Genomic DNA, 143253 nt, shown 5'->3' with positions numbered 1-143253 from the left:
TACCTGGAGTATGCCCTTATTTTGATGATGTCCTGATAGCTGGAAGAAATGAAGAAATATTAGCAGAGCGTCTGGAACAGGTATTGGAAAGGTTTAGGAGGGCTGGATTGAAATTAAAAAAGGAAAAATGTTGCATTGGGGTTAAGTCCACTGAATTTTTAGGATTCAGGATAGACAAAAATGGGATTCATCCAACCCCTGATAAAATCAAGGCAATTAAATTGGCACCAGAACCAAAGAATAAGGCTGAATTGCAAGCCTTCCTTGGTTTAGTTAATTTTTACCACACATTTGTGCCACACAAAGCTGCCATAGCAGAACCTCTTCATAGACTTTTAGATAAAAAAAACCCGTGGCAGTGGCTTAACAAACACAGAGTTAGTTTCCAAACATTAAAAGACATTCTTTCTAGCCAATCAACAGTAACCCATTTTATTGAAAATAAACCAATTTATTTAGCTTGCGATGCTTCACCTTATGGTGTGGGGGCTGTTATCAGCCACTTGAACACTCATGGTGTTCAAAAGCCAATCGCATATTATTCCAGGACGCTTACCAAAGCAGAGCGGAATTATGCACAGATCGATAGGGAAGCATTGGCAATCGTGGCTGGAGTAAAAAAGTTCCATGATTACCTTTATGGTAGGAACTTTACTATACTCACTGACCACAAACCATTATTGGGACTGTTTACCACTGATAAACAGACACCCCAAATAATGTCGCCCAGAATGCTGAGGTGGTCAATTTTCCTCTCAGCATATTCATTCTCCCTCCAACACAGACCGGGCAAGGAAATGGGACATGCAGATGCTCTTAGCAGACTGCCATTAAATATCACTGAGGAAGACCCTGCCCCTGTGGGACAAATAATGTCTTTACAGGACATCCCTGAGTGGCCTTTAACCGCTAAAGACATAGCTGTGGCAACAAATAATGATCATATCCTAAAAAGAATTATGGCTTGGGTCCTTAGTGGGTGGCCAAGTACCAACCCGGATGCCAAGTACATTCCTTATTTTAGAAGAAAGGATGAACTGTCATCCCATTTGGGATGTGTTCTGTGGGGAAACCGTGTTGTCATTCCCAAAATCCACAGACCTACAATATTATTAGAACTACACGAGGGGCACCCTGGAATAGTACGTATGAAGGCATTGGCTAGGAATCACTTATGGTGGCCAGGACTTGACAAGGACATTGAAGAATGTGTTTCTAATTGCTATTTATGTCAACGTTCTAGGCCTGAGCCGCAACACACGCGTACTCACAAGTGGGAGTTAGCCAGGAATCCTTGGTCCAGGATTCATATTGATTTTGCTGGACCTTTCCAGGGGTTAACCTTTCTGGTAGTAGTGGACAGTTTCTCTAGATGGCTAGAGGTAGAGGTAGAGGTAGTACCCGTCAGTTCAATGACTTCAGGTAAAACAATACAAGTTTTAAGGGGCCTCTTTGCCACTCACGGGTTACCTGATGTAATTGTGTCAGATAATGGGCCCCAATTCACCTCTGTTGAATTCCAGGACTTCCTCAGGGCCAACTTGATTAAACACACGACATCAGCACCCTTCCACCCGTCCACCAACGGCTTGGCTGAACGAAATGTGAGGACCACTAAAGATGCATTAAAGAGAATCATCCATGGCGATTGGCACCAAAGACTGGCAGAATTCTTGCTGACCCAACATACGACCCCGTGCACGGCTACAGGAAAAAGCCCAGCAGAGATGAGGTGGGGAAAAAGATTAACCACCAAACTGGACAGGCTACATCCTGATAGACTACCATCAAGTGCAGAACTGGACATTCCAAACAGATCATTCAAAATTGGGGACCTAGTCTGGGCCAGGAATTATACACAAGGGGACAAATGGGTCCCAGGGGTGGTCACTGAGATATTGGGACCCTTGTCTTACACTATTGAGGGGGAAGGGAACAGGGTTAGCAAAAGACATATAGATCAGCTCAGGAAGAGAACTATTGGTTGTATGCCAGTTGAGGGGGATCAATGTATACAAGGGGGGAACTTTGCATCAGGGTCTATTGATAACAACCTGCCAGTTAGTGGGGAAGCAGAAATGCAAACCAGCCCGTCCACAGCTAACCAACAACAACACAGTCAATTTGACTGGGAGCTGCCCCCCTTGAGCAGGCCAGCAATAACTGAACAGCAAACACAACAACAACCACAACTTGTTAGCAGAGAAGCATCTGAGCCAATTAGCCAAGAGTCCAGGTCCACCAGAATAAGCCAGCCTAGCAGACAATCTGATAGAAATGATTTAGGTATCCAAAGCAATAGTTATCCTTCAAGGGTCCATAGGCCACCCAAATATTTAAGAGACTATGTCCATAAATAACAACAACTGGGGGGTAAGGGGTGTTGTGTCTGTAAATAGTTGCAAACTTGTAAATAGTAGGTTGCAAAAGTAGGTCCTTGAAGCGGGAGATCCTGGTGCAACCATTGGTTAAAGTAGCAAAGAAGCGGGAAAATAGCGATTGATGATTGGTTACAGTTTAAACAGTTCTACTATAAAAGCTTGAAACAGTTGACAGTTGACAGTTGACTTATGTGTATTGAATAAACTCTTTTCATTGTGAACCACTCTGAGTCCTTGTCTACCTGAACCAAACAACAATCACTTCAGAAGTGACTTGTCATTTCTAAAACTTATTTTTCCATGTATTTTTTAGAGCTGCAAAACGACTTTCTGACTGGTGCACAAAAATCATTTTGTGTTGTAAAATGTGGCTTTGCTTGATCTTTGTTGCAGTTTATCTCAAGACCACACTCCAGGAGCTTGCTAAATGCTTGACCAACAAATATTCAGTAATACTATGACAATTTTTTCAGCAGTGGATGACAATCACATGCATTTAACATTTATTTGATTCAAATCTCTCTCCTTTGTCTCACTCAGAACTCTTTTGTCATTCCTATTGCTTTCTTTGAATATTTATAGGGGAATTTTAGAAAAAACGGATTGATCTCAGATTGACTCTAGCTATACCTCCTAGCATGTATTATAGCCCATAACCAACATTTGACCTTCAGCAATTTAGAAGAATTTTAGTGTTTGTTTAGTCTGGAAATCTTAATTTTTGAAATATAATTGGGGGGAAAACTGTCATCATGTGCATGGTTAGAGAGGCTTTCTTTTATTTAAACTTTTTAAATATTTTAACCTTTTCTGGAACAAACACTGCATACTTTCAAGTAAGGTGCTTAGCATAAGAGCAGCATTCCTTAGAGTTCTGTCACTGGAGTGAATTTAAATTGTGAAAGAGAAAGTGTTTAGAACAGGGGTGTCAAACTCAATTTCATTGAGGGCCACATCAGCATCGCGGTTGCCCTTAGGGGGCCGGGTGCGTATGGCCAGGGTGGGCGTGGCCTACTGGGTGGGCGTGGCTAGAGTGCGTATGGCCTACTGGGTGAGCATGGCCAGCTCTACATTGTTCGCATCAAGGGTGCCTACGGGGGCCTGGGCAGGAGTGGGACAGATCTGAGGGTCTCTGGCAGAAGGAGGGTCTCTGGGCCAGGGCCAAGGCAGTGGGGGCCATTCCCTCACTGTTTCCAGGATGGCTTCGCGGGCCACATGAAACCATTTCGTGGGCCGGATCTGGCCCCCGGGCCTTGTGTTTGACATGTCTGGTTTCGAATATTTCCTTCCACAGACTAGCAAAGAGTTTATTCTCAGGAGCAGGGAAGAAATTGAAGTGCATGAATGGCAGAGAGGAATAAGAGACAAATGTTTGATTATGTATTGTGCAGAACATAAGACCATTCAGTCCAGATCATTCCAGATTCTCAAGTTACCTACATTAGCTCTACTACCATCTGCTATATTTCTATAGTGTTGGCTGGCTAGGTACAAGAACACAGTGTGAAGAAGCCAATGTCCACACAGGATCAAGGAAAGACAAAACTCTTTTATTTCTGTACAGAAGCAGAAGAGGACACTTCTGAGTTTCACACCCAGAAATTAGGCTCAATTATTTTTATACAATTTACCACTGGAAACTAAAGTAAGAGAATTGCCAACTGGTTACAAAGTTACTCGACAGTCACACACGTGCACAAAACAAAGTCATTCCACAATACCCTATTAATTAGTTAACCCTACTTCATTATCATATATACTGACTATGTTTTTTTATTGTACTAATGATAAACATTACACTTCTACGGATCCTTGTCCAGACATCTCTAACCATTGCTTAAGCTAAATTTCATGACACCTTCCTTGAATCCAGGAATGGGTTCATTTGCAAGGTGCTTAGCTAAGTGATAAATCTATAACCTGTTAGTCTATATAGCAGCCTATGGAGTGTTTATGGTTGATCTCTCTAGCTCTTGCTGACAGGTGTTAAAAAGTGTCTCTAGCAGGCAAAAGGATAACTAATAGCTGTGTCTAAAGTTAATTCATAGCTTACAAAAGCCTCTAATTATTTATTAATAAGCTAATAAAAGCTGGCAAATTTCCACTTGTCATGCAATAGGAGGCACAGGATATTTCCACCATCTACATCAGGGGTCTTTAAACTTGGCCCTTTTGTGACTTGTGGACTTCAACTCCCAGAATTCCTCAGCCAGGGATGCTGGCTGAGGAATTCTGGGAGTTGAAGTCCACAAAAGGTCCAAGTCATAAAAGGGCCAAGTTTGAAGACCCCTGGTCTACATTTTCTATGGCAACACCAGCAGCGATAGCCTCATTCAGCCTAATGCTAGGCTCTGCCATTAATCAGGAAGACATAAGATTGTGGAAAACTGAATCGTTATATAAGGTCTTCTGTTTAAATTCCCCCATTTGAGCAACATCACAGAATTTAAGTAATCCCTTTGGGGTATTAATCGTGAAAAGATGGAACTTGAGAGGACAGCATCTCTGGTTCAGATCAAAGTTCAAAAGAACTTCTCCCAGCTACAAAATCATGTATATGAAAACAATGAAGAGCTGCCATGTAAACTCATTATTGAGAATAAGAGAATAGAAGTAGTGCTAAAACAATATGAAACACACTATCCAGCTGCATATTTTGTTCCATATTTTGTTTTTTCTCAGAATATTGTGTTGAGGAAAATGTCTTTCTGGCTCAAAGATATGCCAATTTACAGGTTAAATTATTTTGGATATATTACAATTATTACTTGTGGATTCTATGGCAGCATTCATAGAAAACAAGGGACAAATTATGGAACATGTGGGAGGCTGAATTATTGCACTTTGTCTGTGACACATTAGGATTAAAATTATTTGTTAGAATTGATACAAATAGAGAGATTATAGAAAGATGTCCAAGGCAATTCTTTACTAACAGAACTGCCTGTCATTTACAAAGCACCTTCTACCAGCAGAGGGAACTATTAATTGATTTAACAGATATTCAGATATTCAGCCTGTTTGTTCTGAAGTTGCACTTGTGGCCAATTACAGCTAATTTAAAACAATTATAAAAAAAACCTTTCCTCACCTTTCTTATTATGTGGTTGAGGATGGACCATTAAATCCAAATTTCTCTTAAAACAAAATGCAAGTCATGTGATTAAAGTTAGGTCATTTGCGTAATAGTTTGATATAAATGGATCCATTTGCAGTAAAACCTCTGTTTAACAGACAAATCCTAAATGTAGTTTGATTATATGCAAAGTCTGTTCAATTGCGATCCATAAGCCAAGTTTTTATATCAATGCATGTAGAGTTCTTAATATATTGCTTAGAGAGCCAATGTACTAAACCACTATATTAAAATGAGAAAAATGATGCAAATTATGGGAAGGAAGGAAGTCCCATAACTTGGAGAAATGGCTTTTCAGACAAATAAACAGCTTTTTAAAAACAATGTTAATAGCATTCCCAAATCAGAGCAAAGAGTGATCTCTACAGTTTTTGATGTATCCCCATGGAAGATGCCAGGTTGCCCAGCCAGAGAACGTTTTCAGTCGCCTTTTCTTCTGGCAGGGAAGATTATTACAGGGTAGTCGAAGTGTTACCAGAGGAAGTTGAAAAGCTGGATCCCTTCCTATATTGAATCAGGATCTCTTTGCTGATGATACCTTGCGAGACCAAGATCTTGAGGAAGTTGTTCCGGAATTTCTGTCCTATAAAGGCGTATATGATGGGGTTGATACAACTGTGAGCAACTCCCAAAATCTCAGTACCTGACAGAGCACTGTCAATGCTTTCTTGAACTGAGCAGGTCTCTGTAATGACTCCACTCCTCAGCAAAGTATCAACAAGCAGGGTGATGTTGTAGGGTAGCCAACAGATCACAAAGACCAGCACTACAGCCAAGATTACTTTCATTGCCTTCTTCTTTTGCTTGTTCTTTGTCTGGTAGAGTCTGTGCACTGTTATTCCGTAGCAAATCATCATGATTGTCAAGGGGAGGAGGAAACCAAACACCTGTGGTAAAATTCTCAATACTACCCTCCATTTAGTTGTTTGATTCCCACCAATGTCCTCATAACAAACCGTGTGAGGGGAATTTGGGTCTGTAAAAGCTTCCCGGAAGAGGATCACTGGGAGCGAGAAGAGGAAGGCGAATAGCCAGATGCCAATGCAGACAAATTTGACCCAGTGCCTCTTCTGAGTGGCTGCCCGAGTAGCATAAACTATTGCCAAATAACGATCAAAACTGATAAAGGCCAATAGGAGGACACCACTGTAGAAGTTGACTTCTTTCAGAGCCGAGGTGATTTTGCACATGACAGTGCCAAAGATCCACTCATGAGCTCGATACACAGCCCAGATGGGCAAGGTGACTGCAAAGAGAAGGTCGGCAATAGCCAGGTTCAGGAGATAAACATCAGTAACAGAATGGTTTCCTTTGCTGAGGCTCACCACCAGAATCACCAAGGAGTTTCCCAGTAGGCTCAAAATGCAAACCAGCAGATAGATAAATGCTACAATATATTTTATTGCAACTGTTGTATGCTGTGATATGCAAGGTTCTGCATATACACCTAGGGAATCTAAAGTATAATTCATGTAATCAGTATAGTTATCTAGGAAGCCTGTAAGCAGAATATTGTCCCAATCAGCTAGGATTTCTTCCATCTTGGATATCTTGCTGTAGGCCTGTGTTGAACATGAAGCAAAGACAGGTCAATAACTTTTTTTCTAGGCACAAGGCAATATCCTAATCATAAAGTGATTCTACCAGAGTTGATAATTGTTAAAAAAAAAGATAAGCTAATAGACATTGAACATGGGCACTTGGCACACACAGTTCCATACAGTTGTTAATTTCCAGAATGCTCACCCTGATGCCATGTCACTGTAGCTTCCTTGCAGCTTCTAGGCATCCAGCATAAATATGTGCAGGAGGAATGCACATGTGTGGATGATGATTTCTATATGACCAAGACCCACAGACACATAGATACCAAGACCCAAGACACACAGATGATTACAGGAGGCCGAGCTCATTTATGCTATCATAAATGAAGGCAGGAGAGAAGCTGTGCAGTTTTTTCAGGTTTTATTCTATCCTCGTATGGTCAAAGTAAAAGATCACTCTAAAACATAAAGGTAGCTGACCTCTGAACAGAAGTATGGAGAAGCTGACTAAGGAAGGAGATTGAAGCAGGTTCCTTCCTATAGGAAAACATATACAACCTCTGCAGAAATTCAAATCTGCAAATGAAAAAAAACCCTTTATTTCCCCCCCCCCCCATCCAACCCCAATTTTGGATATCCTGTGGCTGAGGTAAAAATAAATCTGCTCAGTGGCTGAACAAACAAAACAACATGGGATCCCATAAGATCTGGGACTGATTTTAGAGTGGTGGTATCCACTAATAAGTGCTTTTAACATTAGGATAAAGGTAATTAAAAACTCCTTCTCTTTAACATCGTTACCTTTTAATGACATGTTGTGAAACACTACACGATCTTTATTTCATCAGTCGATTGTTTTAGTGACATGTTTAAACTGTGAAACATACACGATCGGAGACACTACTTAGAGAAGGACTGCAAATTTTATCTTTGTTCTGACATATAACAATTATAAATCATAGTTGTTAGTTTGTGTGTGTACTTTTGCCTTTTTCCCCCTAGCCTCTGATATCATCTGCCTATGACATTTATTGTTATATAATCACTATAAGTAGATTCATAGACAGCTGATGCATGGGGGGGGCATGCAAGAGGCATTCCATCAGTCAGAGAAGGCACTTAGGGGAATGGAAAAAGCCAGGGAGGGTGTGTAGGCATGCACAAGAGGTGCCCCATGGATTCAGGTAGTTAATACTACCAGGGAGGAAAAACATTTAAACTACATCCAGAAAAGTTCCATACAGTTTAAGAATGGAAATGTCTCAACAACCCTTTATATTTATATACTGAATGTTTAAATATTATGTGGGGGGGTTGGTTAGTTTTTTCTTATTGTATACCACCCAAGTGCACGTTGTTTGAGCTGAACAGCATTATAGATCTGGTAAATCAATAAATAATACACGAAAACAGCTACTGATTAACACGTCATGATGTGATTGTCTGCCCCAGCAATCTTTATTCTTAGTTATGAAAACACAAACTTGGATTTTCTAATTTCACAGAAAGAAAATATACTTTAATACAACCCAGAAAACGCTTTTTTCTGATTGCTTTACAACACAAAAATATCATTCTTCTCTGAACTTGTGTATTTTCTAATTTTAACGAGCTCCTCACTTTTGTTGAGATTGTTTCTGTGTATAACAATTTTAATTCATTACTCACACTTTTGAAGATCTAGGCAGGAGAAGTGTTTGATTTACAATCTCTCTCTTGATCATTCATACAAACAAAAGTAAAACAGAATTTACAGAGCTCTTGAGCAGCCAAGGGTAGTTTTGGAATCTCTGTATAAGGAAATTACTAGGCAGATATTGAATGCCACTTCAGAACATCTTCTGTATATAATTACAACTGTTGTGTATCACACAGTGAAAAAAATATTTCTGTACACCACCTTGATGACTTCCAGAGCTATTGGATTTTCCTTATGTCAAAAAACAAAAGAGGACAAGCATGACTGAACCACAATCTTACTATGAGCTCTGCAGAAACCTTACAGCTAAAAGTAGCTACTTCCAAGCAAGGAAACTCTTTTTTAATATGGATTGAAGTAATTTTGAAAACTTCACATTCCATGGGGATGTTCTTAGAGCCTTGCATATTCAGTGTTTAATATTTCTTTTCAGCATTAATGAAATAATGGAAATACTGATGAGAATATTGCAGCTCAGGGTTGAAATGAGGGGTCTTTGGTGCTTTCTTAGCTTGGTTGTTTTCTTGTTGATGTTTCATTGCACAAACTAGATAACATCATCCAAAGTGCTTTTTTTGTAAAAAAAAAAAAAAAGGTGCCGAAACTCACACATGTCATACAACCCGCCTTGCCTACCCTACAAGGTTCCATCCAAAAAAGGTGCCGGAACTCCGTTCTGAGCATTCTATGAGAAAAAAAGCCCTGATCATCCATAATGAAACATCTGCAAGAAAACAACCAAGCTCAGAGAGCACAAGGGACCCCTCATAATGGAAATAATCAAGCACTTATCCTGCTGAGATCCTTATTTTTAATTTAAAGTAAAGGTTGATTCTACAGAGATGTTCTCCATCTACTTAAAGATGCTTGATTTCAGATACACAACTTCCAACAATCAAAATATATTGTGCAGCTCTCCTACTTAATAAACTAGAAAGAAAAATGGTGTGAATAAAGGTGACAAGGCATTTTCACCAAAGAAGGTTGTTCTGGAACTCATCTGGAAGAATTCACCATTACCATTTACTGCTACATACAACTGCAAAGTCTTTTCCTATTCTGTAAAGGAAGCTTACTGAGTTCTGGTTTTATTAAATTTATGACGTTATTGTTTTGAATCCCATGTCTTTCATTGTCTTGCTTGCATTGGCAGTATCCTTGATGCATTATATCTTTGGGAAGGATTGAGATAGGATAAAGGGTCCTAGATTTTGCCTTAATGCATAACTTGCTATCTCTATAGCCCCGACCCCAACTTCTCAATGCGATGTGATGAGAGCTCTAGACAGTCTGCCTTCCTCAACCTAGTGAGTTCCAAGGTCCAGATTATAATTGCCATCCTTCTGGGCACATTCCATAAATAGAGAACATAAATAATCCAGAAGATAGTAGATAAGAATTGTTTAAATATTTGGCTTTCTCCAACCAGATATTGGAACCAGACAATATGGCCAATCACTGTAAATCATTGGATTTATAGATCAAGGCCTCCAAAAGAACACCCAAACGCTTTCTTAAATCTGGTGGCCCTAAAATGCTCCCAGTTGCCATCTGTCCCCAACTAGAGGAGAACAACTGCTTTCCTTCTCAATTTAATGAGACATTTTTTTAAAAAAAAGCTGAACAGAAAAACATGCATATTTTCAGCTTTGGTCATTACATTCATTAAAATATGAAATATTTTAATTACATATACACTACAGCAATAGTCTGTGTGTCCACTAACCAGTTTTTCATCAAAATGTTTCATCTTCTGCAACAGCCTTTTCCAATCTGATATCCTCCAAATGCATTGAACAAATGTCTCCCAGAATCCTGTGTGATCTAAATATTTTGACTGCAGATGATGAGACTTATCCAGCTCACCTGGAGGGCACTAGATTGGTGAAAGGTGCTCTAGCTTTGCAATAATTGCATTTGGAGGCATAAAGGGAGTACAGCTTGAGTTTTAATACCATTAGCATCCAAAACATACATTTTACCAAATAATTCCTACTCAACTCACTTCCACTCTTATGCACCCTAATTTCCTACTTAATTTTCATATCACTGTTGTGTAAAATGAGCAAGAGCATGTTCCTTACTTACCTGCCTGCTCTGGACAATCCTTTTATGAGCACACAAATTTGATTCTGAACATTCAACCTTCCCAGGAGGAACTGACCCTTGCAAAACTTCCCTTCACAGTGCTCAGAAAAGAACATTAGACCCTTCTAAGTATTTCTTCAGAGAATTGGTGAATAAAGCAACAGGAAGCTGTTCACACTGTTTAGCAGGTGGACTTCTCAGCTGCTCTAGTGCCTGTAGAATAATCTTTGCAAGGTTGATTCTTGAGATCTGCACCTCTCTGAATTTCCTAGCTAGCCATGCAGGTACAAGTTGGGAAGACTGCTGTAGAATTGGGGAAAGGGAAGGGAAGGGAAGGGAAGGGAAGGGAAGGGAAGGGAAGGGAAGGAAAGGAAAGGAAAGGAAAGGAAAGGAAAGGAAAGGAAAGGAAAGGAAAGGAAAGGAAAGGAAAGGAAAGGGAAGGGAAGGGAAGGGAAGGGAAGGGAAGGGAAGGGAAGGGAAGGGAAGGGAAGGGAAGGGAATGAATGAGACATCAGGTATTTATGTTGCAAAATGTGATTACTATTTTGGTCAAGAATTACAGAATGTAAACAATAAGCTTTGTGCCTTTCATATATTCTTATTCAAACTGGCACCTCTGAGCCTCAATGCTTCACTGACATCTCTAGATGGGAAGATGAGAAAAGGAGAGCTGAAATTTGGCAACAAACAGCAATATGAACTTGGAACTGTGGAAGAAGATCATACAAAGAAACAGGAGGGCTTTTAGATGAGCCTCTTATCTTGCAACGTTCCCGTGTTATTCATAGGGAAATTTACAATGCACTAATGCTGTTTTCTGTTTGTAACTTCCCTGTGCCTTGATCACACTTTTTTTTTCTTTTTACACAAAGGTATCTACCCTATCCATAGAATAGAAGCATGCAATATCTTTTTACCCCATAGCATTATATAAGGAAGTCACATAAAAGCATTCCAGTAGAAGATCGTCACAACAGGGAAATTAGCACACTGATGAAATAAGCAATAATAATTAGAGGAACAGCATTAAAGGCAGAGGCATTAAGACAGAGTAAAGGTGTGAAGCTAGAGATGGGGGTAGATATCTACTCAGCAGTTTTAGCTGTCCTGATTCATAAGATACATGTGACACTTTGAGAAAATGGTGGTCACAGCAAATACACAATACTCTTGGAAGTGGTTGTTCACATACTGAGTATGTAAAGTCTTGTGAATGTAATCAGTCCCCAAATGGTCTTGCATGCTTCTGGAGATGTTCATTTGGGAAGAAGCTCATACATGATCAATCACTGAGATGAAATTTCAGGGGCAGTATCTATCTGATTAATAGCTACTGAGAACAAGGGACAGGAAAACATTTCTTCCACCAAGGCCTACTTATCAAGAGCATGGACTGAAGGGGTTTTAGCTTTTTAAATATTGTTTTAATTGTTGGGCTTAATTAATTTAATTTATTTTAATTTTATATTATATTTTACATTGTATTTTATGCTGCCCTGTAAACCGCCCTGAGTCCTTCGGGAATAGGGCGGTATAGAAATCTAATTAAATAAATAAATAAATAAATTTGGGTGGCATGAATGCTGGAACAGAAGACCAACTTATCTTGAGAAGGTTGAATTTATTAGTACTAAGTCACAATCTCTTCAGAAGTGACTTCCCATTTGTAAAACTTATTTTTCCATGTATTTTTAAACCTGGAAAATCACTTTCTGACTGGTGCACAAAAATCATTTTGCTCTGTAAAATGTGGTTTCACTTGCTCTGTGGTTGTAGCTTGTCTCAAGACCATACTTCAGCAGCTTGCTAAATGCTTAACCAACAAATACTCAGGAACACTGTGGCAACATTTTCAGCAGTGGACAACAATTGATCACAGGCATTTAACATTTATTTGATTCAAAACTCTCTCCTTATGGAAACTTATCAAAGAGAGATCCAACCTACCGTAGAATTAAGGACAAATTTCTTGACGGTGAGAACAATTAATCAGTGGAATAGCTTGCCCTCAGAAGTTATGAGTGCTCCAATACTGGAGGCTTTTAAAGAAGAGATTGGACAGCTATTTGTCTGGAATTGTCTGGAATGGTATAGGACAGGGGTCGGCAACCTCGGCTCTTTTATGACTCGTGGACTTCAACTCCCAGAATTCCTGAGCCAGCTATGCTGGCTCAGGAATTCTGGGAGTTGAAGTCCACGAGTCATAAAAGAGCCGAGGTTGCCGACCCCTGGTATAGGATCTTCTGTTGGGCAAGAGGTTGGACTAGAAGACCTCCAAGATCCTTTCCAACTCTGTTGTTTTATCAAACCATGTCTGGGAAAAACAGTTCATATTTTCAAGTAAGGTGTTTAGCATAAGGGCAGCATTCTTTAGAGTCCTAACACTGGAGTGAATTTAACTTGTGAAACTGAAAATGTTTAGAACATTTCCTTCCCCTCTAGCAAACATTTCTTGGGTTTACTCTAAATTAGGTCAGGAATGGAAAAGTGGTTGGAATGGCAGAGTGCATGGAATGGCGGAGAGGAATAAGAGACGAATGTTTGATTATGTATTGTGGAGAACACAAGACCATTCAGTCCGGATCATTCCAGATTCTGAACTTAACTGTGTTAGCTGTACGACTATCTGCTGTTAGGAGGCATAGAATATTTCCATTGTCTACGTCTTCTACTGGCCAACACCAACCCAGTGTTAAAAAGTGTCCCTAGCAGGCAAAAGAACAACTAATAGCTGTGTCTAAAGTTAATTCATAGCTTACAAAAATCTCTAATTACTTATTAATAAGCTAATAAAAGGTAGGTAAATTTCCACTCGTCATGTGGTAGGAGGCACAAGATATTTCCACTGTCTACATCTTCTATGTCAGCACCAGCAGTGATACCCCATTCATACTAATGCTGAATAACTTTGTTGAAGGAAATGCCTTTCCACCTCAAAGGTATGCCAATTTGAAGCTTAAATTATTTCATATGTACATAGTTATTATTTGTAGATTATATTATTGATAGATTCTATGCCAGCATTCATAGAAAATGTGGGACAAATTGTGGAACATGTTGAAGTTTTCACTTTGCACTGCACTTTGTCCTGTGACATTTTAGGATTACAATTGTGTATCAGAATTATTCTCCTTACAGCACATGGGTATGAAGCTGTAACAGAGCCAGGAATAGAGAGATTATAGAAAGATGGCCAAGGCAATTCTTTCCCATCAGAACTGCCTGAGTTATTTACAAAGCACCTTCTACCAGCAGAGGGAACTGTTGGTTAATTTAACAGATACTCAGGATAACTAGTAAGAAATGTGATGGTTTTTGGCAGAATTGGAATATTGTACTAAATGACTGTCATAAAACAAAAGTTATCTTTTTTTTAAAAAAAGTAACAGTGATCCTCTGATTTTCATTATTTGTAATGTATCAAATGTTGGCAAACAGTAAATCAAATGAACCAGAAAAGTTAGCCAAATGGAGTTATTGTTCAGCCTGTGGATACTCTATGTATACATTTATATATAAATAAATAGAACTAATGTGATATGTATTGTATGTGTTATGCTATGACCTCTAATCCATGACTTGTTTATAAATCTGTTAATCTTTAGAGAGTTACAAGTCCCCTCATTTCAGTTACAAAAATGAAACATGTTCTTTTTAGTTTTAGCCAAGGTTAATGTAGATTTTAAAAATCATTAGACTAGAAATGTCATTTTGAGAATATGGAATAGATATAAATCCAGATTGTGCCTGAAAACACCTTTGTGGCCCTCAACACAAAAAGCATTTTAGGGTGGAGAAATAATAGGCACACAGAAATAGTTAACATACTGTGAGATACTAGAATTGCATCAAAGGGAAAATAAAATAAAATCAAGCGAACATCTAAAGATAGAGAGACATAGTTGTCAATGGTTTTTCTAATTAGTTATCAGAAAGATTCAAAGACAAAAGAATTTATGATATTGTATATTTTAAGACTGCTTTTTGAAACAGAATTGATACAAATGATGAACGTGATTGCTAAAATGTATAAACTTTTATTGACATTAAAAAAGAACTAGTAAAATATATGATAAAGTGGACTAATTTTTTGTTTATAATGTACAGTTGGAACAATGGGAAAATTGATGTAATTTATACTATGTTACAATCATAAAGAAAACTTTATAAAATGATGTACCATTGGTATATGACAGGGGTAGGCAACCTCGGCTCTTTTATGACTCATGGACTTCAACTCCCAGAATTCCTGAGTCAGCTGACTCAGGAATTCTGGGAGTTGAAGTCCATGAGTCATAAAAGAGCTGAGGTTGCCTACCCTTGGTATATGACACCAGAAAATTATCTGGAATGTATAAAGGTACATCAGCTCTATGTTAGAAGTGTGAAGAACAAGAAGGGCCATTATATCATGCTTGGTGGATATGCAAAACAGATAAAAGGTTTTGCATTCACATGCATACACTGATTCAAAGGATTTTAAAAATCAATATACAACTGAAGCCAACTGATTATTTTTCTTCCAGACTGATGGATAAACAGTTGAAAAAAAGTCAAGGAATCTTCTTTTTTAAAATCAGGGGTCCCAACCCCTGGGCCGTGAACCAGTACCGGGCTGGGGCATGCCAGCAAACAAGCAAAGCCTATCCACAAGATGCAGGCAGCACACAAAACCACACCCCCGTCTGGTCTGCAGAAAACCTCTCTTCATGGAACCAGTCACTGGTGCCCAAAAGGCTGGGGACCTCTGTTTAAAATGATAACTGCAGCCAGATTATTGTATACAGACAGAGATGGAAATATCCGGCAACACCTATAAAGGGGGAAAGGTGAAGATGATAGAACTTGATGAGATGGCCAAATTGACCTGTTTGATTAGGGAAAAGACAATATCTATGATTATTGTTGACTGGAAACGTCGACTTTTTGGATAAAAATAAAAAAAATGAATTTACAGCATGGTTATGACAGTTAGATAGGAGAGATTATAGAAAGAAGAGACTCACTGTGCCTACAATTGTACTTACAACTGCCATAAAGAAGATCAGAAGTGACCTTTTTATATCTTTTTTCTATCTTTTCTATTTTTCTTTTTTTCTTTTCTTTTTTAGCCTTCTCTTGTTTCTTCCTTTTTCTTTCTTCCTTCTTACTTTATTTTAGATTATATTTTATTTTTGTTTCTTAAAACTTTCAATATAATTATTATTATTTTTTTAAAAAAATAATAGTTTGATTTAGCCACTTTGCATGTTTACCATGGATCCCCAGGGCTGACAGAAGAACCATGTTTTCAAGACTTTCTGAAAGACTAACAGAGATGGAGCTAACCTCACCTCAGAGGGAATAATGTTCCAGGGAGCAGGAGCTAGAACAGAAAAAGTGTGTCTTTCGTGGGTGCCATCAGATGGAAATTCTTCTTAGATAGAACCTGGAGCATGCCTCTTCTGGCCCTTGATAGGATGGGTGGATATAACTAGGAAGAGACTCAAATAACCTGATCCCATATCATATAGGGCTTGTATATTCCAGTTCTGACCAAGCAGTTCTGAAAAAAACTTGCATCAAGAACCCATATTGAAGTCAAAGTCAAAGGAATGTATTTCTAAACATATAAAGCTATGTTCTAACATTCTCAAACTTTTATACTGTATGCATAACTTGGTTTTATAAGCACCACTGTTCTGAGTTACAAGAACAAGGAAGTGAAATTGTAGCCACTGAACCACTAAGAGCTTTTAAACCAGTGCCAAAAGGTATCAGATGGGAATGCAGCCAACCTCTTTTTCTCAAGAGAGCAAAAGCCAGGGTCAAAATGCTAAAGTTAAGAACAAGACAGACCTTTAGTTAATATACTGTATGTTATACTTTCCTACACATATTTTTTCACTCTTCCCTCAAGAAATTATATTATAGAATTAGAGACTAAATCAGAGTTATTGATTCCGAATTAAGGTGCTTCCCTTTGCACAGAAATGCAACTACTAATCAGAACGGAAGTATCTAGTAACATGCCTAAGAAAGAAAGCTACAAGTCAAAATATCCACAGGACAAATTTGTCCTCTGCCAAGGATTCTGTAAATGAGTTTCAGAAGTCACTTGTTATTCAGGGACCATCGAGCAGGAACTGAGACTTTACAAAAACAAGGTATTTTAATGACAAAACGTTTAAAATTATGGATTTTAGAGTGAATATGGACATCTAAAATGATGACCACTCAGGTCTCTGAGAAAGAGGTTGGATATTATTGAAGAACACCACAATGAAATATTTCAATGAGAAATGACAGTGAAGGAGAAATTAGCAATTGTTGGAAAAATAGATTGTAAATAGCATTGAGGGGACAGCAGTGATGAATCCTTGGGGGCCAGAACTTCACCAAACTTTGGATAAGAGAAATCATGTTTTGGAAAAGTAGAGGAGGAGTATTCATCCAAGTGCTTTAGCTTTGGGATTCAAAAGTTCAGCAGGGGAGGGGAAAATGTGGGCTGAAGAAGGAAGAGAAATGAAGTGGGGGGGAAATAAAGGGATCTGAAAATTCACCTTGTATATAAAAATAGAATAAATAAATCAGGAATCAGGTTGAGGAAGGCAGAATACCTTTCCAATGCAAGATCATGACTTGAGACTCGTGGTAAATAAGTTTGGGAAAGAGAGGGAAGGGAGATGGGGTCACTTATGGATAGCTCTGCACCAGTGTTTAGTTGGGCCAACTCACCTTGCTTCCTGAAATTCTGAAGACATTGATTTTTGGAGCGGGGAATTCAGGTCAGTTCAGAAGTGGGGCATTGGTGTACCTTGCCTTTGCCTGATTTGGATCGAGTAGGTCAGACCAAGTGGTCTGGCTCTTTCTGGCTGTTCTTCAGCAGTCAAAGGACACAATGTACCAGAAGTGCTAAATTGAGCTCCTGGTTCAGAAGCTGGTTGGTACTATAAGAGCAAGTCCATCTCAGTGGAGGATGCTGACAGGCTTCTGTCCACTTCATGGTCACCCTGATTAGATTCAGGTCCAGACCATGAAGGAAGAAGCCTCAAAGAGGTTTTTCCCCAGGATACACAGAGGCTTGCCAGAGGAAAGGGGAGAGAGCTTGGTGTGGGCTAGTCAAAGCCTGTAGTTTTCTTAACTGACTTCAGCTATTGGTGGAGAGATATTTTTTTTAAAAAAGTTGTATTTTTCTATGTCTACCCCATGTTGATATTTGGTGGAGGGGCGGTTCTGAGTTCCCTCCTTTGCCGGGGCAAATTTATGAAAGGCTTCCCGGCTCTGATTATCTTCAAGCTGATTGTTTTACCACTGACTTAAAATAACCTAGTCGTCCTGCATTTAAGATGATCACCGTCGATGAACTTTATAATCTAAACTTTCAACAAGATATCTATGCACGGATTTGCACCATCTCACAATCAAAGTTTTATTTTGATAGGCAGCACTGGCGTTAAGCCTGAGCAAAAGGTTACATTTGCAAACTGAGGAGAGTTGCTCCCCCCAAAACCGAAAAGCAACAGATTGCTTATTTCCAGTGTGGAAATTAACGTATGTGCTGAGAAGTCTCTCATTTCCCCACGAGCTCTGTCTCCCCCTTTCTGTGCCATGGTCAGGCAGTTTATTTATTTATTTTATTTATTTATTAATGGGACTTATATCCCGCCCTATCTCCCGAAGGACTCAGGGTGGCTAACAACAATAACATACAATAATAATACAGAAAATTAAGATAAAATTAAAATTAAAGGCCTCTGTGCAATAAATTAAAATTAAAATTAAAAATAAGTTAAAAATTGTAAACATAATTAAAATCCCTGTCAGTCCAGGTCAGCCAGGTGGAAAAGGAGTGTTTTGAGGCCGCGGCAAAAGGACTGGAGATCTTGGGCCATCTGAAGCTCAGGGGGGAGCTGGTTCCACAGGGCTGGCGCTCCCACAGAGAAGGCCCTTCCCCTGGGGGTCGCCAGCCGACATTGTCTAACCGACGGTACCCTGAGGAGGCCTTCTCTGTGTGAGCGTACTGGGTGATGGGAATTCATTCCCGGTAACAGATGGTCCTGGGCCTAAGCCATGTAGGGCTTTAAAGGTAAGTACCAGCACCTTAAATCTCACCCGGAGGGCAACCGGTAACCAATGCAGCTCATGGAGCAGAGGTGTTATATGGGAGTATCGGGGAGCTCCCATCACTACCCATGCAGCCACATTCTGCACCAGCTGAAGCCTCCGGGTGGTCTTCAAGGGCAGCCCCATGTAGAGAGCATTGCAGTAGTCTATACGGGAGGTAACGAGTGCGTGGGTGACTGTACGTAGGGCATCTCGGTCCAGAAAGGGGCACAATTGGTGTACCAGGTGAATCTGGGCAAATGCCCCCCTAGCCACGACTCCAATATGATCTTCAAAACTGAGTCGTGAATCCAGGAGGACGCCTAGATTGCGTGCTCTATCAATGGGAGGTAACATCTCTCCTTCTATAATCAAAGATGGAACCTCTTGGACTAAACGAGATGTCGGTACGTAAAGCCACTCAGTCTTGGCCGGGTTGAGCTGGAGCGTGTTCTTTCCCATCCAAATCTGTACCGCTTCCAGGCAACGGGACATCACATTGAGGGCATCACTGGGTTGGTTCGGGGTGGAGATGAAAAGCTGGGTATCATCAGCATATTGATGATACTTCACCCCGAAGCCACGGATGATCTCTCCCAGCGGCTTCATATAGATGTTGAACAGGAGGGGCGAGAGCACCGACCCCTGAGGCACCCCACAACTAAGGGGTTGACCTCTGCCCCCCTGCCAACACCGTCTGCGAACGGCCCGAGAGGTAGGAGGAGAACCACCGCAGAACAGTGCCTCCCACTCCCAACTCCTGAAGACGACGCAGCAAGATACCGTGGTCAATGGTATCAAAAGCCACTGAGAGATCTAATAGGATCAGGACAGAGGAATAACCCCTATTTCGGGCCCGCCAGAGATCATTCACCAGCGCGATCAATGCCGTCTCCGTGCTATACCCGGGCCTGAAACCCGATTGGTACGGATCCAGATATTCAGTTTCCTCCAGGACCAAAGGAAGCTGCCGTGCCACCACGCTCTCAACGACCTTCACAAGAAAGCACAGCTTTCTTAAAGTTTGCACAGCTTCTTAAAATAGAAATATGTAACAAAACGCTGGCTTGATGGATGTAGTAACAATCCTATAATTTTCATTTTCTTCAGCTTGTTGCTTTTTAAAAGTGTTGCTCCAAAGTTCATGTAGCCACTCAGGCTAAAAAATGACGGGATAGACCAACATATTTGGAAAGTATCAAGTTGGAAAGGACCACATTTAATGCATAATTAGATAAATAGAAAAACATGGTTGCATAGTTTTATAATGCAGTTTAGTGGTTACCTCTTCATTGTTAGGCAGTCACACTGAGGGTCTAAGGCAGGGGTTCTCAACCTTGGCAACTTTAAGACTTGTGAACTTCAACTCCCAAAGCTGGCTGAAGAATTCTGGGAGTTGAAGTCCACAAGTCTTAAAGTTGCCAAGGTTGAGGAGCCCTGGTCTAAGGGATTGTAGACGCATTGTTGGAAGCATATGAATCCTGATAAATGGCACAGCCATGAACAGTCATACAAACCCAACTGATGCCAGGCCAACATCTTTGGCACCTACCTAAAACAATTACTTAGAGCACCTACTTAGGCCCTGCAGACTGTTACTCATGCCTTAGTCATCTCACAAATCTACATGGGGCTGCCTTCCTAATCAGAAGCTGCACCAGGTTTTCTCATAAGGTGTCCAAAGTAGGATAATTTTAGCCTGGTTAGATTTAATAGTATACAATATATTAAAAGATTGAGCTGGTTCTACATTAACACTTTATGGATATATTAAATGGCAATTATTTAATTACTATGCTATCTATTATTTTCTGTGTATTGTCACTATTATCTTTTTTTAGATGTATTTCATTATTGTTATCATATCTGGGTCATCATGTCTGGGTCATCTATATCATGGTTGCTATATTGCACCAATTTTTTTTTTTAACTTAGCCTGGACATTTGTGCCTTGAGTGAAAACTCTTGACTTGACTTGTCCCATACATAACACAAACAAAGTATGTTATCTGCTTTAAGTTTATACATGGTTCTGTAATAAATATACTCCTAAAGGCAGTAATTATTTACATTAATTTTTCTCAACTTAAACTTTACAATATATTAGAGAGCAAACCCATTTCTAAAACTGTTATGCTTATAGGAATGGGAGTGATTGAATTACGTAGTTTGATCACACTCAGGATGCCGGGTTGAGAAAGGCTTTCCTGCATATTTGCTACTGGGACTGAACTCAGTGAAGGATTACTTTTGAGTAAGTTCGTATGAAGTCTGAACACACATAGTGGTGCTTCTAAATTCAGAGGAATACAGCAACATGAAGTATACCCAGGGCTAAGACTATTAAGGCCTTACAATATTTGATATACAGTATTTTTTGGGGGGGGGTTAAAACATTTTATTAAATTATAGAGTAAAATCCAAAATACAAAGCAAATAGTAGGACACAATGGGAAAGAGAAAGGGAAAAGAAAGTGAGGGAAAGAGGAGAAAAAGAAAGAGACATTGATTTCCGACTTCCTCTGTTGCAGTAGAATAAAGCATTAACGTCGAGCCACAGCTTTTTACTTTTTCACAATAGTATAAACTGGCCATTTCTGTAACAACAAATCAATCTTAGCGGTGAAACCAAAGTTTCTTTTTTTTCCATCTCAAGCACCAAGTCCAGAAGTGGTCTCCATGTAGAAACAAAAGTACTTGTATTCTTTTCTTTAATCAAAACAAACAATTTAGCCATCTCTGCCAGCTCCATCAACTTCTGTAGACATTCATCCATAGTGGGAATCAAAATGTCCTTCCATTTTTGTGCATGCAGTAGTCTTGCTGCTGTCAACAGATACACGATCAAAGTTCCAAAAAAATTTTGAAGTCTTTTTCCATTAGACCCCAAAGAAAAATTTTTGGCTTCGTATTTATTTTTACTTTAAGGATTTTCTGTATCAAAATGTGAATCCTTCTCCAATATTTCTTTGCTTTATCACATGTCCACCATAAATGGTAAAAGATCCCTTCTTTACCTTTAAATTTCCAGCATACAGAATATTTAAATATAGAATTATATATATATATATATATATATATATATATATATATATATGGATCTTTGGTTATTTGGGTTTTTCCCCGCGTAGAACTAAAGGTGTAGGGGCGACGTTTCGACGGAATCCCATCCGTCATCATCAGGCTGGTGGCTTCTGCTTCCTTCTTCTGGGAGAAGCATGTGGCTGTTTGTTCCTCTTTTTTAAACTGCCAGAGGGGGTGTGTTCTGTGGGTGGAGGTGTGCTCTGATTGGGTGGGGGAGTAAGTGTGTTCTGATTGGGTGGGAGTGTGTTTTGAATGGTGGGTGTGTTCTGATTGGGTGGGGGTGTGTTTTGAGTGGATGGGCTGGTCTCAGCTGCCAGCCTTAGACCTGAGCTGGTGAGTTGTGCTGCTACACGAAGCCGAACAAAAGCAGCACAACTCACCAGCTCAGGTCTAAGGCTGGCAGCTGAGACCAGCCCATCCACTCAAAACACCCCCCACCCAATCAGAACACACCCACCATTCAAAATACACTCCCACCCAATCAGAACACACTTACTCCCCCACCCAATCAGAGCACACCTCCACCCACAGAACACACCCCCTCTGGCAGTTTAAAAAAGAGGAACAAACAGCCACATGCTTCTCCCAGAAGAAGGAAGCAGAAGCCACCAGCCTGATGATGACGGATGGGATTTCGTCGAAACGTCGCCCCTACACCTTTAGTTCTACGCGGGGAAAAACCCGAATAACCAAAGATCCACATATGAACACCCGCGAAAACCTCAGAAAACACACACACACACACACACACACACACACACACACACACACACACATATATATATATATATATATATATATATATATATATATATATATATATATATAGAAAAATAGGGACCACTACGGTGGGAAGGTAACAGCGTTCTGTGCGCCTTTGGCGTCTAGTCATGCCGGCCACATGACCACGGAGATGTCCTCGGACAAGCGCTGGCACTTCGGCTTTGAAACGGAGATGAGCACCGGCCCCTAGAGTCGGAAACGACTAGCACGCATGTGCGGGGGAACCTTTACCTTTACCTTTACACATATATATATAAATTTTAAACTTTTCATCCACATATTTTCCCATTGTTCCAGCATCACATTATAACCAAAGTTCCTTGCCCATTGTATCATACAGTTTTACATGTTCACTTTCCAAATTTAATTTCAATAGCATTTTATAAGCCCTAGCAATAATATGTTCATCCCTGCCACACAACGTTTCAAATTCATTTTTAGTAAAATCAAACCCCAAAGTCTTTTTATCTAGTTTAAATCTTTCTTTCAGTGGTTGATATGTAAACCAATGAGAAATATAACCCTCTGATTCTAACTCTTCCCTCAATTTAACAGTAGGGTCACCCGAGTTGAAAAGTATTATTTTACCGTAGGTCCACCAGTCCAGTTTCATAACCGTTTCTTTTTTAAAAAAAGAGTTCCTGTGAGGATACCCAAAGAGGCAGCTTTGCAAAGAACCTTGTTTTATATTTATTCCATACTCTCAGTATGGCACATCTAGTAAAGTGATTATTAAAATCAACATTAACTTTATCATATGATAAATAACTATGCCATCCAAACCTTAATTCATGACCTTCCAAATAAAGTAGCCTCTTATTCTGGAGGTTCACCCATTCTTTTGATCAAGCCAGGCAAATGTTTGATATATTTGTTAAACTTGCAGGAACTATTGACTTACTAGTTTAATGTTACATCAGATCTACTACATTTATCCCACCCATCCCTCCTCAGGGTAAATAGCAGTGGTTTTTATCTGTTAGGTATCCAAATAAATATTTATTTGGTTTATTAACAATAAAAAGGAGAACAATCTTCCCATGAAGCAAAGCCTTTTACACAAAAAGGAAGCTAGTCTCCACCTGTTTTCTTACTGAAGAAAGCTGTTGGGGAAAGGAAGAGAGTGTAATGTAGTGGGTCCGACGCAAGGAAGAGACGCCAGCCGGAGTACGTGTTCAGCTCTTTATTGTGGGGGGTGCATACTGAGGAACAAGGGCTGCCTGGCCTCCTTATATACCTGGACAGGGAGGCGGCCAGCCAATGGGGTTGGCCCTAGGTTTCCCACCGAAACTAGGTTTCCCGCCAAAACCGTCCAGGCCAACGCCCCCTAGTGGCTGTTGCTATGCAGATGCCTGCAACTGGATACATAACAGAGAGTATCCAGCTCTGTGGTGGACAGATTTTTGTTTGTGCTCGGATTTCTCAAGATGCCTCCAAAGTATGGAATAATATAGCAATATTATTATTATTATAATTGACAAAAGCTGTTAAACTCTGTAAGCTAATTAGTTGATCATTGCTGAGCTGACATTGTTATAACTGCCATCTGGCTAATGGTAACCCAATTCCAACACTTATTCTAAGTTAGGTATGCACAATCTTTTTCAGACATAGGCATTTGAATTAAACATCAGGTACTGCACTTCAAAAGAGAGTATTGCCACACTTTAAAAAAGTGAACAGTAGAGAAGTGGCAAAGTTTGTGGGAAAGAAACGATAAATTGACAATGTCAGCTTCATATAAAGAAAACCTATGTAAAATGTTCTATAGATGGCCCTTGCCACCAATAAGATTAGCAAAAATGTTTAAAAATATGTCAGAGAAATGTTGGAAATGTAAATACAAACCAGGTACTTATTATCATATGTGGTGGATATGTGTTAAAGCAAGGAGATATTGGACAATAATTCACACTTGGTTAGGAAAAAATGTTAGAGAAACACATAAGACTATAAACCTGACTCTTTTTTTCAAGGTATAATGCCAGAAAAAACTTGATAAGCAAAGGACATATTGGATTCTACATGAGATAACAGCGGCAAGAATTACATTTGCACAATATTGGAAGAATGAAGAAATACCACCAGAAGAAGAAATAATAAAAAAAAATATTAGACTGTGCGGAAATGGGCAGACTTACTTTAAGGCTGAAAGAAAAAGAAGAAACGGAATATTTTCAAACTTGGGACCTATTTTATCAATGGTTAGAGAAAAGATTTAGGGATTAGGAATTTAATTTGTATTAGTGAATAAGATACTCAGACAACACGTTTATGATGAATAATTATTATTGAATTCTGTTAAAAAATAATAAAACTTTTTTTTTAAAAAAAAGAACAGTGAATGCAAATAGGGCAAAAATTGATTGCCTATTTTTGTTCATTGAAGCCATGTTGGTTAACAATTTCAGTGTCATTGAAAGATTATGCCTAATCTTTTTTACAGAGTTTAAGATTACAAACTGGGATTCCGTTGAAATTTATTTTTCAGCAATATGTTATACTCTTGCAAAGTAAAAATCAAGTACTGAATATTCATCGTAGGGCAATAAATGACACATCAACCAATCTTATTTCAGCATTCAAGTTGAAATATGAGGTGCCCAAACAATAAAGATAATGGTGTTGTGCATATTCAAATGATCCGTTACATCCTCTCTGTATGTATGCTCTACCCACTTATTTTGGTGGTTGGGTCTAAAATGCATTTGATGTATCATCAACTTCTCCATGAACTTGGCATCCTATCTGCCTTTCTATAGTTTCCTATATGAACCTGCTGGCAGAAGCCACACCCACTAGACCTTCAGTCAAAAGGAAAGAGACAGAAACTTCTCGTCCTTGTCCATTGGTATGTCTACCAATGAGGCTTGCTTTTTCTGGCTTCCTTGACAGTGTTCTCCCAGTTATAGAAGGAGGTAACACGTCTTCCTGTCTTAATTACGGATATTCAGAAATCAGCAAACCACCATAGGCCCTCAGAAGATGAAGTAGCTAAGCCTTCCCACTGAAGAGTGACCATTTTGCCATTTGCCATCATCCAAGTTGTTTTTGAAGGGATTGCTACAGTCATGTCAGATAAAAACCAAAATATAAACATGTCACTTTGTGGTCAGAGAAAGCAACAAAAGTTTATTAACTATAGAAATAACATCTGATATTATATTGGACTTCAAACATTTCAGTATCGGTTAATTCTATCTGCTTTGGGAGTGGTACAATAAATATTTTGATAGCAAATATAGCAGAAGGATAGATTGCAGTATAATTTTACAGAAATCAAAACAGGTATTTCTTTGATCTTTACGTGGAATGTATTTAATGGAATGTATTTAAACCAATAAAAGGAAGAAGTCAGGTTCATAATAGTCCAATTCAATATCATGCTATATTGTAACCTGGTTTTAGCTTAACCTGTTATATGAACCTACTTTATGACTTAATACAAAGTGTGATTTAGCCAACTGTATTTTATTCAATAACTCAAAATTTCACTGTGGAATAAAATATGTATGCATCGAATAGCATGTACATATATAAAAAGTGAATGTGGGTTTCTTTATTTTTGTCAAAAGCATCTTCAAATTATGGACATATAACATTCAACACAGGTAAAATAAGTATAAAATAGGCTACAGAAATATAGCATGTTGAAGAAGATATGCAAAATAAATAGGATTAAAACTTGAATGACGTTCGCCAATATCAAGCCCCATCAAGAGCATTTTTTCTCACCAACATGAGGTCTTTTGCCCTACAGGTTGAAAGACTTTGTATGCACCATGGCATATATGAAATAGATTGTTCTTCTCCACATTCACAGAGAAGGAGCCCCATTTCCTTAGATTATTCTTTGATCTTTTACCTAGCCCGCAGTGTATTTAGTGATTTCCATACAGGCCAAGGTTGTTCTTTTTTTTATTTTATTTTATTTTATTTTATTTTTTTTTATTGAAAAGTTTTATCATACATTTTATCTTTGACAATCCCCCCTACCCCTCCCCTATCCCTCCCTCCTTACCCCTCCCCCCCTCCCCCCCCCGACTTCCCAGAGCTAAGTACAAGGTATAAAAAACACAAAGAAAAAAAATCATAAACATCCATATGCTAACAACCATGAGCTCTAAAATCTATCACTCTCTAGCTCATATAGGATAACTACAAACACTATTAATATAAAATATATAAAAAACAAAAAAACAGGAAAAAAGAAAGGAAGACTTATTCAAATGCTACATGAAACTTCTTAGTCCCATATTTGTTCTGGATATACTCAATCCATTTTCTCCACTCCGTAATATAGCGTTCTTGCGAATGATCTTTCAAATAGGCCGATATCTTTGCCATCTCTGCCAGGTCAGAAACCTTTAAAGTCCATTCTTCTATAGTCGGCAGTTCCTCCTTCTTCCAATACTGACCTATTAAGAGTCTTGCTGCCGTAATTAAATTCAACATCAACTTAGTGTCCACAACTGTAGCATCTGTAATTATTCCCAACAAAAAAAGTTGCGGACAAAACTTTATCCTTTGCTTAAAAATCTTCTGCATATTCCACCAGATTTTTATCCAAAAAGCCTTAACCTTTTTACAAGTCCACCATATATGAAAATATGTTGCGTCTTCGTCACCGCACCTCCAACATTTAGGCTGATAATTCGGATACATACTTGCAAGCTTTTTAGGATCTAAATGCCATCTGTAAAACATTTTATAAAAATTCTCTCTTAGATTTTGAGCTTGTGTGAATTTTACGTTCCTCACCCAAATCCTTTCCCACGTGTCCATTGTAATAACTTCTTGGATATTTTGGGCCCATTTAATCATACAATCTTTAACAAGTTCTGTTTCTGAGTCAATTTCTATCAATGCAAGATATATCCGTTTGATATGTGCTGGACCCTGGTTTCTAATTTGCTTTATCAGATTTTCATCAGTCATTGTAAAACCAATTTTCTGATCTTCTTTCCACCTGGCCCGTAGCTGAATATATTGAAACCAAGTTTGAACAATCTTCTCACCTCGCAAGAGGCTATATGGTTTCAAACACCAGACATTTCTTTCCAAGCTTAAAATCTCCTTGTACGTAGTCACATCATGTTTAAAACCAACGTTTATATTTTCTATTGCGTGCTTTGGAGTTGCCCACAATGGTATCTTGCAGTCTAGCTTATGTCTATACTTCTTCCAAACTCTCAACAATGCCTGTCTTAGAATATGGACTCTAAACACATTGTCTACCTTCTTGTCATACAACAAATATGCATGCCAGCCAAACAACAAGTCATGACCCTCAAGATTTAATAATCTCTCTTGTGTCAAATTAATCCAATCACTTATTCCTGCTAATGCAGCAGCTTCATAATATAGTTTAAAATTGGGCATTTTAAGACCACCTCTATCACGAGTATCCTGCATAATCTTAAGTTTAACTCGTGGCCTTTTCCCTGCCCAAACAAATTTGTTGATACCTCGCTGCCATTCCTCCAAATTAGAATCTTTCTTAAGAATCGGTATCATTTGAAATAAAAATAAAAATTTAGGCAGGACATTCATTTTCACTGCTGCGATCCGTCCCAACAAAGACAATTGCAATTTTTCCCAACTCTCCATCTCTTTTTGAATTTTCCCCCATAGTTTTTCATAATTGTTTTTGTATAACTTTGTATTAGAGGGCGACAAAAGCACCACCAGATATTTAACCCTTTTAACAATCTCAAATCCAGTTAATCCTTCTAAGAGAGCCTTTTGCGAAACTGTCATGTTTTTGGCCAGAATTTTGGTTTTCTGTATATTAACTTTAAATCCAGAAACCTTCCCATATTGTGTTATTATCTCCATCAGGTCCACAACAGAGTTCTCTGGCTGGGTCACTGTAACAACCAGATCATCTGCGAATGCTCTCAATCTATAATCCTGATCTCTAATTTGTATACCCTTAATTTTTTCCGAATTCCGTATTTTAACCAATAATATCTCTAATGTTAACACAAATAACAAGGGCGATAACGGACACCCTTGCCTTGTGCCCTTCTCAATATTACATGCTTCTGTCAGGCTATTATTAACTATAATTCGGGCAGTTTGTTTTTGATATAATGCCCTAATCGGTTGTAAAAAATTTTCCCCAAAATCCATTTTATCTAGAACTTTCATCAAAAATTGCCAATTCAGTTGATCAAAAGCTTTTTCAGCATCTAAAAAGATTAGCGCCGCAGGGATCTGGTTGTTCCTTTCCAAAAACTCTAACACATCAACTATATGCCTCACATTATTTTTCATTTGCCTACCACTAATAAACCCCGTTTGGTCCCCATGAATCACCTGTTGCAGAACCCTCATCAGTCTGTTAGCCCACACCTTAGCAAATATCTTGTAATCTGTATTTAAGAGCGATATCGGTCTATAATTTTTAACTTGAGTAGCATCTTGGTCTTCCTTCGGAATCAAAGAAATAAAAGCAGTTCTCCAAGACGGAGGCACCTTTCCCCCCCTCTGGTCCATGCCTCCCTTTATTTCAGATGCTGGCTGACCCAATACTACTTCCAGAGCCTCAGAAATCAGCTGCTTTAGGTCTTCCTTAATATTCTCTTTTAAACCTCTGATTCTAACAGCATACTGCATCTGGTAATATTGAGCAAGACTTAGTTCTCTGTCCATTTTGTCTCTTAAATCTTCATTCTCCAGTACTTTTGCTTCTAATATGGCATTCTTTTGAGTCAAATCTTCCACTTTTTCATCCAGATCTTGCACACATTCAGCCACTCTATGCACTGAAGACAAAATGTCTACCTTCATCACACTAAACTTCTCTTCCATCCTCTCTTCTATTCTCTCCTCCAATTTCTCCAATTTCTCCTCAATCTTTGCAAATTTATCACCCATTGATTCCAGAATTACCTGGACATGTTTTTCAAGAGCATCTTGTAAATCCTTCGGTGTCAATACAGCAGGAGGAAGCAACGCTTGCAATGATGACTGTTGCACCGGAGAAGTTCCAGCACTCCGAAGAGTTTTTGGGAGAGGTTTAGCCGCCATCTTTACTTTCACTTACTACGCACTTTCACTTTAAGTTTATAAAGTCCATTAAGCTAGAAAGCAGCAATAAAAGTCCTCTTCACCTTTTCCTCCTGTACCGCTCTGCCTGCTCCTTTTATTCCATAGTCTTTCCTTCTGGCAGGGGTGGTCGCAAACGCCTGGCTCCGCTCCAAAAATCACGGAGCAGAGACGCTGAACAGCTGGGAGCAACCCAGGCTTCGGGGGAGTTCAATCCTTCAGCCGCCCAAGCTTTAAGCTCAGGCGGCCCCGGAGAACTCAACCCCTACCTGGGGCCTCACCCCCTCCTCTTCTCCCGAGGAGGGGGCTTCAAATTCACCCGAACAGCTGATCGGCGCTGTTTCGGGTGAAAACAACACAGCTGAGCCGCGGGCAGCCCGAAAAGGCTGTCTCCGGCGCCGCGCCGCCACCGGAAGTCCCAGGCCAAGGTTGTTCTTGACTGGGTCGTAGACAGTTGTGTTGTTGTGCCCAGTTGCCCGGTAATTCCTTACTCACTTTCCATAATTCCAGGGCTGTGTGTGGTGACTGATTGACAGGAGGGGCAGACGTTTTGAGGAAGCCATTCCTCAATCTGTCTTGAGCTTGGAGGTTGATGACTGTGTAACAGGTCTGTTTCTGTAGATTTTGCTTTAATCCGCTCTTTCTGCATAGCACTTTTCCCAGCAGAATTTTGGAGGGTGGATAGGAGCTACATAATGCACCTTTCGAGTTGGGGTCAGTTTTAGTCACCCAATGACCTGTCTCAGCAATTCATTTAGGGACACGTCCACCTGTTTTGCATGTTTTGATCTATTCTATTCTATTCTATACCAAAAGAGCTGGCATATTCTTCAACAATGAATGTAGTGATTAATTACAAACCCTGTTAGCTTGGGATTGGATGTCAGCAATATGTAGATGATTTCTAGCTGTGATTTCTTAACATTAGACCAATCAGGTGATACTGTTAAAAACTTTATCCCAGTCTCTGGAAGATGAGCTAGTCTGGCTGCAGAGAAACACTAAACTCAAATCTGACAATGACTACTCATATGTGGACCACCCAGATTTGGAGATTTCATCTTTAGTCCTGAGTGAGTCTGCACTTCCCCCTTTGAGACTGGGGCACAATTTGAGAATCTTCTTGATCATGGGACAGATGGCAACCATGGCCATACAGTAAGCCAACAGCACCCATACCTGGACTGAGAAACTCTTAGAACACTCATTCATACTTTGGTGAACTTGTGTCTGCTTGCAAAGCACTCAACATGAAACTGACCTTGAAACTATTTAGAAGCTGGAGTTGGTTGAGAATGCAGTTGCATAACCAATTATGGCCATATTCCAGTGTGCCCACATACATACCTCTGCATTGTAAGCTGTACAAAATTTTCAGTAGGATTCTCAGTGCAATTTAAATTGTTGGTCATGTGCTATAAAATGCTTCATGGAATAGAGCCTGGTTATCTAAGGGACTATATATGTTCCCATAGCTTTTTACACATCCAATATGATCAGGTAGAGTCAACATAATCTGAGTCCTGTCAATTAAATGGTGTCACCTGAAGAAATTCAGGACTTTTTTTTATCTGGAACAAAATCCCCCCAGAAATTCATACAGCCCTACTCTGATCTTATTTTAACAAGCCCTTACAGCATGGCTGTTCCCCCAGGTATTGGATTACAGTAAGTAATGGGCCTCTTGTGTGATGGTTTCATAATTATTATGCTTATTTTTTTCTCCAGGTGCGTGTTGTTCTTTTGGATTATTTAAAATTGTTTTAATGTGGTACATGGTCCAGAGTCATAAATGGTCATGTTGGGTAGTCTTAACACTACAGGTAGTCCTTGAGTTACAAGTGTAATGGAGCCTGCCCATTCTACTTGTAATTCAAAAACTTGTGGGAGTGAATCTGGTACCTCGAAAGAGATTACTCCCTTGCTCATTAAGACGCACATGGCTCGTTAAGTGAACATGAAGTATCTCAGCGTGGGGAAGGCCATGAAGGGGCTAGTGATGGAACAGGCCCAAAGGCCTCCCCGACCCACTAAGATACCTCATGTTTTTCCCTCCCTTCCTGCTGTGCCAGACTCACCTTGAAAAGATCTGTCTCCTCTCTGCTGTGGTTCCTGCTGCCGCCCAGAACTAAGGCCAGGGGACGCTTCTGCGGCCCTCTGGCGGCCTGATCTGGGCGCCTGAAGCCTTCTCCAGCTTGATCTTACATGACTTTATGCCTCCATTCTCTGCGAACACACCAAAGGATCTGGAGCAGCTAAGAAAGCGAAGGATCTCGATTTTTGCAGGGTGAGTATTGAAGGCCTGGTGACTAGGGAGACCCGGGGAGGGGGTGGGGAGGGAGGAATAACTGGGGGGGGGGAATGTTGCAGAGCCTCTGTGGTCGCTTGTAAGGGCGAATGATTGCCATGGTGCTACAATATTTGTAATTTTAGGACTTGCTCATAAGCACTAGAGGATGCTTATCACATAACTTCGAATGAGCGTTAAGTGAACGCTTGTAACTTGGGAAATTATCTGTATAGAATTAATTCAATCATTTTTTAAAATGTAGAATTCCAAACTATTCTTTAACATTTTTCCTGGTATACATTTCTTGAATAGCCCCACTGTCATGGGGGATTCCTTTTCTTATTTTAATTTAAAATTAAGGTATAATCCCATTAAGCCATTTCTAATTTGGAATTTCTTTTTTTCCCAGTGATTTGGTGAAATGTGGGGAAGACATCAAACTACATATTCACTTTCTAAAGTTTAAACAAGAAAATTAATTAACTTTCATTAAATAACTTAAATGGATTGCAATCAGGTTCTCTTACTACAATTCAACTTAAGTTCAATAGAGCATTCATAGTGAGATCTGGGTTTTACAATATATCCATAGGCTGCTAATCTCTGTCTGATTTCTTTTCATTTATAAACTAATGAACACCTAATTAATGGGAAAGAATACCAGCCAGGTTTCCACTGCTTTGTTTCTGAAATCATCTCACATGTCTTTTAATTTTTCAGTGTCCGTCAATATTTGTTGTTTGGTTCTAGAAAGTACATCCTGATTGCAGAATGCAATAAATACATGTCCCTCTTATTTAACGTTGCAATCATTTAGTAAGAAAGACATATATAATTTTATTTGTATTGTTCCCTCAATAGAAACTATGCTTTATGAAGTACAATGACTAACCTAAGGTTCTTGCCAAAGGACAAAAAATAATAATGAACAAGGAAACAGAATTGTGAAAATCCCGTATGCAGTCGCCTCCGCTGCACATCTGGAATGCTCCATGGTACAGAAATAATTTATTTGCAGATAGGAAATCTCTCCAATTGCCAATTATAAAACTCACGTGAGCACAATCCAGATCGCCTATGTGACTGCATGCTGAGGGGTGTCAAAAAATCAAGCATGTTTATGTGGAAAGTGAGGATTGTGGAATACTTAGTGCTCAAGAGTTAACAACTCAGTTTACACTTAGGTCACCATGAACTCGGAGAGCAAAATGGACATTGCCAACATATTCGGAGTGCTTGGGTATGGCTAGGAAGGCACTAACTTTTCTAGCCTGCCCTATCTTTGTTTGCTGGTAAAATACATGGGAAAATCCCATTGCAGGAAAATTCCACTTAAGAGTTAGGTCACCATGAATTCATAGAGCAATATGGACATCACCAACAAACTTGGAATACTTGGGTATACTTAGGAGGGCACTTACTTTTCTAGACTGCCCCATCTATCTTTCGTGGTAAAATAGATGGGAAAATCCCATTGGAGGAAAATTCAACTTAGGGTTAGGTCTCCATGAACTTGGAGAGGAAAATGGACATCACCAACAAATCTGGAGTGTATGGTACAGTTAGGAGGGCACTTCTAGGCTGTGCTATCTCTCTTTCCTGGAAAATTCAGCTTAGGGTTAGGGTTAGGTCACCGAGAACACACAGAGCAAAATGAGAACCACCAACAAATTCAGTGTCCTTTGGTACGGTTAGGAGGACACTGACTTTTCTAGCCTGCCCTATCTATCTTTACTGGTAAAATACATGGGAAAATCCCATTGGAGGAAAATTCCGCTTAGGGTTAGGTTTACGTCACCATGAACTTGGAGAGCAAAATGGACATTGCCAACAAACTCGGAATACTTGGGTATGGTTAGGAGGACACTTACTTTTCTAGACTGCCCTATGTTTCCTGGTAAAATAGATGGGAAAATACCATTGCAGGAAAATTCCACTTAGGGTTAGGGTTAGGTCACCATGAACTCGGAGAGGAAAACAGACAAATTCAGAGTGACCTAACCCTAACCCGAATTTTCCTCCAATGGGATTTTCCCCATCTATTTTACCAGGAAACATAGATAGGGCAGGCTAGAAAAGTCAGTTCAACCTTATCTCTATATATTTTCATCGACTGAAAATCCCAAGCGCGACGACTCCCAAGGCGACAGAAGACCCAACCGCACACCTCCCCAGCAAACTCCGGGCCCGCGAGGAAGTAATCTGCGCGCGCAAGCTCAGCACCAGAAAAGAGCAGCCCCCCCCCCCCGCGCGGAGAAGCGAATCTCAGGAGGAGCATACAAAACAACGCACGCGCATAACGCAGGCTCGCCTTTTCCCTACTACCCGGAAGTGACGCACGGTGCCGGCTCGGAGAAGGTGGGTTGGGCCCTTAGTGGCGGAAGCGACTGGAGTCGGGCGGGTCCCCGGTGCAGCGCGCTCCTCGGCTCGGTGGATTTTTTTTTTCTCCCCTTCCCTGTCCCCCGCTCCTCCTCCTCCTCCTCCTCCTCCTCCTCCCCCGCCCGGCTTCCGTACCCCTCCTCACTGTCGCCATCGCCATGATCCTGCTGGAGGTCAACAACCGCATCATCGAGGAGACGCTCGCGCTCAAGTTCGAGGGCGCGGCCGCTGGGTGAGAGGCTGGGAGAGGGGGAGTGGCAGCGGACGGACGGGCAAACGGAGCGGGTGCTCGGGACTCGGCCCGGGCGCCACCACCAGCCATATAACCGCTTGCTAAGGAAGAGAAGGCTGTCAAGGGCTGCCGAGCGAGCGGACGGGGATATCAGGCCTAGCTCCCACCCTACCCCCCACCCTCTCCCTGCCTCTTTTGACTGCCCGATGGTGGAGCTCTTGGTGGGAGAGACCCCACCGAGTAGGCGAGGGCCACGAACTCTGGCCTCCGGCGAGGGGCGCGGAGCCAGCCCGGCTGCTCTTTCCGCTGGGAAGAAGCTCGCCGTTTCGCTCTGGCTCGGTGTTCAGCCCAGCTCGGAGTGCGGTTTCTGCCATCTCCACCCCCACCCCCTGTCAACATGTTGGGAGTTCTCCTTCCGGGCCCAAAAGGATTCAGTCGGTGGAAAGTCTTTTAGGAGAAATACGGTAGCGGTATCGGAAGCGCTGGGGCGACCACACCACATGTTGCCACTTCCTGGGCTTTTGCTCATCTGCTGCTTTTTGTGTTCTTCCTGGCGGCTGATTCGATCACGTTTTAAAGAATCTGGGTGAATTCCCTACTTTATATGAACGGTATAGTTCATAGATAGATAGATAGATAGATAGATAGATAGATAGATAGATAGATAGATATGATAGATATGATAGATAAGATAGATAGATAGATAGATAGATAGATAGATAGATAGATAGATAGATGACAGACAGACACATCTTATCCCAGGGGTCTTCAAAACATGGCCCTTTTATGACTTGTGGACTTCAACAACCAGAATTCCTCAGCCAGCATGCCTGGCTGAGGAATTCTGGGAGTTGAAGTCCACAAGTCATAAAAGGGCCAAGTTTGAAGACTCCTGTCTTAACCCAACGGGAAGGACGAGCGTTTTCAGTATTTTCTCAGAGGAGAGTGAGGCCTCGTAAGAAAATCTAGAAAAAGGAGATCTTGATATTCACGCTTGAGAAATGCAAAAATATTTGAATCCCTAGTTTCCTGCCTACGGAATGTTTCTTGGGTGTGGCTTGTCTTTCCCTGTTCCCAGACTAGTCTCTTGGCCATTTTCTGTATGGTATACGCGTTTGAAAACATTTGTGTGATGTAGCTGTTGACACAGCCTATTTTACCAAGAGATTTGTTATAATGAATAGTCAATAAATGCCCTGCAGTATAAAAATAAAATCCATATTTCAGTATTCATCAAAAACCCTCCAAATTTTAATTGGTTTGCTGGAAATTGAGATGCAGTCCATGACATACCTCTCAAATGGCACTTAAAATGTTTTTAGACAGTTTGGGCCACTTTTAGGTATTTGTGCCTTCATTATGTTATATACCAGTGTTAATAGAAGCATATCTTTGATGCTTTTTTATAAATTTAACTTTGATAAAATTATTGTATCTACCAACTATGCATAAAATATTCCCTGCTTAACTAAAGCTAATCAATCAATGCATTCAGGAAGTTGGTTTAAAAGGAAAAGAGCCATTTCTCTAATGCAGTAGATACAGCTGAGTTTGCATTGCTTTTAAGTTCATTGTCATGCATAAGTAGGCTTTTCCCTACAATGCAACGCTACAGTATAGCTTATGATATTATGTGGTGAAATCTAGATAGCAACACATACCACTTTTTAAATTTATTTTAAAAATGCTTATGCCACCTACTCTTTTAACAGCTCTGGGCAATCATAAGCCACTTAAAAATCAAGACAGTGAATGCTTAACATTAAAACACAAAAACAGAAAAAGACCTAGATATATTTTGGTCCTGTAATAAGGAACTTTCATCATCTTACGTGTCAGTTGTTCCATAATGTGTGCTCAGCTTTAGAGAATATAGTTGTTATAACTGTACATATCCACTGTATCTCTTGTGGGATTCACAAGAGATGCCCTGTTGATGACCTGAAACTTTTGCTGGCCTATAGGGGAAAGTGCAGTTCTATATGTAATTCAACTGTTTTATTAGCTGTAGCCATATCTGCTGGTCCTGAATACGTTTGTAGTACCAGTCCCAAATGTCTTTGGAAGTTTCATATTTGTAGACATGCATTTTTCACACTGCTTTAGGTAAATAGGTGTGCAAATTACTCTGTTGCTTGTAGTGGATACTTTTGATGATTGCAGAAAAGAAGTGAATGTGCAGTAAATTCATGTTTGCCAGAAGAATGATAGAGGCCCTATAGAACTTATATTTATTACATGCAGTTGTGCATGCTTATTGTCTTACTCTGCCTTTGCTCTGGTTAATTCAAAGTATCATTATTTTATTAATCTCTATATTTGGTAAGGTTAATTTTCCCAAACTCATATATTGAACTTTGATACTCTGCAGTGATTTTAATTTATATACATCTAGCTTTTGTCTAGCCAGCCCATGAACATAATGACATTCATATTTGCAAAAATGTGTGTTCCATGTATAAATGTTATGCCCACTAAAACAATATATTAAGCAACTTTTAGTAGTATCCAGTTGAATAACACATCTATCAGTTAATATAAAAAGCCCACTTGAGAAGAAGCATTAATACTACTAGATTATAAACAGAAAGGAAGTTATTACTTCTGCATTTTTAAGGACAGAAACCATGTCCTGACAAGCTCAGAGCCAAGACAAAGAACTGAAATGAATGCTAATCTATTTGCTTCAAGCTGAGTCATCTCTTAAAATACACCTAATGGGTGTGTACAGCAAGCTTTGTTTCTTATATTTATTGGAGAGAAAAAAATCAAGCCATATTTCCCAAAATTCAGGGTACTTTCCTTTTAAAAATAGATCACTATAACTGTTAAATTTGAAAACAATATATTGTACTGTTTTGAGTCTCCTTAAAATAATAAAATTATAACTGCAAATATGAACTGAGTGAATCAAGTAACTGCTACAAAATAGGCAGGCTATAATGCAGTTGAGTAGTATGATTATAAAACGTGACTTAATTTGAGGGCTCCAGGTTTCCTGGTAATGTTTTTAGGTAAAATCCAGGAATATACTCAGACTAACTTGTAACAGTTGTGATTCAGTCATTACATTTCTTATTAAAAATTTGGAAGCCTTCCTTCCCTTTGTTTGATAGAGAAGTAAGGACACTCTTCCTCATCTCTTTTGAAACGTGTTATAGAAGTGTTATGCTCACTGTTCAGCATCAATCCACCAAATTTAAACTGGATTTGTATAATAGAGAACAAAGGGCAAGGAAGTTCTAGGAAATATATCTGGCATTCATTTTTTATATCAAGCTACCTTTGTTTCCATATTTGCAGAACACTTGTATGACTTCATCAGTGTCCAAGAACATTAAGTAATAGGTAGTCTTAAACATTAAAAAGACAGCATTAGAGCAGCCCAGAATGCTAATCATCCAGTGTTGGTGGATATATTGATTTGAGAACATTATACCCACACATCTTATGCTGTCATACCCTGCTGCTTTATTTAGCAATTTTCACTTTAATTTAAATGTAATTATAAAGGGCACATATTGCTCTTTCCCACATTAGAATTCACATGAGAAAGTGACACTCAATGAACTAACTATCTTGAATTTTACTGAAGAAGTGTAACGTTTAAGATTGCATGGTAATTTGCAGAGGTCTCCTTGGCATACCTTTTCAGATTATTTTTTTTACTTCTTATGATCCTCTAAGCTTTATGGTATCAGATTCAATTTAGGCCTTATTATAAATAATTTACCACAACCAATTTAGAACAAAATCTGGTTATCTAAAATATTAACAAGTAAAAGATTTGTTAAATTTGCCAGGTCTAGGGATAGATCATAATGGAGAAATACTATATGGGTGGCAAGAGTTGACACTCACTTGATGGCATATAATGATTGACAGCTTAAATATAGGCAGTTCTCATTGGTTAGTCTGCAGGCTGTCCTAGAAAGTCTTCTAAAAATGACCAAATTGAAGTTTTTAATATTGGAACGTCTTCATAGAAGCTAGTGTTTTCATTTTCTCTCAAGGAATTTTGCACTATATAAGAATTTCAGTATAGTGAATGCATATGCTATCATTCTGAATATTTAATTTCTTTCCTGAGACACTTCAGTATGCAGTTGGGATTGCAACACTTGTATTACACAACAAGGCAAACTTACAATCTTAAACTGTTTCTAAGAGAAAAAAAATAGAGGGACTGAAATAAAAATCAGAAGAAATTTCTAATGTTTATCAATATATTGACTACAATTGTCAGTTGGGGCACAATGGAAGGAAAGTGTAATTTGTAACCAAGTAGTTTTTAATTTTTTTAAATTTTTCCTTCTTTGCATATCAGTATCATTCTGCTTTTCCTTTTTTGTGTGACTACTTGGATTTATTTTCTGAGTAACTTTATAAAAAGAAATGTTGAAATGAGTGAAAAAGAAATGTAACCAAAAAAGAATGCAAAATATGCTGTAATCCTTGCTAGGCACTTCAGTTCAGGTGATTGATGCTGACATACACTGAATTGAAAATACAGCTATTGGCTCCTAATGTCATGTGAACACTTTAATGCAAAGCTTCAATCAGTCCTTTGATTGGAGATGTCAACTTGCTGCATAAAGAATACATAAATATACTAGAAGCACTGAACTGAAGAGATGGCACAGTGGTAGCTGAATTAGCAATATTTTTGTTTTATCAAAGGAATGCATTGACTCGTTTTCCGCCTCAAAAATATGCTCGTGTTGATTTCTTCTTTTTTAACATGATTGATTTTGCCTTGTATGTTTTCATTTGGAACAAAAGCTTTCTTCCCCAAGTAATTTTGCTTAGGATTGTAACATGTGAGCTTGCCAGTACTATGTATTCCAAAATCCAGTATACCCTTTGTTTTGTGTACCCTGGAATCCTCTCTCAGCTTTATTATTTGGCCCAGATATTAATTGTGATTTCTGCTCTGTCCTTAGCTATGCTGCATTGTCCATGCATGCCTCATATATGTATTGGACCCCACTTTGTTCTGATTTTATAAATAATAGGCAAATTCTGTGCGATAGTCTCCTTTGCATTCTATAACTTACAGATAGTTTGTGTTGTTTGCCTTCTATCAGTATAGAGTAGACTAGCGTTTCCCAACCTTAGGAACTTGAAGATGCGTGGACTTCAACTCCCAGAATTCCCCAGCCAGCATAGCTGGCTGGGGAATTCTGGGAGTTGAAGTCCACGCATCTTCAAGTTCCTAAGGTTGGGAAACGCTGGAGTAGACAAAGTATATGTTGTGCAATGAGTATTTGAAGATGATTTAAAATATGTGCTTCTTTAAAGCCATACTAGTTGCCAGTACCTTCGATCAGTGGGAGTATGGGGGCAATCTTATTCAAAAACTACAGCAATTTTGTATAAAAATAGTATGCAATTACGGTTGATTGAAGAGAGAAAGAGGACAGCAGGACGAAAGACCTGCCAGATCCCTTTCTCATCCCAGCACTAGGGTAGATGTCCTTCCATTTGGATTCAAAGAATACTTTAAAACAGGGATGTCAAACTCACAATGTCACATGACGTTTTGTGACGTAATACAACTTTTTTCCCATTGCTGGCAATGGGGTGGGCGCGGTTTTGCTATGATGCATCCGACTCGCAGGCCGGCAGTTTGACACCCCTGCTTTAAAAGGATACAGTGCTTCTTTATGCTAATAAGAAGAATGGAGAACCACCTTTGGCCAAAAAAAGTCTGCTGATTTTATCCTCTGAGTTCAGATGAGCTTGTCAAAAAAAAAAAAATCTTTCTTGCATTTGGAGTAAGATGGAAAGACAAGTGGCTGCTGAGTGGTATTTTTGGTTTATTAGTTTGTTCCTTCGAGCAGAGAGCAGCAAAAAGAAACAATCCATGTCACTTATATTTCAGGTAGCTTGTACTATAGGAAGCTCATGAAAACATAAGGTATGTTTTCACTAGTTAGTAGAAGAAAATAATTGTTCTAGAACAGGGGTGTCAAGCTGCCGGCCCACGGGCCAGACACATCACAACAAAACCATGCCCACCCCATTGCCGGCAATGGGGAAAGAGCTCTGATACGTTGCACGATGTCACATGACGTCGCGAGTTTGACATGCCTGTTCTAGAATGAAAGCAGTCTTGTGAGATCATTTGGTTATGTGAAGGCAAGTGACTTGGGAAAATAGCCATTGGAAGTAGAAAATCAGCTCAGAAATGCAGCTGTATGGCATGCTGATGGTATAGGTTAGGGGTAGGCAACCTTGGCTCTTTTATGACTCATGGACTTCAATTCCCAGAATTCCTGAGTCAGTATGCTGACTCAGGAATTCTGGGAGTTGAAGTCCATGAGTCATAAAAGAGCCGAGGTTGCCTACCCCTGGTATAGGTGTTCCCCATCTGAATGACTGTAGTTGGGACCGTATTTCTTGGTGTAAGTCATTACGGTTGTAAGACAAGGAAACCATGTGATCAGATCCAATTTATTGACATTTTGGGAGGCAGTCATTTAAAGAATCAACCATTCATTAAGTGAATCCATGGTCATTAAGTGAGCTCCAAGGTTCTAAGTGTGAACCTATTCTTCTGAATAGGTGTTTTGCAACAGCCAGAGGTGCTTTATCTGCCATAAAGCACTGTTCTGGCCTGTTGTAATTTCAAACAGTGATTAAGCAACCAGTCATAAGTTAAAAGACTACCTGCAAATCATTCTAAATATGATTACGGTAACTAAAATTACTAAACATATCTTTGGGCTGCAAGTTTTAATTCACAGGTAGTCCAGCATTCTCTTATGCAGGATATACTTGTGAGGAACAAATAATTTTTTGATACCAGCTTTTTTGCCCAAGGGATACATTTATAATGAATCATCTTGGAAATGTTAAGTGTTTTCCAATTGCTAAGTAGCAGTTTCAAATATCGAAAGCCACATTTTATTTATTAGTATTTTCTTGCTGTCCCATGGGATCCCAAAAGATATAACGCAAACGAAAAAAATGATCACAATAGTTTCCAGTAGCTCCAATTATACTGTATAAAACAACATTCTAACTGTATAAGGTTTTGCTGTTGTGAAAATAAATGATCTATGTAGCTTTTAGCTGGACAGTAGCTCATTAAAACATAATTAAATATTCAAGATTTTGCTTTATAAACTAGTGTTTATAAAGTCTAGTGTTTTGGATTATATTAGCTTATATTATTGCAAATATGAGACTGAAAATGAAATCCCAGATACTGCCTTCCTCTGGGGACAAGAAACGCTGTATATAACTTGTCGTGATTCTCTGAAAAATGGAATTGCTAATGGAAAAGAAGCCTGTATCTATTTGAATCCTTTCTGGACAAAATTATAATTTATCTTGGTAGAGCTGTGAATGTACAATGAATATGATAGGAATATTCCAGAGAATGCAATGAATACATGGTAGAATCTCTTTGAGTGTGACCAACACATTTTTATAGTCTGGCAGAAGACCCAGCCAAATTCTAGCATGATGTGCAGAAAATATAAGAATTTTACTGAAAATGTGGTATGTTGTCCAAACAAAAATAGAGAAAGATTCCACATTTTAATTTAATATTTTGTGTACCACTTAATCCACTGTACATGGGACAAAGGTTTAGACTTCATGCATTAATTACTGTTTTTCATAGTGGAACATCTATAGATAAGAAGTCTGTATCTGGTGATTATTAGAACAATATGGACTATAGATAGGTTGGTATTGTTTACTCTTGCCTTCTTAAATCTAGAGAGCTTTATATTGGAGTGTTGAAAGAGGCCAAGAAGGAATACATTTTTCATTCTTTTCCTTAGTCTTTACTCCATGCATTAGTACCAGTCCTCTAGCAAGGTGTTTTTGTTACTTAAGTAAATTGCTACATTAATTGATGATAAGTCAGGAATGATAACAGTCCTTCCCCAAATTTCAGGGAACTTTCAACCTAGAATAAACAAACAGGAAGAGCAAATAGGTTTTGTGTAACAGGAAGTGGTTGTAAGCAATTACGTTCTGTGAATGGTATGAAAAACTGAGTAAGGAAACCATTTTCTCCCTATCTTATAATACAACTACTTCTACCTTTCTTGCACAGTTATGAGAACTGAAAAAAATAGAAGGTTCTGCAGAGTGTCTTTCCTAGTGTATATATTTTTTTTCAGTATTTTCTTTGCAGAAACTGCCTGGAGAACCTATAAATATAGGCAGAAGGGGATTTAACCAAGATAATTGTTTGCCTCTTCATTTTATATAATTGTGAATTACAAGCATCCCCCATATAGACAGTGTGTTGTTATATGCTAAAACAAGGAAATTTGAAATAGAGCTTCTATAATTAGTATACAAATAGTGTTGCTAATTTCCAGAAATCATGCCTATTTTCTATTTTGGTTATTTCTGTTTTTCATTGTTCTTCTCTTTACCTCTTATTTTTATTCTGTAAATGCTATAAAAGTACGTATGTGTGTAAATGTGTGAAGATTGTTGAGAAGGTGTGCAACAACTTAAGAGGCTCCTGGATGAAGTGGATTATTTAGCCCCCTTTTAAGTTGGGCATCAGCCCTGGTTATGGTATTTAGACAGTACTTGTCACACTTGTTGATGGCATCTAGCAAGAACAGGGTGTGGGTAATGTGCTCTTCAGGATCTCTCAGCAGCTTTCGGTGCCATCAATCATAGTATCTTCTGGATAAGCTGTGGGAATTAAGAGTGGGTGGCACTGTAATGAGTTGGTTCTCTTTCTTTCCCAGATGGCCAGTGTCACTTGGTCTTAATTTGGGGCAAGATGTCCTGCTCTTGGCCCCTGAATTGTTGAGTGCCTTGGGGTTTGGTAGTCTTTTCACTCCTATTTAACAACTACACGAAGCCACTAAGTAAGGTCATCCATAGCCATGGGATGAGGTATCATCATATGCTGATGATATACAGCTATATTTCTCCCCCCCCCTCAATAAACAGTGCTGTCAACATCCTGTCTCAGTGTCTGGAGGCTGGATAGGACGTTCAGGCTTCGACTTAATCCTGTGGCTTTGTTTTTTGGGATCTAGGAATTTACTACCTTTGGTTTCGGTGAGGTTGCATTGCCCTAAACCAGGGGTAGGCAACCTTGGCTCTTTTATGACTTGTGGACTTCGATACCCAGAATTCCTGAACCAGCCATGCTGATTCAGGAATTCTGGGAGTTGAAGTCCACAAGTCATAAAAAGCCAAGGTTCCCTACCCCTGCCCTAGACAGACCCTGCACACAATTTGGATGTCCTTCTGGACTTGTGACTCTTGCTTGAAGAGGAAGTGGCATTTATGGCTAAGAGAGCCTTTACGCAGCTTCAGGTTGTGTGCCAGTTGTATACATTTCTGCATAGGGTGGCTCTACTCCATCATTTCATTCCCTGGTCACTTCCTACATAGATTACTGTAATGCAGTCTACGTGGGCTGCCCTTGAAGAGTATTTGGAAGCTACATTTGGTACAAAATGTGATGGAACAAGCAGCTGTTTACACACCTAGATCTAATTTGCTGATAACCAATGTAGTTGGGTTTGTAAGTAATTCATAAATTTTATCAGAGTCACTAAAGCAGTACTCAAATTTGTTAATATGGTATATGAAACTCTGGTCTTCCAAAGCTGCTTTACAACTCTATGTAAGGTAAAGGTAAAGGTTCTCCCGCACATGCGTGCTAGTCGTTTCCGACTCTAGGGGCCGGTGCTCATCTCCGTTTCAAAGCCGAAGAGCCAGCGCTTGTCCGAGGACGTCTCCGTGGTCATGTGGCCAGCATGACTAGACGCCAAAGGTGCACGGAACGCTGTTACCTTCCCACCATAGTGGTCCCTATTTTTCTACTTGCATTTTTTACGTGCTTTCGAACTGCTAGGTTGGCAGAAGCTGGGACGAGTAACAGGCGCTCACTCTGTTACGCGGCACTCGGGATTCGACCCACCAAACTGCCAACCTTCTGATCGACAAGCTCAGCGTCCTAACCCACTGAGCCACCGCGTCCCTATATTACAACTCTATTTGCTTGTTTAATCCAGGCAAAAATATATCAGAAATCTTTATCATTAAGCTGTACTATGCAAGTAATCCTCCATTTAACAGCCATTATTGGGCCGGAATCTTGGTCATTGAGCAAAGTGATGGTTAGGCGAGATGTCATATGGCTCCTTTGTTTAACGATTACAATCCTGGTTATCCCAGTAGCAGTTGCTAAGCAACTGCACGAGTCGTTAAGTGGAGCACTGGAGAAAGGGCCAGGCCTCCTGGTGTAGTGGGATGGAGAGGGAGCCTGACCCCCCCCTCCCAAACTGGGGGGGGGGGTTTCCTCTCCTCATTGGAGAGAACAACTGCAATAATGGTGGCATGTGCTAGCCTTTTCCCTTCTGGAGAGGCGAATGCCAGTATTTTCACCCCTCAGGGAAAACGACAGCGCATGCCAACATTTGTCCCCCTCTGGCAGGGGAAACACGAGCAAATGCCAGCATTCTTAAAGGCTTAGAACAGTGCCATTCACTAGTACTTTTGCCAGATTTGATTTCCATTCCTCAGATATCCTCCCTGTACAGAGATGAGGGGAAATCCTTCAACCTACTGGAGGAATGGACCTCAAACACAATGTTCCCTTTACTTGCAACATTTCCTGCCATCTTCCTCATTGACTCTCTGGGGAAGGCAGCAGAGAAGATTGCTAATGATGATCATAAGATCAGAGGGCGGTTGCCAATTGCCAAAATGTAGTTTTGTGGATAGGGAGGGATGTCTTCAGCTGGGTGCTTTACAACATTTTGCAAGTTGTAAAGAACCCATTCTGAGACCATTCTGAATGTGAACTCATTGGAAAAAATTGTTAAGGACTACCTGTACAAATGAGAGGAAATGGGTATTTGAGTTCTGTTTACTTCAATTTATGAAAATGTATTTGGCAGAATTAAGTTACAGTTCTGTCCATTTCACTATGGAAGCAGAGAGGATTTAATTAAAAGCCAGAACACAACTAATGCATAATAGTTACGTGTATATTTGACAGGGTATAAAGGAAAACCTAAAATTTAACTTTTTCTGATGGAAATCTTCTCTTGTTCCTTTAAATCCTTTATAAGTAATTCATCTTTTATTTTTCTCTTTCCTTCCCCAGAAACAAACCTGAGGCAGTAGAAGTAACATTCGCAGGTAGGTTCTCCACTTTTTAATTTTAAAAAAACTTATTGGTGTAAAAGGAAGTGAAATGTTCTGACCCAGATCACATAAACCAGACACGTCAAACTTGCGTGTATCGGGACAGTTTTGCCATTGCCGGCAATGGTGTAGGTGCGGCTTCCAGATGATGCATCCGGCCCACGGGCCAGCAGTTTGACATCCCTGGCATAGACAGATGCAGGCACCAATAACATTGTTTATTGCACTGCTAAACACAACAGATGGTCCTCCAGGGCTGTTGGTAAAACTCTACTCCACTTTTCCTTACAAAACAACCACCAACAGTCATTGTAACCCAGTCTCACCAGCTGGGTCCAATAGTCACCAGAACCAAGCCCCCAAACAGATAGAAAATCAAAGTCCACAAACCCAATGCAGAGGTTACAAAACAAGGTCTGTAAGCCATAATCCAGAGTCAGAAGACCGCAAAGCACGGTAGGCAAATTCAGAGGCTGAAATACGGGTTGAAGTCAAGGTTTCCAAAAGTCATGGGTGTGAGTATCAAGACGAAAAGTTGTTCCTGATGAATGCAACCTCCCCTCGGCCTCTGGGCCTCTAATTAAATCACCCTCAGGCAGGTGTTCCTTGTGAGGAGGGGTGGGGCAACCTCCCCAGCAGCCTTGCAGACCTCTTCTGAGCTTCTCTCTGCTGCACCCTCCACACCTGCAGATCGAGTGGGGGAGGCAGCTGTTCCTCATCAGAGGGGAATCTGTTGTCTGTCATCGCTACTGCCCGTCTGCAGCTGATCCCCCCCACGTTCATGAAGGCAGCCAGCTCCCCATCTGGTCGAGCACTTCCCTCAATGTCGGAGGGGCCTGGAACAGCATTCTCCTCAGCCCTGGACTCTCCGGATGTTCCAGGGGAGACACACCATCCCTTTGGATTTTCTGCCTTCTCCAGTCTGGAGACGTTCAGCCTTTAATCTGGAGGCTTTGGATATGTTGGAATATATGATCCCCTGTACTTAGTCATTGCTTGGGAGGACGTGAATTGTATGTATATCAGTGCAAGACATAAATTTGGTGAAGTTGATTGTTTTGCACCAATAGGTATGAAAGATGAAAGTGCATGGTTATCATTAATACAGCCTTTCCTAATTCACATTTCTTGAATTAACATAGAGATTGGAATGCAGGTGCCCTTTATTATTCATACCCTGATATATTTTTTTAGTTTTATATCCAAAATGTGTATTAGTATAGAAAAGTATATATCTAAAGAAAACTGCAGAAAAAAACCATGTCTTTTTACTTACACTGTGTACTTACACTGTGAATTTTTATGGGTCTTCAGAAAAATTCAAGTGATACACAGGGCAGAACAAATATAAGATGGAGTAATAAAATTGTAATATATATAATAAATAAAAACTAGAAGAAACTATATTTGATTGATTTATCCATCCTTATTATATTTCAGTTTTAACTTGATTAACTCTTTACAGGTAATGGGTTTTTACATATTTTTATAGGTAATGGGTACATGTAATTGGTTTTTTAATTTCCATTTTATAGAGTCTGTAGAGGTAATAAGTCCACAATGTATACAGTTGCTCTGTTCCTTGTTTAGGCAGCTTCGTCTTCCAATATATACCTAAACTGAAAATATGCAAGCACTTCACATTTTCAAATGCTTTCTTCCTAGATTTTGATGGAGTCCTTTACCATATTTCCAATCCAAATGGTGATAAAACAAAGGTTATGGTCAGTATTTCTCTGAAATTCTACAAAGAGCTCCAGGAACATGGCGCTGATGAGGTGAGATTAGATGTATTGCATACGTCTTCTATGAAAGCTTCCCCATATTCATCAATTCGTTCTTTGTAAGTTAATCATGATGCCTCTCTTTTAAAATGCATTTTGGTATTATAGTATTTAAGAAAATGCACAAACATCATTGCTTCCTCCGCCTTAAGGCTTTGGTTTTGTTTTTTTTTAGTTATATATGAATTTCAAGTCAGATGCATCCACCTAAAAAGGGGTGTTCTAAAACTTCATTTCCACAAACAGAGGATAGACTGGTTTGCACATATACAATCAGTAACATAAAATATGCAGTGCTTTAGCATAAGTAGATATTATGATTGTGATTTAGGATGTCAGGTCTGACTCAGTTGTTTAGGTGCAGTATTTCTGAAAGCATTCCCTTACACATTCTCCTTTCCCTGACTTGCTGAAAGTCCAATGGTTTCATGCCCTCCTTCTGTAAAACAATAAGTATTTGTGTGTGTGTGTGTGTGTGTTTTATATATCTGAATATTTGCAGCCAAAGGACTATCTTCAAAAGAAGGCATATTTAGTATTTAATTGCCTCCAGCTGTTTATGCATATATTGTTTCAGCCTTTTAGTGATCTCATTAACAATATTGGCTTGACTTAATTGTGTTATAACTATGCTTTTATTTATGATTTGATAGTAAAGAGCATTAGTCTAAAGTGTATGTCCATATTTGTAAAAGTAATAGAACAAACATATTCTTAAGGAACAAATTAAATTTTGTTTCCAAATATTGAACAGTGGTAAATATACCTTCAAGTCAAACATAGCTCCTGATGATTTCATCCATGCAATGTTCTTGCCTGTGTTATAGAAATGGTATGCTCTGCCTTCTTTCCAAAGGTGCTTTTTTTTTTCAAAAGGCAACTGGACTTTCTTGGGGTTTTTTTTTCCCTTTGAAAATGAACTGAACTGAACTGAAGAAGTTTCTTAGATGAGAAGTGAAATGTTTTCAAAGGGAAAAATCCCAAGTCCAGTTGCCTTTTGAAAAAAAATGCACCTTTGGGACAGCCGTGACTTGAATGATTGAGAATCTCCATAGACATTCTGTCATGATGTATTTTCCAACTTCCCAGTCTATCCTGCAGTCCTGGAATTCTGTCTCTCCTCTTGCCCCCCACCCTCCCCACCCCCCCACCCTGTCTAAGCATCAGCCAGGAGAATCTTGCTTTGCATTTGAATCACCAGAGTCAGTTTGGTACTGCTATCTGCTGAACTGAATTTCCAATATTACTTGTGTTTCAGTTAATAACTTAAGTTCTGACAGCAAAGTAACAACTAGATGGAGAGAAGGACCGCAGTCGTTCTCCTGTTGACTGGGTCACTGCCATTAAATGATAGACTGTTTATTCTGTGTTAAACCTGGAAGCTTCTGGTGAACCGTTTAGAGTAGAGAGACTCATAATATGGGTCCACTTAAATTTAGCTCATTCTGCTCCTGAAAAATGAATCGATAAAGTTCTGTTATATTGCAGGTTTCTTGAAAATAACCATTTATGGTAGAAAAAATACTCCTTTCTGTGCCTTGTGGTTAAATGTCTCAGCAGAAAGTGTGACTCAGTTCCTGAAATGGTTTTCAGATGTTTCATAATTGCAGCATTCGTGCTGCAATTGGTGTCGCTTTACATAAAAGCTTATAACATCGCTTGAATCATTTTGAGGGTCACCTACAAAGAGCCAAAGGGTATGAAAGCCCAGGAGCTAAGGCCCATGCCAGTCACTGTACACATTCTGAAAACCTGGTGCCTGGTTTGTCTGAGAAAGTCAGTTTGAGATTGATTTGTTTCTGAGAAAGAGAAATACAGGTATCCACAAATACTGGGAAAATCTCTGCCTCTCCCTTTTGCCCTTTTTTCATATGAAAGCACTATGATAAATAATAAAGTTGTTGTATACATATAAAATTCATTATTCGAAAACACACTGACCAGCAAGTAATTTCAGGACAGCAAACATGGGTGTATTTAGCTAAAACACTATAGAATTCTTTGCGGGCGGTTTGTGGGGTGATAACCTAAATTTCTTATTCTCAAGACTGAGTATGAGAAATACTAATTTGAAGGACACATTATATTCATTTCCTCCTTGGAGACAATGCAGATAGAGGTGTTATGCGCTATGCAAATTGTTTCACAAATAATTTATTTGTAGATTTGGTTGTGTGCAGCTCACCAATTTATTTCTCACCTTCCTGGCTCCCTCATTTTTCGGAAATGAAAGCAGACAATATGCCCCACTAGAGGCAATAAATTGTGAAGTTTATATATCTGTCATATCTTGAGTTGAACAATATCTAAATGAATCTCCAAGATGAGAATAAAGTAACAGTGGTGAATTTGTTCGTTTGTTTTTTGCTTTCATTGTGCCTTAGATTTGTCTCCATTTTTAAATAAATGTTGCCTGAATTTTTATTTTGAGATGATTAGAAATAATAATTGGGACATCTAAAAAATGATTTGTCCTAGAAGTGACTAGAAAAGATTTGAGAGATTTTAAGGATGGGGCATTCTGAAGGGACCAAATAAAAAGACATGTCAAAACTCACAGTAATTTTTTCTGTCTCCTAGTTATTAAAGAGAGTGTATGGAAACTACTTGGTAACTCCAGAGTCTGGTAAGCCTCAGCATAATTTGTGCCTTGGTTCTTATTCAATCTGCTGTTAAATTGAAATTATTCTCTGTGTTTCAAACACCCATGTTTTCAAGCCAGCTCACAGTTGGGCACTCCTTGTTGCAGTGCTATTTAAAAAAAAATAACCGCCTCTCTTCAGAGTTCCACATGGAGGACTGAGAACATCAGAAGTTTATTTCTCTGCAGCGTAAGCTTCTGGATCCACCCCCAAGCAAGGCCCGCCTTATCTAGCTAGGGATTCTTTGTACTGTGTAAAGAGACTGACAGGCATTCAAAAGCTCTGGAAAACCATGGTTACCTTCAACAGTACTGCTTCCCACTCATTTGTCCCAAAATGCAGGGATATGAATTGCTTTCTCTCACAGTTGGTGAAAGGAGGAGAAACAGTTGCCTGATTGAAGGAGAAAGGCATGCTTAATATTGCCAATATTTTATTTGAGTATCTTACTGTTGAGGAATTGGACAGAAAGAACCTGTGAATGACTGGCCGGTACTGTATTGCTTTCTCTAGAAAGAATTAAGGTTGAAAGGAAATCTACAAATATTCTTATTATTTACCTGTTCTAGGTTACAATGTGTCTTTGCTGTATGATTTGGAAAGCCTTCCGGCTGCCAAAGACTCCATTGTCCACCAAGCAGGCATGCTGAAACGCAACTGCTTTGCCTCGGTGTTTGAGAAATATTTCACGTTCCAAGAGGAAGGCAAAGATGGAGAGAAAAGAGCAGTCATCCATTACCGAGATGATGAGACCATGTAAGAAGTATTGTCTTTTTCTTGCCCAGCAACTTGGTCAGTTTCCAGACCTTCAGATTTTAAGATCTTCAAAACATTCCACCTTCCTCTATCCATTATCATTTGGCATCCAAAAGCTCTTTTAGATAGGAAATGACAAATCTTTCTATAGATAAATGTTGACAGCTGGTTAAAGCTAAAGGCTGACTGAAATACACAGTACAAATCAACATACACAGGTTTCCTATATACATCATAATATATAGAGTACTATACACTAACGTGAATTGGTTTAAAATCATGAAGCATTGTCCCCCTATGCTGGAGTAGGAATGGCAGCCTATGGTCCCTGAATCCCATTTTATAGTCCTCAGTCTCCTCCAACCCTGATTGCTAAAAATTGAATTTTTCTTGCTATTGAATCAGAATCCCTGACATGCCAATCTTAAAATAGGCACACAGGACCATATTAAAAATAAAATAGCCCTGTCCACTTTTGTTTCTCAGCCTTACCCCCAACTTTTGTGTGAGGATGCTGAGGAACTCAGAAAGTCCTGTGAGCAGAGCTTTGAAATATTACTGGCTGTCTAGAATAAAAAGAAAAGCCCTAACCCTCTAATTTTTGTACGAAGGAGCTCATATTGGAAAAATGTACAATGGATTGTGGCAGGTGACCTTATGGAGCTGGAGGAGGAAATAGCAAAATCAGAGTCTCAGGGGCCAACATGAAAGAGGAAGAAGTGGGTGGAAGAGTGTATTGAGGAAAGCTGTGGAGAACAATGAGATGTTTTAGGGTCGTGGTGGCGAACTTATGGCACAGGTGGCACGCCGAGCCCTCTCTGGGCACGCGCACTGTCGCCTCAGTCCTAGGCCTTCAGCTGGGCTTTATAAAACCTGTTCGCTTTATGCCTCCGCCGCCATTTGCAAAAAAAAAAAAAAAGGTTCAATCACTCAATTTCAACTTCTCGTGGGGAAAAAAAGTTTCGCAAAGTTGGAATTGATTGATTGAACTTTTTAGTCCCACCCAGTCTGCCATTACCACTGCAGCCACACCCACCCAATTGGCCACACCCACCCAAAGGGCCATGCCCACCCAGCACCTGATAATACATAAGTGGGTTTTGGGTTGCAGTTTGGGCACTCGGTCTCTAAAAGGTACGCCATCACTGTTTTAGGGGGAAAGGAGAGGAAAAAAGAAGAAACGGCGGAGGGCAGTTCTTGAAAGGATATTGAATGACAAGTAGTTGATTTTGTCATATATTGAGGATGAAAGAAGGAAAGAGTTGGGAGGAGGATCTTTCTCTGTTTAGCACTAACTTTTCACTGAAGTTTGTGTTTTTTTGACTGGCCATGTTAACAGTGACAACCATTTTGTGAAAGACCCTTCTGTTTTGTGGTGGTGTTCCTACCACTTTCTAAAAATTCCAAATTGGACATGCCGACACCAAATGGATTAAGGATTGCAAAGTGGTAATGTACTAGTTCTCAGGCTGTTGTGTATACTCACATTGGAGGTGTGGTATGTGTCACTAGCACTGTTAAACTATCAGTAAACCTTTCTGTTTGTAAACCTGTGGGCTTTTAGTATTGAAGTGACTTTCTTAAGCAGTTGGCTTTTTTAATCTCTCTCTAGGTATGTGGAATCAAAGAAAGATCGTGTCACGGTAGTTTTCAGCACGGTATTTAAGGATGATGACGACGTTGTGATTGGAAAGGTGTTTATGCAGGTATGGATGTTTCTGTTCTGTAGAAATTGATTGGGGTATGGTTGGTGCTCCTGTTCTTAGAAATACACTATTGCCTTTAAAGTGAAGTTCTCCACTAAAACTTAACTTCATATTGCTCGTGCCTCTTGAAATTTACTTATTTTTTTATGCAAATTAAAGAATACTTACCATCTGTCTTGCTGTCTGCAAGGGAAGAAGGAACTTGCATAGAAAAGCAAAGGCTCATTTGAGACATTATCTGTTTGCTCTGCACAGCCACCTGGCTGGCTACATTTCCTGCTGGCAGGATCCAGAGTGGAAGATGAAGAAGAGAATTTGAATTGCTCCGTTGAGGCACAATTGTGTTTTGTATTATGCCAGTGTCAGCTATTGGAGACTCTTTTATTGGGCTTCCTGAATTGTTTCCATTCCAGTGGTTTGAATTACATACTTATGAAATTTATTTATAAAATTTATCACCTGAAACCTTTGGAACTTAAGCCATTTATAGAACTTATGTAATAAAAGCAACATGAAAATCAGAATAAAATTACTTAAAATAATAACTAGAGAAGCTAGAATTATAGAAAAGGCAAACAGTGTGTATGATTAATATCCAAAGGCCCTTCAAAAAAAGCCATGATTTCACCTTCTCAAAGACCATAAAGGTGTGTGGGGGGGTCACCCACAATTCAGCAGGTAAACTGTTCAGGAGGAGGGGGCTCTCTATTCTCATTCTAATAGGTAAAGGTAAAGGTTCCCCCGTACATGCGTGCTAGTCGTTTCCGACTCTAGGGGCCGGTGCTCATCTCCGTTTCATAGCTGAAGAGCCAGCGCTTGTCCGAGGACGTCTCCGTGGTCATGTGGCCGGCATGACTAGACGCCAAAGGCGCACGGAACGCTGTTACCTTCCCACCGTAGTGGTCCCTATTTTTCTACTTGCATTTTTACGTGCTTTCGAACTGCTAGGTTGGCAGAAGCTGGGCCGAGTAACAGGCGCTCACTCTGTTACGCGGCACTCGGGATTCGACCCGCCAAACTGCCAACCTTCTGATCGACATGCTCAGCGTCCTAACCCACTGAGCGACCACGTCCCTTCTCATTCTAATAGAACAGCCAAATACTATTTCATCATGTTCATGTTCGGCCCTGGAAAATAATAGGTAAATGCAAATGCAGAATATTTTAGAACCCCTTCATACTTTGGATTAGGAATAATGTTGTCGAGCCAGAGGCTGGTAATTCAAAATTGATTTGACTCTCAGCATCTGCTTTTCTCTCTAGAAATTAAAACATTTTCAAAAAGTGAATTGTGTATTGCTCGAGCAAGGGAAGTAGGAAGCAACATTAGTGGAAAGTGAAAGAAATACATATATAGGAAGAACATTGAAGAGGTTTTTTTTGCAAGTATAAGAATTTTAATGTGAGAAATAAGTTTAAATGATGAAAAGAAAAAAGGTCAGAAATACTTAAATCTGAATAAAATGAACATTGAAGAGAACAGTAAAATTACTTTACAACACTGTGAAATATAGTACATTTTATAAAACCTCACAATTTAGTTATCAGTAAAGGGACGCGGTGGCTCAGTGGGTTAGGACGCTGAGCTTGTCAATCAGAAGGTCGGCAGTTTAGCGGGTTGAATCCCGAGTGCCGCGTAACAGAGTGAGCGCCTGTTACTCGTCCCAGCTTCTGCCAACCTAGCAGTTCAAAAGCATGTAAAAATGCAAGTAGAAAAATAGGGACCACTACGGTGGGAAGGTAACAGCATTCCGTGCGCCTTTGGCGTCTAGTCATGCCGGCCACATGACCACGGAGATGTCCTTCGACAAGCGCTGGCCCTTCGGCTTTGAAACGGAGATGAGCACCGGCCCCTAGAGTCGAAAAGGACTAGCATGCATGTGCAGGGGAACCTTTACCTTTACCTTAAAGTCATGCACGTCTAGTGTGTATGATTTTATGTGTCCTTCAATAAAGCTATTTGGGAAGGGTGTGAAGGAGCTGAGCTTTCTTATAAACTACACCCGAGCTTTTGAATTTTGTTATTTCCATGTTAAGAAAAGTGACCTCTTTTGTCACTATGATTTAGATAAGCCAATGATTAGTTGTGTTTCTGTTGGCCAATATCAACTAACAGTATAGCTTTTAATCTTTATTAAACTTGCATTCCATGATTTCGGTGTGTTGTTTTTAACAATCCCAATACTCTCATGCCTTTTCCTACCCTAGGAATTTAAAGAGGGCCGTCGTGCCAGTCACACAGCCCCTCAAGTGCTCTTTAGTCACAGGGAGCCCCCCTTGGAACTGAAAGATACAGATGCAGCCGTTGGAGATAACATTGGATATATCACATTTGGTAAGTGAACGTGTTTTCAGCCAGGCTAGGATCAGATGGTAAATATATAAGAGCTGTTTTTCTCTAAACGTTCTTTATTTCTAAGAAATTAGCCTTTCTTTATATTCCAAACAACATAACTGTACACATTTTTTTAAAGCATTATGATACACAATTCTTAGTATGCTTTGTATATAGCTGTACCTTGCTGGTCACTACTTAAACAAATGCACTCAGAAATTACATCTATTCTAGACTATCACTGAGCCACAATACAGTTGTTGACAAGATACTTGGAGAGAGAAAAAACCTGCTTCCATTTTCTTTCTTGAGAGTTGTATTTGTTGCCCTTAACAGGATAGCGAATGCCCAGGTTAGATTGGAGACAGGAATTCCCAAAATACAGGTACGATGTTGAAGGCCGAGGTCTCATTATTGGTGAAAACTCAATTCTTTCCAATAGGGTTGCCACCTTTAATTTTTGCTGATTACTTCTTCTCAAATTGGAAATTGGTGGTGGAGCCAAAAGTTTTATCACGTAGGCTTTTGGCACCATTTTTAATATTGATCGGATAAAATCAGGCTAAGCAAGTTCTTATCCTAAAAATGAATGATATGAAGCATCAGGCTGAAATAAATAGGCTGTCCCAGAATAATAGAATTTAGATTGATAAGGGTGCATGGAAACCAGCAAATTATTGATATCCTCTCATCTTTCCCAAGTTAAGAAAGAGAGCCTTTAAAGCTAGACATAACATCCTGCTAACAATATTATATTCTTGAGATTTACTCTGTTGGTTTTGTAATATACTATTACGTTACTTATGCTGCTTAAGATGTTTTTAGATCAAGGTTGTAGGTCTGTGCTTTCTATGTGTCTTTATCTTTTTGTTTTCCTTGAGCTGGTAATTGATTAAATAAAGATTACTTGATTTGGCTTTGCTTGGAAAATTTATAAACCAAGATTGATCAGCTAGCCCAGGGGTCTTCAAACTTGGCCCTTTTATGACTTGTGGACTGAGGAATTCTGGGAGTTGAAGTCCACAAGTCATAAAAGAGCCAAGTTTGAAGACCCTTGAGCTAGCCCTAGGACTTACTATCTCTCCTAAGAAGAGCTGACTGCCTTCAAGAAAGTAGCTGTGAAACCTTCTATTAGGAATTTGTCTGTAGACCTTGAAGATTGCCTGAGCTATCATTCAATCAGAAGCATTCCACTTCTTCAGTTAAATGAATTGTTGAGCAACTCCAAGCAATGTTTTGTTTGTGAGGGGGATTTTCAGAATCCAAGTGTCTGATTTCTGATTCAGTTGTAATGATTGATCTTACAGGTTGACATTGCTGGTAGATGGATTTATGGTTCTTTGATCCTGATTTTTAGCTCATCTGAATGTTTGTAAAGACCTAGTTCAGTAACTTTGGTAGAAAGATCATAAGTTAAATATGCTTGCTGCTTCGTGTACATCTCTCATATGAATTCACTGAAATTAGGAAAATTTAATATATTTTAAATTTCTGCACATAAAAAATAAATATGTTGAGATATTAGCATAGTACAATTTGAAATTGTACTATGATGCGGCTGCTTTGACCTGGGTTAGTGATTGGCTTAATTTAACTAACAAGAGAATACTTCATCTTGAGGGATGGGATTTGGTATATGGATGGCATGCATACTTGCTTTATGATAAGAAGGTAGACAGGGCTTTTAAATCCCATATTCTTAGAAGTGCTTTACTGCGTGTCTGGAAAAAGTACTAAGTTAAATTATAAAATACCGATTTGGGGAATTCCTGGACACGCGATAGAGGGTGTATCTATGGGAGTGAGTATGAAAATGGTTTCTTATAAGGAACTACTCAAATTGCAAGGGAATGATTGGCAACTTAAATCAGCAGAGGAGAAGACAAGAAAACATAAATTACTCTTGGTTTCAATATACCCAATTGAAAGCTAGGTGGAAGTCAGATCAAAAGGTTGGTATCACAATTACAGATCAAAATTTAGTAAAGCAAATTAGAGATTCAAAATGTGCACATATAAAAAGGATATATAATGCTTTAATTGAATTGGATTCGGAAACGGAATTGGTTAAAGATTGCATGGTAAAGTGGGCACAAAATATTCAGGAACCAATCTCGTTGGACACCTGGGAGATAATTTGGGTTAGAAATGTTAAATTTACCCAGGCTCAAAATTTAAGAGAAAATTTTTACAAAATGTTTTATAGATGGCATCTGGATCCCAAGAAGTTGTCCAACATGTATCCTAATCTGCAGTCTAAGTGTTGGAGGTGTGGTAGCTTAGAAGCTACCTATTTCCACATGTGGTGGACTTGTAGAAACATAAAAGCCTTCTGGATTAAAATTTGGTGGAACATTCAAAAGATTTTTAAGAGGAAGATAAAGTTTTCCCCGCAATTGTTCTTACTGGGTATTGTTGTAAATTGTGATGTCAAAGAGACTAATCTGATGTTGAATATGATAACGGCAGCACGGTTACTGGTGGGACAATATTGGAAGAAGGACAATCTGCCCACGGTAGAAGAATGGGTGTTTAAAGTTTCTAATCTTGCAGAAATGTCCAAGATTTCTGCTTATTTAAAGGATCACTCACAGGAGAGATATATTTCAGTTTGGAGGAGATGGATAAATTATATTGAAAACAAATATGGGACCAAAAAGTTCCATTTAGCTTATGAGTAGAATTTAGTGGGATATTGTTATTGTTAGTAGTTATGCTAAGAGAGAGTTAAAGCGCAGTACGAATTTGGTTGATTGTATATTGTGTAAATTTTTATTTAGAATATGATTGTTGTAACTATAATCCTGTATTTAGCTCTGGGAAGTGGAGGGGGGGAGTGGGGGGGTTGGGGTGGGAGGGATTTGGGGATATATTGTAAAATATTGTAAAACTCTTTAATAAAAAAAAGAGATATTAGCAGTATCTCTCTAAATCCTGATTCTCTTATTCTGTGAGATGAGGTAAGCAATTTGGACCATTCTATTAACACAGAAGTCCTTCTCACTAGAAAGTAGCATGCTGACCATAACAGGGAGTACTTTTTTCTCATATTTGTGCTTGCTTCCCTAAAACCATAATAGGATGTTGGGCACAGCCCATCGTGAATTATAGCTGATTGGCAAAGCAGCGTAGGTCACTTGTTGGAACTTGGGAGGCATGCAGCATCCAATTCCAGCACACGCTGTGGCAGCCCAAATGTGCTGCAGTCAGCTATAATATTTCTCCGGGATCAGGAGTGACAGAATTTCTTTCCACTGGAAAGCCTTTGATTTTTGCATAGCAATCCTTTTGTTCTTTAGCTTTTTTTTTTAGCGTGTCATCACTGCACAAAATGTTCAGTTTCAAAATATTGTCTAACCCAGAGATGCCATATGCAGCATTTGTTAAAAGCACGCAGTGGATAATTGGGGAAGAATATAAGATAGCCTTTTGACGTACATGAAGGGATGTCACACAAAAGAAAGTCAACTCCTCTCTTGTCGGACAGGCAAAATGTGGAAAAAAAATAGTTATGCTATGCTGAGTGCCTTTGTATAGTAAAACCAATTCTATGATGAGGTAGGGAGCTTCCCACCGTAGGATATCTGCAGGCAGGGCCTAAAAGCACAATGGTTGTAGGCAGGGCTTTTTTTCTCATAGAACGCCCAGAACGGAGTTCTGGCACCTTTTTTGGATGGAACCTTGTAGGGTAGGCAGGGTTGTATGACATGTGTGAGTTCTGGCACCTTTTTCTTTTACAAAAAAAGCACTGGTTGTAGGTACTTTAACTTGGATACCTGCACTAAGCAAAGAGTTGAACTTGGCCTATGTGGCCCCTTCCAACTGTATGATTCATGGGGTGGCCAGAGGGAAAATGTGCATGCTGACTTCACTTCTCTTTTTCCTTACCTTTCCTAACTGTCTTGTATTTCCATATCTGTACTGTGGAAATCATTTACTATCTGTTTAAGGCATTCTAGACAATGTTAAACACCTGAATTTTCAGAATTGTATATTTCGAGAGGGGGCCTTCATCCTTGTCAAGCTGAATGTTTATTTCATTGAAATAGGAAAGTTTCCCATTCTACTGTGACAAGGAGAAAATAAAATAGCATTGAGGTGCTTTACTTTTTTTTAATAAATCATATGAAAGAGGACCAACTTATAAAGTTACCATGAATCTTTGAAAAAGATTGCAGAATCTGCCAAAAATTATTTCATTGTCTGCATATATACTTAGTACTGTTGTCACAAATAGGTTTTTGTAAAAAAAAAATTCTCTTTTTCTATCAGTGCTAACTGAATTCTGGCTCTATTTAATGAAAATCTGCATAAAGAAAATTTTGGGCTCAGTGTTATCTTAGTTATCTACCTGACAGTTAAGTGTTATCTTAGTTGTCTACCGTATCTGACACAATTAGAATGCTCAAAATGCAATTGGTAATTGCTTGTCACTCTGGGGAGGACTAGACTATATCTGTTCTATACAAACACCTTTATTAATTATGGAAATGATGCAAATGAATATCGAGCCAAAGAATAAGGTAGGTCAGTTTGGCAATTGTCTAATGTAGCTATGCAATGATTACTCAGGAGTAAACATTTCTTGGTGCCTTCTCTTTGCAGTGTTATTTCCTCGCCATACCAATTCTGCCGCAAGGGACAACACCATAAATCTGATTCACACATTCCGGGACTACCTGCACTATCACATCAAATGCTCCAAGGTATAGGAATGGCATCTGGAGTCTCAGGGATGCAAATGCCTAACATACAGTTTGGGAAAATGAAAGGACTGGTTACGACAGACTTAAAAAAAGTTACTTACAACCGGCTGTTGAAGTTACCACTGTTGCACCATTCGTGTGGTCATGTGTTCACATTTCGGGTGCTTGGCAAGTAGCCAGCATTTACAACCGGTTGCAGCATTCCCATGGTACTTGATCATGTTTTGCAATGTTTTTTGCTGTTTTCCAGCAAAAAAACCAAAACCCAATTGGATAAAGTGGTTATAGTCTTAATGACCGCATGATTTACTTAATAACCATTGTGAATCATTTAAAAACTGTTATAAAATGACCATAAATTTGAGTCCAGTCACATGGTGACTTCACTTATGAGCCTATTGACTTTCCAGAATTCTGAATTCTGGGCTCAGTTGTGGTCATAAATCACAGATTACCTGTAGAAAGTTTGCAAAACTGTAATCCAGCAGTAATGTGACCTACGATGTGATCACAGGTTCACATCTGATTATCTTATTTATTGGAAGACTAGACTCAACTTAGTCCTTTTAAGACAGCTGCCTATTCTAGGGTTTCATGGGGTTTTTTACTAACCAAGATAATGACTAATTAATACTTTTTATTAATATAGTATTAACAATACTATTAAGAACTAATAGTATTAATAATACTCTATTAAAAAGGTACATAGTATGCTGTTTGGTTTGTTGATTATTTAGAATATATTTATTAATAAGACTAGGTAAAGTTCAGATCATATTGTGGGTCTCGCTGCTATTGGATTACAGATAGTCCTAAAAGTTCATTTTTTTTCTCAATATGGTATGTTGTCACTGTGTGTTGGGGGGAGAGAGCACGGGGGGAGGCTCAGCTAATCTCAATGTATACATGTTGTACTTTGACAATAAAGGTTTATTTATTTATTTATTTATTTATTTATATATAAATTTATTTCCTATTACCTGTTAACCGTTTTGTTTTTTTGTTTATCAGCAGTCCTTCAGAGATTTACTACTAACACATACTAACTTATCATTATACATAAAAGTATACTGCGAATGACAGCAACAGTTTCCCTGATCTGATGCATCAAATTATGGAAAAAATACAAGAAATTTAAAAATAATAAAATAAACTTCCTTTTCTCTGTAGCCTTTTTGTTCAGTGAGAGACAGAGGAAAAAATAATAGATTATGACTTCCATGTAATTCTATCCCTTTTTTCCCTTCCACACTCCTGACAGGAAAAAAAAACAGCCTTTTTTTTTTTTAACAGTAAGCAATTTCCCTTGAGAACAGATGCTTTTCTTTCCATCTTTCTAGCTGTCTTGAATGTAGAAATTCAGCAAGCTATTTGATGCAGATCTTTTGGGTCAGTTGCAAGTTTTGATTAACTAGAGAGAGAGTGTGGTGAAATCTGATGCAAATTCACTGAAAGGAGGAGATATTTCAGGAGGCAAATTAGCCTGGAATCCTTGGTATCCAGGAAGAGGCCCAGAGTGGCTGTATCTGATAGTTATGCAGATTGTGCTTTAGTCTGGCAAGATTCTCTCTCTAGGTCAGGGGTAGGCAACCTCGGCTCTTTTATGACTCATGGACTTCAACTCCCAGAATTCCTGAGCCAGCTGGCTCAGGAATTCTGGGAGTTGAAGTCCATGAGTCATAAAAGAGCCGAGGTTGCCTACCCCTGCTCTAGGTGAACAATAAAGAAACCACCCTAAGTAAATCATCCTGTCATATTGGTTTCTTGCACCTGACATTTAGCTTGAATTTTAAGAACTATGAAGAGCCCTTAGATGTGTTTTTTCTTCTTCTTTAATGCAGGCTTACATTCACACGCGCATGAGGGCAAAAACATCAGATTTCCTCAAAGTACTGAATCGTGCCCGGCCAGATGCAGAAAAGAAGGAAATGAAAACAATCACGTGAGTTTTAAAGGGGCAGTATCTTTTTCTGATTTATTTGGTAAACTTCCATAGCTGCTCATCTGAAATATGAATGGCTCTTTACGAAGTAGAACTCAGTCTCCATTGTGTTATCTTGCTGGGTTAGTAGCTATATCCTTGAATCGAAAATTCTTGCAGGCTAAAGTCTCAATACATAATTTGTGTGTTCTTAGCTTTTCTAGTACCCCCTATGTATCATACTTGCAGGCTTTTAAGTTCATGGCATTTACTTCTCACAAATCCCTAATGTTGCTGAGAGAGACTAAGGAAAAATAAAGTTCTCTTATTTGGGGGAATATCACTTTATATCCCTGAATTCCTTTCATCTTTGAATTATAATTATAAACTCTTTTTGGTAAGATATTTGTGAGCTCAACTAGGTATTATTTATACTGCCGCTACACTTCTTCTGCTGTTCACTTCAGTTGGAAATTTATGCTACATTAATCTTAACAAGCGAACCCAGAGTACAAAGAATGTGAAAGTGTGTGGGTGTTCATGAGAACAGATAATTGCTCATTATCTCCTTTAAAATAAAATGTTTTAAGGACCTGAGGTTACTTCAGTTGCTATTTTTATTGAAAATTAGAAAAACAATTTTTTTTTGTAGTTGACTATTTGTTCACCAAAGTATATGAATTCAGGTGCAGTCTATATGTGAAAACTAGAAACATGAGAACATTTATACAAGTGTGGTACACACAATTTTTGTAATACAGGTACTCCACAACTTACGACTACTAAAATTGGAACCAGAATTTCAGTTGTAAGTAAGCGTGGTTACAAGTGGTTTTAGGACAGAATAAACCGAATCGCATGATTGTTAAGTCAATCACATGGTCATTAATTGAATCAAGCTTCCCCGGTGATTTTTTGGGGGGAAACTGCAAAAAAAGTTGCAAATCATGTCAGTGACTGCAGATTGCAACAACTGATTGTAAATGCGAGCCAATTGTCAAGCACTCAAATTGCAATCGTATGCAGGGGTGGTGCAATGATCATAGATACAAGTATAGGTTGTAACTTTGAACTGTCTTTAAATGGTCACAAGTCAGGGACTACCTGTACCACATAAGGACATTTCGTTCAAAATAGCTTACTATGTGCTCATCTCTAATTTATAGAGACCTATTGGACAGATGTAACGCAAGACTGGGGTGAAATGAAGATGAAAGGGGTCAAAGTAACTGTATTGACTTTGAAAAGAAGGAAAAGTGTAATGCACTAGATTGCCAGAATTCTTAGTGGGCATGAGTTATTAATGCCCTTTGAGTATGTAATTTTGATAATCAAACCATTCCATTCCTGTCTTCTCACTGAAGAAATTTGATGTTGGCAATAATAATTGTATGTACTTAAGTCTGAAATGTAAGATTATGATTTTTGTATGAATGTTACTGGATAAAAGGAATGGGACATGGGTAAATCTTAGAACCCCAAAATCATAAGGTAGGACTACTGGAACCACCCTCACCCTACACTCTCTGACTTCTTGCCAGGGGGAAGACATTTGCGTCCCGTTAAAGCCTGAGGCAAGATGGAATCGGACAACTGCGGTAGAAGGCTGGAGCACTTGCTACCTGATAATCGTAGCTTTTTAATATTGCACCTCTCTGGGCTCTTAAGGAAGTAAATCCAATTGGGTTATGTTTTCTACACAAGTTTGGAAAGTGATCAGTGGCATCGAGCTGTGCTTGCAAGGACTTAATTAAAAAAAAATGAAAACATCCTTTGATTCCATTTTGATCCATTTTTCTTTCTTTTCTTTCCCCCTTCCTGCTCCCCTTTTTCAAGCTGTTTTGCTTTGCAGTATGTTTACCGGTTATGAGTTGCAGTATTTCTTATGGTAATAATGCAATATTAACTTGTTTTTCTCCCCAAGTATTTTGAGTTCACAATTCCTGTATCTGAAGAAATATTGTTAGGTTCATTAATAAAGGAGATCTTTCTATCTTACCAAGCATGATTATTGAGTATTCATTACTACTTGTTTGCGTTTAACAGAATCAGAAAAGATTTACGGGAGAGAAACATATACAGTGAGGGGGAAAATTATTTGATCCCCTGCTGATTTTGTATGTTTGCCCATTGTAATGGTAGGTTTATTTTAACAGTGAGAGACAGAATAACAACAAAAAATCCAAAAAAAACTCATTTCAAAAAAAGTTATAAACTGATTTGCATTTTAATGAGTGAAATAAGTATTTGATCCCCTATCAATCAGCAAGATTTCTGGCTCAGGTGTCTTTCATACAGGTAACAAGTTGAGATTAGGAGCACTCTCTTAAAGGGAGTGCTCCTAATCTCATCTTGTTACCTGTATAAAAGACACCTGTCCACAAAAGCAATCAGTCAGATTCCAAACTCTCCACCATGGCCAAGACCAAAGAGCTGTCCAAGGAATGCCAGGGACAAGATTGTAGACCTACACAAGGCTGGAATGGGCTACAAGACTATTGCCAAGCAGCTTGGTAAGAAGGTTAACAACAGTTGGTGCGATTATTCACAAATGGAAGAAACAAAATAACTGTCAATCTCCCTCGGTCTGGGGCTCCATGCAAAATCTCACCTCATGGAGATTCAATGATCATGAGGAATCAGCCCTGAACTACACGGGAGGATCTTGTCAATGATCTCAAGGCAGCTGGAACCATAATCAGCAAGAAAACAATAAGTAACACTACGCCATGAAGGACTTAAATCCTGCAGTGCCTGCAAGGTGCCCCTGCTCAAGAAAGCACATGTACAGGCCCGTCTGACGTTTGCCAATGAACATCTGAATGATTCAGAGGACTGGGTGAAAGTATTGCGGTCAGATGAGACCAAAATCGAGGTCTTTGGCATCAACTCAACTCACTGTGTTGCCTATGACCCCAAGAACACCATCTCCACCGTCAAAAATGGAGGTGGAAACATGCTTTGGAAGTGTTTTTCTGCTAAAGGGGATAGGTCAACTTCACCACATCAAATGGACGATGGACAGGGCCCTATACCGTCAAACCTTGGGTGAGAACCGCCTTCCCTGAGCCAGGGCATTGAAAATGGGTCACGGATAGGCCAAGGCAACAAAGAAGTGGCTCAAGCACATTAAGGTCCTGGAGTCGCCTAGCCAGTCTCCAGACCTTAATCCCATAGAAAATCTGTGGAGGAAGCTGAAGGTTCGAGCTGTCAAATGTCAGCCTCAAAATCTTAATGACTTGGAGAGGATCTGCAAAGAAGAACGGGACAAAATCCCTCCTGAGATGTGTGCAAATCTGGTGACCAACTACAAGAAACGTCTGACCTCTGTGATTGCCAACAAAGGTTTTGCCACCAAGTACTAAGTCATGTTTTGCGAAGGGGTCAAATACTTATTCACTCAGTAAAATGCAAATCAATTTATAACTTTTTTGAAATGCGTTTTTCTGGATTTTTTTGCTATTATTCTGTCTCTCAGTATTAAAATAAACCTAACATTAAAATTATAGACTGATCATTTCTTTGTCAGTGGGCAAACATACAAAATCAGCAGGGGATCAAATTTTTCTCTCACTGTAACGATGAATATATATAATTGAATGCATGCCCTCAATAGATAAAAATCTCAACTTGCAAAGGAGAAAATATTTGGTGACTTTGAACCAAGGTTCCATAGGTTTAAAGTAGTGAAATGCTAATATAGCAAATAAGATGCTTTTATTTTTAATCCAGATTTTTTTTGTATTTCCAGCATAATAGGAAGCCATCAGTACAATTCTGAAAAACATACATTGAAGCTCTTGAATTTCTTTGTGTCTTTGGAGAATATATATGGACTTGCCTCTTCTGTCCCTTTCAAATATATAGAAATTATGCCCACATTTTCAGAAGATTGTGAAAAGTGGAAAAGAGATAATAGCACAAGATCAGTAGCAATGTGGTTACCATTTAGGTAACCTTCAATTTCTATTGCAAGTAATATTTTTTAAAAAAAACAAAAAACTCAACATGACCCAGTTGGCAAACATCGCAATAGGATGTTGATTTGCTCATTGTTATTTTAGTCAACAGAAGAGATTGTTGATGGAAGAGTAAAGCATTAGGAAATCTTATTGAGTTATTTCTTCAGATCTCTGGAACATATCTTGCCCATTCACAATTTTGTGTGTAATGATCACCACCTTTTTAATTCTGTGGCTCCTGATCTCTGCAAAAAGTGGAAAAATATTGATTAGAGGCAGACAATGTTTAAACTAAATCAGATATAGTTAAGTTTACAAATCAGCAGTTGTAGCAGCAGCAGCAGCAGCAGCCACTTTCCAAGAGTTTAGCAGAGTGGCTCCCAACCTTTTCTACTCTGTGGACCGGCAGCGATAGTGGCGGGATGAGGAGAGGTGATGGCTTCACAAGCTCAGATACTGCTTGCGTGGCCCAGTTCCCAATAGCTGTGGAACAGTACAGGGCTGTGGACTAGAGGTTGGGGACCCCTGGTTTAGCAGACCTAGGAATATTAATACTTTTTGCATGGAAGGACAGCATGTGAGGGAAAGGGATAATTGCTTTTACACTGATCTTCCTTTTTCGTTTGTAATCTTAGGTATCCCTAAAACTTGTATACTGTTATGTCCATATCCTTTCCCATTAATTAGGATTTCTGGAGACAAGGTGATTGGAAAGGCCATAAGGAGCAGATAAGAATACAGATTAGAAAGAACATCTGTAAAGCACAGACTGTTATCTAAACCAGATGATGTAGATCCTTTAGAGCAGGGGTGTCACTGCCGGCCCGTGGGCCGGATGCATCATGACGAAACCACGCCCTCCCCATTGCCGGCAATGGGGGAAAAGTCGCGATACGTCGCGCGACGTCACGAGTTTGACATGCCTGCTTTAGAGCTAGATTTGCTAACTGAATGAATAACCAATAGGAAATTCTGTGTGTGCTGTCTTGATTTTGAAATTCATTTTTTAAAAAATGACCAAGAGTAGAGTGTTTTGTTAGTTAATCTTTCTATATTTATATGGAGGCTGCATGCACCTCTTCTCGGAAGAAAGCTACTATCAGATGCATTGGCTTCATTGATTTTGGCAATCTTTGACTTCCTAAAAGTAGTACCGCTGTTGTCTGGCAAGAACAAAATGCTTACAGTCCCTGTGGACCTGAACTGATTCAATCCAACAATTGTTAACCTCTGGCTTCTTTTCAAATGATGATTGTGTGAAGAGCAGCACTAAAGCTCAGGAGAACGAACAATGAGAATGACAAATAGCAGATGCCCGAAGCAGATAGCTATGTGTGCTAGTGTCTCCACTGCTACTTACCTGCTTTTCCTGAGCTCAACACATCCCCTCTGCAAATACAAAACATGGCAAATGTTGTGTGCTTTGTCACCAGACAATTTGCTTACCCAGTGTGCTTCCTGCTACGTATTTGTTTATCCCCGAGTCACAACACCCTGAGATCAGCTTCTATAAACACCTGCTACCTTTGTGAAGACAGAAGGTGTTCTGGGTGCTGTTTAAGGGATTTAGAATAATTGATAAAAACTATTCATTCCTGACTTCACAAGGTAGCCACAATTAAATCCTACGAGAGCTCCGTCAGTCTTTAAAACAACTAATAGGATAAAATTCACTGGAGAGCCAGCTTCACTCTATAGGTTGAAAAAGAAAGACCAGGGCTTTTTTTTCTCATAGAACGCTCAGAATGGAGTTCCGACACCTTTTTTGGATGGAACCTTGTAGGGTAGGCAAGGCGGGTTGTGTGACGTGTGAGTTCCGGCACCTTTTTCTTTTACAAAAAAAGCCCTGAGAAAGACTATTAAGATTATTTTTATCTGTGCCGTTCTAAAATGCACATGATCTTTCTCTGTATCTGAACACGTATTCTACCGATCAGTTGCTGAATCAGTGGTTTTCTCCCCTTCATATCTGATCTCGTTTAGAGAATCGTTAAGTTAGAGAGCACTCATTCAACCAATATACTGCTGCAATCTTAGACACGGGAAAAAATCATGGGAAAATTGATTTATATCTCTGAGCCATAGAAAAATTGACATACCTGAGTGGGGGAACAGAGAAGTTTAAATTAATTACCTTTATCACCTTAATTTGCTGCATTAAGACAGAGAAAGAGATTGCGATCTCTCTTTCACTGATTAGAATTTTCTGATTTTTTGGAATACCTTCCGGGTAGGTCCTACCCTGACGGTACTTTTTGCCCTATTGTTAATCTGTAAACGTACACATAGCCTGCATTTGGATAACCATTTTTTTTGTTTTCCCTTTGAATAAGCAAAATGTTTTATAATCATGATGCAGGACAAAATTTGTATTAATGTTTTAAATTTAACAAAAAATGTCTCACTTTGTAGCTAATTGTTGCTATATTATGAAGTTACTCCATTTAATGGCTAATATTATAAAACAGTCCCCCGGATCAACCCTTGGCTGTAACTTTCTGTGGGCCTAATAGAATAACCAGGACATTTAATTCCTCCAAAACGGGTTTGGACCCAAGAAAGATGAGTAGGGGAAAGAGAGATCCATCCTATCCATCCATCACCTGTCTATTACACCCTCAATCAAAATACGATAGTGTTCAATCTCATTCTCCAGCTTTGTCTTGAGGTCCAGAAGTGTTTCATAGTCTCGGGACTGTGTCTCCAGATCATCCCGACAGGCTGCCAGGTCCTCTTGCAGACTAGCAATAACTTGGTTCAGATTGGCCAGGCCACTGAGATAGTGATCTTCTGTGTTTTTCAGTGTGTTCTCCAGAGCATCCACCTGTATCATAGAGTACCTTGTGTTAATCTAGAGCTGCAAAACTCGAAGGCCTTAGGATCTAAAAAAAAATTGCACATGCACAAACCCATGTCTAAACTTGGAGGCATACATCTGGTTGTATGGAGCTCATCCCTCTACCCCAAAGTTTGCCTCAGAGCTGCATACCCCTTGAAAGATCAGTTAGGGCAACTGAAGCCACGTCCCAGGTATGATGAGACATGATTCCCTGCAAATATGGAAACAGAAAGCCTGTGCTCCACAGGTTTTCATTATCTAATTATATTTTGATTTTTTAATGCAGATTCAAATATGCCACAGCTAAGCCAGAAATAATTTGGTACAAAAACAGATAATGGTCAAAAGTGACACAGGTGTGCAATGAGTTAAGAGCACAAGGAATCAGGGTGAACTCATCCTCCAGATGATGCTCCATGCACAGGATGAAAATAAAGATAATTGCTGTTGATTTTCTCAAGATTTATCTCGGTTATAGGGGTCCACAATTGCATCCTAATTTCATTTATCTAAAATTATATAGGGTTTCCTGTCTGAGCAGGGGGTTGGACTAGGAGACCTCCAAGATCCCTTCCCACTCTGTTATTCTGTTAAACAAGACTCAACTGTTTCTAACGCTCATTAAGTTATTTATCATTCTGGAAAGAAGACCTCTTTGCCAACTAGGATGAAGAACTGTTGCAGAGACTGAAAGGGAAGAGAGCATACCTTACCATTTTCTGGAGAGTCTGACGTTCAATCTCCAGACCTTGCAACTGCCGACGAAGGTCTGACAATTCACTCCTGGCCTGCTCGAGGGCTTGGGTGTTCATGCTGGCTTCTTGGGACATGGAGTCAACCTGTCAGAGCCAGGGACAGCAGAAAGGGAGGGGGGGGGATGGGCGGGTGTTTAAAAAGCTCAGGCTTTTGTTTCTTTTAACCACTTTCAGCCAGTCCTCACCTTGGTTCTGTACCAGTTCTCGGTATCGGCACGATTCTGCTCAGCCACTTGCTCATACTGGTTGCGTATCTCAGCAAGAGTCTCACTCAGGTCAGGCTTCTGTGGGTTGTCCACTTGAACTGTTACATCAGAGTTGGCCACCAGAGCAGTGAGAGCCTCCGTTTCCTGCAATGGACAGAAGTGAACAAGCAGTCTCCCAACATCACACCCTAATTCCTATTCTCTACTGGAATCAAGCCCATTACACAATAAATTTATTGAAACAAGTGCAGGTTCCTTTACGTTCACAATGGCACGACTTTCTTCTGTTCTTGAATTCTGTTTGGACAGGGAAACTGACATTTTTAAGAGGAACATTGTCTCTGACATTTTTAAGAGGTCATGTGTGCTGATGGAACACATGGACTGGAGACAGACAGCTTTTTTTTTTTTTTGAAACTACGGAAGTGCACAGATAGGCCTTACTTCCTCGTGGCTTTTACGCAAGTAAGCCAGTTCCTCTCTGAGGGAGTCCAGGTCCCCTTCCAGCTTCAAACGTAGGAAGTTGGTGTCATCTATAATTTTGCGCAATCCTTGTGTGTCTTTCTGGACACTGTCACACGCAGCCTGTTCTACTTCCAGCCTAAAAAAAGGAGGCCAGGAAACCAAACAAAATACAGGACTTAGTTCATTCAGGGTAAAGAGCATATCGGTGTAGATGGCATGTCTTTTTTTTTAACATAAATTATTAGTATAGATCTGAAAAAGAGGCTGTAGACAACTGCTGTATATTTACAAAGTATAAAGTATTTCATTTTTTTTCTGCAAAGTTGGCAGTTACACACTTTAGCTAATGGAACTGCAACTTCTCAAGATGCTGAATAAAGTATTTATTTTGGGGACAAGGCTAGCTCCCTATAATTCAGACTTCTGAAGAACTGAATCAGCTCTTCAAAAATCTTTATCCTACAACCAAGTCCTTTTTAGTCAATGCAGTGTTTCCTGCAATTTAAAATACAAATGATTTTCCCCAAAATTATTATATGTAGCCCTTGGCCTCTAAGAGGTAGCCTAACCTTGATTTAAACATTAATCCAGAGCTGATTCTAATTCAAAGCCAAAATACATGTTTGTTCCTGAACTGCATAGATCAGGATTTTGGCATGGGAAAATCAAATATAATTAAGAGTAAGAAATTACAAAAGAAGGCCACGATGAATTTATAGGTAGCCATGTTTACAATGATAGTGTAAACAAAGATACTAGAACATTATTGCTTACTTGTGCTTAAAGTCATCTGTTGCCAGCCTGGCATTATCAATTTGCAGAAGCAGCCTGACATTCTCCATATTCAGCTCTTCAACCTGTCATAGAAAGAGAACTCTTAAAAGATGACATAGGCACAACCTAGGCAAAAACACTCCCATTGCATTCATTGAGTTTTAGCTCCTGATAAAGTGCACTCTTGCCCACCTTACCATCTTCTCGTTTTGGATTTGCCCAAATAAACAGCTGGTGACACCTGGGTTAAGCCTTTCATTTGTATGAATTGTGAGACTACAGAAACATTTTACTTAAAACGTGATGTGTGGAATTCTAATACAATAGCAAGGTTGGTGGTTTCGGGTGCTCTTCTTGGCAGTCCCTGGTAAAGCTACCTCTCCCTGGTGTTTGCTGACCCTCATACCTCTCATTGGGAGAGGGAGTTGACGAAGAAACTCCACTTGCTAGGTTTTTCGGGTGATGCCTTGGGAGATTATGGCCTTAAGGATGCCCAATCTAGGGTAGTCCAACGGCTTGTAGACGTAGATTTGCGATATTTAAGAGCCAGAGCTAACAAAACCTGCTCCCCTCTGATCTTCAGCCAATCTAATAATTATGGACTGAGGATGGCTTCATACTTCTACACTCTAACCATCCCCATGTATAGGAGTGTCTTCTCTCTAGCCTGTTTCAATGTCTTGCCCTCAGCACTACTCAACGGGCGATTTAAGAGGCTCCCGATTAGCGAGCGATTATGCCCCTGTGATAGGGCTGAGGTTGAAACTGTGGAGCATGTCTTTTTATACTGCCCTGTGTATAACGCAGGCAGAACTCAACTACTGTCTCTCCTTAAAATAGACCCTTCTGGCCCCAATGCTAGTAATTTGGTCTTATATTGTTTAGGGGATGGCTCCTCATATATTACTTCTCAGGTCTCTAAATTTTTTTAAAGAGCTGTAACTATTAGAGGAGAATGTTGTAATTCCCCTCAGCCAAGGCTTCTGGTGTCCAATTGTTTATGATTTTACTTTCTCCATGTTTTTCTTTTGTTGTATTTGTACTTTAAACAAATAACTTATTATTATTAAAAGCAAATACAATAATGGCATATGTACGCCATATTTTTTAAGAGCCAGGATCTAATTTAAAGTTCATATAATCAAGCATTCTCCTTCCATCAGAAGTTGCACTAGTAGTCAAGTGGTGTATTTGTTAGGTCCTTAATTTAAACTCTTGAACTTAATGATTCTTGTGGAAGTAACAATGGGAAGCTTGTATATTGTTTGACTTCCCTTGTTTCAGAAAGTCTTCTAAAGAGTTCCCTAGACAGTAAAGTATATCACTGCCTTCATGAAATATGTATGTAGCAAACAAATCCTATTGTATTGGACTACAGCTGCACAGAAAATTGTCTTGTAATTTCTCAAGCTTTTTTTTTTATTTCCAAAGGAACGTGTAACATTCATTCATTCCATGGATCCTCAGATAATGGAAAAAACTTAGGAAACTCTTGCCAATCAAGTGTCAACAATATGGAACTATGTAGTCCAAGATGTAAGATTGATTTAACTAACTATAGTGACTTTGCCTTGGCATATTATGGCATCTTCCAGGTCAATCTCATTTTCTTAACTCCTGCTGAAACCAGCCAGATCTTTGAATCAAACACTGGGTTGCTGTCCAAATAATCTTAAATATTTGCAAAGCAAACTAATATCTTTGTTTTGATCTGCAGGTCCTGGGTCATTAAAATCTAGGGAGGATTAACTGTTATATTGACCAGAGTGAGTCACTTATGAAATGCCATCTGGTTGATAAGTAACCCAGCAGGTAAGTCTATCAATAACTCAAGCATTCAAATTAGTGTACTTGTTCTCTCACATTAATCAACTTTAGCCTACAGGCTGATAGTATCTCAACTGGATCAAGTCTCACAGCGTATTAAATCAAGCATGCTGTTCCAGGTGCCCAAGCTTTAAACATCATCCTTGTTGCAAAAATGAACAATCTGTATGATTGTGTAGTTGTGAGAGAAAAGTTTCGGGTATTTATTTATATTGACATTTTCAAGAAAAAATACAAGCAAACAGAAATAAATGACCAGTAAAAAAAAATAAGTAAAATACATATTAGCACACAAGGGATCTAAAAATATTGTGAACATTACAGTTTCCTAATACAATAGATCATTAGTGAATTAGGAATAATTTGAAATATCACTTTAAAAAATCGTGAATCACAGCTAAGCTTTGAGCTAAGGATTAATATCAGGAGCTGCAGTTAAATCAACAAGTGAGAATATAAACTACAATAAATGGAATTCTTACTGAAAATTTACTCTAATTAAATATATCTCTTGAAATTAAAATATAGGAATAGATGGGCAGGCAGCAGATCATGAGGCCTGAGCCTCAGTCAAGCTCCTAAGCCACAGGTCGGCAACCCACGGCTCCGGAGCCGCATGCGGCTCTTTGAGCCGTCTCCTGCGGCTCCCAGTCGCCCGGTGCACACACACCTCTCCGAACAGGCGGAGGTGCGCGCGCACCACTCCGAACGGGAGGAGATACGCATGCACCACTCCAAAGGTTTGGAGAGCTGCGCAAGCATCTCTCGGAACAGGCGGAGGTACGCGCGCACCACTCTGAATGGGAGGTGCGTGCGCACCACTCCAAAGGTTTGGAGAGCTGCGCGCGCACCTCTCGGAACGGGCAGCGGCGGTACCCGTTTGGAGACCTGCTGGTGCCGGTTTAGAAAGCTGCCGCGGCTTGCGGCAGCTTTCTAAACCGGCACCAGCAGGTCTTCAAACGGGTGTTCGGGCGGAGGTGTGCGCGCACCTCTCCAAAGGTTTGGAGACCTGCGTGCGCAGCTCTCCAAACCTTTGGAGAGGTGCGTGCGCACCTCTGCCCGAACACCCGTTTGGAGACCTGCTGGTGTTCGGGCCGAGGTGCGGTTTGGAGACCTGCTGGTGCCGGTTTAGAAAGCTGCCGCAGCTTGCAGCAGCTTTCTAAACCGGCACCAGCAGGTCTCCAAACGGGTGTTCGGGCGGCAGTTTGGAGGTCCCGGGGGTGGCTCCGGCGGTGCCCGGGCTGAAGGCGGCGCGGCAATCCAGCGCCTGTCACCATGGGGACCCGTCGCCGCTGGCGTGCAGGTGTGTCCACATAAAAAAAAGTGGAACCATGCATGCGCAAAAAATGTTTTGCGCATGTGCAAAACGTTTTGTTTTATGTGCGTGCGCATGCGTGGATGTACGCGCACAGCTCCCACTTTTTTTTTATGTGTGATGGAACCGGTTCCCAGTGGCTCTTTTGCTTTTTCAGGTTGCCGACCCCTGTCCTAAGGAAAGAACAGGGCTTCAACGTTGGCCAATCAGCAGTCTCTGTTGGGAACTTGGGACTGTCCAATGGCTTATTACTTATCAGATTATTTTATTCATTCATTCATTCATGGTTTAATTAATTCCTTATGAACTGAATAGTGGGTGTATTTGCTCTATATGGGATATTTATATCTCCACATCCAAGAGAGAAAACAATCACATAAAATCTAAAACATTTGGGAAACCTTTGCCGATGTTTCTTTTGGATAAAGTTATTTTATCCAGCAGCGAAAGATGGAGAAGCTCTATACCAGACATGTCAAACACAAGGCCCGGGCGCCAGATCCGGCCCGCGAAGTGGTTTCATGTGGCCCGTGAAGCCATCCTGGAAACAGTGAGGGAACGGCCCCCACTGCCTTGGCCCTGGCCCAGAGACCCTCCTCCTGCCAGACACCCTCAGATCTGTCCCACTCCTGCCCAGGCCCCCATAGGCACCCTTGATGCGAATGATGTAGAGCTGGCCACGCCCACCCAGTAGGCCATATGCACTCTAGCCACACCCAGCCAGTAGGCCACGCCCATCCTGGCCATACCCACCCGGCCCCCTGAGGGCAACTGCAATGCTGATGCGGCCCTCAATGAAATTGAGTTTGACACCCCTGCTCTATACAGTCAGTAAAAATAAGACCAGGAACTGACTGTGGCTCAGACAATGAGCTTCTCATTGCAAAATTTAGGCTTAAACTGAAGAAAGTAGGGAAAAGCACTAGGCCACTCAGGTATGAACTAAATCATATCCCTGACGAATATACAGTAGAAGTGACAAATAGATTTGAGGAATTAGATCTGATAGACAGAGTGCCTGAAGAACTATGGACGGAGGTTCACAACATTGTACAACAGGTAGCAACCAAAACCATCCCAAAGAAAAAGAAATGCAAGAAAGCAAAATGGTTGTCTGAGGAAGCTTTGCAAATAGCTGAGGAAAGGAAGAAAGCGAAAGGCAAGGGAGAAAAAGAAAGATACACCCAATTGAATGCAGAATTCCAGAGAATAGCTAGAAGAGATAAGAATGCCTTCTTAAATGAACAGTGCAAAGAAATAGAAGAAAACAATAGAATAGGGAGGAGTAGAGATCTCTTCAAGAAAATTGGAGAGATGAAGGGAATGTTTCATGTAAAAATGGGCATGATAAAAGACCAAAACGGCAGGGACCTAACAGAGGCAGAAGAGATTAAGAAGAGGTGGCAAAATTACACAGAGGAACTAAACAAGAATGAGCTTAACGTCCCTGATAACCACGAAGAGGTGGTCACTGACCTCGAGCCAGACATCCTAGAATGTGAAGTGAAATGGACCTTAGGAAAGCTGAGCAACAACAAAGCTAGTGGAGGTGACAGTATTCCAGCTGAGCTATTCAAAATCTTAAAAGACGATGCAGTAAAAGTGCTACACTCCATTTGCCAGCAAATTTGAAAATCTCAACAGTGGCCACAGGATTGGAAAAGATCAGTTTACGTTCAAATTCCAAAGAAAGGCAGTGCAAAAAAATGTTCAAACTATCGCACCATTGCACTCATTTCACATGCTAGTAAAGTTATGCTTAAAATCCTACAAGCTAGACTCCAGCGGTATGTGGATCGAGAACTACCAGACGTACAGGCAGGATTTTGAAGAGGCAGAGGAACTAGTGTCAAATTGCCAACATACGCTGGATCATGGAGAAAGCTAGGGAGTTCCAGAAAAACATCTACTTCTGCTTCATTGGCTATGCTAAAGCATTTGATTGTGTGGATCACAACAAACTGTGTGTTGTGACTCAGGGCCAGCCTGTGGGTCCGACAGCCGGCTCCGATGTATCGGATGACTCAGATGAGGGGGAGGAGGGAGACGAACCGGCTGATGATGGTTTGGAGGCTTTGCAGAGCCCTCAGCCGGGGACCTCTTCTCAGCTGCGTGAGCCCGATAGTGCGGAGGATGATGACCCACAGCTGGCCCTGTTCAAGGACGCCCGACGCAGGAGGCAGTCGAGCAGGAACAAACAAAGAAAGGCTGTGGGACTCCTCGGGAGGAGGCACAGGGAAACCACGCCCTGAGCTCTCAATAAAAGGAGTGTTTGGGGAGGGGCTGGTTGCTGAAAGCAACTCTTCCGCTTGAGGAGTCAAGCTCTAGTGTTTTTGTTAATTGAGTAATAAATCTTGGCAGATGCCTTTTAGCCTTGGACGCTCTCCAGTCTCTTCTTTCTGAATAGGGGTTTGCCTTACTACAAGGCCAGAAGAGGGCTGGTTCAGAACACTGTGGCAAGTTCTTAAAGAGATGGGAGTACCAGACCATCTTATTTGTCTCTTGAGAAACCTATATGCGGTTCAAGAAGCAACAGTGAGAACGGGACACGGAACCGCTGATTGGTTCAAAATTGGGAAAGGAGTCCGGCAAGGCTGTATACTGTCACCCTGCCTGTTTAACTTATATGCAGAGCACATCATGAGAAAGGCAGGGCTAGATGAATCAAAAGTTGGAATTAAGATTGCCGGAAGAAATATCAACAACCTAAGATATGCAGATGATACCACTCTAATGGCAGAAAGTGAAGAGGAACTAAAGAGCCTCTTGTTGCAAGTGAAAAAGGAGAGTGCAAAAGTTGGGTTGAAACTAAACATTAAGAAACCCAAGATCATGGCATCTGACCCTCTCAATTCCTGGCAAATAGACGGGGAAGAAATGGAGGTAGTGACAGATTTTATTTTCTTGGACTCCAAGATCACCGCAGACGGGGACTGCAGCCAAGAAATTAAAAGATGCTTGCTATTGAGGAGGAAAGCCATGGCAAATCTAGACAGCACACTAAAAAGCAGAGACATCACCCTGCCAACAAAAGTGCGTATAGTCAAGGCTATGGTCTTCTCAGTTGCAATGTATGGCTGTGAAAGTTGGACCATAAGAAAAGCTGAGCGCCAAAGAATTAAAGCCTTTGAACTATGGTGCTGGAGAAGACTCTTGCGAGTCCCTTGGACTGCAAGGCAATCAAACCGGTCAGTCCTAGAGGAGATCAACCCTGACTGCTCTTTAGAAGGCCAGATCCTGAAGCTGAAACTCAGATACTTTGGCCACCTAATGAGAAGGAAGGACTCACTGGAGAAGAGCCTGATGCTGGGAAAGGTTGAGGGCAAGAGAAGAAAGGGATGACAGAGAATGAGGTGGCTGGATGGAGTCACTGAAGCAGTAGGCGTGAGCCTAAATGGACTCCAGAAGATGGTAGAGGACAGGAAGGCCTGGAGGAACATTGTCCATGGGGTCGCGATGGGTCGGACACGGCTTCGTAACTAACAACAACAAAAAAAATGGGGGGGGGAATCATTCACACTTTCAAAAATCAAGATATCTCCCTCTGCATTTTGAATAAGTAATTTAAAAAATCTTTTTTTTCTTTGTCATCATTCAGAGCATAAATTGAGCTGATTGTTATTTTACTAGATTCAACCTGAAAGAAGTGTAATATGAACATTCCTTCCTCAGCTTAGATTTCTAGGGTACATAGTAAATTTTTCACATATGTAATTACTTCATTTTCCCCCCACACATTCTTGATCAAGGTATTTACATTTCAACAGATTTATGCGGCAATATTTCTTTTATTGTAAACTGCCCAGAATCACTTAGGTGAGATGAGAGAGGTAGAAATGTGAATAAATAAATTTTTAATACATTGCTGATTTGTATTCCAAACACAACAAAAGCAACTATGTCAGCATTCTTATGATTCTTATATTACACAGCTTGTCTATATTTAAAACTAGAGGAGTAGTTTGAGCCAAAAATCTACAAAGTAAAAGAAAAATAATAATAAAGAAAATAGAGCTGGCCTGACTATTAGGGACTTTGAGGACAGATTGGCTGTTGCAGTCTAGCAATAAGTGGCTCGTGAAATATTGGTCATTGTTTATATTTTTGGAAAAATGTATGAATGAAAATGTGCAATTGATCCAAACTGATTGCTGCGTGTTTCATCATTTTCTTGGTGTTATAACAATGATCTAAAAACCAACTGAGCAGAAATTTGCATTCTTCCAAAGAGTGAAAAACAACCTAATAGATGTATAATGATCCAGAAACAAATCTGCAATGGTAAAATCATTGACTTTTAAAGGCTAGCAATTAAATTAAAACTACCACATCCAAATTCTAAAGGTCTAGATCAGGTGTCGGCAACCCGAAAAAGGAAAAGAGCCACTGGGAACCGGTTCCATCACACATAAAAAAAAGTGGGAGTCGCGTGCGTGCGTCCATGCACGCGCATGCGCAAAAAACGTTTTGCGCATGCGCAAAACGGGTTTTTCTTGCGCGGATGCGCGAGGTTGCCTTTTTTAAAAATGTGTGATGGAACCGGTTCCCGGTTGCGTGACGGCGATGGCCCGTCTGCAAAGCTGCCGCTTTCGGCAGCCTGCAAACAGGCCACGGCAGCTTTCACAAGAAGCAGGGCTGCTACCCATTCCGAGAGGTGCACGCGCACCTCTCCGAACGACCGTAGGTGCACGCGCACCTCCCCAAACCTCCCCAAATGTCAGCAGGTCTCTGGACGGCGGCGGCTTGGGAGAGGTGCGCGTGCACTCTCCAAACCGCCGCCATCCCATTTGCACAGCTGCCGTGTTCGTCAATGTTTGACGAACGCGGCAGGTCTCCGGATGGGATGGTGGCGGTTTGGCGAGTGCGCGTGCACTCTCCAAACCGCCGCCATCCCGTTTGCACAGCTGCCGTGTTCGTCAATGTTTGACGAACGCGGCCGGTCTCGGGATGGGACGGCGGCGGCTTGGAGAGGTGCGCGCACACCTCCGCCCTTCGGAAAGGTGTGCGCGCACCTCTCGAAACGGGCGGTGCCACTCTCCATTTGGAGAGGTGTGCGCGCACCACTGCCCGTTCGAAGAGGTGCGCACGCACCGGGCGGCTGGGAGCCACAGGAGACGGCTCAAAGAGCCGCATGCGGCTCCGGAGCCGCGGGTTGCCGACCCGTGGTCTAGATAGTAAATGATAACCAAGTCTTAGTGGTTTTTTGAATCTCTTTGCTGATTTATAGTGCTCACCCAGACTTTTGCAGCCCAGATTTGACAACCTTAAATTAAACTAAAATGATTGCATTTTAATGAAGGGGAGATGGGTATTTTAGAGGATGGGTATTTTTACACAAGTAGTCAACCACATTATGTGAAGACTCAGCTCTCTGGAAAAGCCCTTACTTAATGCTGGAAAAGGTGGAAAGTAAGAGAATAGGATGGCAGGCAGCAAGATGGATGGACTCCATGACAATGGATATTGGAAGATTTGAAAGAACAGTTTAGGGATGGAGCCTCATGGAGAAAATCTATCAGGAGCTGAAAACAACTTGATGCCACATAATCACGTAAGTAATTACAGACCAAATATAACGTGAGTCTGAATCCAAGATCCTTTTTTATTTTTGGCAAACAAGGAAGAAAAGAAAGTCAATTTTAAAAAAAGTTTGTCTTGGGCAAAAATGGAAAATCACCCTTATTTAATTCCCTTCCTTGTTTGGGGCTTATTCAAGTAAATATTAGTATATAGCAAAATCCGGTTGAAAACAGTGTGATATTTTGCATGAGTGCTTTTCTAATGATTGCAACAGGATATAGTCACACCTAAGGGCAGTTTTATACATATACCACTCCTATACCCCACATTTTCCAAAGCAATCCAATCTGTCAACCACAAGACAAGCAAGGATCAAATATCACCTTGCCCCAAGCTGCAGTAGGTCCTGAAATAAAAAAAAAATCTCCCTGCCCACCTGCCTATGACCTTCCTATTCTGTGCCTTTGTTTAGGCACCTGCTAAAAGAAACATCCAGCTGTTCCTATGAATGAGAGTTAAAAGAAAAACAAGCCATTTGTCCCTCTGAAAGACTTGCAGCCCAATCTCTGGTGTCGTTCCTGCAAATATAGAAACAGGTCACCCAATGGGAAACAAATCATTGAGATAGGCGGTAAATATCTATTAAAGAAGCTCAGCATGCAGATGCATCTTTTTCATACCCCACATAGTTACTGCCTGTATTATTAAACCGATTAAGTCAAGTCTTCTCTAGAGATGTTTCCATTTTTTTTATATTCCTTTTTTTTTTTAAGTGCATCGAATTTAAATCTTTCAGTTGTGGCTCTGCAGCCCATTTCCCAAGATACCTTTTTTGCCCATCGTCTGCAAAAGGTTTGTTGCCCGTGCGGTTTACCTTTTCTACATAAAATTTGGGATATGTTTATTATAACCTTTTCTACAAATTGCCTCTCTAACAGTGAGGTTTTGCAGCTTCATCTATTTCTCAGAATTGTTTTGAGGTTATAACAGTATCTCAAGGATTCTAAAGGTTGTATAACTGTTTTCTCCAATCTTTGTCCTCCCAATCAGCGTGGCCTGGGTGATAGAATGGCCCCATCTGGACAATACCAAGTAGAACAAGCTATTCAATGTCATTTTTAAGATACTGTGCTCTGAAACACTTGAAATTAAGATTACCCTTTGCTTTCTTCCTGCTACCCTTACTCTTACCTTCCTGATTAATTCAAAACCTTGTAATGCATCTCCTGCCTCACTAACTCAATCTTGGCCCCTTTTTCATCCACGTTTTACTAATTCCACTCATATGTATTTATGTATCTTCCTTTATGCCCAGCTTGTTCAACTGACTCATCTGATTTTGACAGATAACATCAATTAACTATTTCTTTAAAATACGATCACTTATCTACAGGAATAATTGTACACTTCTGTACTTTTCATTTTTATTATTAGGTATTGTGTGTTATGCGTTATGAACCATTAAGAGTCTATTTTATGATTGCTATGGAATATAACTATGATAGATAATAAAGAAATCTGTGAAGTCCAACAAGAATATATATAATGACTAGTATGTCAGTATAGTTTTATTTGGCCTGGTAAACTAATTGAATTTCACCACTATCTGGACTGAATGAAAAAATCTGTGAGGAATAATGTGACAGGATTTTGTTTGTTCCTTAAGACAGCAAAGTAATGTTTGAGGCAGAGTTTAAACGGTCATATTGGGAGGAAATTTAAATGGCCACATGTACTAATGCTATGAAAGATGCATCCAACACTTTTCTTTTCCTCCTCATCCTGCACTTTATAATTGCTTTTACACCTATTATATACTACAGAGGTGAGAGAACTTTGCCCATACAACTAGAATAAAAATTATTTGATTTTTTGCCAACCCAAGGCAGTATGCATAGCTAATATAAAAAGGTAGAGGTTCCCCCGCATATGCGTGCTAGTCGTTTCCAACTCTAGGGGCTCATCTCCGTTTCAAAGCCGAAGAGCCAGCGCTTGTCCGAGGACGTCTCCGTGGTCATGTGGCCGGCATGACTAGACGCCAAAGGCGCACGGAACGCTGTTACCTTCCCACCGTAGTGGTCCCTATTTTTCTACTTGCATTTTTACGTGCTTTCGAACTGCTAGGTTGGCAGAAGCTGGGACGAGTAACAGGCGCTCACTCTGTTACGCGGCACTCGGGATTCGACCCGCCAAACTGCTGACCTTCTGATCGACATGCTCAGTGTCCTAACCCACTGAGCCACCGCGTCACCATCTATTTCAAATCTATTGTGCTATTATATAAAAATATAGATTATAAAATTATTACAGGACTAAAACGGGATATGCTTATTCTGCTCCCATATCCATCTTCGCTTCAGAAGAATAGCCAAAGTAAAAAATAACACCGTAAAATTTTAGCCTGATTGCTAACCCACCGAATCATTGCCAATAATTCTGTTTGGACCCCTCAAGCCTCTATTTCGATTCCCATAACTTCAAGCCAGGCTGGAATCAAGGGAGCCTTGGTGGAGCAGTGGGCTAATGCCTCCTTAAGTAACACCAGCTGCCTGCAATTAGTGCAGGTTCGCATCCCACCAGGCTCAAGGTTGACTCAGCCTTCCATCCTTCCGAGGTAGGTAAAATGAGGACCCAGATTGTTGGGGGCAATTAAGCTGACTTTGTAATAATGCCGCTTGGGGTTTGTGTGTGTGTGAAAGCCCTAATAAGCAGGCATATACATAGAACGAAGGCTACTGCTAAGCTTGTAAGCCGCCCTGAGTCTTCGGAGAAGGGCGGGATATAAATGGAATTAAAATAAAATAAAAAAAATAAAACTAAACACCAAGGCCCTTTTAGAGCACCAGGTTGAAGACCATCCTTCGCTCAAACTCCAGCGTGTCCCCAAAGTTCTCCCTGGAGCCGCATTTGTTTCTTTGCATCCTATTTGCTCTGAGTTGTTAACTCTTCGGGGAACTCTTGCTATTTACTACCGGTACTCCCCTCACCTGCTTGCGCAGCGCGGCCAGGGGCTGCTCGCAGGCTTCCCAGTCTTGACGGCCAACCGCCCCGGCTCTGCTCGACCGGATGGTGGCGATCTCCTCCTCCAGGGCTCGATTGGCCGCCTCCAGCCCCCGCACCCGCTGCAGATAGCCGGCCAGGCGCTCGTTCAATCCCTGCAGCGCCTCCTGCTGCCGGCCCGGGCCCAGCAAAGAAGGAGCCGCCGCTAAGCTGACTCGGGCTGCCGGGAGCGCCGCACGGAGCCGGGTTAACAGAACGTCGGAACCGCTGGAGTTACCACGCACGGAGGCATTAGAGGAACTGGAGAAGAGTCGTCCGGAGCCGTTCCGAGGATGAGACAGAGAGAAAGCCATCGTTGCTACCTGAGCTCCTTCGGCGCCCATCGCCTTATTTATATCTCCTGGGATTCTCGTTTGCATGTTCAGGTAGCGGTCAGCCAATGAGGAAAACGCTGCGATTTTCATTGGTCGAAGAGCACCGGCGAATCCTCGTAATTTGCATGTCGAGCGAGAGAAACTAGCCAATGAAGGAGCGTGCTATTTGCATAAGCCTTGGTTAGCGACCGAGGGGAAAAGGTGCGACTGTAGGTCAGCCTTCGAGACCGCATAAAAAATATCCCCTTGGAAAAACAAGTTACGGTGACTGTCGTGAGAAGCGCAAAACTCAGACGCGCTGGGGGGGGGGGAAGGTATACGCACAATGACTCTAGCTCAGGGGTAGGCAACCTCGGCTCTTTTATGACTCATGGACTTCAACTCCCAGAATTCCTCAGTCAGCTGACTGAGGAATTCTGGGAGTTGAAGTCCATGAGTCATAAAAGAGCCGAGGTTGCCTACCCCTGCTCTAGCTCGACTCTGGGATGAGTCCGGCTGCTCAGGTATCGCGCACGCGGGCGGGACTGGTTGAAAATGCAAATGAGGTCTGCAAATGAGGTGGCGGGAGTACGATAGGCGATAGGTAAATAGGCACGTCAGGGTGAAGATTCCTCTCAGCCAATAAGATGCCGCGATACGCCGGGGAGGGAAGGGTGAAATCAGTGAGCTTCAGGTATTTATTTTGTTCGGAGGACCGAAGTTCTGTTTCTCGCTTTAGTGGCCTCTGGAGATCAAGCGCGCTTTTGCACCATGAACGTCAATTACCATATTCCGAGGAGCGCGAGCTTTAGCAGCCGCTCCCTGGGATCCGTTCCAAATCGAAGCTCCTTGCACCGAGGCAGTTCGGGCAGCTTTCAGCCGGGGTTCTTCCGAGGATCTTTCAGTGCTTTGTCCAACTCTCCCTCGGCGCCTTTCTTTCTCCCGTCGCTGCCCAATTTGGAGATCGATCCCAAGCTGCACCAGATTCGCACGGAAGAGAAGGAACAGATCAAGGGGCTCAACAACCAGTTCGCCTCCTTCATTGACAAGGTGCGGCTTCGGAGACGCGTGTTAAGGCGAACGTAGGCATGTGTGGGAGAGGGAAATGTAAACGCGTCCGTGCCTAGTTGGCGCTTGCACGACCGGTAATAATGAGGGTACTGCAAAACAGAAAGAAAAAAAATGTTTCTAAAAGTTGGTAATACAGACCCGCATTGATTCGAAGATGTGTGTCTCGTTTAATTTAATTTAATTTAATTTAATTTAATTTTAATCCCATTTATATCCCGCCCTTCTCCGAAGACTCAGGGCGGCTTACAATCTAAAGCACAAATCAATGTGCTTAGCAATAGCCTTCATTCTATGTATATGCCTGCTTATTAGGGCTTTCACCCGCCCCCCAAGTGTTTCAATTAGCTGAGATACCATTTTAATAGTTTAAAGCTGTACTTTAGACTGCAAAGAAAAGAAAGTCCAGAAAAAAGGTCGTAATTCTCTTATATTTTATAGCCAAGAAAATTACTTGAATATCTCCATAAAGTCATCAAGGATTGCATTAAATTTTAAGAACTATGTTCTTTTTTTTTATTGAAAAGTTTTAACATACAATTTTCCTTTAAAAAACCCCTCCCCCTCCCTTCTCCCCCCCCACCTCTCCCCCCTCCCCCCCACTTCCCAGAGCTAAATACAAGGTATATATATAAAAAGCAATCATAAACAATCATATACTAACAACTATAAACTCTAAAATCCATCACTCTCTAGCTTATATAGGATAAAACAAGCCTTAGTAATATTAAGTATATATAAAGAAACTAAAATAAAAAAAGAGAAAAAAGAAAGAAGACTTATTCAAATGCTACATAAAACTTCTTAACCCTATACTTGTTCTGGATAAACTCAATCCATTTTCTCCATTCCATAATATAGCGTTCTTGCGAGTGATCTTTCAAATAGGCCGAAATCTTTGCCATCTCAGCCAGGTCGGAAACCTTTAAAGTCCACTCTTCTATGATCGGCAGTTCCTCTTTCTTCCAATACTGACCTATCAAAAGTCTTGCTGCCGTAATTAAATTCAACATCAGCTTGGTGTCCACAACTGTAGCATCTGTAATTATTCCCAACAAAAAAAGTTGCGGACAAAACTTTATCCTCCGTTTAAAGATCTTCTGCATGTTCCACCAGACTTTTATCCAAAAAGCCTTAACCTTTTTACATGTCCACCATATGTGAAAATATGTTGCATCTTCATCACCGCACCTCCAACATTTAGGCTGATAATTTGGATACATACTTGCAAGCTTTTTAGGATCTAAATGCCATCTGTAAAACATTTTGTAAAAATTCTCTCTTAGATTTTGAGCTTGTGTAAATTTTACGTTCCTCACCCAAATCTTTTCCCACGTATCCATTGTGATAACTTCCTGGATGTTTTGGGCCCATTTAATCATACAATCTTTAACAAGTTCTGTTTCTGAGTCAATCTCTATCAATGCAAGATATATCCGTTTGATATGTGCTGGACCCTGATTTCTAATTTGCTTTATCAAATTTTCATCAGTCATTGTAAAACCATTTTTCTGGTCTTCTTTCCATATGGCCCGTAACTGAGTATATTGAAACCAGTTTTGAACAACCTTCTCTTCTCGCAAGAGGCTATATGATTTCAAACACCAGACATTTCTTTCCAAACTTAGGATCTCCTTGTACGTAGTCACATCATGTTTGAAGCCAGCATGTATATTTTCTATTGCATGTTTTGGAATTGCCCACAGTGGTATCTTGCAATCTAACTTATGTCTGTACTTCTTCCAAACTCTCAGCAATGCCTGTCTTAAAATATGCACTCTAAACACATTGTCTACCTTCTTATCATACAACAAATATGCATGCCAGCCAAACAACAAATCATGGCCCTCAAGATTTAATAATCTCTCTTGTGTCAAATTAATCCAATCACTTATTCCTACTAATGCAGCAGCTTCATAATATAGTTTAAAATTAGGCATTTTAAGGCCACCTCTCTCACGAGTATCCTGCATAATCTTAAGTTTAACTTGTGGCTTTTTCCCTGCCCACACAAATTTATTGATCCCTCGCTGCCATTCCTCCAAATTAGAGTCTTTCTTAAGAATAGGTATCATTTGAAATAAAAATAAAAATTTAGGCAGGACATTCATTTTCACTGCTGCAATCCGTCCCAACAAAGACAATTGCAATTTTTCCCAACTCTCCAGTTCTTTTTGAATTTTCCCCCATAGTTTTTCATAATTATTTTTATATAACTTTGTATTAGAGGGCGACAAAAGCACCCCCAAATATTTAACCCTTTTAACAATCTCAAATCCAGTTAATCCTTCTAAGAGAGCCTTTTGCGAAACTGTCATATTTCTGGCCAAAATTTTGGTTTTCTGTATATTAACTTTGAATCCAGAAACCTTCCCATATTGTGTTATTATCTCCATCAGGTCCACAACAGAGTTCTCTGGCTGGGTGACTGTAACAACCAGATCATCTGCGAATGCTCTCAATCTATAATCCTGATCTCTAATTTGTATCCCCTTAATTTTTTCCGAATTCCGTATTTTAACCAATAATATCTCTAATGTTAACACAAATAACAAGGGCGATAACGGACACCCTTGCCTTGTGCCCTTCTCGATATTACATGCCTCTGTCAGGCTATTATTAACTATAATTCGGGCAGTTTGTTTTTGATATAATGCCCTAATCGGTTGCAAAAATTTTTCCCCAAAATCCATTTTGTCTAAAACTTTCAACAAAAATTGCCAATTCAATTGATCAAAAGCTTTTTCAGCATCTAGAAAAATTAGCGCCGCAGAGATCTGGTTGTTCCTTTCCAAAAACTCTAACACATCAACTATATGCCTCACATTATTTTTCATTTGCCTACCACTAATAAACCCCGTTTGGTCCCCATGAATCACCTGTTGCAGAACCCTCATCAGTCTATTAGCCAAAACCTTAGCAAATATCTTGTAATCTGTATTTAAAAGCGATATCGGTCTGTAATTTTTAACTTGAGTAGCATCTTGGTCTTCCTTCGGAATCAGGGAAATAAAAGCTGCTCTCCAAGACGGTGGCACCTTTCCCCCCCCCTCTGGATTGTCTGGAACAGTTCCTTTAACGGTTTTATCATCTCTAATTGCAAATTTTTATAATAGGCCGCAGTCAAACCATCCGTACCTGGTGCTTTATCCACCTTCAATTCCTTAATTGCTGTAAAAATTTCTTCTTCTGTAATCAATTGGTTAATCCCATCTTTTTGTACTTGCGTAAGAACCGGGATGCTAGCATTCTCCAAATACGTATCAATGTCTTTTTCATTAATTTCCTCCTTAGCATATAATTTAGAATAAAAATCCACAAATGCGTCCTTGATAAGGTCCTGTTGAAACACAACCCTTCCTTTATGCTCAATCTTATCAATATTAGAAGCCCTTTGTTTTTTCCTCAATCTATAAGCTAACCATCTACCTGGTTTATTAGCGTTGCAAAAAGTATTATGCCTGGCAAGCCGCAAATTGGTTGCCACTTGGTCAGCCATTAGTTTATCAAATTGTCCTCTTAACAATTTAATAGCCTCCTTAATCTTCACATCCTCTGAGTTCAAAATCAAAGCCTTTTCTTTTTCCTTTATTTCATTCTCCAGTTCTGCATTCTGCATTCTGCATTCTGCATTCTGCATTCTTCCACATTTCTCTGATTTCTAAATAAGTTCTCATTTACGCGCCATGAGCACCTGTCCCTTTTCTCTTTATCAATCTCTAACCAAGAACTATGTTCTTTTTACAGCTACCTTTATTGCAAAAGGATGATGCTTATTTTTAAAAAAAAAAAATCTAGAGCAAAATCAAATATATTAGAGACCATAGCTATGTAAGGATGAGATGAAATCAGCTGACAACAATGATTCCCAAACCTTTTCTTTCATTACCCAAAAACTGCTTATCAGAAAGTCCTTATTTAAATGTCCCTGTTGTGATTGGGTAGAATTTTTTGTGTGTGAAAAAACCCTTTTACCCAATTTTGGGTAGTTTACCCAGATTTGGTAAGCACTGGTGTAAGGATTCCAGCAGCCATAGAGTGAGTGAAAATAGTGCACAACAGAGAAATGTATAATAAACATACACAGAAACAGCAACACAAGGTACGAAGGTAAAATAGCCATTTTCAGAAATCCTTCCTTCCACGAATAATTCAAAAATGATGCAAGCCAGAATATCCAAACTCAGGTAGTGTGACCAAAGGGTTAATTCTCCTTTCACTATGGTTCCAGTATGACTGGTTACTCCCAGGCTAGCTTGAAAAGAAATTTTAAAGAGATAGACAATCAGATCCCTGAGTAGGATTGCAATACTTGACTGTTTTCTTCAAAGAAAAGATTTCAACAGTAGAGCACATGTTCTGCAGAGGAATAAAACAGATTGAATTCCTAGGACCAAGAAGATCTTCTGTCTCAAATCTGGAAACGGTGCCATTTCTTCCACCCCCACCCATCCCATGTTAGCATTTTTTTTCCGCTCCAGATCAGCTGCAGCTCCTGTTTTACATGTTCCAGTCAAATTCCCTGACTGCCAACATTATGTATGTATGTATGTATAATGCACAGTATAGCTGCTGTTCTTGTACTACATTATTTTAGATGGCACACAGACACAAGTAAATAATAAAAAAAACAAAACAAAATTGCAGCCTCCAACCACAACACTTTCCCATATATCCACAAGGAATTTTTCTGCACTCCAGTCTTGCATTGCCCCATAGTTTATTTTAGGACTTTTTGGAAGATTTGGGGGGGAAGGGGGGCAGGGGACAAGAACTGAGAAGGTGCATGTCTATGTTCCACTAGATTTAATGGAAGTGACTTGGAGCCTTCCACCCTGGAAGACCTAGTGCAACAGGCAGATACCTTCAGGGTGAGAAGGTCCCACAAATAACCTGGTTCTGTACATTTGGGGGGGGGGGGTTAAGGTGAAAACCAACATCTTAAATTCTATTTAGAAAAAAAACAAACACCAGAAGCCAATGCAACTCATAACCAGACTAATGACAAAAGATAGAACAATCAGCTTAGAACTGGCAATGAAGGTATCAAAGTGGTGGATAGTGTCTGACTTTTAGGATCAACCATCAAAGGTAAAGGAACCAGCAGCCTGGAAATCTGCTACAGACTGGCACTTGGTAGATCATGAAGCCCTTGGAAAACACATTGAAATATGTTGATGTCTTTATGGCTACAAAGGTCAGAATCCTGCAAGCCATAGTATCCCCTGTGATATTCTAGGGAAGAAAAAGTTGGACTTTGAAGATGTAGAAGAAGAAGAGTGCTGATGCCTTTGAACTCTGGTGTTGGAGAAGACTCCTGGGAGTATTGTAGACAGCCAAGAAAACAAATGAATGGGTCATTGAATAAATCAACCCAGAGTTCTGATTTGAGGCGCAAATGATCAGGTTCAAACTTTCCTACTTTGGACACATTGCACAAAGAGCTATCTTCCTGTAGAAGACTATAATGATGGGACAGGTTGAAGGAAAGAGAAAAAGGGGATAACCGGCAGCAAGGTAGAAAGATACAATTACTTCAGGGGTGGATCATTGGAAGTGCTTGAAGGTCAAGGTTAAAAACCTAAGTTAGGAATCATGGAGAAAGTCTAACTACATGGTTGTTATGGGTTGAAACAACTTGATGGCTCTTAATCATAATCAAATATAGCTCACACAACAACAATGCAACACAGGTAAATAATGGAGTGGCCAAGAATGTTCGTAGTGCCACATTCTGGACCAGTTGTGACTTTGTTTAGAAAAAAAACCCCGATGTCAACAATTCACTAAGGATAACTTCTGTTAAAGTTTAACTGACATGTGGGAAAAGGGTACATAATTGGAAACCCATGGTTAACAGTAATTTCATATGACAGTTTCCACAGATACTTACACAGTGTGTTCTGTTTCACGTAGAGATGTGAATGCTGATCCCTCTTGAAACAGCCAGAATAAACTTAAATGAAATGGGAATAAACAAACTACTTTATTTCTCATGCGTCCAATGTCAATAACTCACGGTTACAGCAATGGTCCATCCGGAATGCAAGATTGTAATTTGAACCCCTCTCATTAGGTAAAAAAATGATGAACTTTCCATCCTGTGCAAAGGTACATGTTGAAGATGGAGCTTGATATTCTCAGCCACATGCCAGGTTCATCCAGAGAGATAGTACAGAGACAAAGGCAGGAAGTTCTGCCATAAACTATGAAAGCTCCGCCCGCTTAACTAAAAAGCATGGTATTCACTATACAGCTAGACTACAGTTCCCATAAGACAGCTCTTGAGGAAATAACGTTTAACCCTGTTAATGCTACATGTTCTCATATACAATGCTGCTAAGGGGGTTGTATTAACCTTGTAATGCTGAATACACTAACACAGTTCTTAATTCCTAAACTAGATATAAAATGGAGCAGATGAATGTATACTGGTCCAGCACACAGTGGATTTGTGAGAGTGTACATAAATGGCCAAATAAAACTCCTGCATCTTGATCAAAAAAATTTAAATGCCTTTCCCGATTACTCTCTTTTTAATTTCTTCTTTACCTCTCTGTTTTCCCTCTCCAAGGTACGTAAGCTTGAGCAGCAGAACAAAGTGCTGGAGACACAGCTGAAACTTCTGAAGGGCAAGGACCAATACAAATCCAATGTGGGGCGTATTATGGCAGCCCACAGCCAGCCCCTTAAGCAGCAGATAGACATGCTCAATCAAGATAAGATGAAGTTACAAAATGAGCTGGACCAGACACAGACACTTCTGGAGGAACTAAAAAGCCAGTGAGCAAATCATGAGAGATAGTGGGAGATTTGCTATTTAATATTCTGTTTGTATGCATGAGTACACGTGTGTGTCATGACTTCAGAGTTTTTTCAAGGGGGCAGGATTTTTTCTCTCTTATGACCTTATGAGTAGAATGTGGTGGGTGTGTCCTTAGTTATAAAGTTCTCAGGATGGGTGAAAATGTAATGAATGGTAGTGCACCAATCCATCTGCAGCCACATTGGCACATGAGAACTGATTTTCAAATGCGCACAGCCTGATACCAGATCTGTCTGTAACTAAAACTGCCCTTCCTTCCCAGAAGAGACTAGCTTCTAGCTATTAAATTATATTGATGAGAAAAAGAGATGCAAGAATTTGAACAATAATTTATTTATAAATAGGTCTTGTATTTGATACACAACAGAGTTCTTTAGTTTTTCTACAGAACATTTTTACTTAGCAGAGGTTTAGAAACCTTGAGTGCTTATCTGTTTCCAGTTCAGTATGCTGGGAGAAAACTGACATTTGGCTTCCCACATTCCATTAAATCCCAAGGGAAGATATAATGAGGGAACTCCTGTTGTGGGGGAGGGCGTTTTCAGTAGCAGTGACTAAGTGATGGTCGTGCCCTTGCGAAGTTGAGCATTTATTCTTCTGCCTGGAAAAAAAATACCCGCTCGTTTTGCTGCCTGCACATTAGATGAAGAATTTGGAAAAGCAGCTGCACGGGTAGTGATGGGAGCACTCCGATACTCCCATATTACACCCCTCCTGCGTGAGCTGCATTGGCTACCGGTTGCCCTCCGGGTGAGATTTAAGGTGCTAGTACTTACCTTTAAAGCCCTACATGGTTTAGACCCGGGATACTTGCAGGACCATCTGCTGCCAGGAACGAATTCCCATCGCCCAGTACGCTCACACAGAGAAGGCCTCCTCAGGGTACCGTCAGCTAGGCAATGTCGGCTGGCGACCCCCAGGGGGAGGGCCTTCTCTGTGGGAGCGCCAGCCCTATGGAATCAGCTCCCCCCTGAGCTTCGGATGGCCCAAAATCTCCAATCCTTTTGCCGCGGCCTCAAAACACTCCTATTCCACCAGGCTGACCTGGACTGACAGGCATTTTAATTATATTTACAATTTTTAATTTATTTTTAATTTTTAATTTTAATTTATTGCACAGATGATTTTAATTTTATTTTTATCTTAATTTCTGTACTTATTATATGTTTTGTTGTTAGCCGCCCTGAGTCCTTCGGGAGATCGGGCGGGATATAAATCCCATTAATAAATAAATAAATAAATAAATAAATTTATGTTCAGTCCTATTTTACCTCAGTTGAGTTTTAGTATACCATCTATCGAATTCCCAGCGCTACAGCTATCAATAGCTAGTTTCCTATTTATTTTATAACATTAATATAAAATGGTACAAGTTGGATGTTTTGAAGACAGAGAGGCTAGAGAAAAGGAAGCTGGTAATTGGTACGTGCCCATTCAACAATGACATTGCTTTCTTCCCCATAGCACCTCACACGATTGTCTCTTGTCCTCTAATCTATAGGTACGAAGAGGAAATAAATCACCGTAACCAACTGGAAAATGAATTTGTGGTGACTAAAAAGGTGAAATGAGTACTGGAGCACTAAAAAGTAGTGGTACAAGACCTTCTTACCATTGACTAGTCGGGGATTGATTTTTCCCTCTTCTGCAACTTCCAACTAACACAACTTTCTTTCCTGAGGAGTTCAAGCTGTTTTCGGTGCCAGCTTCCTTTTGTTTCTCCATACTCACCCATTCCCTTTACTTTTTCTTCTGTTTCTGAGCAATACAACAGCGGATTGTTGTTATGACGGAAGCGGGACTGTTAAATGTTTTTGCTTTCACACTGTGCATCCTTCTGTGAAATATGAAAAGTGCACACAAAGTGGATAGATTGGCAGATACATAGACAGAGTTAGCCTGACTTGATTTCCACTCTCCTTTAATTTACCAATAGCTAGAGAGAACTAAGCAAGGTTTACTTCGACTATTCTTTCCTCCTGCGCACTGGAGAAAATGCACACCTTTGCTCACGTTTCCAGAACTATTGAAAAGGGCATTGTTTTGCTATATGCAAAATGGCTCAGGTTTCCAAGCCAAGCTAATTGCTATCTGGAGAAACTGAGTTTTTCCCAAAAAGCTGTTGAATCCCTTCAAGCAGCTCAGTGCCCTCAGCTGTTTCCCTACTCAAATATAATGTTGTGACTCAGCTTTGCATATCTGCCTCATATGTGTTTGCAATGATATCCCCACATTTGTTGATTTAAAATACTGAAAGTACTAAATGAGAGAGGGTACAGTCTTTTTTTTAAGTAGCAACTGTACAAGTAGTCCTTGACCACAACTGAGCCAAGAGAAAGAGTTATTAAATGATTTTTCCCCCTATTTTACAACCTTTCTTGACCCAGTTGTGAAGTGAATCACTGCAGTTGTTAAATTAAAAACACGGCTGTTAAGTGAATCGGGCTTTCCCATTGACTTTGCTTGTCAGAAGGTTACAAAAGTGATATCACGTCACACACACACACACACACAGAGGATGCTGCCACCATCTTAAATACGAGTCAGTTGCCAAGCGTCGTAAATTTTGATCACATGACCATGGGGATGCTGCAACGGTCATAAATATGAAAAAGTCAAAAGTCATGTTGTTCGGTGCCTGTTGTAACTTTGAACAGTCACTAAATGAACTGTTGTAAGTCGAAGGCTACTTGCATTTGTTTGTTTAAAAGATTTGTATAGTTGCTTATCTAAAAAAAAAAGGCAACTCTAGGCAGCTCACCATCACTATAAAAAACATAAACCCAAATAAAAACCCAGTGCCACAATCATCTCCTCGACATGCCCCACAACCAACTTCAGACATCTTCCCTCTGCCGCCAAGACCCGGGTGATGATGACCTTCGGAAAGGTTAAAAAGGTGGAGGCTTGCCGAATTTTGCATGAAAAGCTAGGGTCACCATAAGAAAAATGGATAAAGAGCAGGAAAAGAACTAAATTTGACTGAATGAAATATGACTATAATTATAACTAAATTACATACTATCATTTTGATTATTCACAGTGTGCATTTAATAATTCTCCCCTTGAATCACATATTAAACATTATGATTTGAAGGGAAGTTAGAGGCTCACCAAAAGGTTTAGGATCATTTATTTGGCCCGTATGAACTCAAAAATTGGAAACCTCCACCTCATACAGTACTTAGTGAGATTCAAGGAATATGACAGGTGTCCAGAGGTGAATCCTGCTGTCTGCTTTTCTCTTCTGGCAGGACCTGGATGATATTTACTTGCAGAAAGTAGATGTTGAATCCAAGCTGGAGAGCATCACAAATGAAATCAAATACCTCAGGCAGCTCTTTGAAGAGGTGAGTACCGGAGACAAAAATGAACGAATGACTGATGTATTCATTATAGGCAATGAAAATGATCCAAAATGCAGTGTATGCCTCCCAGCATACACAAAGGACAGCACAGCAGGAGGCTGATGGTGCAGATCAGCAGAGGGGTTGGACAGCTCCGGGCGATAACTGCTCACTCAGGATAAGCCTAATGAGTTAAGCTGTTGACAGCCCCAGGCATGGTCAGCCTGGTGGGAAGCCAGGATCTACACCCATTGTCACCTGCACTGGCAGAAAGCCCAGGTTTGAACTGATTGGATGCCATCCACCTGGGCAGGTACAAATAGACGCCAGGCTTCCCTGTTTCCCCAGTTCGTTCTGTTCAGAATAAACTCATCTTTACCCCAGCTCTGTGTCCGTCTCTATGTGAAGCACGCGACTTTACACAAAACATTACTTTTCTCTCATTTTCATTTGTTTGCTAGTAGCTCCTTGCAAGAGCACTGAGGAAAGAACAGATAATGCGGTGGCTGGGATTGAGTTCTGCCTCATGATTAAGCTTCACCTACATCCAGATGGGCTACACAGTTGCAATGTCATCCACAACTTATTATGCCTTTCCTGCCCCCATCCAGGAAATCAAGGAATTGCAATCTCAGATCCAAAATGCAATGGTCACTGTGGAGATGGACAACAACCGTGGACTGGAGATGAAGAACATAATTGATGAGGTGAAAGAACAATATAAAACCATGAGTGTCAAGAGTCGTGATGAGGCTGAACAGTGGTACAAAAACAAGGTAACTGGTTCACTTATCTCCCTGCATCCACATCATGAAAGTATCATCCGTACACATACAAAAATTGGTTAAAGGCAATCTTATTTTGCTACCTCTTTAATATTAAACTGAGAAATTCAGCTTCTGAACACAAACTGTTGCAAGATTAAAGCAAACTAGTTTCAGATCCAAATAAACATCATAATCAGATTCTAGAAACAAGGAAAAGAATCTGGCACTCTTCTGCAACTCAGTGGAATCTAGGAAAGTATTTAAGGATTTGCAGGACCAGCAGAGGTCTATTTCAGCTAAGCTACTGTAATCCTTTAGGTAAGGCCTGACTTGTTCCCAAAATGGGTCCTAGCCTGGCACTGAAGCCAATGAACATGAGAAATGGCATTTTCAGCTTCTTCTATTGGAGTACTCCAGCAAAAAGGTCTCAGCAGCTAAAGAAGCCAAGACCCCGAACAATACACAAACATAAATTTTATACAGTTATGATTAAGGAAGTTAATACCGTAAGAACCACTTATTGGTTCCTTGACCCATGTTCCCTTTTATTGTTTTTTCTACTTTACCTTCCTTCTTCATACACTGCATGTTTATGATAATAAGCTTTTTTATCAAAAGAGGTATGTGATTTACTATTATAATAAGCTAGAGGTTACCAAAGTTTATGTGCCTTAGCTAGCATCCTTCTAACAGCATCCTTCTAATGTGTAACTTTCTTGTTGCTAGGCAATAGTGTCCCACCATTCATTACTAATCACAGCTGCAACTTTCTGCCTCGGCTATTCCTTTAACAAACTTTCCTGATTCCATCCTGACTCCTTCAACCAATGCCTGAATTATCAGGATAATTCTATCATTCCAATACTGTAATATTTCAGAGCCAATAATGCTGCATGATTCCCTACTGCCAGTCAATCCTCATCTAGTTGTAATAACGAGGCATATGTGTATTTGAACATGTTTGTAGCATCATGACTTGGACCCAATCTTTTGTACTATTTGAAAGGACTTCATGAAACTTCTGGTTATGCCTTCCATGCCCTATATTTTATCCTATGTTTGTTCTAGAAGAAATCCAGTATGATACGATATCCCACATATCTGGAAGATCTGAAAGTGGGAAATCTTCCTATGTGTTTGGCTACCTGAGACCTGGTATTCTTGCTGTGGTCCCTGCCTCTTACTCCTCAGAATATGCTATCATAGTGATTCCTGTTTACCCCTCTCTTTCCTTCCAGATTGATGACATTGTAAGGCAAACTCAGAAACGTAATGATGAGATGAAAAGCATCAAAGGTCAAATTGCCGAATTGACTCGCTATGCCCAGCATGTCAATGGAGAAATTGAGGCCTTAAAGAATCAGGTAAGGTGCCAGTCTCTAGACAGAATCACACGTCTTAACCAGAAATATTCATAACAACAGAGAACACACAAGGGTGGCAGGGAAATGCCACAGAGACTTTACCTACAACCCATTCTGGGATCCAGCCTTGGGATCCAGCCAACAGTTCATCTCTTCTGTTACAATCTTCCTATCTGGTTTTAATTTGTCCAGCTACAACTGTCTTCTCCTTTTTAAAAAATAAAACACATGAGGGAGCAATTTCTTATTACTGGGACAGGCTTCTCAAAAGCACCAGCTGTTAAATTTTACTCTCCTCCATTACTAGATGAATCTTGTGGCCAGGAGGCCAGCATTTCATTCCAGAGGCCTTCTAACCCAAAATGGTATCTGGGCTGATAAATTGTGTGAAGCTGCGGTGTGGTTTGTCTAGTTTGGAATAGGCATAGAGATAAACCACCTCTGTGCCTCCGAAGTCTTGGATGCAGAGTCTATTCAGCTATGGAAACTTGCTGAGCGATTTTGGCCCAAGCACTTGAGGGTACTTAGGAAGATAAAATGATGAGTGATCCTTGTGTAAATTGTGCTGAGCTCCTGTGAGATATAAAACAAATTGCTATTCCCTTCTAACAGCAATTGCCAATAATATTTGCTAATGTGACAAAGGCAAATATTATTAAATAGATTGGAAGTAACCATTGGTCCTATCGCTTTTTGGAAGGCAAATATGGCCATACCATTCAAAGATCAAGTACAGCTCTCAGCTGGAAAAAAAGCTGCACAAGTTTGGGTTCAATACAGTGACTGCAGCCAGTGCGGGCTTCTTTTCTTGGCTGACTTTTAGCTGCTTCTTCGTTGGGAGGTTATTTCCCTTGAAACTTCTTCACAGTCTTCTTGGCTATTCACAATAGCCTTGCGGAATGGAAGGCAAGCCGCTGCAGCTCAAAAGAGGCCAGGTTTTTCCCCACCGTACTTAGAGAGGCTTTGCTTCTGAGCCCTTGCTGCCTCTTAGTTGCTGAGCTCTCCATAAGGCTTTCCATCCAGACAGTGGAAACTGAAATGTCTCTGTTTCCTGCCCAGCGAGCCAATCTGGAAAATGCCGTGGCTTCGGCAGAAGAACAAGGAGAGCAGGCTGTGCAAAGTGCTAAAAGCACGGCCCAAGATCTGCAGGAGGCACTGAAGCAAGCCAAACATGACATGGCCACCAAGATGAGAGAATACCAGGAACTGATGAATCTCAAGCTGGCCCTTGATATAGAAATTGCCACCTACAGAAAGCTGCTGGAAGGAGAAGAAAACCGGTAAGCAAGTGTCAGCTTGGACTTTTCGTGCGTGGGTATGAATTGGTTCCTCTGCACTTGATCGCCTAGGGCAGGGGTAGGCAACCTCGGCTCTTTTATGACTCATGGACTTCAACTCCCAGAATTCCTGAGTCAGCTACGCTGACTCAGGAATTCTGGGAGTTGAAGTCCATGAGTCATAAAAGAGCCGAGGTTGCCTACCCCTGGCCTAGGGCAAATTTCTTCAGCCTAGGGCCCTCCCCAAAGGATGGGTGTCAGTTTCCAGGTAGTGCTGGGGGATAACATTTTGAGGCAGGTTGATCTAAGAAAAAATGGTTTCTGTAGACGGAACGTTGCTTGGGATAGGCCCTTTGATGCTGCCATGTGCTGGCTTGCAAACGTATGAACATGCAGATTAAAGCCGTCAGAAGCAGCAAAAAGAGCCTTGGTGGAGCAGTGGGCTAATGCCTCCTTAAGTAACACCAGCTGCCTGCAATTAGTGCAGGTTCGAGTCCCACCAGGCTCAAGGTTGACTCAGCCTTCCATCCTTCCGAGGTAGGTAAAATGAGGACCCAGATTGTTGGGGGCAATTAAGCTGACTTTGTAATAATGCCACTTGGGGTGTGTGTGAAAAGCCCTAATAAGCAGGCATATACATAGAATGAAGGCTACTGCTAAGCTTGTAAGCCGCCCTGAGTCTTCGGAGAAGGGCGGGATATAAATGGAATTTATAAAAAAAAAAAAGTGCACTGCAGAAAGGCGATCAGGGCACAAATGGTTTGAACCGTTGAAGAACAAAGTAGCAGAAATATAGATATGAATCTAGATTGTCACTGTCATTTGGGATGGGACAACGAGAGCACTTTAGGAGAGCATTTTCTAATGCAGTTCTCCAAGGTTTCAGACATATTTTCCCAGTCCTTCTTGGATGTTCCCAAAACTGGACATAGGACCTTTTTTTTACTGGCTATATAAGTAAGATAAGGCTTTTTCTCCAAAAGAAGCCGTGCTGTCTTTCACATATTTCCCAACTCAAAAAGATCCTTTTTTCTTCTCCTAGGATGGTTGGTCAGGTTCCACCACAACAGGTCAATGCCATTAACAAGTTAGGTAAGCTGTCTTCCTGTTCTGACGGGTTGAGATACTGACTTTTGTCCCTCTGAGGTTTTTGCTCTTGTGGAAGCTTTATTCTTCCTCCCAATTCTCTGTGAGCTTTTTGCAGTGTCCTGATTTTCACCTGGGTAAAACTGAAACAAATTGAGGGCAAAGGCTTACCTAAAATCTTCTTTCGCCACTTTTGCCATTCCATATCCCTGAATTTTAAATTATGGGTTAGATAGTGGTACCACTTACTGTATGCTGTAATGACATTTAATTTTCAAGTTCAAAAATTGGTATGCAATATGGCTTAGCGCTAGTGATCAGTGATAAACAGTGGCAGTAGTTAACATTAAGCTTTCAAACAGATCTTGCACATGATGGAGGATTATCTGGGGAATATTCTATCTACTTAAGCATCATCATTATCTACTGGAAAGTTGTTCCTTATACATTGTAGAAAAATATCTGTTGTGCTGGTCAACATGATTTTGAGAGATGTTTATCAATTATTAGCTCATTGAAGTACTGCTGTTAAATTTTTAGGACAGCTTCTCAAGTCTCCAAAACTTAGGTGAAAAACCACTGCTATATATTGATGGCATTTAATGGAGGACATGTAATGTTATGGGAAGTAGTATTTAACAGTCAACGTTTGAAACCAGCAAACATCAAAATAAACAGGAGATGCAAACAAATGTAAAACATGTGAATTTTGAATTTTAACAGTCTGAATTCAAAGACGGAAGTTGCAGATTTCATCCTAAGAGTGAATGGCAAATTAGCCCAATGTAGAATTATAGGTATTTGTTCCACCTCTGAATCTGACTTGGTGCATGTCCATGGAATTAGAAATAATAGAATTGCCAGCCACTTAGCCTTCTGTTACTAAATGAAATAAGTGAAGCCAAGACCTTCCATGTAGTATTCTTTGCTGCTACTTCACACCGCGTGCATTTACCATTAAAGTGTTCTTTCAAGAATTGGAATGTATTATTGTATTATTATAGTGCAAAATAGTCCTTTAAATCTCATTCATCTTATCTTTTGATTGTTCAATAATGCTAATGCTAACTTCTCTGCATTGCCCATTTGAGATTATGGACCAGACTCTAGATTCTTCTGTGAGTCATGTAGAGTGTCCATGTTTCAAGAATCAGTGTTTGATTAAATATTTCTCAGTCTGAAATTATTGCCTGCATTTGACTTTCTCTGCCAAAACCACCTTTCTCCAAGAAGCCTCTCAGCAGGTGTATTGGAAAACAACTTCCATCAATGCCAGCCCAATCAACATAGTTTAGGATAGTAACAATTGAAACACAACAGATTTGAAGACTGGAGAATGGAGAAGGAAATTTTAAGCAAACTCTTGCTTATTGCATGCGGTCAGTTGACCTTTTGGGGGTTTTGTTGTTGTTTTGTTTTGTTTTGTGGGGTTTGGGTTATATTGGTCTGGCTGACTTACTTGCATGAGTTCTCTCGCTTCTTCTTCTGACAAATGGTTTTGGTAAGCCAATCAAAAACTTCTCCATTAAGGCCTTCCTCCTCTTCTGATCTCTCGATCAAATTCTGAAATCCATCCATTGCTTCTGCAGCTGGACGCCTGACTCAGGGGATCGCCCTTCCCTCTCACATTGGAGCTGCAGGGATTTGGGTCTCTGACAGCAGCTCATTGAAGAGGCCTTTGATGATCAAGACCATTGAGACCAAGGATGGGAAAGTCATTTCAGAGGCCAGTCATTTTTCAGAGAAATGACTGTAATAGAAGCAGCAAAAAGTCAATGTATCTTAAATACATAAAACTGATTGTTTTTGTAGCCTCTAGTGATAACCTACTTAATATACCTCCACATTTTCTCCCATGCAGTGCTATCTCTTTTTCAAGCTACAATGGCTCAGTTTGACTTTGCCAATAAAATGATGCAGATAATATGTTCTGTTTACCAATTTACATTAAAGCTCCTGAAAAAAATGTGTCATTGGTCTCAGTATGTTGCATGAGTTCTGTCAGCAGGCCTATGCACATCATTAAAGGTAAAGGTAAAGGTTCCCCTGCACATGCGTGCTAGTCGTTTCCAACTCTTTGAAACATCTCTGTTTCAAAGCTGAAGAGCCAGCGCTTGTCAGAGGATGTCTCCGTGGTCATGTGGCCGGCATGAGTAGACGCCAAAGGCGCACGGAGCGCTGTTACCTTCCCACCGTAGTGGTCCCTATTTTTCTACTTGCATTTTTATGTGCTTTCGAACTGCTAGGTTGTGTTGTGACTCAGGGCCAGCCTGTGGTTTCGGCAGCCGGCTCAGATGTGTCGGAGGACTCAGATGAGGGGGAGGAGGACCGTGTGGGAGACGAACCGGTTGATGATGGCGTGGAGGCTTGGCAGAGTTCCCAGCCGGGGCCCTCTTCTCAGCTGCGTGAGCCCGATAGTGCGGAAGATGATGACCCACAGCTGGCCCTGTTCAAGGACGCCCGACGCAGGAGGCAGTCGAGCAGGAACAAACAAAGAAAGAATGTGGGACTCCTCGGGAGGAGGCACAGGGAGACCACGCCCTGAGCTCTCTATAAAAGGAGTGTTTGGGGAGGGACTGGTTGCTGAAAGCAACTTTTCCGCTTGAGAAGACAAGCTCTAGTGTTTTTGTTAACTGCGTAATTAAATCTTGGCAGAAGCCTTTTAGCCTTGGACGCTCTCCAGTCTCTTCTTTTTGAATAGGGGTTTGCTAGAAGAGGGCTGGTTCAGAACAGGTTGGCAGAAGCTGGGACGAGTAACAGGCGCTCACTCTGTTACGCAGCACTCGGGATTCGACCCGCCAAACTGCCGACCTTCTGATTGACAAGCTCAGCGTCCTAACCCACTGAGCCACCGCGTCCCTGCATCATTGCTCAACCCCAAATACTGACTTCCTTTCATAGTTTGTATCATACATTTATTCTCCGCTTGTATTAAGGAAGTTTTGATCTTTCTAAGTGAGACATATACAAAGAATTGTGCCAAGAGCACAAATTCTCAGATTCAAAGGGGAGTGAAAATTTCTGCCACAAAAAAGAAGCCTGGAGACTATACCAGGAAGTAGCTAAAGGGGAAAAATACATACCTATGTATTGATGAATAGCATTCCTTCTGCTGAGATATCTTTTTTAAAAAAAGTATTTTATTAGTTTTCTGTCATTACAATTCATTTGTGCTTAATAAACAACGTGTTGTCTGGGTTGATTTTGCCTAGTCATAAAGATTAAGTTCTTACTCTCTATCCCGCTTTTCCAACCACTGATAAAATAAGTTCCATGTCTGAAAGTAAACTGTATCTTCTTTTCCTTTGATTCTCAGTGTGAGTCTGGCCATTTCCGCACAGTCCAATATTTTCTTAATTATCGCTGATGGTGTTATCTCATTTTTCCAGTGCTGAGCAAATATAATCCTCACTGCAGTTAATACATGTGATGTTAAATATACATTTTGTTTATCAAACTTTTCTGGCATTAGAAATAATGATCACATCAATATAATATTTCTTTTCTATCTAATCATTCTGGTTGCCTCAACGTATATCCTATTACAGTCCTTATTTAGATTTGTTTCTTCCATAAAGTTTAAAGTATTCTTGCTGGTTAAGATTTTCTCAACAGTTAATTACATTTAAAGACTTAGATCCATTTTTCCCATATAAACCATCTCAATACTTTTACAGAAGGAAAAGACAGCAAGAGTAAAGAAAGATAAAAAGTAAAATACTACTTAATATATATATATATATATATTCCTCCTAAACTAATATATATTCATTCCAAAATTTCTTATTCTTTTTAAGCATGATTAAAATATATTTAATCTTTAAATATTCCATTTAATGTGCCTAGTCGTCTAATTTAACTCTTATTTAAAACATTGTTTTTCTTTTTTTATACATTATAATTTCCCTAAATTCACACACATTTATTTATCTAAAACATTTCCTTCATTTAGGCCACTTCAGCAGTATTATATTACTTATATCATGAAATAAAATAAAAAGGAGGAAAAAAGCACACAGTATTATTTAAGGAATTCATTTCTCCTAGATTAGAATGACATATGTATTCAGAATCTTTTCTATTTCTTTAATCATATTCAAACAAATATTTCTTTTTTTAAATATTCTCTCTGGTAGACCCCATCGTTTATTTTCTTAATTTTCACTTTGATCCTTTTCCTTTGACCGGTATCTTTCTTGATCAATGTGTTTTGCTGAATCAAAAAGTTTTCCCATATAGTCATGACTGTTGCTATAGATATAAGAAGTAAATCAAAGAAAGTGTCTTTATATGAGGCTTTTGCCTTTCTATATTTCTTGAAAATCTGTTTCTCCTTCTTTGCTTCTCTTATCACTTCCTTTCTCTCTGATGTTTTCAACATCTCTACATTCCATTTTATCCAATCTGTTTTTTTGTCCTCAGATTTATTTTGTAGTCTTAAGGGATGAGTTGTTTTTTTCCATATTCTTGTCATTTTCCCCCCCACTAGGATTAAATCATGTTTTCTTGCTTTGTTAAATTCCATCTTTGAGTCTCTATTTTCAATTTTATGTCCACTTATTTGTTTTGTCTGCTCCTTCTCTGTTGTTGTTTCCTGGAATTTTTTGTTGTTGTTGTAAAGTTAACTTAGAAATAGATTGATTTGTATTTTTAAGGTTATTTTGGATTTCTTTGTGAATTGAACTCAGTGTTATTTGAATTAATTGCAGTACGCTATATATCTCCTCCTGAGAGATATTTATGTTTTGTGTGTTCTGTCTACATGTCTCTGATCCATGATGGCCAAAAGTTGAAGTTTTCCTTCTTATCTGCAAATAGCTTTAGAGTCCCGGTTAAATAGATATTTGTAATCCAAAGAGTTCAAAAAAGATTTTCCCCCTAAAGTTTATAATTCTCCATCTGCAGCCCAGATTGTTGTCTCTCTCTTTGTCACAGCTGTTCTTTATTATTAAAGCTTTGAAGTTCACAAACACAGATTAGCTTTTCCCAGGTTTTGGCAAGTTGTCTATGGAAATCATAGCTGTCATAATCTTCATCTGCCACTAGGTGTCAGCATCTATTTAGTTTTCAAAACTTTAAAATGAGAGGCCTAACATTTTTTCTAACCAGGTATGTACTTTAGTCCAATATTTTTTTCTTTTACACATGTCCACCACAAGTGATAATATGTACCAGGATTTTGGTTACATTTCCAACATTTGCTAGACATATTTTTAAACATTTTTGCTAATCTAACAGGTGGAAAATACCATCTATAAAACATTTTATATAAGTTTTCTTCATATGAAGTTGCCATTGTCAGTTTGTAATTTCTTTCCCAAACATTTTGCTGTTTCTCTAATTCTATGTTATGTCCAAAGTTTTTTGCTGATATAATCGTTTCTTTCACTTGTTCATCTTCCATTTCTAAATTCAATAGAAAATTATACAATTTTTTAATTATTTTTCATCAGAAGTGAACAACACCTGATCAAACATTGTCTGATCTTTATAAAAGCCATATGCTTTAACATCTCTGTCATTTGCATTTGCAATCGGGGCCGCCATGATAAGTCAATGCCCTCATTTTCTAACTCTTGTTTAGATTTTAATTTCCTATCTGTATTCAGAATATCCTTACATGTTAAAAGAGTTTTCAAATTTAACTAAATTTGGATGTGTAAAAGCTTTCATCATTGATAGCTAGGACTTCCGGTTTGACATCATAGCGATACAGATGTAGGGAGAGCGAAGCTCCGCACCCCACAGCTGATTTCCTTCTGCCAGGGGAGCCCCAAAGGGCCAAAAGTTGCCCCGGAGAGGTGACAAGAAAGGAGGGGACCCTCGATCATGGGAGGATGGCAGTCAGCCCATTTGATCCAAGGAAATCCCTCCAAACCCACAGAAGAAAGACAGACCGCATATATGCAGTCTGTCCAAAAGCTACTGATACCCGGGAAGGGCAGGATTATCCCTACAAGTGGATCAATAACAGTGTGTTGTGGGACTGGGTAAGAAGAGCCTCTTTCTCTCTACCATTTTTAACACTATTCCCTGGAATAGATAATTTCTCCCAAAGCAAGAACTCCCCAGGTGTGACTGGAGGAAGAGAACTTTCCCTCCGCCCTACCAGACAAACAAAATCAGCAGGAAGAAAACTTTAAGAGGGATGGGAATAGAGAATACAGAATAATAAACCATGAGTAATATAAAGTCATTGTTTTGCTAAATTTGATCAACTGTCAAAATTATTAATTTGCGCTTGGAAATAACTGAATGAGACTAAAATTATGAATAACTTTCAATTTAAACTTCTATTACTCAGAAGAGAGTGACATCTAGTGGCGAAATAGAGATAAAATTCTTTAGTATATTATCCCTGGGATAGACCTGGCACAAAGACAAGACATAGATAAGCAGTCAGCTGGATGACCTTGAAAGCTCTGAGAACTGTAACAAACAGCTGAAGGTGGAAGCAGGACTTGAAATATTTTTCATAAGAATAAAACTCATAGATATTTCCAAAATAACTACACAAGAAATGAATTATTATCTATATGGGAAAAGATAACACCTAAAATCTGTATGAAAATCCCTTCGGCTGAGATATCTGTTATCATACTAAAGCATTTCCTATGTCTTTTTGCTATATCTAATTACAGTCTCTCCCAACCTTGACCCTGGTTGTTTTTGGATTGTAACTCTTACCATTCTGGTTTGATAGAAGTGATGAAATTTATAGTCCAGAAGTATTTCAGGAGCCATGTTGAGAGAAGCCTCATCTCACAATGACCAAGAAGCCAAACCCATAAATAGACCACAAAGATCAGAGAAAATCAGTTCCAGAGGCTCCTTTTAAAAAGTCGGTCTTGTACGGTATATAAAGCAAGCAAATTAAGTTATTTTAGACCAGGAATAGAATTCTTCCTTGGATAGTAGAATGGTGCTGAATTGTTCTATCTAGTCCCGGATATCCGGGATGTTAACTGTCCACTTATGTCACTTCAGAAACAGACTAGGCAGTCTTGAGGACAGTTTAAGAAGCTAAATCATTATTGTCCTTAAAAGGCTAAGTGGACCTTTGCAATGGAAGTATGGCGTTATGTAAGCCCATGATTGATACTTTCCACAGAATGAGAAGAATGCAAAGCAGTCTACATTTAAAATGTTCACAAACATTCAAGTGGGTATTAAGATGGAAGATAAAATAAGCCTATTTTAGAGGGCCGCCTTTTTAAAACAATATACAAACATTGAAGTTTTTCAAAGACAAGACTGTGGGAAGACATGATAGCAATCTTCAGATATTTAAACTATTATAACATAAAAGACAGATTTCTTCACTGGAAGTCTTCAGAGAAAAGAGAGATAACTATCTGTTCTTTCAGTAATTCTTATACCAGAGAAGGAGATGGACTAGATGCCTCAAAGATTCTTTTCAACTCTTTATTTTATCCGGATCTTGAGTGTCACTTTTTTTTTTCAGTCCACATCTGGCTTCCCTGTCCTTGGGCTTCTGTGAGTCAGCTAAACCATTTTTGAATTTTCTACAACATATTAAAAACTCCATTGACACACTTAAACATATTGGGCTAACAGCACCATTGTGTACACTATGGGTAGAGGATGTAAATCTTTTGCATCTAAAATTACTCGATGTGGATGCTTCCTTGTTGAATTAGCATGAGATAATATGCTTGGGGAAAGAAGCACATTGACTATATAAAAAGCTAAAAACCTGAAATGGTTTTTTCAATTCTTTCCTGAGCTAAAATTTTGTCATGTTTATTATTAACATCCCTTCACCTATTTTTAATTGCATTTTATAGTCTTTACTGTTTTTAATGTTATTTGTGATTATTTTAAGCTTTGTATTAAAGTTTACTATGAGATAAAATATAAACGGAAACAAAAGTTAAGAAAAATTAAAAAATGAGAAAAGAGGAAGAAAGAAAAAAGTAGTGATTTCAACTTTTTTCAGTGCACTAGAAAAAATTATGTCAGCCTTTTGCTTTACATTTCTAAATAAATTCAAGTCGTTTCTATAACAACAAAGTCAATATAGTCATCAAAAAATAAAAAAAAAGTTTTATTTTTTTTCAGTTTTGCATACAAAGTCCAAAAGGCATTTCCAAAACAAAACTACCGTAGATAGAATCTTCTCTTTAATTAGAACAGTCAATTTTCCCATCTCTGCCAACTCCATTGCTTTCACCTTCCGTTCTTCCATTGTGGGAATTAATGTGTCTTTCCATTTGTGTGCATATAAGATTATTGCCACTGTCAACATGTATGAAACAAAGTTCCAAATTTTCTTTCAAGCTCTGTGAATTGTATTTTTTAAAACTTTGTTGTACTCTGCCCAGAGTCAGTTGTTTTGTGAGATAGGCAACTATATAAAATTGAAAAATAAGTAAATAAATAAATAAAAACATTTACGTTCTTGTGAGAATTATCAAAGACTGAAATTGCTTAAAGAAATTATTATGGCAAAAAACACAAGAGAAGCAACCTTGGAAATTAATTTTTTCCTCTTCAGAAGTAGAGATTGATATTGTGGAAATATGTGGAAAAGTTATAGCGGCAGACCAAAAGCAAAGTTCAGTGACACAGAGTAGAAAATAATTTTCAGGAAATAATGCAGCATAAATAGCATTCAGGCAGAGCTGAAGGAATGCACAGGATGGCCTCATGTTTAATCCTAAACCTGGATTAAGAAAATGCTTTTTTGATGTTGTCATATTACAGTGACTGTTTTTGCATTGCTGGAACTGGGATGGGTGTGGCCTCTGTATGGTGTAACCGGCCCGTGGGCTGGCAGTTTGACACCCCTTCTCTAATAGAAGCCAGACATCTTGGCCACAGGCCCTTCAACCTTAACCCACTTAAGACACCCATGTATTAGAGGGAGAAAGGCAGGCAAGGAAGCCTGGACTTTTAAATTCAAATCCTCCTCAGTAAGATCAAATGAGTTGATTGAAAAGCATGAGAACAACTCTCCGCCCTACCTCAAGTGTGTTTGCTCCATTTGCAAAATAAGCAAGAGTCCCATAAAAGACAAGTTAGTTATTTAAATTAGATTGCTTCCACCATCCATCTACAGCTGGGTTCTTACAATAAGATAGTCCAGACTAAAATGGAGTTAGGTGTTTGATGTTTCATCATACTGTGGAAATTCAGCCATTGCTTTAGCATGTTTTGTGAATTATTAAGCCACAATACAGTTTGCTTGGGCATATTTAGGAAGGGTTCAAAAGGGTCATGTATGTAAGAGTAAAGACAGACTTAACATTATGATTTTTTATACGTATAACCAATTTCTTGAGCAGCTGAGAGCTGAGAACATAACTGAGAATATAGAAGGCAGATGCAAGGCTTTAAAAAGCATTTGGCAATCACTGGACATCCTCTGTAATCAATTCCCGTTAAGGGTCAGCCATGCAGGCTGAGATTATGGGAATTAGAGCCTACGTTATCTGCAGAGTTTGTAAACTAGATGTGTATTTCTATAAATGGAAGCACTGTTCCTTAAACCACTGTGGGAATCACTCATTTTAGTTGTATAGCAACATCCTTCTTACATTTATTTTTTCCCCATTGAATCCAACCAGTGGTGAACTAAAAAACCTTGAGTGCATCTAGGTGGATTACCAATTAAAAGATACTGACTGCTTCATACAACTTGCAGACTAGGCTAAAATGGAGTTGGGAGCTTGCAGCTCAATATATTGTGGAAAGACATGCATTTTCATAGCCCTGATGGAACCGGATCATCATATGGATACAGGATTCCATTTTTTTCCTCCTTCAGTTAAGGAGGAATATTCATTTTTATAGAAAGAATGAACACATGCATAGATACTGTATAAAAGAAACAGAAACCCCAAGCATATTGCCAATTAGAGATGATTTCTCTCTGAACAACAAACTCCTCGAAAACTCTACCTAAATGAGATAGGTTGTTTATATCCTAAAACCTTCCTCTCTGGAATAACCACAATATTTATCTACATTGCAAATCACCCTTATGGTGTGTGGATGGCATTTATGGTATTCCAGATGTGGATCCAATTTGGTTTAATGATTTAGGTGTCTGACTAGAAACCGGAAGAAGGGGAGTTTCAGTTCCACCTTAGGCGCAGATCAGCTAGATTACCATGCCCCCCCCCCGCCTCTCTCTCAGCAGGAAGGCGGGGGCGGGGGGGGGGTAGACACTGCAAAGAGAGAGAGGCAGGACTGCTTTGGCTGAGCCCATATTTGTAAACCAAGCTGTTATAGATAAACAGCACAATAGAATCATTTTTAAACGCGTATCAACAAACCCAAAATCTCAATAAATGCAGAAGAGGAAGAAAGAACGGATTTCTGAGCTGAGCGCTAAACTCAGTTTGGGTTCTGCTTTCCTTTATGAAAACAAAAGCACTTTAGAGGAATCTTTTACAAAATGATAATCTATTTTTAAATTCAGATGATAGACTTTTGAGTTCTCCAGAAACTTTTATTAGGCAAATTAGATTTTTAAAAAGGGAGGGGGAAGAGAAAAATCCAAAAATTAGGCAGCTATTTCAGACATCCGCAGTCCAAAATGAATTTTTAACACGGAGGCTGTATTACACTGGTAGTGTTGTCTACTATGTATTCTGTTTGTACGTTAATTACTTTTCAGAACAAAATCAGTGGCTACCGGTACTTCTCTTCCATCTTTCAGACTGAAAACCCAAAGATTATTCTTTCTTAGTTGGTCTTTTGTCAAGGGCAAAGTACCCAAAGTCTCAATGTGGCAGAGAGCACAAGGAAAGAGACATCCCAGTCTTTATCTCCGCAAAGCTAGAAATCGATTTTAACTGGTTCATTAGATTAAAATGATGACTAAAGCAAATAGTCTAACATTACCACTCTGCTATTCAGCGGGCAGGTGCTGATGGCATCCCACGCTAAAAAGCAGGTTCTTCCATCTCTCTTAGCTGGCAATAATGCACTTTCTGCCATAACTGAGAGCCACCAGGAGGCAGCTGAGCATCTGAGGGAAGCAATCTTCAAGGCTGGGTTTGACAAATAATTTAAAGGAAGTGACTGGCCAGAACAAAAAACAGACGCCTGCCTCGTTCTTTGATAGCAATTTGGACTCTTCCTGTTCCTCAGAAGGGATTTTTTTTGACTGCCTGCTCTCTGGGTTGGATGAAGAGGTCATGTTACTGTTTTAAAGCTGAAGGAAGACCAGCTCTTGGCAGCGGAGAACGTCGCCCCAAGCAGAACGTGCTGACTCCTTCTCCTTACATTTTGGATGCGATGAGTGGTGACGTCCACAGGATTCCTGTTGTGTCTAGACGAGATTTGCAAAAGGTTAGTTAATTTAGCCTTTTGTGAATACAGTGTTGGGTCCTTAATTTTGATTGGGGTTAAGCACATACAGGCCTTTTTGAACATTGTCAGAAGACAGTTCCTGTCATGTGTGAGTCATATTATCCCATTGTACATGCTGCCTTGGGATAATATAATTCGAATAAGAGCACTTAGGAAAATATTTCTAAAACAGAGTTAATTTTATGGTTAATACAGGGGAGGGGAGTTAAGCTGGGCTTCTTCCAAGGAATAATAATACTGTTTATATGCAGGGGAAAATGATATTTCTCAAAGACATTCAGCTGCCTCAGTACTGGATCTTTTATGCAATTCTAGGCATAATTGTCAGAAGTAAGCCCTACTGAGTACACTACAATATGGTTTACTGCAAAGTAAGGAAAAAATATCTAATTTTATTCTACAAGTACTTTTACCACAATATATCCTAAGCTACAATTATTTGAATGTGCTACTGATCAATAGGTTTTTCATTTGAAAACAAAGAAAATAATGAGCAATATCCCATTATTACTTTTAAACCTGTGAGATCATATTAACCTCTGCCCAAGAAGCAACTTTTGCTTCAGAGTTTAACTACCAGCAGCTTATAAAAATAAATATTTTAGTGATGTAGATGTGAATTGGGCTCCCCATTTCTGATCAGGGGAAAAATGAAACATACCTCCTTAGAAACTGGGAAAGCAGTTTCAACAGTTGTTTACCTGGCCTCTCAAAAGGACCAGTGGGATTTTCCCACATTTTTCTCTCTTTCCCGATGTTCAGAGCATTTCCATCAGGAAGGTCCCAATTTGTTTTCTCCCTCTTGAGAAAGACTAGAGGGTGTCACACTGAGGATGGTTTCTCCTGCTGGCCATTCTGTCACTGTAATAGCTTAATTGACTCCTGTTATAACTAGCCAGATGGTAAGAGTTTCTTTCTAAGTGCCTTTTGCTGCTTCTTTATGAGCTTGTTAAAATAACATTCCTGGTGTTTGTGGATTTTGCTTGTAGAGTGACTGCAACCACAGGTGATGCCATGGAAGTCTCCTCCCCACCCCAGTTTCCTGACATCTTTCCTAGTAACTGACCTGTTCCTGCTCAGAAGAGGGAAGGTTTTACTACCCCAAGAAAGGAAATGCACTGTGTCTGTCCTCAACTCTGCCCTTGCTCGGTCTCCTACAGTACATGGCTACTACACTCAAGAGCATTCTCTAAGGAGATGGGTCTCAAGGAAGAATTACTGCTATAGATAGAACAGCCACTTCTAGTGATTTCCAAGTAAGTTAAAATTAAGCTTTCTGTTTTCAAAAATTAGTGGAAAAGGGCTATTTATGCAAAGAAGCACGTGGGATGATATAAAAAATGTGAGCGAAAGAGATCTACGTACTGCGCACTAGTTTGTTCTTGCATTGGCTGCACTTTTCTTGTGTGATGACATCACATTCCAAAAGACCCTGTGCACTTTCACAAAAAAATTATGTTTAAATCACCATCTCCAAATTACATTCTGGTTTTGTTAGTTGAGGAAGATATAGAACAATTGAATGTTTCCAAATCCATCTTTTTTTTAAAAAAAATCACATTTGGAACATGTGTTATGAAGTTTCTCTAGCAGTAATTACTCTAGATATGTGTGATTGGCAATATATTACTGGATTTATTTTTGTGTAGGTATACCAGGACTGCATTTTAAATTTCTGAAATGTGGAGTTGCAATTATTCACTTCTCTGTTGTGGTTAACCATACCCTTATCATTTATGCAGTACTTTTTGTAAGATTTCTTTTACAAGGTTTACCTAAAGTCATAGAAGTTTTGCACTAATTAGTACATTATTAGGGTATTCGCAGTATTGAGAGCAGCCTATTTTATTTTTATAGAATGTATATCACTGTGTAATTTACAATAGCTAAGAAATGCAATGTTACTGATTTTTTTCTATAGCTAGTCATTATTTTAAAAAGAAAGCTAAATACTAAGCCATATATCTCCTGGTTTTATTTATTTAGACTATTTTCCTATTTCCTTGAGGAAGTGATTTCAGAAGCCCAGAAGATTGTGGATTCTTGATTAGATGCTCAGATGGAAGATCTTATACCCATATTCTTCCAGCTCCTATCAGCTTTCATCATTCTAGCCAATGTTTTCATTATACTTGGGATCCTTTTTAATCGCAAGCTCCATGGTACCATCAACTGGTTCTTCCTGAGTTTGCTTATTGCTGATCTCTTGGCAGGGGGAGCCCTTCCCCAAGTCTCCAAAATGTCATTTGGAAAGCCTCCGAGCAACTATTGGTGTTTTGCACATTATGCTATTCCCAATTTCCTTTTCCTCTCTTTTTTAGCCAATCTGCTGGTGATGCACTATGCTAAATATACATGCATCAGTCATCCGTTGCACTACCACCTGTCCTGGGTTTATCATCGGGCTGGTCTTTACATATGCTTAGCGTGGGTGTCCCCCTTGAGTTTTGCCTCCATGCCATTGGCTTGGTACCAATGGAAGCCCAATGAGACTTCCTGCTCTGTTGAACAAATCTTATCCTGGCCTTACCTCTATGTGGAAACCTACGTGTTCATCATCCCAATCATCTTTGCAATAGCTGCAATGGGTATCCAAATGCTCTGCATAGCCCGAAAGCAGCTTAAAAACATTAAAAAACTGCTTAATTCAGTGAATCAAAGTCAGACCCCATCAGATTTGGAGCAGCAACTGGAACTGAGGCATGCAAAGAGTATCGCCAGTATATCTCTCATCTTCCTGGTGTGCTGGGTGCCATATATTGTTTGTTTGAATATCTCACTGCATTTAGAAGTAAAGAAGAATACCACCCTTGGTACTGTTATCTGCATTGGCACTGCCAGTGCTGCTGCAATACCCATCATTCTCAGTCTTAGCAATCGTCAATACACCGAATTTTGGAGTGACATGGCCATGAAAGCCTATAGCGCCTGCTGCCGAAGACAGGGGTGCAAACAAAAACAAAATAATCAGCCCCATGGCAATAACACCGAACCTCCTACGAATCCAGTCTGATACTTTCCAGTGGGAAGTCATCAAATCCCTCATCCACCCATTCAGCAGCACAAATGCTTCAATCTTCTCCCTTCAGCTTGGAATGAAATTGGAATGTTTGCTTCCAGTTGGGGTTCCCCACAACCCAGTTCAAAAATTCAGCTAAATATAAAATGGATGAAGAAAGAGAAAGAACATTCCTTTTTCTCTTCCTTGCTGGCAGTCCTTAGAACACAAAGAAGGTTGGAATGCCTTGAAAACACGTTGACTTTGATTTGCTATCAAAAATTGGAAACGTTGAAAAACAATGGACACAGTTGTGAATAGATTCTCCCACACAGCTGTATTGAAATCCCCTCCTCCTGAATCGCTGCCTTTTAGACCTGCTGCTCACATTAACCCCCCACTTTCTCCTGGCATGGAAGGAAGTCCCTTGTTCTCCATTGTAAGAATCTCAGAACAGAAGATAGCAACTGAATTTCAGCGGCCTTAGCTACAATCCTTGTTCCTTAAATTCCTTGCAGTGCAGTTGAAGGATATTGGGAAGTCATTGAGACATTTGTAAATCCAGTAGCTGGGTTGAATCATTGGTTCTTTATATGAATGTGTCAAAATGGGATCAACTTGCACAAGCAGGTTAAACCAAAACCACTGATCGCATTCTAAAATGGTGTTCTCAAGATCATCAACACATGGCAGCCACTGTAGTAGAGATTGTTTATGTCTATAGTTGATGCTGGAGACTTTTAAGGGCTGAAACAGGTGAGGAAAGCACTAGGGTTGTTTCACCGAATCAGAACTCTTGAACCAACCCTGAGCAGGAAACTCCCAACTCAAGGCTGGGAATGGAATGGACAAATGTTCATTGACTGAAAATACTAAGAATTTATATCTTAAAGCTAATACTGTATGCTGGGCTCCTTAGATGTTCTTGTTTGCAATAAAAGAACTTTTTAAAGCTGTCTCAAGTCAATGAAGCTTCTGCTAACTACTAAATGGGGTGTGTGTTTTAAATTCCTAAGAAACAAGGGTGAATATAGCTGTGCTTTGTGTGAACCTTGATGATAAAGGCTACCAAGAGGCAAGAAATCATTAAAGATTGATGACTTGGTGGCAAATTTCATTAAGTTGAGCTTGGGCTGTTTTTTTTTAGCCTGCAGGTTTATTTAAACTCCATTTATCTTTTTCTGAGAAGAAGCAGATGCTTGTGAGAAGGTCAGAAGTAGACTGGGTTGCCATTTATGCTTATTAATGCCTAAGACTAAGAGACATAATGTCCTCATTAAAGAGGTAATATAGTTCTCATGACCTTAATTGGTCTAATTTCCTTTTAAAACAGGATTGGGAACGATTACTACCTCTTATCTTGCGATCTTTCAGGTTAGGAATTTCCACTTTCCATCTTTAGTTATCAAACATCAAGCCAATTTCCTATTTCCTTCTTCCTTGCGTAGAGCAGTTTGGGGGTAGCAAACTCAGGCCTGGATGCTGGGCCTCCAATCACATATAATAACTAAAGGTTTCTCTTTTTAAAAAAATCCTTTATACCATAGATCTGATGACGCAAAGCATATATGGAACAATGATATTTGTCATAATTAAGAGTATTCAAATTCAAATAATTTTATTGCAGTCATTAACCAGCAGAAAATTTAAGAATATTGAACCTGTTGATTTCTTCATTCTATGAACTGAATCTTATTCATGCAAAGGAAAAGAATGTCAAAAGATGAGAAAATCTCATAGGACAGTTTCATTAAGGGCTTTATATGGTCAGATTATGTAAAAAAAAACAGCATTCCAATGATCAGTGTTGGGGGAAACTGCCTCTTGTTGGTTTCACAACAGCTTAGAAAGGATAAGTATTTCAAGGATAGTCTCTACTGAGAAACTCTGGTTAACCCAACACATTGTGAGATTAATTGGTACACTGTTTGGGGGAATATACACATTTCTGTTTTCCAGTCAATGATAACATTTGTCTGAAAGCAGAATCCAAAGGATGGTTATATCAGATGCGATCAAAAATCCTCTTAAGCACAACCCACTATAGATTGCAGGGCAAGTCAGAATCGGAAATATTAGTAGGCTCCACCTGACAGAAAAGAAGACATCCAGGCAGCAGCAAGCATGCTGTTATAATTAAACTACCTTCTAAGCCCTACCAGCCAAAAGTCTGATAGTGCAAGGGCTCCCTGGTGAGACTGGAGTAAAAGTAATCTGGGCAATGAGCTGTACTGGACCACTCCTGCAAACCCAGCAAGTAGCATAGTTGGAGTTGCCTAAAAAAACCGAAGTCATTGAGAAAATGAAGGCACTGGACAACAGCGCTACTTTCCAGACTATAACTAACTCACTTGTTTGGTAGCAAACCCTGATCACCCACCGCTGTTTCACTCTAGCTCTCGCTTTTCTAGCTGAGTAGGCTCTTAAATATCAACCTTGCATCTTGTAGTAGTTCCTTACCACCCTCACCACCCCCACTACCAGAAGCACATTGTAGAATTGCTTTTATATTGTTAGCCTCTTTAGCCTCTCTTTCAGACTGGAGTTAAATCTCTCTGAACATCAAGGAAAACACAGTACTTGGCTATAATTTGAGTTTACATTACCTACTGTAGCAATGAGCACCTATCTGAAAGGTAGGGAGCATTTGCGTGACACCCCCACCCCACTGTTCAGGTATCTTTATCCTAAAAGATTTTCAGCCAAAATGAATGGCTACATGGTTCCACTTGATGCACTCCTTACTGTTATATTCCTGGCATGAGACAATGCAACATCTTTATGTTTTTCCCTCCTGCCCATTTCAGGACAATAGGCTGGTCTTTGGTTACCACACAAACTAACTATCTAGTCCGTGCAACCATGGTCTAGCAAGCCACAAATTCAAACAAGCCCTTCAAGATGACAGTCTTCCTTTTTATTTTGTCCTAACATCCATAGAGATGTAACAACAAGCCGTCTTGTTATTGTCACCGAAAGGTCCATGCATTCAAGTCCAGGATATGACATGCTCAGTTTCCACTAGAGTTCCAAAGCCTGTGCATCATCTAAGGAACATCATTTGATTGGCTTTCAACAAATCCACACGATTCGCTGGAAGGGGAAGCACAAGCTCAAAATGAAAAGGGAAGGATGAGCCTTGCTGTCATTTCAGAGGCTGCGTAACAGTCCATTTGTCCCATCTTAAGGGGAAGGTGATATCTCTGATCTCCATGTATGTATCTTCAAAAATTATGCGAGAGATCTCGTTGAAGCTGGGAGGTGTATGGAGGTTCCTCTGAGATACATCACTTCAGTGCCTACCATTGCCCAGATCCTGATCCAAGCCCCACCCACTTGTGTTTTCTCATAGCTTTGCTTGCGAAGCACCAGGGATTTAAATATTTAAAAGCCTCTTGTAGAAAACCCCAGCAATCAATTGAGGGGGGGGGGCAAAGCTTTCTTTTCAAAATAAGGGTTATTCTGAAATGTTTAGTTGCCACCCTGCAGGATGTTATTAGGCTAACCCCATCCACCCTGCCAGAGTCCCATGGGTATGTCTGATATCAGTCACATGGCACGCTCCCCTTGCGGTGCTCAGTCACCTAAATGCTAGCGGTCAGGTTGCTGCACACAAAACACCTTGGCCTGGTGATCACCAGAAGTAGTAACCACAAGCGAAGCATCTCTGCAAAAAGAGAGAGAGATGATTAAATACGCATATACTCACATATATACTGTACGCCTCAATACGTATGTTTATGCCAAACAAAAAACAAAAGGAAAGAAGCAAAAAATATCATGATACTGCAAATCAAATATTAAGTTAAGATATGCTGAAAGAGAGACAAGAAAAACAGGGTCGTTTCTGCTGAGACTCCAGTTGGTTTAGGCTACTCCTCAAATATCAGCCAGCAGCAACTCTTTATCAAATTATACAAAGTATTATAAATAATGCTAATATAAACAATGCTGTTTTTATGAATCAGCTTATTTTTCTCCTCCTCCATCGCAATTTCCTTTCCTTGCACATCCTGTCTTTTTGATTATAAATCTGAAGGCAAGCACTATTTTGGTGCCAATATTTCTAAGTTGGGAGACTCTGTGGCTAAAGGATGAGGCAAAAGGCTCGGAATGAATATGTTTTAAAAATCAGTACTCAGACGCAGGAACGTAGCCGCCCTCCCATAAATAACCAGGAAGAATTCATCAACTAAGAGTGATCAAAAACATTAATATAAAGAAGTCCTTTAAAATATTAACCAATAATCACATAGTCATTTATGAGCTCAATCCTGTCGATGCTTATCCATCCAATGGAATTCAGCACGGCTTGTTCCCAAGTGGATATGCAATTAATCTTCATAACGCCAGTGTGAGTGGGTAAAAAAAGGAATCACATAGTAGAAATAATAAGCTGAAAGTCAAAACGTCAAAGACCTTGGGAAGCCCTATATCAGGGGTGTCAAACTCAATTTCATGGAGGGCCGCATCAGCATTGTGGTTGCCCTGGGGGGGGGGTATGGTCAGGGTGGCCGTGGCCTACTGGGTGGGCGTGGCTAGAGTGCGTATGGCCTACTGGGTGGGCGTGGCCAGCTCTACATGGTACGCATCAAGGGTGCCTATGGGGGCCTGGGCAGGAGTGGGACAGATCTGAGGGTCTCTGGCAGAAGGAGGGTCTCTGGGCCAGGGCCAAGGCAGTGGGGGCCATTCCCTCACTGTTTCCAGGATGGCTTCGCGGGCCACACAAAACCACTTCGCGGTCCGGATCCGGCCCCCGGACCTTGTGTTTGACATGTCTGCCCTATATTAAACCCATGATTCTGACACATCATTCATTTTATTTTCTTGTTCTTGCCACTCCTGAGAGCCTATGTAGTGTAGTCATAAAGGTGTTGGGCTGGCGTTAAGACGAGTCTTCTGTCACAGATATTCACTGGGTGACTTTGGGCCAATCGCTCTCTGTCAGCCGAGCACAGGATTATTGTTGTTGTTGTTGTGGGGGGAAAATGGGAGGAGGCAACATTGTACTGTATATACTGCCATGGCCACCTTAGGAAAACACGGGATATAATTCTAACACAAAAATAAATGATAAGCGCCACCAAGGGAACTGGAAAGAAGAAAACTATTTCACCTATGCCAAGAATCACTCCAGAAACAGCACGACTCTTCTTCCCATTCAACCCAGTTCCTGACTATCCCAGCCTGCTACACATTTCAGTTGGAGCCCATTTTCCTACTGAAGCCCTAGCCTCTTATGACATCCCAGTGCCCCTATACTGGAGTAACATGAGTGAATTACTCAACCTAAACCTTGAGGTAATGTAGCTTTTTATACCCCTTCTTCCATTTCATGCCCATATGCCACTTCCAAGCACCTTCCACCAGCATCCTCCAATCTAAAATAGCTCTTGAAGTACTTACTTGTTCAAAGCAAAGTCTAGAATTTCAGCCGAGTGGCCTCTGTATTCACTAATGAGCTTTCCTGACCGTGCATCCCAGAGCCTCACAGCCCCGTCCAGACTGCAAGTGTAGACTACGGGGGAACTTTCTTCCCAAAGGAGCTGCACAATACCCGACTGTAAATGGGAGGTGGAAAATGCATTAGTAGCATTCATTGGCATGAATCCAGAATTCACACTTTCTTTTGATTGTCCCACCCTCAGGAGACCATTGCAGAAAATCTCCCTTTCTAGGGAGGTGGTGGAGAGAATGACGGGGCGTCAGCTTCAGAAGACCCTGGAGAAAGCAGATTATTACCCTTGAGTTTCAGGACAGTATGGGGACAGTACTGGTCATGTTTGGTGGAGTTGGGGTGGTGGTGGTGGGTTCATCCAAGTACTCCTTGATCTTTCAGTGGATTCCAGTATGTTGCCCACAGTATCTTATAAGGCTTGCTTTGGGTAGATGAGATCATCTAACTAGAGCAGGGGTGGGCAACCGCGGCTCTTTTATGACTCATGGACTTCAATTTCCAGAATCCCTGAGTCACCTGACTCAGGAATTCTGGGAGTTGAAGCCCATGAGTCACGAAAGAGCCGAGGTTGCCTACCCCTAAACTAGAGTAAGTCTGATGACAACCAATTTTATACCTCAAGTCTGATCAACCACGCGCTGCTACTGAAATCCTGACCCAGTGCCTAGAAGCTATGTCGGCCTGGATGGGACTGAGTGGCTTTGTTTGTCTGACCCCACTTCAGGGGAGATCCCATCTCTAGTCTTTAAAAAGACTCCACTTTTTAATGAGAAACTAGTATACCTCAAAAAGCAGGTGACAGCTGTGCCCAAGAGGGCTTTTGCACAGGTTTATGTGATACACTATTTGAGCCCATATCTGACCAGGAGGCTCCTAAAGCAATCACTCTTGTTTTTGCCACCTCCAGATTGGACAATTGTAATACACACTATACAGGGCTGCTCTTGAAGATCAGTTTGAGGCTACAGCTGGTCTAGGAACAGGGGTGTGAACAGTGGTGGGCAGGTCTTATTATGCTCATGTAACCTGCACTAGTTATAAGTTGCCTTCTTGGTGAATTCAAGGTGTTAAGGGGGTACTTATCTAGTAGTTCCTTCCTCCTGAACATTAATCTCAAAGAGCACCCAGAAAATTATGAGAAGCAGCCTGTGAACGGTCGCATGCATCTGTGCCAGAATACCTTCCTTCCTAGCATGCCCCCCAGTGATCACAACATGCTCCGTTACCTCATGCTGGCACTTATGCCTCAGAGTCTGCGTGGCAAGGTCATAAATAGCCAAGGTCCCATCCAAATAGCCGAGAGCTGCCAGTGGCATCCTGCAACAGGAAAGCCAAAGAGAAGGTCTTATCCTGGAACTTGCCTTGCCCAGTTTTGTAGGAAAGCTATAGGGAGTCCTTGACTTACAACCGACCGCAACTGGGGACCAGAATTTCCATTGCTAAGCAAGGCGGATGTTAAATGAGTCGTGCCCAATTTTATGACCTTTTTTTGCAATGATTATTTTATTTTATTTATTTATTTTAATTCCATTTATATCCCGCCCTTCTCCGAAGACTCAGGGCGGCTTACAAACTTAGCAGTAGCCTTCATTCTATGTATATGCCTGCTTATTAGGGCTTTCACACACACCCCAGGCGGCATTATTACAAAGTCAGCTTAATTGCCCCCAACAATCTGGGTCCTCATTTTACCTACCTCGGAAGGATGGAAGGCTGAGTCAACCTTGAGCCTGGTGGGATGCGAACCTGCACTAATTGCAGGCAGCTGGTGTTACTTAAGGAGGCATTAGCCCACTGCTCCACCAAGGCTCTTTTGGATTAAGTGAATCACTGCAGTTCTTAAGTGACCCATGCATTTGTTAAGTGAATCCGGCTCCTCTCATTGACTTTGCTTGTCAGAAGCCAGCAGGGAATGTTGCAAACGGTTGATCACGTGATTGCAGGATGCTGCAACCATCGTAAATATATGCCGGTTGCCAACTGCCCAAATTTTGATCATGTGACTGTGGGGATGCTAGTGACGGTTGCAAGTCTGAGGACTGATCAGTCACTTTTATCAGTGCTATTGTTACTTTGAACAGTTGCTAAACAGATGGTTGTAAGTCTGAGGACTGCCTGTAGAAAGATTAGATAAATCATCAGAGCATTACTTCCTCTTGGTATGCTAAAGAGCTCCTGGGCACTAAGTATTCGTCTGATTTTCACACTCTTGGTGGGGGGAAATCACGTAGCAATCATCAGAAAAGCACACTGTCAAGGTTGGTCCACACCATCGTTCTCCCCTTTGTGGAAGCTTAGATGTGCATCATATGTGATGCTGGCTTTTAGGAACCTTGCCTGTTCTGATGTGCACAAGGGTAGAATTGGTTACAGGCCATGTAGATCATCTTCCCAAGATCTCCCTTTAATTGCTGTCTGATTGAGGATGGTTAGAGAAGACTTGGAGAGGGCTGGTTCAAAGCAGTGTACTGGCCCTTAAGGGTGGAAATGGTTTTGAAGCATGTAGTTAATGCCAAATACATTCCCTACATGTGATCATCTCCCAGTAGTTTCTAAAAGCCAAAGCAGAATTAAAGTAACGTTTTTCTGGAATCAGAAAGAAATAAGATGCCAGAAAATATATATATCTCCTTCATCTTTGCGGTCCACATCCAGATCTGCTATCATGAAGATCTGGGAAGGAGACTTAGAACCTCAGCCAATTCGGAGAAACAATGTTCCTTTCTGGGCCAAATTGACTATTTATTTACTCTTACTCACTGTGTCTATGAGCAAAAGAAAAATGCCATCTGTACCAAACTCATAGTCACATCTTCTTTCCCCATAAATACTTACACATTGCAGAAACCCAGGGACTCCACTGAGTTGGATTCTGCCTCCTCCTCAACTGCCGGGTTGCTCTCTGCCTTGAACACAGACACCACCTGCAGGAAAGAGGCAGCCAATAATGGTCAAGAAGCAGAACATTATGACTGATACTTTTCTGGAAGTACAGGCTGGATAAATGCTTCATGTAATAAAATCAACCACCCTATAATCTTAGCCAAGAATGCAAAAAAAAAAAGTCTGGAAAAGTACACACCAATGGCCATTGATTCCCAACAAATTCTGGCTGGACTTTCCAGCTTACAAAATGGTTGTTACGATCAGGACTCCATTCACAATCAGACGTCTCTTATCACACACCGTGACTCTGAAATGCAGCTTGAGATTATGGCTAAAGTTTTTTATTTTATTTCTATCTCCGACACCCCTATCCTAAATTTGGATCTGGAGATACAGGAGCTGAAAGCTACCTCCTGCTCGGGCGTCACTCGCGCTGGCAAAACGTGGGGCAATCGTGGGTGGGCATGATTTAATGGCAAACTTTTCTCCAGCTTTGAAATGGAATAATGAACCTTTTCCTCTCGGATGCCAAAGTCACTTTGCTAGCAGTGAGAAAGCGTGTGTGCTTTCAAGCCAAATTAGTTTCAGGAGTGGTTTGCCGTTGGCTGAGAGAGAGCAACTGACACAAAGGCGCCTTGTTACGCCATGGTGGTGCAGTGGTTAGAATGCAGTACTGCAGGCTACTTCTGCTGAGTGCCTGACCGCCTGCAGTTTGGCAGTTCGAGTCTCACTGGCTCAAGGTTGACTCAGCCTTCCATCCTCCCAAGGTCAGTAACATGAGGACCCAGATTGTTGGGGGCATTATGCTGACTCTGTAAATCGCTTGGAGAGGGCTGCAAAGCACTGGGAAGTGGTATATAAATCTAAGTGCTATGGCTGGTTTCATACTTGGGGCAGGACTAGAACTCCAGTCTCCCAGTTTCTAGCCTGGTACCACTGTACCAAACTGGCCCAGCTTCAAATCCCCAGCCGCCAGAGAAGTTGATTGGGTAGCTCCAGAGCAGCATTAAAAGAGCCTTGGTGGAGCAGTGGGCTAATGCCTCCTTAAGTAACACCAGCTGCCTGCAATTAGTGCAGGTTCGCATCCCACCAGGCTTAAGGTTGACTCATCCTTCCATCCTTCCGAGGTAGGTAAAATGAGGACCCAGATTGTTGGGGGCAATTAAGCTGACTTTGTAATAATGCCGTTTGTGGGTGTGTGTGAAAGCCCTAATAAGCAGGCATATACATAGAATGAAGGCTACTGCTAAGCTTGTAAGCCGCCCTGAGTCTTCGGAGAAGGGCAGGATATAAATGGAATTAAAATAAAATAAATAAATAAATAAAATTTTTCATTCTCTTCAAATGAGTTCATACGATAATTGGATAAATAATGGGGGAAGAAAGTTAAAACCTTGAAGTAAATTTGGGACAAAAGTATAATTGTCAGCACGACTAAACAACTATATCTAAATGAACCAAGCAGATACTTTGCACATCCGGACAACTAATAGGAAGAGGGAGGGAAGCGCTCACCTTTCCAGTTGCAGCATTTATCAGCTTGGCATGGCAGTCAACAGAACCTGTCAGGATTAGACTGCCATCCTTCTGGCTGGCCACACACGTTAGAGGGCCCTGGTGGCCCTCGTTACCTGAAAGACAAAGAACAGCCAGCCAATGAAAGGGCTGTTAAGGTTTTCCTTTCCTATGTGCTATCTTGGCTAACATCTTGATTCTCAAACTCCTGTTTTCTCTGAACAGAAACACCACAATGCCCCGTTAGTGATGTAAACTTACAATGCTGATTTATTCATTTTCTGCTTTCCCCTAAAAAAACAAAATCTATGACTGTACCTCAGAGCCAATTTGAGTATGAAAGTACTCCTGGTATTTCCAATTTGCTGAACTACACAGAAATGGAAACCTGAGCTGGCTGCACAATAAAATATACAGTTAACTGACCAGCCCTATCAGTATCGTTGTATTCTGTATTTCCTTGAGAACCTGTATCCTCTTTTCACTATCCTTCATGAGGAGACACGAAAAGAGATGTTTCTATGAGGCTTACCCTACTTTACAGGCAAATCTAAAGCGACAGAAATGGGCAAAAGAGCCAATTTTTTTAAGCAGAGGTGAGATGACCAGGATGCAGGTTATTATGCTCCGGTGAGCTGAAGGTTTCTTCCACACAATATTTGGTACCTTTCAGAACATGCAGTGAGTTGCCCTGCTTCAGGTCCCAAATGCGCACAGTTCCATCTTCATAGCCGACAACAGCCCTTCTCCCTGCATGAAGCATTTTTGTGTTAGTCATTTTCCAGGATATCCAGACAAACTTAATTTTAAAGAGGCCCAAGGACTTTCCCACCTCTATACCAAAATTCCAAAAAAAAAAACACCCCACCCCATGTTGTTTCTCGTTGTGAAAGGAAATAGAGGATGTGTTCAGAAGTGCAAAGTGTTGGGGTAGTCCCATTACTGAAGCAATTCTAACATCAAAAACAATTCTCCTTACCATCAGGGAGGACGTGGCCACATGTAGCCGGGCAATTTGGCCCTTGAAAGGTTTTGCATTCTCCACTAGGGATCTTCCACATCCAGCAGTTGCCATCAGCTGTGCCAGCCAGAAGGACATGGGACTGGGGGTGCCATTCTGTCCACTGGAAGAAGAAAGTAAGCCACAGATTGGGAAAGGAACAAAGCTAGAAAGAAAATGGCTGCTTGTTCAGTCAATCAACACATTCTTCACCTGTTTCGTTTATGACCCGATTTATTTTAACCAGAGTATTCGAATATTTTACATTGGCTAGAGTCGCAGTTCATGCTAAACCATAAAAAATATATAATTCTTGGGTTCATTTGCGTTAAGTGAAAGCAACACATGTATACACTATGGCTTACTGTCAAGTGTGAACTCTGCCAGTGTGAGAAATTATCAGCTAAAACCTAAGCATATCTCTAAAAAGTTTATTATCTTGGATTCAAATAGCATCTTAAAGAGTTACAGGCTTCCTAATGATCACCCAGGAAGCTCATAATCATACAAGGTTATTCTAAGGAACTAGAATAAATAACATCTGAAAGATCACAGTTTATTATAAAGAACCATTTAGTAGAAAGGGGCTTGATGTAAGTCAGGTTTCTAAATTAGCTTCACTGGATGGTGGAGGTGGTAGATGCAGAGGTAACTTGCTCATCCACACACCCCCTTCCTTGCCTCACTCAGCGTGACAATTTTCTTTTGGAATGATGGATCTCATCCAATTCTGAAAAGGCCACATTTTACACTTCCTGAAAACCATGCAAGGAAAGCGATCTTCTTCAATAAGGAGAAAACTGCATATACCACTTTATAGTCTTTCAAGTTCTCCAGTATTTTAACTCGGTGAAACAGGAACTAGCCAGGACAGGTGGAAACAGTCTTTCTTTTTCTTTTTCTGATCTGGACCATGTTTGCCTTCCTACTCTGTCTGGGAGCTATAGAGAATGTAGCAGAGATGATTTCATCTCACAAGTAAGAGGGGACAAATTCTTGGGACATTTAAAACGTATTTTCAACTTTGGAGAAGTTTAAGAGTGGAATTGGTATCTTAAGAATTGCAGCTTAGGCCTCTATTCTGTCCCCCAAGCATCTCCCCAGGCGGAGGGGATCTTGGAGGACTCTAATGAGTGTTTTGGACATCTTTAGATGACTTATAATGCTTTTGCTCCTTAAAGCCCCTCTACCAATGAAAAAGAAGATAAAATATAGCCACTCTTAAAAAATGAAGGGCCCTTGGTGCTCTCTTAAGCTTGTTTTTCTTGCAGATGTTTCATGAAACATCTGCAAGAAAACAACCAAGCTCAGACAGCATCAAAGACCCCTCATTTCAGCCTTGAGCTGCAAATATTCTTCTTTATTGGTACAACTCTAACAAAACTATGTGGGTTACAAAAAAGGTACTACCCTCTCTAAGGATAGCGCCACCATAATTTATCAAGTTTGCTTTGCTTTCCATTGGGAAAGTCAGCTGTCTTTTTCAGGCAAAGCTTTTGCCATGGCACTCACAGGCTCACCTCCAAGTCACCCACTTCGAAAGACCAAATCTCTTCTTTGGCGTCGACTCGCCAGACTTTAATGAGTCCACCCATGTCACCCGTGGCCACGAAAGTGGAGTCATAACTAAAACCAACACAAGTGACAGAATCTTTGTGACCTAGAGACAGTGGGAAGAAAACGAACATGTTTTGGGGCAGGCAGGTTTTAGAGAGCCCAAATGGTGGAAGACTGATTTGTATGGCAATTGGCTGCAAAAGTGAGATGAATTGGGACTTAATTTAAGCTTTAGCATTACTATTTTGTATCCTGCAATTCCAAAATGTCCAGCTGGTGTCTCCTTATTCCATCAATTATCAAACTTTCCACCTCGGCTAAGAGTGTAAACCTACTGCAGTAACTTGGATGGCTTTAAAGGGGGATTAGATAAATTCAGTGCAGACAGATCTATCACATGCCATCAGTCTTGGAGACTCAATACTACTTCTGTAGGGAAAGTAGGGGAACATTGGCTGAAGCAGATATTTCCTGCTAGTGATCACTGCAGAGACATCTGATTGGCCACAAGAAATAAATGTTGAGTGAAGATGGGCTTCATATTCTTTCCATGTTTTCAATAAGTGAAACCTATTTTATTAAATTGCATTTGCTCCTGTGCTAAACAGTACAGGACCGTATCCAAAGACGGTCCAGGAAATATTTGACTGAAACTTTATTTTATCTATGGCAAAAATTTCTCTGGAAATTTTAGGTATGTCCCTCTTCTCTACAGGCTACCCATCTGAAGCCTCATACCAATTGCCTCCCTTCATCAGACACGCTTGTAGTATCAGGATAATAATACTGAAAAAAATGTTCTCCATAGTATAATAATATAATGGCACACACCTTATTACTTCAATTAAACAAGGACATCTCTTAGAACTCCAGGATTGTGCCTTTTCTTTAGCAGTGCCTGGAATGAGGTTCCCTCAAGATCTCGATGCTCCCCCCTCCCCGTGCAGTTGTTTAAAAGAGCTATGAAGACTTGGCTCTTTTGCCAATTCTTCGGCAAAGGAAAGTGAGACACTCATTTCATCCCGCTTGCCATCTTTTTTGTTCTGTTATATTGTAATTTCCTTGTTGTGAACCACTCAGCATCACTGAGAGATGGGCAGCATACAAGTGCGACAAATAATCTCACTAAGCCACAATATGGTTAGTTTTGGCTTCACAAGTTGTTTGAGGCTAGCCAGTCAAATAGTTTCATGAAATGTATGAATCAATCTAGTAGACTTCTTAAAGCACTATATAAACATTAATGTTAATGTGGGCAATGTTACTCCTAATACCATCCTTCCTACTTTAGCCTAATAAAACTATACAGTGTCTATGTATATACTATATATGTGTGTACAAATGCAATAGAGTCACTGTGAGCTATTGTTACTACATAATCTATCTTTCCATACACTGCACACTTCATATATGCACACTTCCCTTTTTCACACTCACACCTGCTTGCCAGGATTTCTGGAAATTATAGAAACAGTAACCCCACACATTAGGGGACACAAAGCTGAGAAAACTGGGATAACCATTCACACATGGTCTACTATAGTCAGTGATTTGAATGCTAAAAGGAAAAATTAGGGTGGGGAGAAATTAATCCAGCTTATATAGGACGCGGTGGCTCATTGGGTTAAGACGCTGAGCTTGTCGATCAGAAGGTCGGCTGTTTGGCGGGTTGAATCCCGAGTGCCGCGTAGCAGAGTGACCGACTCTTACTCATCCCAGCTTCTGCCAACCTAGCAGTTCAAAAGCACGTAAAAATGCAAGTAGAAAAATAGGGACCACTACAGTGGGAAGGTAACAGCGTTCTGTGCGCCTTTGGCGTCTAGTCATGCCGGCCACATGACCACAGAGACGTCCTCAGATAAACACTGGCTCTTCAGCTTTGAAACGGAGATGAGCACTGGCCCCTAGAGTCGGAAATGACTAGCACGCATGTGCGGGGGAACCTTTACCTTTATATAAGAAATGGAAGCTGGCTCCTTTTTTTCGAGGTCTTGCCATTCACTCAAAAGGCGCACAGATCAAGAAATCTATATGCCTTTTGATCAAGATACCAAAAATATGTTTACTATACCTGTTGTTTTTGCAAGTGTGATAATGTGAGACCTATCAGAAACAATGTTGCCAGCCAATACACTCTGCAAGGATTTCTGCTTTTGGCACATCTCACCTGTACACTCAAAAAGGAGCTCGCCATCACTGACATGCCACACAAAGGCCCTGTCATCTTCACCACCTGTCACAGCAAGAGTGTTGGTCTTTGGGTCAAGACTTACACAGAAAACTGAAGCTGTGGAGAATTAACAGAACAATGGTAATAGAAGAAATCTCCTATAAACAAAGGTAGTCAATGAATTCAGAACAATCAAATCAATGAAAGCCAAAGTCTGGGAAAGGACACTGGTCCTCTCTCAGGAAATACTATCTTAAGACTTTAGCTTATCTGCTTAATGCTAGAACTGGATTTGTCTTTGAGAAACCCTCCAAATAGAAACCCAGCAAAATACTATAGAAGCCAGCACTTCCTCTTTTTTTGTTTCAAAGATCCAGCAGCACCTTAAGAAAAGTAACAAAGAAATTCGACATAGTTCTTCTTCAAGAGTTAATCTATTCTATAAGGAATATCACGTTTTGTTGCTAAGGAATAGCTAGTCATTTAAGACATATTTTATTTTCAGCTTAGAACAGAATCCAGCACAATTCACATTACCGCTGCTTGATTTCAATGGCCAAGATAGAACTCCAGAGCAAGCCATTATTGGCACACATTATTGGCACACATTACAGTGAGCCATCATGTGATTTTAGTTTAGCCCTTGTGGTTTGTAACCTATAAATCATTATTGCCAACAACCCTGTGGAAAGTACGCTAAAGAGAGAGGGAGAAAGTTAAGAGAAAAGAACCATAGATTCCTTTTTTTCCTGGCATATCAAATTGCTGTTAACTATCAACTATTCTGTGAGAAAAAATATATAATATAAAATATATTTTACAATATATTTATTGCACTTTTATTTACAATTGTGTATATCCCTTTTATGCGCGTCTGACAAGTTTCACTTAAACTATGGATGGAAGTAATTATAATAAGAGTTGGTCCATTAATAGGTACAGATACAAGTCAGTGATAAATAAATGATCCACACCAACCAATTGTGCTAGTGATCAGTGACCATCACACTGAACACATACACAACATAAATTTTGGCGTATACTTGGTGTCCCTCCATACATGGTAAAGAGACAGCACAGAATGTGTCTGTGCACATGCATTTGGCTATCATAAATACAGGCAATGTAAAGTATGTTGATATACACACACATATACAAGAATCCATCTTTTTCATTCATGGGGAAGAGTTTCATTCTAAACTTCTTGCTCAATTCCAGCCTTGGCAGTTCATAACCAATTAGCAGAATCCTCCCCAGCTTCTAAATGACAAAGCATTTAATTTGGGGAGCAACTAATGAAGGAAAAAGCCATTCCCTTATCCCTTTAATAGCTCACCTGTATGCTTAGAGAATGTGACCTCACTGTCATCCTGAGCCTCCATGCCTTCTTCCACCCCCTCATCTTCCTCCCAAGCAGAGTCTTCTTCTAAATCCACATCTTCTATTTCATCAGCCAGATCATCTGCAGTGAGAGAAAAAGGCAGTTTTAAAATTACCCAGCAGCCAACTCTTAGATTCATATGTGGAACAGATGTAGTAACAGATCTCTCTGTTCTCTCATTAACCCGTTTGATCTCTCCATTAACCCTTCTAAAGAAGGAACATAAAGCCACTTCTCTGTTTCATTTTTTAAAAAGCACAAGTCAAAAAACTGCCTCACAGAGAAAGCTGTTTGGAAATATCCAAGCTCCATTTCCAAAATCCCTCTCCAGCAGTCCTCAACTTACGACCACAACTGAGCTCAAAGTTTATGTGGCTAAGTGAGAAATTTGCTATGTGATTTTGCTCCATTTTACAATTTTTCTTGCCACGTTTATTAAGTGAATCATTGCAGTTGTTAAATTAGTAAAACGGTTGTTAAGTGAACCCGGTTTTCCCCATTGACTTTGTCAGAAGGTTGCAAAAGGTGATCATGAATAAGTCAGTTGTCAAGCATCCAAATGTAAATCACATGACCATGGGGATGCTGCAACGGTCATTAAGTGTGAAAATGGTCATGAGTCACTTTTTTCAGTGCCTTTGTAACTTCAAAGGGTCATTAAGTGAACTGATGTGAGTTGAGGACTACCTTAGAAAGAATGTTAGACTAAGTGCTTGTCGATCAGAAAGTCGGCAGTTTGGCGGGTCGAATCCCGAGTGCCGCGTAGCAGAGTGAGCGCCTGTTACTCGTCCCAGCTTCTGCCAACCTAGCAGTTCGAAAGTACGTAAAAATGCAAGTAGAAAAATAGGGACCACTACGGTGGGAAGGTAACAGCGTTCCGTGCGCCTTTGGCGTCTAGTCATGCCGGCCACATGACCACGGAGACGTCCTTGGACAAGCGCTGGCTCTTCGGCTTTGAAACGGAGATGAGCACCAGCTCCTAGAGTTGGAAATGACTAGCACACATGTGCGGGGGAACCTTTACCTTTTTTATTTTCTATAAGAATGCAATTTAAACAGTAACAAGTGTAATTATCATCATCTTTCCTTCTAAGAAAAAAAAACTTATGCCACTCCACTAGTTTTCCTGACGTCCGGGACAGTTTTTCTCCCCCAAATTTCTTACGAGGAAACCTCATCTTCTAGTCTCGTGCCTTGCGTCAAACCCTTGGTTTCCAGGGTCCTACCCAATAATCGCTCTCTTTTCCTTTACCCGGTCCAGACGGCTCGAGATCCACCACCTCCACGATCTCCTCCGCATCCTCTTCCCCATCACCGCTGGCCATGAGCAACAGCGCTTCGGACGCCGGCTCTACCTCTTCCCCTTCTCCGGGCTCCGCCATGCTGACTCCAACCTCCCGCCGTCACCGGACACGCGTCCCCACCGTCCTGCTCGGGACTCTCTTCCTTGTTCCCGCCCCCTGTGGCGGGGGAGGAGCCAGCGTACTGGAGCCAATCTCACGAAAGAACGAAAAAATAACTAGCCAATCCGAGCTGCCAACACAGTCTCCCTCATTCGCTACTTTCACATTCTAAACCAGGGGTCGGCAACCTCGGCTCTTTTAGGACTCGTGGACTTCAACTCCCAGAATTCCTGAGCCAGCATAGCTGGCTCAGGAATTCTGGGAGTTGAAGTCCACGAGTCCTAAAAGAGCCGAGGTTGCCGACCCCTGTTCTAAACGAAGCCTTCAGTGTAATCCTCGTCTGACGTATCTGGGAAGACCCTTCGGCCTTTCACCGCCGTTCGTTCAAGCAGGCGAAGGGCGTCATGGGAGTTGTAGTTCCTCCTCCCCGTAGTTTGCTACCCGGCAGGCAGTAAAGGGAGAGAGTTCATGTCAAGATGGCATCTCTTTGCTTTGGAAAGCTCGGTAGGAAAGGCGTGACCTTTGGGCGTCCCAGTGGCGGAAAGAAGGGAGGTTGGCTCGGGCGAGCTAAGTGAAAGGTTTAATGTTAGTAGCTCGGGAGGGTAGTTGGGCTGTTGGTTTAATCTCCGAGCTTGGCGATTTGGCTGCAAAGGTTTCGTCTCCATTCGGTGGGGGACATCTTCAGTGCGCTTTGAATTGATTCAGATTGGTTCCGTTCTCTCGAATGGAGATGAAACGTTTGCAACCAAATCGCCAAGCTCTAAAATCAAACCGACAGCCTGGCTTTAATTTTTTTTTTTTTAAAAAAAAATGGAGGGTGATCTTGAACAGACGCTACACATTGAACCGGAATATAGGCTATAGATTAGAACAGATTCTTGAGAGCCTGGCTGTTATTTTTCTGTCCTTCCCTCCCTCTTATATCCTAGAGAATCGGGGGGAAAATAGTCGACGTCTCTTCCTCATACTTTCCCTCTTTCTCAGGCTCAAAGCATGTTTTTGCACGTTTTTGTACAGTCCCTTGAATAGTTTCTCCAAGGTCATCTCCACGGCTCTCTGCAGGTGAGAGACTTCCCCCTTGCTTACTAATTTGTTTAAAAGTACTTTACAGAAGTACTTTTTCTGTCCTGAAGGTAGAGTAGCTAAGAGAGAATGCTTTGCTCAAATAATGTGGCAGCTTTGGTTTTCAGTATTTTACTATGTGTGAAGGAGGGTCAGATGCCAGACACTGAGGTTTGGGGATTATGGCTTAGACTGATGTGCATTTAGTCCATTTGAGTTTATCATAGGTTTAAGCAAGCCATGACTTAAGAGCATGGGTGTCCAACCTTTTGACTTGCATGAGCTGCGAAGAGGAATTGTCTTGGACCACATATAAAATATATAATCAAGTTAATATAAATAAATAACAAACTTCCTTTGTATTTTTATATTTAAGATCTTGTTGACCGTATAACTAGTTATCCAGGGCCGCATGCAGCCTGCAGGCCAAAGGTTGCACATGCCTGACTTAGAGAGTGGTATGATGAATTTTATACAGCCATTGTTTAATGCTTTGTAATGCCCCCCTACATTGGTCCAATTATGACTGCATGCTATAATTGTGAAATTCTTGCTATCTCTGAGTTTGGTTTACTTACAGAAACCACATTTACACATCATTCAAAATAGACGATAACAAGCCTGGGAAGGAAAAATAAAAAGACTGGAATACATCTCCTTCAGCAGCCCACATTTACAATGGCAATTTACAATGTAGAAGCATTATTTGCCTATTGCCCCCAACAATCTGGGTCATTTTACCAACTTTAGAAAGATGGAAGGCTGAGTCAGCCTTAAGCCCTGTCAGTATTGAATTCCAGACTGTGAGCAGAGTTTGCCTACATTACATTACTGCACTTTAACCACTGTGCACACCAGGTTTAGTGTGGTTTTCCATGTCTTGGCATTTTCTTGTTTCATTTAGGCTTCCTTCCTGCCAGTTTGAAACAGTCTCCATGCATAATGGTGCCTTTTCGAATGGATGCTCAATCTTTTCACAGTAGCCGAAGGTGTTTGGAAGAAATGCAGAAAAAAGCACAGCCTGGTGAACAACCATATAGACATGTAGAATATATGCCCACAAGAAGATTCAAGACCTCTCCAAATCCAGTTGCTATTGCTTGGTGAGCATTGCTTTTATCATTCTGTGATCCAAAGCAAGGTAGGCAACCCATGATTTCCTTCTGAGGTTGTGTTAGCAGAATTTAATGACAAAATGACTGATTTGTAATGGCTTATCTTCAACATTTTTTTATGGGGTAAGGAAGCAAACCACTATAATTCTCACCCTTTAAAAATCTCCTGTAATGGCCCAACTTTGTACATCAAAATTTGGCCATTTTGACACTGAAGAAATCCTATTAAAATCTTGGAGAATTTTAATAATAGAAGTGATTCATCCTTTGGGAGTTTCTTGTTCCCATTCCTACTCTGAAATGTTTTATACATTTCAAAAAAAAGATGATAAAATTTGGTTTAATCCTAATCGTTAGCAAAAAGAATGATCTTTGTATCTCTTTCTTTTGGAAATCAACGATGGTACGTATGTTAATTTTCCAGAATCAATTCTGTGAGACAGCAGCTGGCCAAAAACCATCCTGTTGAGCTCCACAGTGCGCTGTAAGCCTAGAACCTATATCTTCCTACTCTAAAATTGCATTTCTTATATTTCCCACAAATTCCTTAACTCGTATTGAATAAATAGAAAACTAAATACAATTCCATTTTTTTAGTGCAGGTGGAGGAGTTAGTTGTCTCTTTGGAGCCTCGTGTCTTTTTCAGTCCAAATCCCAGGTGATTTTAGCTTATTTTACTCCTTAGGGTCATTGGTTTGCCTTCTGCATTCGCCCTTTTCTTCCTTGCTAAGAGACAAGTGGAAAAGAAACGTGTGAAACAGATGAAAGCTCGCCGGCAGATGATGGCAGCCAATAAAGAAGATAATTTGACCCAAAGAACAGAAAAGCATCTAGACACTAAGACTAGTTGAACTGTACCCTTCAATCATTAAGTTACTGCCTTCACATTCTCAAATTCTAGTACTTAATTGGAGCAGAATACTGTGCTGCACAGCATTTCCGATTTCTCAAGTCTGCATTTCTATGGATCAAAGTTATCAATAAATTACCATCAAGATTACTGCAATAATCCTCTACATCAGGGGTATCTCAGGCAAGAAACAGCGGCCTGGCTTTGAGTGTGTTCTGATTTTCTTGCTTTGAAGGGATTTCATGCTAAATCTGGATAAATGAAGATGAAATCGCAGGAGCTGTGATCATGTGGGTCATGAGAATCCAACAAAACCATTCATACTTTATTTTTTTCTACTTTGTGAGCCATGTTTTCTGAATAATTGTGGGTTCTTTCAGTTATATCCCATCATATTGTGGCTAGCAAATGAAACCAGATCACACCATTCTCTTACCAAAATGAACTCATTAAATGTTTCAAAAATTTTAAAGTGCAGGTTAGTTTATTACAGATACTTAAGAAGAAACCAAGCAAACTTGCAGTTCTGAGTGATTGGCAAGCTAATTGGTTCCATTTCAACAGTTAGGCAAGCTAACACCCAGATTTTACATGCAGGTTGTAGCCTAGTCTTAGGATCCTAAAAATAATGATAAAATTACAGGTTCCTTTTTAATTTATCAAATTGAACAGTAGATTGTTGGAAGGAAATTCTGTTTGCAGTAATTGCTGACAAATTGTTACTACTGTTTTTACATCTCATTAAAATTTCTGCTTTCTACAGAGGTTTTATGTTTATTTATGTCATCATAATGCAACATTGGCCCAACTGAACTCACAGCTTCCAATTTGTAGTATAATGGTAACATGGTTCTCTGACACAAGGCAAACAAAACAGATGTCACTTTAGTCAATTCCATATATCATTCATTGTTTAGACATTGCGCAAGAAATACAATTGACTGCAAGTAAAATCACTAAGGCTTCTTTTTCCAAAACATTTGAAGGATTTATTCTCCACGTATTTTTCTTTCTGTTGCAAATTTTCTTTACCCACTTTCACCCAAATGGCTATAATGAGAAAGAATTTATATGACATGGATAGATTAGTGTTCACAGGTGAATTTTAATCAGTCTGGGAGCTGGTATTTGGCCTTTTTGTCTTTACCATTGTTTGTGTGGAAATGCCTAAAGATAAATACTCAGATTTTAAAAGAGCTATCAATAGATCTATTCCTCCAGAAATAGATCTATTCTAAACATTATAGTCCTAATCCTACTTGCTCTGGAACTACAGTAGTATAATTATAGGAAATATATAACATAGTTTTATGCAAATATCCAAAATCTCTATTCTCATTAGGGTATACCCCCCAAAAAACACCAATTTTCTTAAATGCGTGTTTTTCACTTAAAATGTATTATTCTTAGTTGGATATTTGTAGTATAAAACCAATCTGAGCATCCCACTTCACAACTAATATGTAACTTATAAGGCCAGTGCATATTAAAAACAAACAAAATTAAATTGAAATTTCGCAAATAGGTCTAAGGTGATTTGCACCTTAATAGTTTCTTGTAAAATTAGTTGGGGGGGGGAGGAGAAAGTGCAATGATAGAAGACAGCCAACAATATAGTTATTTATCCATTGGGATCCCTTTTCCTGAATTGTCATAGCTATCCAGCTCTTCCCCCCCCCCCCAAAGCAGCAGCTTGAAAAAGTCAGGTTTCATTGTGGCAATCATTAATAAAGGAATTACAAATAAAATGCGAGTACTATATATGAAAAACCTAACAATTTATTTGTAATGCTAGTATAACAAATGACAGCCTGCAGGCTGGAAGACTGGAGGTCTCAACCCAGAAGCCCTCTGGATCTTCATGTTGTCTGTCTTGGAAATTACTCCTGCCATCATCTATTTTCTAGGAGATTCACCTTCTACCCCTTGTGTGTGAGATAGGGCGCTCACAACCTGTGATGCAAAAGCTGTAAATAATGTTTTAATGACGTGCAGTAACTTCCTAGAAGTGCACAGTAGAATATTACTAGAGGATTCATCTCTTATTGGGAGTCAGACCACTGAAAAACAACAATAGCCCTCTCTCATTCTGGCTATATGCTGTATGCTACATTAATATACTAGTTGTATTGCTTTATGTTAACTGAAGAATTACTCTGATTTTAATAGTTACAGATCAGAGCTTTGGCATGGATGCTGATGCAGAAAATCTTAGGCCTAAACCTGGAAAATCTAATGGCAAATGGAGCTCATAGGACATACATTGACAGTATAATTATTATTTCAGGCGACTTAAGTTTATTGAACTTTGGGTTCAGCCCATATACTTAATAAATGAGTTTCCATACAATATACAAAGCTTTCACACAGCACAGTAAAAAAAGCAATATGGAAATTTGTAAGTATGTGTTATGATAATATTCAAAAACAGATTCATATGGGGGAAGGCAAAGATGCTAATATTCTGAAAACATGTTCCTTAAGTAACCCCCACTCCCAAAATTCCCTTAATGTCTGCTTCCAAGTCTTAAAAAAGAAAGGAAGATATAGATGACATCTACGTAGATTTGAATTGCTCCATAAATGTAATCTTCAGGACTGATGGAAAACCTCTTATTCCCCAAGAGCAACTGGGTATCATATGCAAGGAACTGTAGGAAATCAGAAGGAAGTAATTAGTCTTATAGGTAAAAAAAAAAATCTCTAAAGATGCAAGTGTCCAGCCAATCATTTCTTGCCCTGCATCCTTCATCAGTTCCTTCATTTTCATTTAAAATGTGTCACTCAATATGGTTTTTTGTGATCCTTGGCTTCATTTCAAAATTTCAGATCTTTTTAAAATTTAATTTAATGCACTAAATTTTTAATGTACCAAAATGGTACACACAGAGAAAATATACAGTGGGACAAAAAAGTATTTAGTCAGCCACCAATTGTGCAAGTTCTCCCACTTAAAAAGATGAGAGATGCCTGTAATTTTCATCATAGGTATACCTCAACAATGAGAGACAAAATAGGGGGAAAGAATCCAGGAAATCACATTGTAGGATTTCTAATGAATTAATTCGTACATTCCTCGGTAAAATAAGTATTTGGTCACCTACAAACAAGCAAGATTTCTGGCTCTCACAGACCTGTAACTTCTTCTTTAAGAGGCTCCTCTGTCCTCCACTCATTACCTGTATGAATGGCAACTGGTTGAACTTGTTATCAGTATAAAAGACACCAGTCCACAACCTCAAACAGTCACACTCCAAACTCCACTATGGCCAAGACCAAAGAGCTGTTGAACGACACCAGAAACAAAATTGTAGACCTGCACCATGTTGGGAAGACTGAATTTGCAGTAGGCAAGCAGCTTGGTGTGAAGAAATCAACTGTGGGAGCAATTATTAGAAAATGGAAGACATACAAGACCACTGATAATCTCCCTCGTTCTGGGGTTCCACGCAAGATCTCACCCCGTGGGGTCAAAATGATCACAAGAACGGTGAGCAAAAATCCCAGAACCACACGGGGGGACCTAGTGAATGACCTGCAGAGAGCTGGGAACAAAGTAACAAAGTAACAAAGCTGGGAACAAAGTAACAAAGGCTACCATCAGTAACACACTACGCCACCAGGGACTCAAATCCTGCAGTGCCAGACGTGTCCCCCTGCTTAAGCCAGTACATGTCCGGGCCCGTCTGAAGTTTGCTAGAGAGCATTTGAATGATCCAGAACAGAACTGGGAGAATGTCATATGGTCAGATGAAACCAAAATAGAACTTTTTGGTAAAAACTCAACTCGTCGTGTTTGGAGGAGAAAGAATGCTGAGTTGCATCCAAAGAACACTGTGAAGCATGGGGGTGGAAACATCATGCTTTGGGGCTGTTTTTCTGCAAAGGGACCAGGACGACTGATCTGTGTAAAGGAAAGAATGAATGGGGCCATGTATCGTGAGATTTTGAGTGAAAACCTCCTTCCATCAGCAAGGGCATTGAAGATGAAACGTGGCTGGGTCTTTCAGCATGACAATGATCCCAAACACACCGCCCAGGCAACGAAGGAGTGGCTTCATAAGAAGCATTTCAAGGTCCTGGAGTGGCCTAGCCAGTCTCCAGATCTCAACCCCACAGAAAACCTTTGGAGGGAGTTGAAAGTCCGTGTTGCCCAGCGACAGCCCCCAAACATCACTGCTCTAGAGGAGATCTGCATGGAGGAATGGGCCAAAATACCAGCAACTGTGTGTGTAAACCTTGCGAAGACTTACAGAAAACGTTTGACCTCTTGTCATTGCCAACAAAGGGTATATAACAAAGTATTGAGATGAACTTTTGTTATTGACCAAATATTTATTTTCCACCATAATTTGCAAATAAATTCATTAGAAATCCTACAATGTGATTTCCTGGATTCTTTCCCCCCATTTTGTCTCTCATAGTTGAGGTATACCTATGATGAAAATTACAGGCCTCTCTCATCTTTTTAAGTGGGAGAACTTGCACAATTGGTGGCTGACTAAATACTTTTTTGTCCCACTGTACAGACAAGTTAGAAAACCGTTCTATAATTCACACCAAGGAGAGAGATGCTTCTTAGTGATCCACTTTTTAAACTCTCCATATTTTAATTGGAAGTGCTCAAAGAAGTGATTCTATTACATCAAATAATTTACAAATTATAGCAAATCCCCCACTTGCTATTAATATACAGTGCCAACTTCCTTTTATTGGGAAAGCACCTTTATTAGATGTAATTTGCATTAACAAATAAATCTTGATAATTTGAATGGCTAAAGTCAAAGCACTTCTGGCATTTTCTTCAACTTCATCTGTCTTTCAGGCATTTCGTATTATTATTTATGACAGGTCAATGAATCATTGCCAGTTTGGAAATGAGCTGCTAAGCTGCAGGGAGTCCTCAACTTACAACAGTTCACTTAGTGACTGTTCAAAGGTATAACGGACCATTTTTCACACTTACAATCATTGCAGTATTCCTGTGATCACATGATTAAAATTTGGACGCTTGGCAACTGACTCATATTTATGATGGTTGCAGTGTCATGTGATCATCTTTGGCGACCTGACAAGCAAAGTCAATGGAGAAACCTAATTCACTTAACAACTGTGTTACTAACTTAACAACTGAAGTGATTCACTTAACAACTATGGCAAGAAAGGTTGTAAAATGGGGCAAAACTCATTTAACAAATGTCCTGCTTAGCAAATTTTGGACTCAATTGTGGCCGTAAGTCGAGGACTACCTGTATAATCTTATTTTACATAGCACATAAGAGCATTCAAAATGCTGTATATCTATTATTTTTCATAAAAAGCATCTCGGCAATAGAAAATAATTCTTTACTAACCAGGGTAAAGATGATGGCACAAATGGCAGAATAAAGCATATGGACCCAATAAATCTGAATAAGATAAGTAAGAGCCAGTTAATTACATATCTCTGCAAGAGAAAGTTTAAATCAGGGACAACCCCATTGACATTATTAAGGGACAACACAATATGAATACAACACAATAATAGAAAGGATCTATTAAGGCAGGGGTGTCAAACTGCCGGCCCATGGGCCGGCTACATCATACGGAGGCCATGCCCACCCCAGCTCTGGCAATGCAAAAAAAAAAAAGTGACATGGCGAGTTTGACACCCGTGTGTTAAGGCCTCAGGTCAAGTGAAGGGGAATCAATTCTTTAGAGAGAAAAAAGGAGCCATTCATTACCTGTCATAGCTTTCCAATTAAAGCAAATATGTTCCAAATGTAAACATATGTAGATATGAATGCACACTACTTTTGAAAGCCAGTCATCCATTCCAGCCACTTACATATTTGTTTATCAGGACAACAGTGGTGGTGATAGAAGTCACTAAGAGGACAATTGCCAGTATACAGAAAAAACCAGTCCAGGTTGTGAGATCCACCTGCCAATGAGAATGATACATCACAGAATTAAGTGACACCATTTTATTGCCCAGTACATACATACAGTACATAAGGTAGCCAATATTATGCAAAATGAGTAAGAAATGAGTCAAAGAAATTAAAGACATGTCATGAGAGAAGAAAAAAAAGAAAAAAAATTGAATGTGTTGTTCTAGCTTCTACTAATACCATGCACTACTTCTTCACATTTTCCATCCTTGCAAGCCATCCTTGCTTCCACCATGTTCATATTATACTGCTTCACACACTTCCTTTTGTTCCTTAAACTTCTTGCCTCTCTTTTAGGATCACATCAATTCCATCCAATCATGACCCCTTTGGTTTTTCCCTTCCTCTCAAACCACATTCTTTCTTCATATACTTGTTTTGTAGTTTGATCTTTATGAGTTCTTGCTACATAATTAAACCATCTCAGAGTACTTCTTTTATACTAGTCACTCACTTTTGTACAGTATTCTGCTTCAATTCATTCTTGATTAGCCCTCTTGTTTTACTCATTCTCGACTACCCCATTTGCTCTTTTTCACTGTATTAAAATGACAAGATAAACTCACCTTTGTTTGGAAAGAGAAAACAGTGACAATGATTGTTATAACTGTAGTAATGACCATGGCAAGGATTACAGCTTTGGTCTCATGCATGCTGCAAAAAAAAAAGAGTTGTAAAGAAGGGCCTTTAGGATATTTTATCAATATGAACATTTAGGTTATGAAAATTCTTATAAGCCACATGTAAAGTGACCATAATGAGGTTATCCAAACTTCTACTTGCAATCATCAATGGATACCAAGAAAGGCCTCTGATTGGCTGCAAAAACTGGAATAAGAGAAGTCAGATATTCTCAATCCAGGCCAGTATACTTCTTAAAAATAAACACTACCAATTTGTATCAATTACTGGCACTATTATAGGATAAATAGATGGCCTGAACATTCTTGACACCAATCTAAGACACTATAGTTTCTGAAGAAACTTCAGAAATATTCTCACGCACCACACGGCTCATTCAAATCTCACTTTACTAAGAAATAGACAGAACTTTTCCAGAAATGTTACTGTGCTATTTTTCAACAGTTATTTTATCCAGGGCCGCTCGCAGTCGGTGTTGACAGGAGGGCAGAGATCCGCCCCGAGGTCTCTCATTTGTGGAGTTCCTCAGGGGTCGGTTCTCTCGCCTCTCCTGTTCAACATCTATATGAAGCCGCTGGGCGAGATCATTCGTGGTTTTGGGGTGGGGTATCATCAGTACGCTGATGATACCCAATTTTTTCTTTCCACCCCGAACCAACCCAGTGATGCCCTCTCCGTGATGTCCCGGTGCCTGGAGGCGGTTCAGGTCTGGATGGGGAGAAACAGGCTTCGCCTCAATCCCGCCAAGACTGAGTGGCTGTGCATATCGGCATCTCGGGTTAACCAAGTTATTCCATCCTTAATGATGGGGGGGTGAGGTGTTACCCCCCGTCAATAGGGCTCGCAACTTGGGCGTCCTCCTGGATTCACGGCTCAATTTCGAAGACCATATAGGAGCCGTGACCAGGGGGGCTTTTGCTCAGGTTCGCCTGGTGCGCCAGTTGCGTCCCTATCTGGACCGAGACGCCCTACGCACAGTTACGCGCTTGTGACCTCCCGTTTGGACTACTGTAACGCTCTCTACATGGGGCTGCCCTTGAAGACCACTCGGAGGCTTCAACTGGTGCAGAATGCGGCCGCGCGAGTTGTAATGGGGGTTTCCCGATACTCCCATGTAACACCTCTACTCCGTGAGCTGCATTGGCTTCCGGTTGCCCTCCGGGTGAAATTCAAGGTGCTGGTTATCACCTATAAAGCCCTACATGGCCTGGGTCCGGGATATCTGAGGGAACACCTGCTGCCGGCATCAAACGCCCTTCGCCCAGTGCGCTCCCACAGGGAGGGTCTGCTCAGGGTCCCGCCGGTAAGAGATTGCCGGCGGGTGACACCCAGGGATAGGGCCTTCTCGGTGGGAGCGCCTGCCCTCTGGAACCAGCTGCCGGTGGAGCTGAGAACTGCCCCCAACCTCCGATCATTCCGCCGGGGCCTGAAGACCTGGCTCTTCAAGCTCTCGGGCCCAGACTGAGGAGAAATTTTTAATTTGGGGTTCTTTTTAATTGAGTACAGGGTCAATTTAATATTTTTTAATTTGGTTCTTAATTTTTGTATTTTGGATTTTTAATTCCCTGTAAACCGCCCTGAGTCCTCAGGGAATAGGGCGGTATATAAATATAACTAAATAAATAAATAAATAAAATAAATAAATAAAATGCTCACAATAGGTTCTTAAGTAAAGTCATTTAATCTTTCTTCAGAATGTTTCCAGATACAAATTCTACAATGGTTCTAGCACAAAATCTTACACAAGAGGGAAATCTGCTTTATTTTTATATTCAAAGAGGCCTTAGCCATCCAAGAGCCAATGACAAAACTATAATAAAATCTAAGACGATGCCCAATAACTGATGACAATGATGTATTTATAACCAAAACTTTAAAAAGAGTTTATTGGTACTTTTAAGGAAATAAGAGGCTTTATTTCCCAAGCCTATGGTTATCCATTTTCTAGTAATAATTATTTGCCATTATTTTTTGAGAAAATCCAGCTTGTTTATCCCCACTGTACATTATCACTCTCATTTACTCCCTTGTACAGTACCTAGCAATGGTGCCTGTCATAAATCCTAAAGCCAATGTCTAGGGAGAAAAGCAAAACAGAAAACAAAATTAGCAAAATAATACATACATCTTGGCTATATCTATTATTCCATTGCAACCTTTTCCATCCCCATTCAGAAGTGAACAAACATAAATTAATAAGCAAGCCTAGATCAAGAATTTTTTTTAGTGAATTGCCAGTGTATCATCTTAGGCAAAAATAAACAGTCCTGTTAAAAATGCAGTTTGTTCATTGAAATATATTCCATAGAAATTGAGTTGTCATATGGACGGATATAATAAGAGCAAATTCGTACATCAATGTATTTTACTTCATAATTTTTAAAATATCATTACTGCATAGCCAAAAATGCAACAACTATCATTCAAAATATGGTGTTGGTGAAGTGGATGATACAAAATTAAACGCAAGTCTTTTTTGAACAAAATAAGATGAAGTCACTAACATTTGCTGAAGGAATGGTAACCAAAAAGTGCAATCAATATAAAAATTATGACATCTAAATAATTTAGAGATTCTGTTTGAATGTGGACGAAAAACACTGCAGGACTATCTGATCTTACCCTAATCATAACCTTAACCGTGACACCAGTTTCATTTTAAATGGCAATAGGATTTTCTAATGTATTTTACCCTAGAAAACAAAGAAGTCCCATAGAAAAGCTATCAGTGACGCTTTCCTTAGAAAACCACTTAGAATCTATCCCTGGCATTACTTTTTGGCCGTGACTCCAAGTAGACCTAACCCTAGTTTCATTTTCAATGGCAATGGCATTTTCCCATGCATTTTACTTTGGACCACAAACAACTCTGAAATGAAACCATAACTGACGCTTTCTATGGAAAACTACTAGGAATCTATGTCTAGCATTAAGTTTTCAGCCATGATTCCAAATAGATGTCACCCTAACCCTAGTTTCATTTTCAATGGCAATGGGATTTTCTCATGTGGACAAGATACAATTCCAAACAAAAAGCTCTCAATGATGGTTTCCTTAGAAAACAGCTTAGAATCTATCCCTAGTATTAGTTTTCGGCCATGATTCCAAGCAGACTTTACCCTAATACTAACTCTAGTTTCATTTCCAATGCCAGTAGGATTTTCCCATGCTTTTTACTGTTGTCCATTAATAGCTCTGAACAAAAAGCTGTTTTTTTTGTTTTTTTTAAGTTCCATTTGTATCCCGCCCTTCTCCGAAGACTCAGGGCGGCTTACAAGCTTAGCAGTAGCCTTCATTCTATGTATATGCCTGCTTATTAGGGCTTTCGCCCCCCCCCCCAAGCGGCATTATTACAAAGTCAGCTTATTGCCCCCAACAACTGGGTCCTCATTTTACCTACCTCGGAAGGATGGAAGGCTGAGTCAACCTTGAGC

At 40.2% G+C, this 143253-nt stretch overlaps 8 protein-coding genes across 15 annotated transcripts in view; 4 read left to right on the top strand and 4 right to left on the bottom strand.

Moving 5' to 3' along the window:
• Nucleotides 1–5969: 5969 nt before the first annotated feature.
• LOC310642651 (C-X-C chemokine receptor type 2-like) lies at nucleotides 5970–7058 on the bottom strand (the record flags this gene model as incomplete). The annotated part of the gene is made up of 1 exon (XM_083366537.1): nucleotides 5970–7058. The coding sequence occupies one exon, from the start codon at nucleotides 7056–7058 to the stop codon at nucleotides 5970–5972; it is 1089 nt and encodes a 362-aa protein (XP_083222663.1).
• Nucleotides 7059–34521: 27463 nt separating this feature from the next.
• Nucleotides 34522–63763, top strand: ARPC2 (actin related protein 2/3 complex subunit 2). 2 transcript variants are annotated; one of them, XM_083349891.1, is made up of 10 exons: nucleotides 34522–34754; nucleotides 45865–45899; nucleotides 47571–47683; nucleotides 50270–50315; nucleotides 50901–51087; nucleotides 52700–52793; nucleotides 55002–55128; nucleotides 59734–59834; nucleotides 61676–61776; nucleotides 63297–63763. In XM_083349891.1, exons 1-10 carry the CDS (start codon nucleotides 34681–34683, stop codon nucleotides 63319–63321), a joined length of 903 nt encoding a protein of 300 aa, XP_083206017.1. In that variant the 5' UTR covers nucleotides 34522–34680; the 3' UTR covers nucleotides 63322–63763. The 2 variants fall into 2 exon arrangements, with proteins under 2 accessions (XP_083206017.1, XP_083206016.1); XM_083349890.1 differs by lacking the exon at nucleotides 63297–63763 and adding an exon at nucleotides 62922–63281.
• Nucleotides 63764–65475: 1712 nt separating this feature from the next.
• Nucleotides 65476–82852, bottom strand: LOC310632600 (keratin, type I cytoskeletal 18-like). Its single transcript, XM_083349876.1, has 7 exons — nucleotides 82406–82852; nucleotides 70757–70839; nucleotides 69962–70118; nucleotides 69497–69661; nucleotides 69270–69395; nucleotides 68321–68541; nucleotides 65476–65962 (listed from the first exon to the last, which is right to left on the bottom strand). Exons 1-7 carry the CDS (start codon nucleotides 82835–82837, stop codon nucleotides 65941–65943), a joined length of 1206 nt encoding a protein of 401 aa, XP_083206002.1. The 5' UTR covers nucleotides 82838–82852; the 3' UTR covers nucleotides 65476–65940.
• A 654-nt stretch (nucleotides 82853–83506) lies between these two features.
• LOC310632599 (keratin, type II cytoskeletal 8-like) lies at nucleotides 83507–100453 on the top strand. 3 transcript variants are annotated; one of them, XR_014490878.1, is made up of 10 exons: nucleotides 83507–83821; nucleotides 90414–90622; nucleotides 92167–92227; nucleotides 93920–94015; nucleotides 94624–94788; nucleotides 96018–96143; nucleotides 97203–97423; nucleotides 98463–98512; nucleotides 99740–99885; nucleotides 100096–100267. XR_014490878.1 is itself a non-coding variant. In XM_083349875.1 (9 exons), the coding sequence occupies exons 1-9, from the start codon at nucleotides 83543–83545 to the stop codon at nucleotides 100254–100256; spliced, it is 1368 nt and encodes a 455-aa protein (XP_083206001.1). In that variant the 5' UTR covers nucleotides 83507–83542; the 3' UTR covers nucleotides 100257–100453. The 3 variants fall into 3 exon arrangements, 1 of the variants encoding a protein (XP_083206001.1); XR_014490879.1 differs by having other exon boundaries at nucleotides 99737–99885; XM_083349875.1 differs by lacking the exon at nucleotides 99740–99885 and having other exon boundaries at nucleotides 100096–100453.
• Nucleotides 100454–107757: 7304 nt separating this feature from the next.
• Nucleotides 107758–113907, top strand: GPBAR1 (G protein-coupled bile acid receptor 1). Its single transcript, XM_083349882.1, has 3 exons — nucleotides 107758–109828; nucleotides 110839–111105; nucleotides 111836–113907. Exon 3 carries the CDS (start codon nucleotides 111909–111911, stop codon nucleotides 112860–112862), a length of 954 nt encoding a protein of 317 aa, XP_083206008.1. The 5' UTR covers nucleotides 107758–109828; nucleotides 110839–111105; nucleotides 111836–111908; the 3' UTR covers nucleotides 112863–113907.
• Nucleotides 113908–115749: 1842 nt separating this feature from the next.
• On the bottom strand, nucleotides 115750–130254 carry AAMP (angio associated migratory cell protein). Of its 2 annotated transcripts, none has more exons than XM_083349264.1 (11): nucleotides 130067–130254; nucleotides 128770–128895; nucleotides 127431–127550; nucleotides 125227–125366; nucleotides 123686–123830; nucleotides 123373–123456; nucleotides 122707–122822; nucleotides 121141–121229; nucleotides 119532–119622; nucleotides 118254–118408; nucleotides 115750–116514 (listed from the first exon to the last, which is right to left on the bottom strand). In XM_083349264.1, the coding sequence occupies exons 1-11, from the start codon at nucleotides 130194–130196 to the stop codon at nucleotides 116439–116441; spliced, it is 1272 nt and encodes a 423-aa protein (XP_083205390.1). In that variant the 5' UTR covers nucleotides 130197–130254; the 3' UTR covers nucleotides 115750–116438. The 2 variants fall into 2 exon arrangements, with proteins under 2 accessions (XP_083205390.1, XP_083205391.1); XM_083349265.1 differs by having other exon boundaries at nucleotides 130041–130176.
• A 292-nt stretch (nucleotides 130255–130546) lies between these two features.
• LOC310632614 (uncharacterized protein) lies at nucleotides 130547–134004 on the top strand. 2 transcript variants are annotated; one of them, XR_014490882.1, is made up of 4 exons: nucleotides 130547–130721; nucleotides 131202–131279; nucleotides 132184–132382; nucleotides 133080–134004. XR_014490882.1 is itself a non-coding variant. In XM_083349901.1 (3 exons), the coding sequence occupies exons 1-3, from the start codon at nucleotides 130694–130696 to the stop codon at nucleotides 133243–133245; spliced, it is 393 nt and encodes a 130-aa protein (XP_083206027.1). In that variant the 5' UTR covers nucleotides 130555–130693; the 3' UTR covers nucleotides 133246–134004. The 2 variants fall into 2 exon arrangements, 1 of the variants encoding a protein (XP_083206027.1); XM_083349901.1 differs by lacking the exon at nucleotides 131202–131279 and having other exon boundaries at nucleotides 130555–130721.
• LOC310632611 (protein lifeguard 3-like) overlaps nucleotides 132366–143253 on the bottom strand; it is a 30936-nt gene continuing 20048 nt past the window's right edge. For 2 of the 3 annotated variants that reach the window (XM_083349897.1, XM_083349896.1), the window contains exons 8-12: nucleotides 141858–141895; nucleotides 139744–139831; nucleotides 139072–139167; nucleotides 138599–138652; nucleotides 135520–135895 (exon numbers count right to left, since the gene is read on the bottom strand). In XM_083349897.1, the coding sequence (XP_083206023.1) occupies nucleotides 135752–135895; nucleotides 138599–138652; nucleotides 139072–139167; nucleotides 139744–139831; nucleotides 141858–141895 (420 nt within the window). In that variant the 3' untranslated portion in view covers nucleotides 135520–135751. Of the gene's footprint in view, nucleotides 133121–133383; nucleotides 133496–135519; nucleotides 135896–138598; nucleotides 138653–139071; nucleotides 139168–139743; nucleotides 139832–141857; nucleotides 141896–143253 lie in introns of those variants that run through there. The other variant, XR_014490881.1, reaches the window with a different exon arrangement.

The sequence above is a fragment of the Vipera ursinii genome, assembly GCF_947247035.1.
Source record: "Vipera ursinii genome assembly, chromosome: 1".
NCBI lineage: Eukaryota > Metazoa > Chordata > Lepidosauria > Squamata > Viperidae > Vipera > Vipera ursinii.
The sequence above is the reverse complement of the archived record's forward strand: the minus strand, read 5'-3'. Positions and strand labels throughout refer to the sequence as shown.

What these genes read in the sequence shown, in the direction of transcription:
- ARPC2 (XM_083349890.1), top strand. Translation starts at nt 34,681, where the DNA reads ATGATCCTGCTGGAGGTCAACAACCGCATCATCGAGGAGACGCTCGCG. An exon ending in AGGAACATGGCGCTGATGAG is followed by an intron (nt 47,684 to 50,269) that starts GTGAGATTAGAT and finishes TCTGTCTCCTAG; the next exon opens with TTATTAAAGAGAGTGTATGG. An exon ending in TTGGAAAGGTGTTTATGCAG is followed by an intron (nt 52,794 to 55,001) that starts GTATGGATGTTT and finishes TTCCTACCCTAG; the next exon opens with GAATTTAAAGAGGGCCGTCG.
- LOC310632600 (XM_083349876.1), bottom strand. Translation starts at nt 82,837, where the DNA reads ATGCAAACGAGAATCCCAGGAGATATAAATAAGGCGATGGGCGCCGAA. An exon ending in TGCGTAAAAGCCACGAGGAA is followed by an intron (nt 69,662 to 69,961) that starts GTAAGGCCTATC and finishes TGTCCATTGCAG; the next exon opens with GAAACGGAGGCTCTCACTGC. An exon ending in GTCAGACTCTCCAGAAAATG is followed by an intron (nt 68,542 to 69,269) that starts GTAAGGTATGCT and finishes TCTATGATACAG; the next exon opens with GTGGATGCTCTGGAGAACAC.
- LOC310632599 (XM_083349875.1), top strand. Translation starts at nt 83,543, where the DNA reads ATGAACGTCAATTACCATATTCCGAGGAGCGCGAGCTTTAGCAGCCGC. An exon ending in TCGCCTCCTTCATTGACAAG is followed by an intron (nt 83,822 to 90,413) that starts GTGCGGCTTCGG and finishes TCCCTCTCCAAG; the next exon opens with GTACGTAAGCTTGAGCAGCA. An exon ending in TTGAGGCCTTAAAGAATCAG is followed by an intron (nt 96,144 to 97,202) that starts GTAAGGTGCCAG and finishes TTTCCTGCCCAG; the next exon opens with CGAGCCAATCTGGAAAATGC.
- GPBAR1 (XM_083349882.1), top strand. Translation starts at nt 111,909, where the DNA reads ATGGAAGATCTTATACCCATATTCTTCCAGCTCCTATCAGCTTTCATC.
- AAMP (XM_083349264.1), bottom strand. Translation starts at nt 130,196, where the DNA reads ATGGCGGAGCCCGGAGAAGGGGAAGAGGTAGAGCCGGCGTCCGAAGCG. An exon ending in TCGAAGTGGGTGACTTGGAG is followed by an intron (nt 123,831 to 125,226) that starts GTGAGCCTGTGA and finishes TTCTTCTTCCAG; the next exon opens with TGGACAGAATGGCACCCCCA. An exon ending in GGCATAAGTGCCAGCATGAG is followed by an intron (nt 118,409 to 119,531) that starts GTAACGGAGCAT and finishes TCCCATTTACAG; the next exon opens with TCGGGTATTGTGCAGCTCCT.
- LOC310632614 (XM_083349901.1), top strand. Translation starts at nt 130,694, where the DNA reads ATGGCATCTCTTTGCTTTGGAAAGCTCG. An exon ending in TCTTTGCTTTGGAAAGCTCG is followed by an intron (nt 130,722 to 132,183) that starts GTAGGAAAGGCG and finishes TGTTTCATTTAG; the next exon opens with GCTTCCTTCCTGCCAGTTTG. An exon ending in AATCCAGTTGCTATTGCTTG is followed by an intron (nt 132,383 to 133,079) that starts GTGAGCATTGCT and finishes TTTACTCCTTAG; the next exon opens with GGTCATTGGTTTGCCTTCTG.